The following is a 143,724-nucleotide window of genomic DNA, read 5'->3' as shown; positions in this document are numbered from 1 at the left end:
ATTGTCACGGGCGGCCGTGGCCTGGTGGTAAGGTCCCGCTTTAGAACCGGTGTCGTCGTGTAAGCCGGTCTGGTGCACGTGAAATCCGTCGGGGCCAAACGACCTCTTGCGGGTGTGGTGTGGAAGTTTGGAGAGGGGATGCTAACTCAGTTGCCGTTTTCGTCATCTGACCACGGTTCAAAATTACGAGGTCCGTCCCAAAATAGCCCTGGAGTTGCTTTAAAACAGGACCTAATATAACTAAACTTGGAATTGTCACCTCGAAACTGTCTTGCATGCATCCAAATTTGTTATCTCTTCTACACATATTAAAAACTTTATTCGCCATGAACTCGGATTTTTATTTTAGAGGTTCCGACATTAACGTTCGGGCTTCGAAACATAGTGAAAAAATCCGAGAAAGTTTGACAAACTGTCAACTCTTAAATGGATTTTGTTCAATATGGTTTTTAAGTAATAAAAAAAATAATCACTCGTTTAATTATCATGAAATTTTCTAGGATACATCTGTACCTCTCAATATATCCATATGCAAAATTTGAATAAAATCTGTCTAGTAGTTTTTTAGTCCATATAGGACACATACAAACGAACATTGCCTTATATATATATATAGATTTAGATAGTATCAAGACTTTTCTGTCTGAAATTGAATCGCATACGTATATGCCCCCTCCCCCTCCAAATTTCAGGAGATTTGAGAAGGGTTGCCATCCTCGTCATCTGACCATGTTTACAAATTTCGAAGTCCATCACAAACTAGCCCTAGTGTTACTTTAAAAAAACGAGAACGTTAATGAAATTAAACTAACCAATCTGAGGTGAATCTAGCCTTTTTACTGAATCTGACGTGCTATCTTTGGCGACTTATCGCTGTAGGCGAGTATCAGAAAATATGATATGCATTTCCGACTTATTAAAATCAAAATTTTACAATATTAGATACCAAATTTAAATCATGGATTATTTTGGAGACATCGAGTTTTACATACTTGCTAAAGTACAGACCGACAAATGGTAGATGTCATGACGGCTGGTACAAAATTTGATGCATATCTACACATTACATGTTAAATCTGTGTGCCAAATAATATCTTTCTAACTCTTCGTCTTATAAGTATCAGGTTAACTTACATTCGGACAGGCAGGCTTCCTGTGAATGAATTTCGTTCAAAATTTGATAGAAATCAATAAAATTGTTTTAGAGTTCATATACCAAATTTCAATCATCCAGCCCCAAAGCATTTTTATGTTTATAGACAGACATTATTATAACTACTCAGACTGTCTCCCCAAAACTGTCTCGCGCATGCTCTAAGAGAGGTTATTATCTTCCTCCCCGGCCATAAAATTGAGAACCTTAAGTAAGAACACGAATGCCTTACATGGCATTGGCGAACTATAATTACTAAATATTGAACTTTGGCGTGAATTGAGTATTTTACTCTTTCATCTCCGCTGGGGGTACCTCAGAAATGAGGATGAGAAGGTTCCGGTTTGATGGTTAGTTCTCGCCACCCTGGTAAGTACAAAAATGGTGGAGGGTTGGCTACCTCCTATGGATGACAGGACGTACTTCTCACGGGAATGGTTGTACCGTGGCCGGTAATGGCTCTTAGAAATAAACCATTCTTCCCACCAGTATTGCTGTCACCGCGATCCGTTCATTCAGTTTTATCCGCGTGCCCAAGGATGAGTCGGTGTAGTCAAGTTATGATTTATTTGTTTCTTGATTTCTGACGTTTAGTTATAGATACTGGAAAACAAAATTTGTGTTCAGGCGCTTTGTTTCCAATCGATTGAAATCAAAATCTGATACATATCTGCAATTGTAATCACAAAAACACTAACGCCATTCAAAGTGCAAAGAATCAAATTGGATATATTTAAGGAATGCGTTTTTGAGTTATTACATGCTTTTGGGAAGTACAGACTGAAAAAATGTCAACCCCCTTGTCTTATTTGGATCCAAACTTGATTGGTATCTATAATTTAACCCTTACTAATGCCATGAAGAGTATGCTTATCTCCAAATTCACCTCAAATTTGAATGAAGTTATGTTGATAGGCATAAATGCTCACTAATTTTTCAAAAAGGCAAAATCCTAGATCCTCTAATTTCTTATCTCGTACAAAATGGTGTGTCTGGATTCGTTAATTAGTTATTAATTCAACAAATCAATTAATAAATCAAATTAAATGTACCTAATAAGCTAAATGAATTACTTTTCTTAAGCCAATCTCAATTTTAAAAATATTTTAATATACCACGACTTAAAAAATGTCCTTCTAAAAGGTTAAATCTGTATACCGAATTTTATCCATCTAGCTGACTTCGTTTTCTAGTTGTTAACTTATATTCGGACAGATAGACTTCCTCTGAATGGAATTCATCCAAAATTAGGAAAAATCTATAAATTTGGTGTACAGATCATATATCAAATTTCAGCATTCTAGCTCAAATCATTTTTTAGTTATCTTATCAAAGACAGACAGACGTAATTGCAAAATATGTTTTTCGAATACGTGGTGGTCTACAACATGGAAATTCGTCAAACTCTCGAGTTCAAATTTTTTGACGATTGTAATACTTTTTATTTGTATACTTGGTATATGAAAAATAAAAATGTGCACTTAAATGTAAAAAATGTACATTTATATTATGATACCTGAGCAGTTAAATAATCTGTTAATGACTGGCAAGAATTGTTTACTCCATTATGCCGGATTTACACTCGGCCAGTAGGCAGTGTATTGCGTAGAAAGGGACTGATTTATGCTTTTCACAATTTCATGAGACAGATTCAGGATTTCCATGCTTGACTATAAATTGCCGTTTTGGCCACCCTGAAATTTTCTTTTTCATTGTGTATCGTATTAAAATGATAGAAAAAATATGGCAAAAAATAAAAAAGGTCAAGATACCTAAATTTGATATAATATAGAAAAAAAATGGCAAATAAAAGGGGGGGAAAAACATAACCTAGCATCAGAAAGAACAAAGAGCAAAAAATGTCGCAATTAATCTATGATAAATGAGCAATTTTTTCACGCCCCCCCCCCAAAAAAAAAATCAACCCGCCAAATTCTACAAACCTATGTGCAGTAAGGAAAAATACAATACAGCGCCATGTTGTTGTCTAGTTGGGACAATTACTTGCCATGGATCTAACAGCATTTTTCACTCTTTCTACGCATGCGCTGCCTACTATCCGAGTGGAAATCTAGCATTAAACTTTCAATAAAATTTATTCCCGTCATCGGCTAAAGATTATTTAATACCCTAATTTGTGTATAAACAATTTACCTTTAAAAAATGTTTTTAAAATAAATTTTAGAAATGTAGTATCTGGTGATAAAAATCACGAGAATAAAATATTTTTATAATAAAAAAAGTTGGCAATTTCGCTTTTCATATTTTTTGTTTATCATTGAGAATTCAAAGTCAGACGATTTTTATCATATTTTTTGTACGCTTATTTGATGTGTGGAATTTTCTGATTTTCCTCTTGGTTCTATATATTTGATTCTAATTTTTAATTTAACTTTTCTTATCCCTTAGAATTGAATAACCGATATTTCTTACGTCTGAACGAAATTTGGATTACATATATTAAAAATGATTACTGAAACACTGCGAATGCTATTACTAATCATTATTAATACATTTTTGGAGATGCATGTATAACAAACCGGATTGCTAATGTCTTACCCTACTAAAGGACTTTCGATAGTTGACTTTTGCTGGGTGTTTTGCTGTCCACCTTTTCCGAGATCTATTACCGAAAAGATAGCCTTCATGCCACCGCTTCCAACATATGAAGTGGCTCCAACACAAAGTGAAACTATTCAGTATGCTTTTCACCTATCTCCTGACTATGACACTTCTGGACTGAGAAAAGTTATCCAACAGGAGGTTCGAGTTGTAAAAACCACTCTTGATAGTGACGTAGTTGTTCTCTACGTAAAAGGCACGACAAAAACAAAGTTTACCATACTCTACAGCCATGGGAACGCCGTGGACGTTGGATTAATACATCGACTATGTGTCGATTTGAGTCAAATGACCGGTTGCGATGTGGTTACTTACGATTATTCGGGTTATGGACAAAGCTCTGGAAAACCCTCTGAAAGGAACATGTTCGCGGACATTAAAGCTGCTTGGGACTATACGCTGGCTTTCCATGAGCCTGATCCAAGAATGGTCATTCTGTATGGGCATAGTCTGGGCGCCGTAGCGACTATTGATTTGGCTTCAAAAGTAGACTGTGCGGGTGTGATACTTCAGGCACCGTTTTCGTCTTCTTTCCAAGTTGTGTGCCCGAATAGAAAATGGTTCTCTTGGCTAGACACTTTGAAGAGGTACTAGATAATTTTTCATTTGTTTTGGGCAATAAGTAAGATATATCTTTAAGGGGTTTTGCGTTTAAAGGTTTCACAAATTCCTACTCCCGGGTGAATCGGAGTTTAACCGGCCAAGTTGCGATAACACGCCAAAGCTGGCAACCTCCGTTTTTCTCTAGATTGGCAAACTTATTATCTTTCTCTTTACTATGCGCTATGATTGGACATCTGCTCCCTCGCTTTTGAACATTTCGCAAAACACGGCGCAAGACCGTTGTTGGCGATTTTTGAAAATTGCGCCAAGCAGGGGCTTAAACTCCGGTCGTACCCTACTCCTCTTCACTCGAATTAATTACTTTCTCGTATGCGAAAAATAGAGAAAATATAGTAATCATCAAAATATTCGAATTCGAGATTTTGACGAATCTTAACGTTTTAGATCTTACTGAGTTCAAAAGACGCATTTTGGAGAAACATCCATCTAACTGTGACAAAGATAACTCAAAAACGCTTTGAGTTAGACTATGAAAATTGGTATACGATCTTTGCATCGAATTTGTACATTTCTACCGGTTTTTGTGCCAAATTCGTTCAGATTAAGTCTATCTGGCTGGCTGTCCGATTATACGTTAACACAATAATTACGAAACAAAGAGAGCTAGATAGATTCAATATATATATGTTTAACATCTATAATGTTCTACATCTACCAAATTTTGAGCTAAATCCAACAAAGAGTTGACTGTCTGCACCTTCTGAAAAATTTGAAAAGCAATAATTGAAACAACGCATTGAATTAAATATATAAAATTTGGTATGGAATTTTGTTTCTACAAGTGTAGTTTTGTGTCAAATTTTTATCTCAATCGGTTGGGGAAAACGCGTCTAAAACAAAAATTCGATTTTCGGATACCGTATGCCGTGATTAATCGCCAAAAAACTCGCCAAAGATCACACAATAGATTCAGTAAAAGTACTAAATTCACGCCAAAGGTTAATATTTCGCAGTAATGGTATGCCAGTGCCATGCAAGGCAGTGTCTTGAATGACAAGATTAGAAAGAAAGTTTAAGTCAAGAATAGAAAATATGCTAGAAAGTTTTGGAGAGACCACCTGCTGGTTCATGCAAGCCGCACATAAAATAAACAGAATCTTTCTTCTTTAGTTTTCAGTAACGGAAAAGATATTTGATGAAATGATATAAATATATGTTGTTGTTATCGTGTCTATGCATACAGTGCTAGTACAAAAGATTAGAGTTCTCCAAAAGCCTTGGTGACAAGATCTGCAAGTTCTGGAGCCCAATAGCTATGGAGGATTACGATTGGGGGTGCTCCAAGTTGAAAAAGGGAACCGATAACGGCCTGGCATATAAATATATAAATGAATAAATTAAATATTACTAAGTATTTAATGAAATCATAAAAGTGATTTGACATTCATTATAACACAGAAATTCATTGTTTAAATTCATAAAAAAAATATTTTTTTAATAAAATTTCCGAACTTCAAGGGAAAGTCGCATGGCAATTAAATAGATACCAGTAGAAAGATGTGTCTTTTAATTTTAAAATAATACGGAAAAATTAAATTTGGAGTTTAATTTTTAGGTAAGTTATGGGGAAAAACGTCAGTAAGTCAATTAACTATTAATTACAATATTAAACGAAGTTCGAGGGAAAAAAAAAAAAACGAAGCGCACATCGTCAGCCTCTAAAGTAGATTTGTATCAACTTTGATAATTTTAGGTCTAATGACATTCAGGATCGATGCACACACATGTACAAACTAGCAGTGATTTTTATAAATGATTTTGTAGTAATGTAAACTTTCGTATTTTAATTTTTAGACGCACAGGAATTGTTATAATGAAGTAGATAATGTTTATAGGTGATTTTTTTTAAGTTTAAACTACAAAGATCGGCAAAATTGCTTGTGATGTAATCCAAAGTTGTTACAAACAAGTAAGAATTGCACGAAAGCAAAACCATGCACAAGTAAAATCAATCAAAATATGATTTATTAAAAAAATTATTAACTTTTATTGATTTATTTAATGTATTAGCAAAGATGAGAATTAATAATTGTTTTTTTGGTAACCTTCTTGGTTATTAATGATTTTTTATAGTATAGATTCCCAAAGACAATGCATTATTTTAATATTTTCGAAACTCTGTTATCAGCTAATCAATTAATTTAATTGCCACTTGATACTGAATTTGCCTAGAAAATAATGATTTCATTATTCCATCGCATTCTTCTCGTACATTAAAGACTAAAAAATTGTTCGAAACGATTTGAAGTTTTTAAGAATATTATTTATTTATGATTTTCTGATACGAATTTACTACGAAATAAATTCATTCCAGTTCAAAATGTAGCAAAAACACATCCCAATAAACTGCTCTTTTCTTTCTGTGTCCTCGCCTGTTCCATCAGACAAAAGCTTTTTTTATAATTTTTATACATGACACATTTATTTTTAATAAAATTTACTACCGGTTCTTCACATTCAACTTAATCTATTCCTATTCTTTATTTATTATCATTTTCTTATTCAATAATTCTAAATAATCTATGAGGCATTTGAAAACACTGATCTTTTTTTCTTTTCTGATTGATAAGAATTTTTTGTGAACAGAAGTATTATCTTTCGAACTTCATTTATATTGAGAAAAATTTCAAATATTACTCTATGGTTTGCTTACATTATGGAGAAAAACTTTTCTTTTAGTAATAAGAAAAGTGTTTCCCAACTTTCACGAAAACTTATTCGTTTATTTACGTCGAAATGTGGTTTACGTACAAAATTTAAATAGTAAATTGAATCTGAGAATTAATCTAGATAACTGAATAAATAGAAATATTGAAATGAATTTATTTTTATGAAGTTTAATTTTAGTTCTGGAGAACAAGGATTAAAAGGAATACTTTTTATTAAATTTAAATAATTTATGCTACAATTTTGTCCCCCTCTGAAAATTGCACCCAGAGCCCTTGTCCTGCTTGTTTCCCTTATTAAGGTACTGGACGCATGAGCAAGAAAATTTTATATATTCAGATTGAAAAAATGTCTTTATTATCTTCATATCTCCTATGTTGAGATATATTTATTCAATTTAATTAAAATTCCATTTCGGTGCTACACAAGTGTTATAATATAATGATTATATTGATTTTGAACCTTGATCAGATGATGTGACAACACCTATTCCTTCATTCCATTCTTCCATTTCCGCGCCCTACGAACGAGAAGATAATTTATCCATGTTAACCATATTTTATCGATGTGGAACAGGATTAAATGTGGCCTATGCCCTCATATAACGCAAATCAATTTACGTACCTTTTTTTTTTATTCCATTTCGAATTTTTAGCATAACCACTATTCTAGAAATGCTATTTAAAGCAATGGCTTTTTCTTTGACAACTTTATATTAAAAAGCAATAATAATATGAAAATAATTCCTTAAAAAATATGTCTTGAAGCAGCAATTTATTACGGCAATTCAATAAAAGATGCTCTCAATACGATCAAAAATACCAGAAAACATTTCTTCAATGTCCAGGATGTTATCTAGCAGTGCAATGCATTATTGTATTAGTTAGGTTATACAAAATGAAATCAATGACAAAGCTAAATCATATAGTGATTTAGATTTATCATTAAAATATACAACTCATTTTGTTTCGTCATAATTGAAGCTATTTATTAAATCTCTTTGCTTTTTTATTGTGAAATCTTCTTGCGTATTTCTGATTAAAATGATGAACAGCAAGACAAATAAGCTTGCTGTTCATCATTTCAGTTTCATCGCAAAATACCTTCTTACAAATCTCATTCGAAAGGAATTAAAATATTTTTAGCTTCATAAAATTATACAAAATTCGTTATTTATTGAATTGTTTGTACTCTATTTTTAAAAACGTGAATATCTTTTTGTTTAATATCGAAACTATGATTTCCTAAGCTGTAGGAGGCGTTTCGTTCGCGCTCCAAATCATGTACTGTCCCAGATAGTTATGTGATCGTGAATAAATTATGTAGTAATTGTTTTAGTTTGCTTGAATGCATTTGGGATGTGTGCGAACCCTCCTCGATTTTTCAACATATTTTAATCCGATCCTTTATTTACAATCCTAATCTGTGATGCTGTCTGTTTTAATATTTCTTATATAAGACCCATAGTGTATTTACTTCTGAAGCTGACAGTTTCTGTTTATACTCTACCGATCCAAAATGCCTCGAGGAACGAGTGAGCACTTGAAATTTTATGAATTATGTTGCCTTTTTTGTTGTCCGCCATGTCCCACGCATATTGCGGCCAAGCTGGCTTTTGTACCACCTGAACGGACGTATGCTCTGATGGAGTCCGATGAGTCCAAGTCCAATTACACTTTGTACCTCAACCGAAATTCTGAATGTCAGATAACGAAAGATGAATTAAAGATGATTGAAGTGTTCTATACTCGGACTTCGAAGGGTAATCAAATTGCCTGCATGTTAGTTAAGTGTTCACCTCATGCAAAGCATACCATACTCTTTAGCCATGGTAATGCTGTTGATTTGGGGCACATGATCAATGGTATTATTAGCTTAGGATCCCGAATGAATTGTAATATCTTCAGCTATGATTATTCTGGTTATGGGGAAAGTGAAGGGAAACCTTCAGAAAAGAATCTATATGCAGATGTTGATGCAGCTTGGCATGCTCTTCAGACTCGCTATGGAGTGAGGCCAGAAAATATCATCCTGTATGGACAGAGCATAGGGACTGTGCCCACCATCGACCTTGCATCCAAATATGAAGTAGGAGGAGTAATTCTACATTCACCTCTTACCTCTGGTATGCGAGTTGCCTTTCCGAACACAAAACGTACCTGGTTTTTCGATTCCTTTCCTAGGTGAGTTGTTTTTATGTATGGTTCCTGGTAGTGAATTTGAGAATATGGTTAATATGTTCTAAAGAACCATTTGTGCCTTCTCTTTCCATTTTACTTCAGTTTGTCTAAATACATTGCCATTGCCATAAATTTTCTGTAAATTATGATATGTGTATTTTGTGTTGACTATAAGTATTCATTAATATTCATTTCATGAATTTTTAAAAATTTCCTTTAAAGTTTGTAACGTCATAGAGATGCATGTGAAATTATCTTGGTCTTATACATTCATCGATACCATTTGATTTGGAAACTAATTCTATTCCATTCCAATAAATATTTCTGTAATTGAAATATTTATATCTGTATACAGAATTTCAATACCTTTTTATAGATATTGCAAATCATTCTTTGAAATTACTGTAATTCTCAAAAATCCTATTATAGTATTTTTTTATATGTTATTAAAAGATTTAAAATACCTATTTATAATATCTATCTTTATAATAACTATCTCTTTTTTAATCATTGAAGCATTCAGCAGTTTTGAAAAATTTAAGTGATGTAAAAAACATAATTAGTTCTAATATTATTACGTAATAATGTACAGAATTGTAATTAAATGCAGTATCAGCTGCGGTTTTTAACAAAATATCTGGATAGTGTAACAACATTTCATTATAATTATCTGAGCCATAATATTTTATTTAAATGTCACAATAAAGTCTGCTTTTTAGTATTAGCTTAATATATTAAAATTTGTAATTCTGTTAATTTAGAAACAAATGTTAGAAAATAGCTTATAATACATGCATTTGAGGCAAAATAAAATATGTCTAGAAAAAAATCAGAAAGATAGTCTTTAGAAACTAGATGAAAATGTTGAAATCTACCAAAAACATGAATAAAATTATTCATTTTAATTATATTTATTTTACTTTATTATTTTCCCTGTAATTTTACTACCCACTAGCTTCTATTTGCATTTAAGGATATTTTTATAACAAAATTCTTTAATTTTCAAATTAAAGTTTAAAAAAAGTGAAGTAAGTAAAAAGTTTTAAAAATTTGTTGTATAAACAAACTTTTTAGAATGGAATAATAAAAACAAGGGTCTAAGAATGTAATTTTTAAAAAATCAAGATTGTAAAAATAAAGTACAAATGAAGGAATATCTTTTCAAGTTTAAGAAATAAACTTAATTTTATGTATATGTTATTTTTTTCCTTGCTATGCTTTTCTTTTAAATTTATTCTTGGGTTGTCCCCCCCCCCTTCTTGTCTTTTAAATTTATGAATGTTTATCTTGCATAGCATTGTATCTGCCAATTTGGAAATTTTGGAGGAAATTATATTTTGTATTTAATAGTCCTGAGAACAAAATAAATAAAACTGATATAATTGATAGGAATAATTCTGCCCATGGCAGTACTATTATTTAAAAAAATAATTTAATGTTGTTTTTTTTAGAACTATTGAAGTAAATTATTGTAGAATGATGAATGAATATTATAAAAAAAATATAAAAAATGAATTACAGGAACTTTTAAACCATTCATTTATAGAAAAAAAATTGACACTTAAAAAGAAGTATGAAATGTCATAATAAATGTTAAAATAGATAACAAATAATAATATTTTGCTTATTGTATGAATCTGAATAAAATCTAGATTATTTTTTAATCTTAATTTTTATTAATCCATCAAAATAAAATTAACTGATAAGGTTTCCAGCCATTTACCACCTTAATGATACTTTCTCAGTTTAAAGAAAAATGAATTAAAACTGAAAATATAAATATGAAATATCATATTACTATTATCCACAATGAAGTTATGGATAATTTGTATTGAATATCTAATATGATTAACCTTTGATAGTTGATAAAGCTCTAATTCTGCTACATATTTTATATCATTAGATCAAAATTTAATAACTGGAAGGCACTTTTTTTAATTCTTAGAATATTTTTGAGTGTAAGAATTATTCTGATATAATGAGTATCTGATTGTGGTCAATTTATATTATGAAAAATGATTAAAAAAAAATAACAATAGCTAGATTATTGATCATTTCATGCAGTGCTATATCTCTTAAATTGTTTATAATATTTTTCTTAGAAGAATTTTTGAAAACTGAAAAAAATTTGGTAAGAAATATTTCTAAATTGTTTTCTTAAACAGTCACTTAACAAATTACACTGTTATCTCAATTTTCTAATTTCTACAAGAGAGGGGAAAAAATTTATTTTTTCAATTATGAATAATAAATATGGAAATTTTCCCCCTCAAGCTATAAAAATATGGCATGATATTCTAATATATATGCATACTGACCTACCGTTTCGAGAAAAACCCTGAACATGGTTGCCTAAGTAGACGAGTTGAAGAAAGAAGGGAAGTGGGCATTAAAACTAACCACAACATTTGGCTAACTAAACGCGCTTCATTAGGCAAGAAATTCATTTCGCCTGTGATAATGCAGATGTATTTATATGACAGTTGAATACAATTTTGTTATTAAATTGTAGAAAAAAAACTTTAAAATTACTTGGTATTTAAGCTTGAAAATGTCTTGCACAAGAATGCCTTCAACGACATTTCTTCTACTGCTTTTGTATTGAATTTTTTTTAAGACCTGAGGCTGCCATCATTTAAAGAAAAACCATTAGATAATAACAAAATTCATGCAATTTTAAGAGAGGAAAGCTTACATTATAAGACTAGAATTTTTTGTTCTGTTTCGTTTTACACTAGAATTTCTAAGTTTTGAATTAGATAAAAATAATAGTTTCAAATAATAAAAGGCTTAGGCTCAGGAGAAAAATTAGAAAGTATTACTGCTTAATTAATGATAAATCTGTTACAGTTTAATCTAAATAAAAACAAGATATTCTGCAAAAAATTAAAATTTGAATAAATTAATAAACAGGCAAAATTAAAAATTTACTTGCTTCATATTCTTTTAAGAACTAATGAAATATTTATGACAAACTATGGAATGACACATACTCTACAACATTAGTTATCCAGTCATCCATAGCACTTCTTACAGGTATATTACATATAACGAATATCCACAAAAGATAGAATTGATCATAAAATATGAGCATTGGGCATCAACCGAAGTACAAAGCAAAATGAGACTTCTAACCAATTCTATTGGCGCCAAATGAAATACAGCCCTTTCCTACACCCCTAAAATGCAATAGAATATCTCGTTTTCATGCTGACTGACCACTACTTTTAGGGTTACTAGGGTTTATCTCATGGTGGTAGGTCAGTATGAACAGTCTTAGTCATTTATTGTGAAAAATTCATCTATTTTCTTGAAAAATAGATATATAACATTTGCTTATTCCATACATATTTCTGAAAACATTTTATTTTAATGCATTCCAGTCTAAAATAGGTGTTACATTAATTCTTTTTTATTGCTTTTGTGTAGCAAATATTGTTTTGGAAAGCAGATAAGTGATGTTTATAAAAATATAATACATCAAATTCTCTGACATATTGAAAACAAAAGCATTTCAAAGTGCCTTGGCTTCAACAAGACTATTATAATCCCAAACAGATCTTTGTGTAAATGTGAAAATAATTGTTATTTTTAATTTTTTTTTTCATTAATTGTATACATGAAGGAAACTAGAACCTTTTTATAAGTTATTTTAATTAAAATAATTTCTTGTTTTTATTTAATTCCATGATAGCAATTAATATGTTATTGCTTTTGACACTTTCTTATTGATATCATGAGACCATTTTAACATGCAACATTCATCTTAATGTAAAAGGTTTGTAATGCATTTTTTAAAAATATGCTTAAAACAAAATACTTTTATTTATGTGTTAATTTGCTTCTTATTCTAGAAACACATGAATAATAGTTAAAAAGGGTTCTTAAAAGTTTTAATTTTTGTTAAAAGAATTGTAACTTGGTAGCATTTCATTATCATTGGAATGGTAACTCTGTGATATCAAATTTCCCTGTAGTTTTCATTGATAATATCGTCACATGGATATCCACATTATTATAACTAGTTTCATAATCTGAATATGCATCGTCTAAAATTCATGTTGCTGCATGATAATTTAAAATTTTTTCATGTAATTTCACTTTTTATAGTGATATAGATTCAGATCTGACTTGATTAAGTAATAAATTATTTGTTTTAATATTAAAGCAGTGTGTACATATGTATGTTGGCACATTCTAGCCAAGATTTATTAGACTAAGGCTGTAAAATAAACTTTGAAGTATATGGAATTTTAATGAAATTTTCTCTTAAAAAAACCAACAATCAATCTAGCTAATGAGGTTCAGATCATTTTTATTGTTTCATCTAATATTTTACTATTATGATTTTTTCTATTGTTTGAAAATTGAGGAAGAAAGATTCTATTTATTATCTTACTCAGTTTACTTGCAGAATCAGAAAACAGTATTACAGTACCATGAAAGACAATGTACAATTAAAAATTTGATTATCTAGATAATTACATTTTAATGTCTTATTATAATAGTGGAATCAATTTTAAAGATATGTTCATGTACAAATGAACATATCTATTGTGAGATAATCAAAATAAAATGGCTTTAATGTCTGTCATAATTTGGTGCTTAAAAGTGATTTCTTTAGGAAGCAAATTATACATAAGGGGTTTTACTGAAATTAAACATAATTATCTTGTTTGCCAGATTATATTAGTTATTAAAGGCTAGTAAGATATTTAACACATTGACTACTGTGCTGAATTTCTTGCAATGTAATTTATACGCTCATACTGGTCACCAATGAACCTTTCCCCCATAATAGTCAAGATATTAATAGACTGTCAGTTTAAAGCAAATAATTTTGGCTATTTTGCAATAAAGACTCAGGGAAAGAAGTTGCTGGAAAGTAAAATTAACTAAATTGCCTTCTGGTATTAATGTTGGGGAAACAAAGGCAGGAACTTTGTAACTTTAAGCATTTGATTTGTAAATGTACAAACTAATATATATATAATATAAAAATTAAATGCTGTATGTTGCTGTATATAAATGTAATAAATAGTTATTTGGGTCCATTATTTTCCTAGAATGGTTTCGTCCCCTATAAGATATTGTTGGAATTGTGTGATCTTATATTTCAATAATAAATTATAGATTCATAATTTTGTAGAAAAATCAATCGAGCTTGCATAATGTGCTACATATTTTAAAAAAATATTATATTTACACACCGTTTTGTGGTAATTTTTGTTTTTATTAGCTAAAACCAGTCTTTGTCTTTTCCCTTTAATTTTGGAAACTGTTATATACTTAACAGTTGTTTATCAAAAATTCAATCAATAAAATATTTTTAATGAAAAGATTTTTTTTTCAATGTTATCCATGCTTAGTGTTCTAGATAATTATGTTCAAACAATTTAATACAAACTATTTTGAGCTAAATTTCTTTTATACCTTTTATTTTCAGATTTATTTGGTGCATATGTGGTTTGTATTTGCCATAATTATGTCAAATTGTAATTTGTGTTTAATAATTTTCATTTTGTTGAAAACACGAAGAAAAATTTGTTTGAATCCTTTTTCACCAATGATGCCAAGTTGCCATGCTAAAGATGACTGCTAAGGCAAAAATACAGAGAGGTACTCATTAAAGAGTTACTCCTATATTTGACTTGTCATATTGGCAACAAACTTTATTATACATAAGAGTAAATTTCTTCTAATTTTTTTTTTTAATTCTGAATTGTAATTTTATGTTAGATTTTCTTATATTAATTCCAATAATTTTTTTTCTTTCTAGCATAGAAAAAGTGCCGAAAGTAACAGCTCCAGTTTTGGTTATTCATGGTACCAATGATGAGATTATTGATTTTTCACATGGTCAGGCAATCTATGAGCGTTGTCCTAGAGCTGTCGAACCATTGTGGGTAGAAGGTGCCGGCCACAATGACATCGAGCTGTATGGACAGTATGTCGAAAGACTTTGCAAATTTATCAACGAAGAACTTGGGACCTAGTAGTGTTCGCTTTTCACTCTTGCAGCTAGCTGTTTCTCATCACTATCATGAACAGCATATCAGGTTATCATAGCAAAGTACTTGTTATCCACAATAAAAGAAAATGATTCGCATAAGAAATCACAATATTTGCTTCTGTAAATAAGTACAAAAGCATTGTGAAAATTTAAACTGTGATTTCATTTTTTGTGTTTAAAAATAAAATAAAAAAATGATTTTGTATTGGTTTAAAGTGACACGTTAAAATGTAACTTTTGTTACTCTTGCAAAGTGCTTAATATCCACAACAGTTCTGTTCAGAAAAGTTTTTGCAATATTTTTCATTTCTAAATTTGTAATTTCCTGGGAATGAAGTTGATGTATAAATTTAGGTAATTATTTTTGATTTAATGCAAATGGTTGGCATTAATTAATTCATTATTGTGGTTGAAATTTTTTGAAATAGTATACTTTCTCCTTGGCTTAAGACCATAAAAAAAATTAATTACAGGATAGAATGTAATTACGGATTGTGTTTTTGTTTAGAGTACTACAATGAATTGCATATGAATTCTTTATATTTGCATTAATTAAATATATATCAAATGAATTTTTATATTTTATGTACAATTTTTTTTATGATTTTTTTTAAATAAAAATAAATTTGAAACAAAAATTTATATATGACTTCAGACCTGTCAGTCAAAGCAGAATTCATTTGTAAATTGAAGAAAACTATGCTTTATCATCATTACTATTACTTTCATATAACCTAAAAATATGGAGCATTTATTCTTAAATTCATCATTCCACACATGCCTGAAATGCATTTCTGTTAAATTTCTCAGAATGTTTTTAAATGGCAGATATAGTTAGAGAAGTTTTTCACTAAAATTATACAAAATGAACTAGAACTTCTTAAAAATGCCATGTTTTGTTTGGAAACAACTGAGAATATACAGAGATCAATAACTCTTAAAATGCCTGAATAAGAACTTCATTGTATGGTTTTATAGATTTAGTTACCTATGGAATGATTATTTTGTCCTTGAATATTGTTCAAATTTTTTTAAAACAGCTATGATTTGATTTTGATTTTTTTTTTTTTTTTTTCTTCTTTCGAGGTTGCTGTGCTAACTAAAGGAATATTCTTAAAATTGTATTATAATGTTAAATACATTTATTTTTGCTTTAAAGATTTGCAAGTTTCAAGCAAGGAAATTTCTAATTGTTAATTAAATTACATTTATGAAAGGTATTAACTCGATAATTCGTGTTTAATTTTGATGAAATAAGTTAATTTTATATACTTTGAAATAGTATGTGTATAAATTTTGTAGCATGAAGAAAAGGGAAGAAACAATATGCAATTCTTATCTTTTCATGTTGTAGATCCTTGCCTTCATCAGGAATTATTTGACATAAATTTTATGAAATTTTCTTTTATAGTTCATTTTAAAAGTTTTATCTTTGTTAGCATATGAGAGTAAATTTAAAGTACACAAATCATTATTTACATGTAATCAATAATTTGAAATGAATAGGTGTACAGCTATAGTTATGGTGCTAGTTATTATAAGAGTATGTAAATTTTAAATAATAAGTAAATTTTAATACTAAGCATTTTTATAGTAAATAAAATATGTCATTTTCATTTTTTTTTTTTTTTTGAGTAGGCGTGGGGTTGGCAATGATTTTTATATATATATATATTTTTAGAACTAAAACTTGTTTTTGAAAACTTTGTATATTATAATTAAAATCAAAGCATTGTTTCATTGTATATAATTTTATATTTAATTTTATTGAAAGTTCTGTTTAGTTGTCCAATTTTTATGTGTTTGATATTGTGCATTTCAAAAACAAGAGAACCTATTATTGGATTGAAATAAGTTTTAAATAAGGCAATATGATAATTCAATAAATGTTTCACATTATTTTACTCTTATGTAGTATTTAAATTCTGTTTATTTGAAGAAAGATAAATTCTAATTTCATAATTATTACATTTGTCTGCATTCTGACTAAAATATTCATGTATGAATGAATAATAATATTAATCAAAGCAATGAAATAGTCTAAGTATTTCGTGTGAAGACTTGTTCTGTTGATAGAACATCTTTCACAACAATATATTATCACTTTCTATAACATGTTTTAAATTGTGTTTAAGATAGTATTTAAAAATAATATGGATCAGTATTGTCAGCTATTTATTTTACTTTGTTAAGCTATTATTATTATTATTTTACTGAATAAATTATGCAGTTCTGGTTCACTTATATTTGAAATGTACTTTCTATGCAGAATATTGTCTGCAATAGTTTTTTTTATTTATTTGTTCCTATGATTTTATGTTGTTCCTATTTTAATTGCCAATTAACATTTTTTAATGAATATTCTGATTTATATTCTTTCATTACGATCTAGTATTTATGCATTTTATGTTGATATATAGGTGTGGAAAGCTGCTCTTTTATATTTTTTAATCAAAGCTGTTAAAACTATAAGCTTTTGATATCATCATTTTAAAAAAAAATTTATGATTATTTTTTAAATAGTTTCATGCAACAACAAAATGAAAAAAATGAATGAAATTGTTCTAAATTTAATAATTAATTTTTATGATACAAAACTTTCAGTGTATCCAATTTTTAAGAGAATTTAAAGAAAAATCTAGATATAAGTTATTGAAAAAAAATTGCAAGATCATTTTAAGCAGTCATTTGAAGTATCTTTTGAATTTATAATCATCTCTTGAATTTTAATTTAATCTCTTATCTCTTGAAGCACATAATAATAAATATGTAAAATGCAATTTTCTTTGTAATTTTGATTTTGTTCAATTTTCCATTGAAAAGTAAATTAATATCAGTAGGTATTATTTAAGAAGGGATCGTGTATTTCATTAAAATATTTTTTTTTGAATTATTTATTAACAGGTATTTTTTAAGAACTCCTTCCTTAGTTATTCAATTTCGTAAATGTGTAAACAAAAAAATTTCCAATAGTAAATTGGTACTTATTTTAGTCACATTTGTGGTTTTATATAATATTGAGATGTATATATGTGATGCATGCTAATTTTTTTATAAAATAGAATTGAAATTGTTGTTTCATTTACAAAAAATACTCTTTCTATCTGTATTGCAAATTATTTGGAAATGAAGCAAATAATTTTTGACTTTTAATTTAATTTTTTTTTGTGTGTGTGAAAAATTTTATAAACTGCATATGTACAACTTTCTAATGTATTGTTTTATATATGAATTAAAATGCAAAATTGCATTTACTCTCTCATTATAATAAGACATTAAATATAAATTTGTTTATTCATTAGTTTATGTAAACAAATATTCGATTAATACTATCGCCCAGCTCTAAAATTTAACTTGCAAAACTCTCGGATATCTTCTATTTGCATAATTAATTTGCATGTATTTTGCTTTGGCTAATAAATTGTACTTTTGTGCTGCTATGCTATAAGAAGAATAAATATTTTATTAAAAATTATGCATGTGGTAAATAGGAAAATAATTAACAAAATAACATTGGTAATTTATATATAAATGCTTGACAAATAATGTGTAACCTCTGTTCTGAGAATAAGGTTGTAGGTTCTTATTCTAGATTTTTTATTTTGGACATTTCAAATGTATATTCTCTGCAGCAGGTAGTTATTTAATGGATTTTTAAAAAAAGTGCTTTCAATCAAAAAGTTACTTACTTTTTACTATATTTTTTTCTTTATATTTAACTAATAAAAACAGGTCTAGGAATTTTTATTTTGTTTAATATTAACTAATTTGTATTTGGTTGAGATATAGCTACTTGTTCAAAACCATTATTTTTCACTCTATCAGTATTATACAAATTGCTTTGTATTTATTGGCAGCTGCACACTTTTAAATTGCAAAATTTGAGTGATGATAGAAGATATTGCAACATTAGGTTTGACATATAATTTCCTATTTTTAAACTTGATCATTTAAGTCATGAAATTTTATATAAAAAAATGGATGGTCAAAATTCCAAATTACTTTATAGGAACATTGCTAAAAATGTTTGAAACTTGCCATCAGCTGTTTGCTAAAAATATTTTATACATTTTGCACATATTTAATTCTATCAGCAATTAATTTCATCTTTGCCCTTTTTCAATATTTTTAGAATGTTCTTCAAAGAATTTTATTTTTATTTGTTATGATGAAAAATGGATCACTTAATATGTAATTAATAACAATTCTCATACTTTTCATGTATTATTTAAGTATTCTTTATGTAAATGATCACTTTTAGGATATAAAAAAAATCTTAAAATTTAAATGCTCTGTCTTATTTTACAGTTTACCATTCCATATCACATTATGTGAATTGTCCTGTTAAAGTAAAAATATCTAGAAGTATGTTTAATGATTGTAAAAATGTTTTGAAGGATTTGCTACATTGTTAATGAGAATTAATGGTTGATACTGGGATTTGAATTCTAAAAAAATCTATTAAAAATGTTTGTTCTCCTTGTGTATTTTAAATTTCCTCTAAAAGGGGAGAGTGTAATAAATTTGTATTAAATTGCATTTTTCTTAAGATATAGATTATAACATCAAGTGATTTGAATTTCACAGACGAAAAGAATTTATTGAAATCCTTATTGAAAAGACAATATTTTTTGGAAGCTACAAAGCACTTAAATACATTTAATATTGCTCTTTATTTTCTGATAATTTAATTTTTTCAAAGATGGATTTAAATTTCTGATAAGTTTCAATTGTACAATGTTTGATTTCTTAGTATACAAAAAGATTGATCCTACAAAAAAGTGTAATTAGTAAATTGTCAGTTATATTGACTTTTAATTTTTCTGATATATAATATTTATAAATTTACTACTTTTGTGTTCTTGTAGTTCTTCATTATTTAAAGAATAGTTTTTTAAAAGAATTCTTAATATTAACCCTTCCATTTTGGTTAATATTTTGAATAATGAAATATGTGAAATATATCTTATTTTGTTAGTTTGATATTTAGGTTAATTCTTTCAAGAGTAGAACATTTGATTAAAAATAGATCTCAACCCATTGACCAAAAACAATTCGATATCTGAATCTCCCTAAAATGGCAGTGCTTGAATATAGAAAGAATGACTTTCTACATTCCAACCATTTTTTGGTGAAACTCATTGGGAAGATTTTCTGCATTTCAAGTGATTGACTGATTATGACTTTGTGCATTTGTATCATAAAAGTGGCATTAAAAATGTATCATTCAACAATAGGACAAATTGTTGTACAAAAACTATTCCACCAGATTTGAAAATGTTTTGGCATTAAAAGGGTGATTTATTTGAGAAAAATATTTTTTTTTTTTAGTCACACAATAGACAAAATAGATTTTTAATCTTTTTCAATGTCAATTGAAATCTATTTAGTAGGAGCTATTGATTAGAAACTTTTATAATGTCTGTTACTGTTGCATATGCAGTTTTTCTTCATTTCAAAAATGTTTTTTTTTTTCCCCATTAGAAATATGTATTTAAGAGAATACTAGTCAGAAAATATGATTAAAATATTAAAAATTCTGTGCAAGAAAAATCTGTCATCAATTATTGTACTGATCTGTGTTTTGTGTGTTTCAAATGTGTAGCTAATATTTTAGTTGTGATATTGATTCATTGTATACAGTATCTAGTTGGTATGAAAAAAAAAAACATTTGTTTTTGATATTCAAGTGAAAACTGTGCTTTTCACATGGACTTGTATGGCATGGCTTCAACATTAACTTGTATCATTTGTTTGTTTTGAAATTATCATTAATTATATAATGCTAAGTTTTATAATTTTTTATAGTAAAAGGCTCGATTCAGTAAAAGCTTTTATGTAGTTGAGTCTTCCACAGAAGAAAATGCTCAATAACTTTTTAGAATTGAATTGTGTATGGACTATCAAACTTTGGTATCATTCCATTAGTGAGTGTCCCAGTCATCAAGGTGTTCAAATGTTATTGCTATTCTGATAGCATTAACATTTTTAGGACTTAGTTTAGCACTGGAAGTCATCACTAAGATTTAGCAAATTATGGCTAATATTTGGCAAGTTTTTATCTGGGGTATCATTAATGGAGTTGTGCCCAAATGTCTTACATTGTTCCTGATTATTATGAACAAATATCTGACGAGTTTTCTTTCTTTTTTTCTTATTTCCACAAAGCCACAAGTGCCCTCATAGTTTGAAAAGAAAACAGTTATGTAAGATGTTACAGATGTTTCTGCTTTATATTCGAGCTTGGACATTTCTTTTGTAAGAGATAAAGAGGTGCATGGCTTGTTTTTTGGAGATATAAACATGTATCTGAAAACTTATAGCAAATATTTTCACATAAATTCGTTTTTAAGTACTTTTCTGTTGAAAAATAAGATTGACTAATACTGGATTTTTTTTTTTTTTTTGTACTTAATTCATTGGCATCTTCTTATAAACCAGTTGATGCAAATTTAACTGTAATATTTATTTAAACTACTAGTTTTCTAGGATGTTGTGATCATATTTTAATAGATAGTTTTAAACTTATTGTGTACTATTCATGATGCTGTGTGACTTGATTATACAATTATATTTTTTCTTCATTATAAAAGTATGATAAAAAAAAAACTTTGTTGTTCTGTTTGCATTTTTAGTAAGGTTTATGCAAAATGATATTTGTTGAACTCTTTCACTTTGGCCAGATTTTAACCAAGTTTTCAAAATGTGTGATTTCTTATTTTTATATGAAAATTGAAATTTTGATGTCATGATGGTTCAGTTGTTGTATGTTAATTCATTTTAATTTTCCTATTGCCATATACCATTGTTCAAAGTGCAAAGACCTATATATTAAAATTCCATTTCATTGAAATTTACTGATTGTTACTACTATGTGTCATCTGTGATGCCAAAAAGTTAATGTTTGTAATGTGGTAAATAGAGTAAATACATGGTATGGTGACTCAAGAATAGGGAGGGGGGAATCCCCATGGTAAAAATGGAAATTTATTAAAATGTTAAGTGTTTAACTTTTGCCAGATATACGTTATAGCATTATCTGCCAGATATACCAGATAACATTATTGTTGGCACTAATGGATTTAAATTTTATTTTTGATTTGCAACCTTATGCAATCTAAATTATATTTATTTTAAAAGTAGGATAAAGTATTGATAAAAATTGCTGTTTGTGTTGTGAATAATGTATTTTAAGTAAACGTCTGTATTAATCATATTCCAAATTAATTTGAATTTTATTTAAAGTTGTTTGTGCTGTAAATGAATCTTAATTTTAATTCATTTATAATCATAAATTAGCTTTTAAATATTTATTTAATATTGAAATTTAATTTTCTTTTCATTATATTCGTCAGTCAGCTTAGAGTACAACAGAATAATATTAGTTCAATAGCAATAATATAAGTTGAAATCTCTGTTCTTAAAGCTGCAATTTAAAAGACAAGTATTATCTGGCGATGCCATAGTTTTAGAATTTTGCAATAAAAACAGCTGTTAAACTTGATGAATTTAATCAATTTACAAAGAATACATTTATTGACATCGTTGATATAATTATTAACTTATCAGCATGGAATTAGTTTGTTATTTAGCTGTAGAACAAACCAATTGTTCAATTCAAAGCAGTTGCTATTTCTACAGTTTGTAAAGGAAATTCAAGTGCAATGCATTGTCATCTTATGTATTATTTTTGATAAGTCTTTAGAAAATGTAATTTAAAAAAGGATTTTTTTTTTCACATTCGAAAGTGATCTGCTATTAAATATTTAATTATTTATATAGTAATGAAATATATAGAAAGTAAAATAAACCAGTAACATTTTTTTTAAAGTTAAGGATTGTCAATTTGAAGGATGTGTCACGGAGTTCTTGAAATTGAGGTTTTCAACCTTCAAACTTAACAGGCGCTATGGGTATTGGCATAACATGGAGATTATTTAGCAAGTAGTTGTGCTTTAAGTAAGTGAATATTTTTCATGGATCAATGTACTGATTATAACAGTTTTTTCCTTTAGAAATATTAAAGAGAAATAAATAAAAGGCAGAATTTTACGTAAGGTGCTTTTTCGGAAAATTGGTCCAGAGTCAAGTTGGTGTGGTAAAGCAATAAATAATTCTTAAGCTTGATTGAGTACCAAGGTCTCTTGGGGTTCTTTGAGAAGTTGTTAAGGAGACGATGGAGGATTCCCGAACTTATATTGCCGAAGTCTTCTATGGGGCTTTTTCTGACATTGGCCAATGAAAATCTGCTCTGTGTTGGACTAATGATCTTCGAGGTCCTGTTGTCATTTGCTTTTAGTTTCGAAAATGGAATATACTGGTCATTTGACCATAATTGAAAATTTTATAGTTCATGCTAAGTATTTCTCATTTTGTTTCACAGTTGAATTTAACAAATCAATTACCGTTTCGATATATCGGCCAAAATCAGTGGCGGTTTTCCAACTAGGTAACTGTCTAGGGCTGATAAATTGAGTGGCCTATTTAAGAAGTTAGTGACCAAGTAAATAAGTTTGTAAAAAAAAGTTTCTATGAATTATAAAATTTTTATTATATTAGCATTTTATCAGGTTTAATTGGTTATGCCACACTTCGCTCCATAAGCTATTAAAATATTTTTAAACACTTGAGTAATTTTGTGTACAAACATGGATATCGGATGTTTTGACTCATAATTCATAAATTGCAAATACATTTTCACAAAGTTAATAAAATAATTAAAAAAAATATTAGTCTAAAAAAACTAGCATGTTAAAAATCCGTTAAAATGTGAAACTAAATTGACCAGTTTATTAAAAAAAAAAGAAAAAAGGCCTCTTAATATATCGCGCCTGCGCTAGTAAAATATCCACCACTGGCCAAAGTGAAAGAATACATATGAATTCGTATTTTATATATTGTCAAAGTAGTCATGAAATCCATAATGGGAATTATAATGAATTCTCAAATCATCTATCCAATGTTTATGCTATATATATATTTCCTTTTTATACACATCATTCGTTTATTTTAGTCAGCACTATACATTAGTATCGGTAATGTTGTGTTAGTAGTTTATCTGTTTGAACGTGGGATCAAATGCTGTTAAGAGCTCTGAACCAGAGACTTAGTTGATGATAGTTTTTTGTTAACTGTTTTATGTGATGTAATTGATTGAGATTTTATATTTGTGGAGTCATTTTTTCCCCCCAACAAAGTGCTCTAATTTATTTGTACTGACTGAAATTTGTATGTGGCGTACATAAATAATTGTTTAAAAATTATTTTATGTTATTATTCTGGAAACATTATTTGTAGGTTCTACATTGGAACATGTCTGTGTATTTGGCTTTTGTTAACGATGTGTGCAATTGCCGGGATCTACTTATGATTTTCACTGTTGTGGAGTGCAAAATTGTTCTGTTCTATTTACATGAAAATATTAAACGTTTGTAGAAAAAAAAATGCAGTGTTTGATTTTATTGGCAATACTTTGAACTGTTTGTGTTCGAAACTTTTCCAGTTTTGCATCTTTAACCTTTACAGCCTTTCTAATAGTAATTAATGGTATCATCTTTATGCGAAGGCCGTTCGATAAATTTGTGTAAAATCTCAGATAAACCAGTATTAGAGTGTATTGTTTATTTTTTTATGTCGGTAATACTTGAAGAGTGTCACACAAAGCTTTCGTTCACATATGGCTAACCTGAAGGTGGAACTGCGAACGTAAGAATTGCAGTTTGAAATATGTAATACTGTAAACTCCCGAATATCCGATTTGCGACTATCCGGCCTAGTTTTCTTTATCGTAATTAATTGAGGAAGGCAAGACATTGGAAGCAGGCGTCTGCTACGATCCTCGTACGTGTCATGTGCAAAATACAAGTTGTGACAGGAAAGGAGTATCGTTCTGCTCGTTGTGCATTGTTTTGTCAGTGTGTAAAGGACCTCAATTGTTGCCGCTTTTCCTAATTATAACTGTACAGTATTCGTAAATTGTTCTTGGGCTATGCATAATGTTTTTGTACCGCAGTGAGAATTTCAAAATGGGTAATAAACGAACAAAAGTTGGAGTGACTATGGGGGAGAAATGACGCTTTCTACAGCGATTAGACTGGTGCAACAGTAAAAACCACCAACTGTTTCTATGATTTACTGGACCGCGTTCACATTTTGGAGATAGTAGGAGGGTTTAGTACTCAATAAGAAATGAGAAAATACATATTATAACAGTGAGTTCTAGTTTTAAAAAAAATTTGTCTTCGGGAATTGGTGGACAAAGAAATGAGTTCATAGAACTACGGCCTACCCGGCTTTTTTGTTATCTGGCCTGGTCTTCAGCCACATTAGTCCGGATATTCGGAAGAGTACTGTATATATTTTAGACTAGTCGCATTTGGAGATCTGTTGGTTCGCTGATATTAATGGTGGCAAAATATTTTCAAATTTTGATAGGCTTATACTATTTTAGAAACCTTGCACTGTTCTGTTCAGTGTGCTATGCATTTCTTTAATTTTTTTGTTTGTATTTTTATATATCGCAGGAAAGAGCAACAGTATTTTAAATGGGTGTACTTTAAAAATTCTTCACCATTTATTGATTTTGAAGTTAAACCGTAATTGGAAATACCAGAAGTTTCAAATTTTTTATGGAAATACAAGCCAAATCTTCTTTTCTTGAGCATCAACAATGGGGGGGGGGGAGATGAAATATTAGTAGTAACAATGAAAGTTATTTGAGTTCAACTTTAACTTTAAAACCTTTTTTTTTTTTTGCTAAATAGGTTTGAAATTTTTTTAAAAAAATTATTAAAAGAAGAAGAAACCTCGTAAGGCAAAAGAAATCGATATTATTGAAAAAAAAATATATATATTTAAATTCTAAGATGAAGCAAAAATTTTTGTGCTGTAATATTTTTAGAAATTCAGAAAAAATTCAAAATTTCGTTTAATTTTTAATAAATACTTCAAAGGAATTGTTCCGAGCTGCCCTTTAAAGCATATATATGTCAGATGTGTTAGTTCTGGATTAATCAATCTGACTGGTACAGCTCCAACACACACACATTCTCCTTTACTATTAATAGAGGTACATACATACATATTCATATAATTTTGATGGATATGTACACATTTCACAGCCAACAATTCGGAGCAAAGTTGAATGTTTTGAATCTTCCAAAAAAATTAACGCAGACAACATAATTCTTGTCATGATCGAAAGTAGTATTTCTCTTCGAGAAAATACGAAATTAATCACGACCATGAGAGGATTTTATTTATAACTAGCCGCCTTTGGCGACCAGCCTGTTCGCCAGTATTATCGATCGAAAATTTTCAATTAAATATTTTATGTAACTTGGTTTCTTAATAGCCTTTTCTGCAAAATATTTTTCAGCTTCAGATTTTAATAATTATATAATTCTGTCGTACTATTATGTAGGCCTTAAACAGTTTTGTTCATTGCACTACTTATCTCTCAAATTTTCTGTCAGCGCCTATAAGATTTCAAATTAGAGTTGTTGTTTCTAATGGCACTTGTCATAGACAAGCCCACTGACTTTAGAAGTCAGTGATTTTAAGCCAAGGTTGCGTCTCTTTTTTTTTCAGTAGGGCCAAGAGTAAGACTTAGTTACACACACGTTACAACCCTTTTTACGGGCGAACTTTATTCATGCATTTCATTCACTCATCCACAGATCGTAATTTAGACCTGAATCAGGGAACGATCACCCCTGATCTAGTACCCCCAGGGGGTATTACTCTCGACATGGAGGACTTTGTGACCACGACACATTTATACGTGCTCCAGCAACCACACATACACGAGGAGTCTTCGGCCGGCGGGGTTCGACCTCGCAACATAAGGAACGCGAATTCAACGCTCTACCAACCAGGCTATCCCGGCCTTCGTTTGGAGTGGAAATGTTAAATTGCGATTAATATAAAAACGTTTTTTACTGAAACCATCCATGTCTTTTTTTTAAATATGATAATTGAAAGCAGAGTCGTTCGGCATTGAAGTTGTATCTGCAGTGCAGAATAATTTTCTTAATTTATATAATATCTTAAAGAATTATTGAACAAAAATTTCCCTGATTTATCGGAAAATTCAGCTTTTAATTTTACTTTCAAAATATTTAAATGATGTAAATAAAAATGTTCTATTTTATTTCAGTCAATAAATGTACTTATGAAAAAATTATGAAGTTTAAATTTTACACAGTCCTTTTACACTAAGAAATCACATTCTGAGAAATTTTCTTGACACTGCAAATTTTAAATAAATAAATAAAAGTTTCTATTTTCTGCGATCAAATGTGATCAATTCATGAATTTTTTATATATCAATTTTAGAACAATCAAAATTTTCATAATCATGGGTCAATTACTATCGAAAAACCGTGACAGAAGATTGGCGTATCTTTCTTGAGACGGTCTATGAAGTGGTCTAAAATCGCCAGTTTTTATAGAAGAGTGATATTCGAATTTCATAAATTAGTCAGTTTTAGTGATTGATTTAATTGGTTGGCGTTCAAGAATTTTTATTTAAAATATTGATGCCTCAAGAATATTTTGTTAAATATGATTCAAAGGGCAGAGGACTTATGTTAAAATTTAAAATTCGTTATTCATCGGAGCATTTATTGACTCAAATTACATAAAATATAATTATTTAGTTCATTTAGACCATTTTATTAGCAGATGTATGCCTCAAATTATCTGATGGGTGCTGATAGGAGTCGATATCCTGTATATATTAAACCCTATTTGCCTGAAATGAAACTGTTTTATTGAATTAATAATGTTGGTATAGTAAAAGATCATAAAAAACTTTTCCTCCATTTACTTTGTAGAATATCGGATTTCAAATTTTTTTCACTTCATACAGACACGTGCTGAAAATTACACTTTTATATCTTTAATTTGCAATAATAGTTGATTTATTTTTTAATTTAGCTTTTGTTAATGTGCTGGCAACACGTTGATAGAAGCTAATTTTTTCACAGGCTCCCGAAACGTGCTCTTGCAGATTAAATTTTATTTTATGGGAAATAAATTGTTGAAAAATATGGTTAAAATATTTATTTAAAAATTCATTAAAAATATAAATTTAATTTGTAGGAAAAATATTAGTATAATTGAAAGATAATTTTTTGGACTTCAATTTGATGTAAAACTCATTTTTGTGCGATGATATTTTCGGAAGTTATAGCGGAAAAACGCTGAAATTTCGCTTAATTTTTATTTAATTAAAATTCGAATTACAAATAAAAAAAAATCACTCCTAGGTGCACATTTCCGGCCTCCAAGGTATGCACATGCCAAATTTGGTAGCTGCAAGTAAGTATAGATTTAACAGACGATTTTTGTCAGTTTTTGTTGCTTATATGCTATTTTGTGTTACGTTATAGGGAAATAATTCATTTATTGAAATAAAAATTTATCATCGATCCTCGCCTTTTAGGATTACAATATTTATTTAAAAATAATTTATTGCAATTGTATTTAAATTTTATTATCTTTTTGAAAATGGAAATATAATTACCAGTTACTATCGCATTGTCAGAGGTAAAGCCAAATTATAAAGATTACTTTAGACCTAGAATTAATCTAGAAAGATTTACCTTTGGAATCAAAAAAATTATATTATGATGTTAATAGAGAATTTGCTGTAAAATATTTTAAAAATAAAACTTAATATAATTTAATTTCCAGAATATTTTTTTAAAAATCTAATAATATTCTTTGAAACCTATCCTCGTCAAAATCACAAACTTTGCAAGAAAGATTCTAAAAATGCCAGCATTTTACATGGTAGGGGTAAAAGATTAAATCTTTTATTATTTTGCATCATCAACTTTTTAATGACTTACCTTGAGATTAAAGTTAGACATTTAAAATAATTCTCTGTTTTGAAACTGAATTCATTTGCATGCAGCTTTGGAAATAAGCACTCATTAAATTCCAAAAATCATTGCCTCATTGAAAGATATTGCATTAGGAAGAAAGCTTTATTGATGTATACATTTCAAGCGGAATAATGATGTCTGTTTTCGAATAGTCATTCCAAGATAAATGCTTCTAAATAAATGTTCGAATTCTGAGACTTTTTTTTTTTTTTTTTGTTCGTTTCATCCTTCATTCAAACTTTTGATGTCTCTGAGGAGAATTTTTTCAAATGATCCGTCCTTCGTTTCATCTTCTTCACCAATAGGATCAAATCTAAATGCGAAAAATAAATAAATGAATAAAAATCGTTAATGAAAACAAACAAAAAAATAGCATCTGCTATTGTTGATAAAAAAGAAAAGATCTATTGATTGGATTTTGATTTTAATCATAGTTTTAGAAAAATATAAACTATAAATTATGCCATTTATTAAAATTATACTTTTAAAAATATTCCATTTTTTAATAAATTAATGTTTACTGCTAATTGTACAATTTATTTTATTTATTATTCTATTAGATACTTTTTTACTGTTATATTCATATCTGTTATATATTACTTGTAATAACGATATCTACAATAGAAAAACTTTTCGCACTTATAGTAAAAGAATTTGGCACGCAGATAGTCTTAAGGTATTTAATTACGTTCGGACTGAATTCTTTTAAAAACGCTATAAAATTGTAATATTTTTGAATTTTTACTTAAAATAGATTCAAAGAACATCAACAGAACAAAAATTTACTAGTTAAATATCACAGGTTTTTTTTAAATTGTAAAATTAATTTTTTGGCTAAAATAGAAGCAATAGAGCAGAAAACTTCTAGTTTAAATATTTATCAAAAGATTTATTAAAATCTTGCCGATTGTTTAATAAATTTATTGTTTAATTCTTGAAGTAAAAAAACAAGCTGCGTTTCTTTTTTCTTTTTCTGCGTTTAAGTTTCTGCTGGAACTTTAAATATTGGTATTCGATTGAAAAATGGTATGGAATTTTCATTTTTCTTTCACATTGTGAAGCATTAAAACAAATATAAAATATTTTTTGATGAACTTATTCTCTAGTTCAGGATTATTATACCAAATTTAGACAAAAAGTAGTCTAGCAGAATCAATTTAGACAAAAGTTATAGATTTTAATTTGCGATGTTTTTAGTAAGAAAATTCTGCCAAAAATTTAAATGTCAGAAAATGGTTTTTAAAATTGTAAAACATATATTATGTAATATAAAATCAATATAACTTTCCAAAAAATGGATTTAGAAACCAAATTCAAATAGATTTATGAAGTAGAATATTCAGAAATCAATAATATTGAATTAAAAAAGAACTGATATTTTTTAAAAAAAATCAACATTTTAAATTAATTTACCATAATAATGACTCAATGCACCAATAAGTTCGAATTTTAAAATTTAATGTAGAAAAATTCTTATTTAATATTTTGCTTTGTTTTGGATAGTATTTTAATAAGTATTTTTATTCATGTTTTTGCCAATAGTATCATTCTAAGATTTTTTAAAAAAAAAAAACATTTTAATGTAATGTGGAAGAGAAAAAAAAATATCGATTTTAGGAAATTAGTTTTCACAACTCTGACCTAATTTACTAAATTAAAAAAAAAAAAAAAATCCGCCATCATCATTATCAAAAAATCAGTTTTTCTAAAATAAATTATAAGTATTAAAACGAAAATTTCTGGATTCGAAATTCTAATTGTTATCTTTAAAAAAAATTTTGAGGTTATTTGTCGTCCAGGAAATGATAGAGAGAAAGGCTCTTATATTACTATATAAATGGGAATCTACCTTCAAATTCCAGTCTGCAGACATAATTTTTTTCTTAAATTTTAAATCTTATTGTGCAAGCAGTTTTAAAGATTGAACAGTGGAATAAAGGCCTTTCTTGTATTTTATAAAGAAATGAGGCAATAGAATAGTATTGAACAATATAGAATTGATAGCGAAATTCTTCAACTAGTTTTTGTATGACCTAGTTTACATTTCACAAAACAAATAATCAAAACATTTGAAATCTGTATTGATAATGAATAAAATGATAACAGAAATTATTGTGATAAAAGGAAGGGATCAATTTACTTTAAAAAAAAATGCCTTGTTACATACGTACAACTGCAAATATTGTTTTATTCTGTTTCGTAGAAAGGAACCCAATGCTTTTGGCTTCGTTAAGTTAATGCTTTAAGTTAATTAAAAAAACCGATTTATTTTTTTAATTACTGTCAACGCTAACATTAGTCTACAAAGTACAGTTGCAAAATCTATGTGTCGTCTGAAAACATTTCCCAACTTTATAACAGTTACACAACCAGTATTTACATTTTCTTATTTGGCAATATTTTTTGGCAGTTTTTAAATTTTCAATAACAATACCTTTTTCAACAATGAATGTTTAATTTTTTATATAATGAAAACGAAATTTTATTCGTTTCACTATGTTTAAAAAATAATTTTTTTTCTCTCTTTTTATTATGCAATCATTTGTATTGTTTTCGACATGTATACACGTCATCGCTTCATTTTTATTACGCATCAAAAATAAATTCCGCATTTAACTAGTTCAAACAGTATGCAATAAGATGTTATATGGCACTCTTAATTTTATTTGTAATTCTATGTTTGTCGACAATTAAGAACCTGTGCATTATCTATTTTCGAAAACGGAAACACTTCTTGTCTTTGTGCATGCTCCAATCGACTTAAATTTCGACTCAATAATAAAATAGGATTGAAATGACAAAAGGAGGGAAGAAATGTTTACTTTTTACAAAGCAATATATAGACGCATTTTATTTTTCATTTCTTAATTTGTTGTAAATTTGGAATATTTTAAAAATATTTAGTTACTTTTTCTGTACATGGATGTTTATGTTTATCTACTTTAGAAGCATTCTTCTTGTTCACTGCGCATCACCCCTAAAAGGAGTAGAAATATCCAAAAATGATTGGAGGGGCTTTTTGAAATGAACAGTAACTCTTTTTTATTTTTTTAAAATCAATTTTGTGGTTATTTTTTAAATTGAGTATACCACCTGGATAAATAATTTAATTTAACTAAAGAAGTAATCGTCCTATCACATGTGGATAGTTTTTTTTATTATTATTAATTATTTTAGAGTTTTTTTAACTGATTTTAAAATAATGCCTGCAAATTTATTATTTTTCATTACACATTTATTATTTTTCAATAAAAATTAGTTAATGAATATAATTAAAATTTTGATTACTTCTTTCGTAATAGATGATCGATCACTACTCGTGCAGTGTTTCGCCTATAGTTCCATAACTGAAAAATAAAAATAAAAATTTGGTATGAATTTTTCGGCTGTTTTACATAAAGATTATTATTTTTTAGAAGCAGAAATTAATCAAATTAATTTAATAACAATTATTTTTAAAAACCCATTTTTATTAATCTATTAAAAAGTTGTCATTTTTATTTGATTATTTTCTTTAAAAAAAGCCTTAAAATATATTTGATTATTGTACTATAAATTTTAGGAATTCTTGATATTAATTTTTTTTTCTCAAATTCGCAACCAGATGACGCACTCACAAGAAAGATTTTTAACTAAGAAAATGCTTTGAATGAAAATAATCGTAATTTTTTAAATATTGTTAAAAGTCAATAATTTTTGAAGTTAAAGTCAATTTTTTTTATATATATATGTTCGAAGTCAATAGAGTCCAGCTTAAAAAATTTCGAAATCTAAATTTTTATGCAATCCTCCGATTTTGTTAATTATAATCAGTAAAATAATCGGGATGCGCTAACATTTATTTTAAAAAGTTTAACTAAAAAAACTTAATAATTATTTATAGTTTTACAAATGGTGTTCAGATGAAAAAGGTACGAAACATCATAACAGCGTAACCATTAACATATTTGCCTATGCCGCTATGAGAGAACGTAGCGAGACATCTAGGGATGCGATTGGAGTTTCCGGAGTAGATTAGAACATGCGCGGGCTCCCGCATGCGCAGGAGAAAGCAGAGGCTCTTATAAAGAGCGCCATCCAATTGCCCGCTACTTCTTGAATCCCTCGAGCCCAGAAGAACCATTAACTCCGATGTGTACTGTGAGACCCTCCGAAGACTACGCAGGTCCATCAAGAACAAAAGACCGGGGCTACTCACGGAGGGTGTGGTTCTGCTCCATGATAACTCCCGTTCACACGTCTCCAGTGTCACACACACGGAACTGGCCAAGTTCATTTAGGAGCAGCTCGATCATCCGCCCTACAGCCCGAACATGTCGCCCTGCGATTTTCATGTGTTTGGTCCCTAAAAAAACATCTGAAAGGGAAGCGCTTCAGGTCGGACGGCGAGCTTAAGGACGCTGTGGAGGACTAGGTCTCGTCATATTCACAGGAATTCTGGGAACAAGGAATCCTTCGGCTCGTTAATCAATGGGATCGTTATGCTCAGGCCTATGGTGTATACTTTGATTTCATTTAAACCCACAGTGTCTTTTCGTTTGAACACCCCTTGTACAAACCTTTACTCCACACCATACAGAAATTGATTAGATTTCGTGTTCACGCTCCGTTTTAGCGTAGAATGCTTATGAAGGAAAAGTTTTAATTGTTAATCTGCATTATAGAGCGAAAAAATTTGCGACATGTGTCACGTGATTATCTGCAGCAAGTATCATGTTACAGCTAAACAGAATTTCGATAGTTTTATCAAATATGGGTCAAGATCCTGATATGTCTTTTCAAATTTCTTCCACTGAACTATTGTAGTTGTTGTTAGTTAATTTTCAAAAACAAAATTTAAAATTCTCCCTGAAATATTAAAGATTTCAAATAAAAGAGGTGGGAAGAAAAATTGTGGCGAATTTTATTACCTGTTCCATAAAAGAATTTCCACTAGGTATTTCAGATATCGAAGACACATTGAAGACGATACATAAGTGAAAGAAGAATCATTTTGAAAGAAATACTTAATCAAATCGCAATAAAAGCTATATGGGTGGATTTACTTTATTTGTTGTTCGGAAAATCTTCCTGGATTTTCGGTGTAGATTAATAAGATTTTTTTTTTTTTTTTTTTTGTGCTAACAAGTTTATTTAATAATATATGAATCGTTTTATTGGATAATGATTTGTCCTTTTTTGAAACATTTATCATTCTACTTTCATAGTTCTTCACGAGATTATCATTGGAAAAATCTCTTAAAATATTGTTTACAGGCATCTAGAGAATTTGAAATTTTTCCCTTTAGTGAATTGCGCAAAGAATGGAACATACGGTAGATGCAAGGTGCCAAATCGGGATAAGAACTTCCAGCGATTCCAATAATTCTTGCTGGGTTGTGAAATACACATCTGGTCACCCTTCACAATGGGTCCATTCAGGACGCTTCTGTCAGTGGTTGCTTCAATTGTATTTATTTCGAATCACTTTTTATATCCTTGCAATTATGTATGTGTTGTTATATAATATTTGATGTATGATTGATTTTATTCAATTTTAGTTTAACTGACGTTTATAAATTAAATTCAAATAATATCTATATACTTAAAACTAGTCGCTTTTGGCGACTTGCTTGCTCGTGAAAATTGTTGATTTTTTTAGGTTATTAAACAATTACTATGAACTGCATTTTTTAAAATTTCAGTTTTATTTGATACTATTTATAAATAGGATTTTAACTGAATCATTCTGCAATAAATTAATGTGGGCACAAATTAAAAGTGCATATATTATGAAATATAAGCTGAAGCGAATATCCTATTTCGGAATTAATGACAAAAAAGTAATTTTTTAATCCTAATTTTAACATTAACAAAGCACGCGATTGAATATTTTGATGTATGTTTGAATTTCATAACATTAAAAAAAACAAGTGAAGTGAACATTGCTCTTAAAAAGATTTTTTCAAACCAAACTAAATTTAACATTAAAAACATCATAACATTGTAAATGAAACTTGAAGAATTTATTAAAAGTAAAAAAATAAACTGTATAAAAATGAAATTGATACCATTACAGAGATAATTTTTTGAGTTTTAGGATATACAAAAACCTTTTTCGGAAATTAATAGTTTTGGAAGTCATCTATTTCCAGTAGGTAACTCATAGCGAGTAATCACATTGTTGATTAAGCCTATTTTCACGCTCGATTATTAAACTTTCCAATTAAAGTTAATTTCTTAATTTTTTTTTTTTTTTTTCTAATCTTCTGACTGAATGAAGTGTTTGACACGGCGAGCAGAATTTATAATTTTATTTAATTAGTGAAATATTGAATTAAGTGCCGCTGTAAAAACATTAAATAAAGCAGTCTGCTGAAACTTTCGTACATCGATATGTTTATATTTCATTGCTGCCATTTCGCAATAGGTAATAAGAGCGATTTCTGTGCCTCGTATGTTAAAGTTTTATATAGAGAGATTAGTAAAAAAACAAACAAACAAAAACAATTTCCTTAAATATTGTATTATTTTCATCAGTTTTTATTTCATATGAAAGTTTATGATTCTTATATATGTGATCATTAGTCACCTGTTCACCCCACGCCATTTTCCAGCTCAGTTTAGTTACATTAGCGCCTCGTTTTAAAACAACACTAGGGCTATTTTGGGGCGTACCTCGTAATTTTGAACCGTGGTCAGATGATGAGGACGACACCTGAACTGGCTCCCCCTCTCCAAACTGCCACGCCACACCAGCGGAAGGACGTTTCGCCCCGACAGATATAATGCACACCAGACCCGCTTATACGACGGTTCTTTGGTGGAATTGGGTCTCGAACCTGAAACCCTTCGGTTTCGAAGCCGAGACCTTACCACTAGGCCACTGCGGCCCCCCCATTCTCCATGGGGAGGGGGGAGGGAAAACATTGACAGAATCTCCCAGCCCAAATCATTGTACCGATTTCACCAATTTTTATTTTATTTGAAAGCTCATAACGTCTAGATACGTCATCACTTGTTGCCTATCCTGACTTTCACTTTTTGAGAGAGATAAAATTTTCATTATTTTATTAGCTTCAACAGCTAGATCGATTTCCATTTTTTTGGTAATTAATATCGATTAATTATTAATCCAGTAATTGCATCACAATTCAACTGTTTCGATTCGATCTTAGGCACCCAAATAAATCACGTGATTGACAATTAATGTGTTAAAATTCAAAAAAATTATCTTTCCCATGATAGTTATTTAATATTTAAGCATATTTTTTTTCTGAAATTTAGCAATTTTTTAACAATACTTTTTTGCTTGATTTCCATTTGATTTTTTTTTCATTGTTGAAAGTTAAAGAAAAGAGATTTTGTTTATTATCTATATTGCTTACGAGATAAGTAAAAAGTGAAATTACAATAGTGCAAATTTTATAAGATAGACGAAACAGACATTTATATTTTTAATAGCACCATAACATGGATTACTCACCAATCGAAAGTTTCATGTTCAAAATGAGCTGAGCATATGTAAGAAAATTAAGGTAATGCATCTTTAATGTCTGGCAGTTTCACGGTATCATGAATATGAAGTTTATCTAAACGATTTGACTGAAATTAAAAATAACCAATATCCCCAGGGAAACAAACAATCGCCAAAATCAATTACCAATGAAAACGGCTTGAATTTTATAGCAAGAATGAAATCTGTTTTGTAAAATAAATTGTCAAAATCCAGGAAAAGCTTCTAACAGTTAAATTGTTTTCGAAATTTTTTTTAAATAATAAAATTAGTTTGTGCAATACTGTTTTTGGGAGTTATTGCAGAAAAATATCAAAATAACGCTTAATTTTTAGTTAATTAAAATTTCATAAAAATTGCACCCAGACGCACGTTTCTACGCTTCAAAATATACCCATTCCAAATATGGTAGTTATATGTGAAATGGTCTGTCCTATAGAGCATAAAAAATCACATTCATATATTTTTTTATTAGTAGTAGAAAAAACGATATTGTAATCGTGAGCAAATAACTGCACAAAACTTCTTAAGGTAACCTAGTTGGATAAAGTTTAAAAACATAAATTTAGATAATAATTCGCATTTTTTTTCTGCAGTTTCAAAAAAATCTTTATATTTTTATTTCCAATGATACCTTTATTCAATTTCTATATCAATTAGAAACCAATTTATATTATACTATTGACATGTAAGTTATTCTTATTTATATATATTTAAAAACTTTAAATGCATTTACTGAAGAACGAGTTTTTTCATAATTCGACTGTACGAGTATCACCATATCTCAGGAAATAATCGAGATATCTTAATGGAATTTATAATTATTGCTCTTTATGTTATACAGAATATAATGGACGACGGATTTGATATTGAATGCTCTAGAAGGGGATTTATGATTGTTTACTGTAAATACTGTTGAAAAATATTCTAAAATTTCATAGATAATTTTATATATTACACACAAAAATTTTATTTTTGAATATAATTGTTAGATAATAATTAACTACACTCTAAGATATGTTACACATGTAATTTCACAATGAAAAATGATAACTGTAACAATTTTTTTCTATAGAACAATCCTGGTTTTTGTAAAAAAAAATGCTAAAATTTTCATGAAAATATGCCTTTACTTCAAATATTATATTTAAATAATTTCACTTTTATTCGTCATTTTATCCTTATAATAACAATAAAAAACATCATATAAACATTAATTTTTTTTGAAAAATTTTCTCCGAACTTAGTCGGATACCTTAACTCTAGAAAATCGAGGAGTGAAAAATCGATTCCATCTTCACAATCATGAAACAAAATAAAATAAAAATGTGTAAAAATATGATCTTTTATTCTTCCCTTCTCTATTTGCAATAAGAAAGTTCAATTCCCATATCCAAAATTACTCCTAAATTGTTTCAATAAAGAATTACTCCTAAATTGTTCTATGTATATTAATGGTGACTACTCAGACAGAATGACAACGTAGTTTTCAAAATAGCCAAGCATTAGATATTAAAATTGCTCTTATGAATTTGCAAACAATATTTAAAATGAAATTTTTAGTGTGTTTTTAAGCCTTGTATGAAAAACGATATATTTCTGCCAAATACAATTCTCTAATCATTAATTTCTCTTTATTAATTCGTAATATTTAAATATACTTAACTTTTAATTAATTGACTTTACCATATATTATTTTTACATTTTCTGCTGCAAGATAAAAATTATATTGATATCAAAATTCAAATATTAGAAGAAATGTTATCTGCCAAAATAAAAGATTTTTACATGAGTTATAAGCTGATATACTATTTGCAAACTATGTCATTCAAGATATTTTTAAAATTCAGAATTTCCATAAAGAAAACCGTTAGACTTAGAAATTGTCCAAATTTGAAATGCAATAGTAGGTGCTTATTAAAAGAGAGTGTTTCAAAAATTTAATTACCACTTTAATTGTTCAAAATTGAAACATTTTTCTTCAGTAATTTTGGAAAATATTATTTCATGAAAAAATAATTTTTACATCACTTTAAATTTTACAGAATTAGCTTTTCTGTTATACTAATTTTATTTTCGTACATTAAAAATTTGAATAAAGAATAAATTACTCCTTCATTGATAGAACATATATCCTAAAAGTTAAGTTTTCATCGATGTTGATAGTAACAAAGACTTTTATTTATTTATTTGTGTAAGAATGATATATCTTTTATCTGAAACAATATCTAATGTGCATATAATCTTATTGGGAAAGACAGATTAATAAACAAACATTAATAAAAATTATTATATATAATTCATATATGAAATTATTATGCAAAGTGTCCAAATCTAATGTCTCTAATCAAAATGCAAAAGCTAATTTCTATAAATGTAGTGCTGATAAAGCTACGAAGTTTAAATTTTTATATAATATTCTCTCCTATTAATTACATTCTGATTTTAAATGGAAAGTTCTATGACTAAAACTGGAAGAGTTATGAAACTTTGAATATATGTATTTTAAAACATTTCAGCTTAAGAAATATCCTCCTATCAATGTAAGATTCTTCCTCATAAAGACTGTTGATGGGCCTAAATAAATGAAATTCAGTTTCTTAACTTGATCAGTTTTAGACGCAGAAGAATGGAGCATATTTGTTTAAAATTTTTTTGTGTCTAAAAATTTTATTAAGTATGATACATAAGACCGAGAACTATATAAAAGTTTAGAATTCATAATGTTTTCTATTGATACATTTACTGATTAAAAACATAAAATATTATTTTTTGAAACATTTAAAGCATTTTATTATTGGATCCCATTAGAATGGACGCCCTGTATATTATACCAGGAATTAAATTATGTATTTTGACAAATTATGAATATAATAAATGGTAAATTCCTCACCGTGTGAGATTCAGGTTCTCGTAAACTGGTAGCTCCGAAGCCCTCTTCGTTTGCCCTTTGATGAGGCGATCTGTATCCCTGGGCGCTGGGACGGGGCGACGCTGCGACGACCTTTGGAAACGACTGGATGCTGTCCTTTTGCGAAGAGCGCAAACCTCCTGCAAATACAGGAATGAAATGTAAATTACTTATTTCATGCTATGTTACTATAATCGGGACACCAATGAACACCTAACTGGCTCATATTATTGCAACTGCAAAAAAGTTACAATGACTGATTTTTTTTTTAATAAATGTAGGTATTTGTTCAAAATGTATCCAAATTTTATTCATAAAAAAACTCGATTTAAAAATTTTTTTAAAGCATACTCAAAATTGCTTTAAAATAGCCCCCTTGTTTTTTGTCACACACTTCTCCCAACGGTTCTGCCATTATCAAAAGCAGCAATGGAACGTCCTTTTGGAATGACTTGAGCTGGTCAGTCGCATTCTAACTGATGTCAACTCTGGCCTGAAATGTAGTGAATTTTTAGCTAGAGGGAAAAAAAAGTTCCCCTGGGGCGCATAGAGAGAATGCACAAAGTACAGGTGTATTGTATTTGGCAAGGAATTTTTATATCATATACGAAGTTGCTTCTATTGGGTCTTTAATAACTGTGGCATGAGCTTAACTGAGATTCTCCTGGAGTTGAAATCCTCAATCAAACTGGAATGAACGGTTCCAATGCATTTATTGCAAGTTGTGTCATTATAATTTGATGATCTTGCATCACCAATGTGATTGACTTCAATGAAACGCCTATTTTGAAATGACTCAAACTGGTCAATCGTATTATGATACATGCCATCTATGAACTGAAATCTATCTCCTTTTAGATGCATTGAGGAAAATTATAAAAATTCCTCAGAGGCATTTAAGAGAAATGGGCAACATGATGAAGCACACAGGCTCTTTGTAATTATTTCATACAGAATTTCTATATCAAACAGAAAGCTGCTTCTTCTGGTTCTTTAACAGCTTTGGTATTGATTTTGCTGGATTCTCCTGTAAATGGAGCCCTAAACCAAATTGAAATAAATGATTCCAATGCTGATAACATCTTGACTGAACGATTTGGATATTCAGCAGCTTTGTTATGGATTTCGTGGAGATTCTGCTATAATTGGTGTTCTACACCTAATTGAAATGAATGGTTCCAGTGCTGATGTACGTCTTGTCTGCAAGATCTCTGATGATAATTCAGCGATCTTGTATCTCCTGCGTCAGTAACTTACTGACCTACCGCTACGAGAAAAACCCTAGTAACCCTAAAAGTAGGGGTTAGTCGGCATGTGAACGAGATATTCTATTACATTTTGGGGGTGAAGGAAAGAACTGTGTTTCATTTGGCGCAAATAGAAGCGGTTAGCAATGTCATTTTGCTTTGTACTTCGGTCGATGCCTGACGCTCATATTTTGTGATTTTCTGATCAATTCTATCTCTTGTGGATATTTGTTATATGTAATATACCTGTAAGAAGTGCTATGGATGACTGGGTAACCAATGTTGGAGAGTATTTGTTATTCCAAAGATTGTGATAAATATTTCGTTAGTTCTTAAAAGAATATGAAACGAATAAATATCTTTAATTTTGCCTATTTATTATTGATTTATTTATATTTTTATTTTTTGCTGAATTTCGTGTTTTTATTTAGATTAAATACTGACAAATTTATTATTAATTAAACAGTTATACTTTCTAATTTTTTTTCCTGACCCTAAGTTTATTATTTGAAACTATCATTTTCATCTAATTCAAAACTTAGAAATTGTAGTCTTAAAACGTAAGTTTTCCTCTCTTAAAATTACATGAATCTTCAAGAAAATATCAAATTATTTTGTTATTATCCAATGGTTTTTATTTTATTGACGGCAGCCTCAGGTCTTAAAAAAATTCAATACAAAAGCAATAGAAGAAATGCCTTGAAGGCTTTCTTATCGAAGACATTAGTTTCAAGCTTAAATAACAAGGGATTTTTAAGTTTATCTACAATTCAATAACAAAATTTTATTTAACTGTCATATAAATACATCTGCTTTAGTACAAGCGAAATGAATTTCTCGCATTATAAAGTGCTCTTAGTTAGCCAAATGTTGTGGTCAGTATTATTGCCCACTTCCCTCCTTTCTTCGACTCGTCTACTTACAGCAACCATGTTCAGGTTTTTTTCTCGTGACGGTTGGTCAGTAACTGGTCAATAATCAAGTCATTTCAAGATGTTAAAGGTCTATCAAACATTTTTCACTTTTCGCAGTTGTACGATTGTTATTACTCTTTTATCTATTTAGCGCTCATTGCTTCTCCTAGAAGAACTGTTAAATCCTGCAACTCGTTCCCAACTGGGAGTCGCTAAACTTTACACATAATTAAGGCTCTACTCAGATTTTCTTAACATAGCTTTTAACTTTGCATGCAAAGTATAAAAAAAGTATAATAATCGTCAAAGAGATTCAAATTCGAAATTTTGACGAATCTTCATGTTTTAGACCTCTCTGAGTATGAGAAACACATTTTTGGCATTATGTGTCTGTGAAGACAATAACTTAAAAAAGCTTTGATCTAGACGGCTGAAATTTGGTATATAAATGACGGCCGATTTGGAGATTTCTAACAAATTTCGAAAGAAATCTATTCAAAGACTGTCTTCAAATACAAGTGAACTCAATAATGACAAAACAGAAAGAGATAGGTAGAAAAAATTTAGCACACATGCTTAGCATCTAAAATATAGATAATTGTCACATTTTGAATCAAATTCGTCAAATGGTTGACGCCTATCGGTCCGTATTTCTGCCTGCTTAAGTCATTAAAATTTGGTACGTTATCTTGTGACTATAACTGCAGTTTTGTGTCAAATTTCCAATCGCTCAACTAAAAGATTTGATTCATTCTAAAATTCAAACTCCCCATCAAAAACATTCAAGAATATGCTTTTGCCAATCATTAAATCCATAGTAGGATTTTATTTTTGCTTTTATTTAGTAATATATACACTTTGTAAATTGCAGTAAACTGTTTTAATTTAATTCATGTGTCTGAAACGTATTAAATAATAAGGTGAAATGTTTTTTTAAAAAAATTGCATCCTATATTAATAATTTAACAGTTAAAAAGTCAATAATCTAGGCGAACAAACTGGTCGCCGAAGGCAGCTAGTATCTAGAAATAAAATTATCAATAGTCTCCTTAGATTTTATGGTCATATTATTTGTTTTTTGAAAGCAAAATGATAATGTAATAATCATGTCAGAAATAATTTGCATGTTTATTTTTAAAACCTGTTAATAGTTATTCTTACCTTTTGAGACGTTCTTCTAAGAAAAGTTCCTTCTGCTTCTTCAGACGTTCCGGCGATTACTTTTGGAGGAACGAGACCAAGTTCAGCTGGATCTGAAGAATGGTGGGAAAAAAAATGTCAGAAATTAAATGATTGAGAAAATAGATATGATGCAATTAATATAAACCACGCATTTAAGATTATTGTTTCATTGCGTGAGTCTCAGAACTAAATGTTATAAAGAAAATTGAAGTTTAAAAATAAATATTTTTTGGTGGAGGGGGCGAAGTTTTTCAATGCAGGCTGAAAATTAATGACGTGATAAAGGAAATTTCTGCAGGATAGGCAGGAACAATATCAGCTTTTTCACCCTTGTTCCTGATATATAAAGATTTATGTTTGTCTAAACTAACCTAATGTTCTAATTAACTAAATAATCCAATTAATTAACAAATCTAATTCTACAATTTTACAAGGATGCGCCAGATTACAAGAGGTATGAAAGAATGCACTGAAAATACAATGATAGATGAGTTGCGTTTTACTTAGATTTCCGATTTAGATCTTTTAGAAGCATAGTTTAGTTTAGTTTAATTATATTGAAGTCCCGTTTTAAAGCAACATTAGGGCTATTTTGGGACGGACTTCGTAATTTTGAGCCACGGTCAGATGACTAGGACGACACCTGAGCTGGCATACCCCTCTCCAAACTTGCATGAGCGGGAGGATGTTTGGCTATGACATATTTAGCGTGCACCAGACCCACTTACACGACGGTTCTTTGGTGGAATCGGTCTTGAACTTGAAGCGAGACCTTACTACCAGGCTAACACGGCCTCTTTTAGCCGTATAGGTGCTTAAGAAAAGTCTTTATATGTGAGCAAAAGTTATATAATGTTGCATCAAAATACATGATTTTTACTTATTGACGTTATATTTCTCGATATATATTTTAAACTACTGATTAATTCATAAACGAATCAACCAATTGAAAAATTCTTAAAAATGCTGTTTAAAAAAAGTGCGGAAATTATATATATTTCCAGAAATTTTATCTCAGCTAGATTTATTGTTGTTGCTGGCAATAATAGAATTTTTTTTCTATTTTTTTGGGTGCAAAGAAAAAAAAATATTTTAATCGTTCGAGAAATTAGACCTCGACATTTTGACAAATCTCTGAATAAATAAATAAAATAAAAATGAAAATAAATACGTATCTGTATTTATTAGTTTAGGAATACGATATCTTAAGATCGAAACGAGTAAGAAAAATGAAATGAGATATCCGGCCTTTACATCAATATACCAGAATTCTGTCAAAATTTGGATTAAAATTTGACCGAAGGTTCATCTTAGAAAGACTTCATCTTACATTTATAACAAGAAAATGGTAAAAATACTAAAAACACAGATCATAACAAATTCGGTTTTATTAGTCAAACCAACATTGGTTAGTACTCTTTTAGTGAATTCAAAAATTCGGAATATTTCTTAATATGAAGGATACAAATTGTGTTTCTCCAAATGTAATGAATGAAATTCATCATCACTTAAATTCAAATTGCGTGTGTGTGTGTGGCCGTAATTTTGTACTCACTTGAGACAGGAATTTCAAAATGCTCGCTCTACCATAAATATTTCTCTTTCTTAATGATATGCAAATTAAAATTCAATTCTTAGATATCTGTTACGTACACCTTTGTTGCAGTGATCATCCTTGTAGAAGTGACATTCCCTATTGTTTCTTTGCCTTTCGAAAAGAGTTATTTTCCTGCCGAAATTTCCTTGCGGTACCTCTGTTTTACCACAATCCACATCAATCTATTCGAATTTTACACACAGTACCTGTCAGTTGTAATGTTGTTTCTCTGGGTACTTACCAATAATTTTCATCATAATATTGGGTACAATATTTCATCATAATACTGGGTACTTACCAATAATTTTCATACCAATAATTTTCATCATTATGGATATTAACTTTTCCTAGTATTAACTACTCGAGTTAAAAAGACAAGCCACGAATGTCAAAATGCTTTTGTCACAAAATTGTCAACGACGTGTTGTAACACGTTGGTAGGCAATTATCGCAGAAGTAAAAATGAAGTCCGTGACTTGTCGATTGAGCGTGTTTACAGGAGCACATTCTTAAATCAAAAATTAATTCAGTGTGAAGATATAATTTTTTTCCGATTACTGTAAGGTATCGAACACTTTCCGGGCCTCACTACGAGTTACAGTTACAGTGTTTCGGCATCCGTATTTATGAATCTTTTGACAGCGAAAGTAGTTAATAAAACTCGCAATTAAAAATGAAATCCTGCATAAGTTCGAGAATAACATTTTTCCTGAAAACTTTCTTGCTGCTTATAAATTAGTAGAATTTTCGATTAATTCCTATAATTTTATTTCTAATATTTCATATAGCTTCTCGAAAACCTATTTAGTTATTTTCCATACATAACTGATTGTAAATATATAATAGAAAAGAGCATTAACAAATGCAGGAAAGAAAGAATTATGAAATATATCAAAAGCTTTCCATTCTGCGCGAACGTTCACATATGAAGACTGCTCTGGATTTTATGATAAAATATGGTAGGTTTCAGTGTCGTAGCACTTAGATGTATGCTTTGGCACTTAAATACACGCACGCACGCACGCACACACACACACACACACATATATATATTTGTTTTGAAAAATTTTCATATTTTTTTCATACATTATTTAGTATGTATGGAAAAAATAATTGGAATATAAATTTATCCTTTCAATTATCAAACTTTTAATATGGTATTGGTATGGACATAAGAAACTGGAATCTATTCATTTCTCAAATGTAGTTCCAAAATAATTTTTTGAAGCTATGTGGGCTATTTTGGGAAGGACCTTAGAGTTTGAATTGTAGTTAGATGGCGATGGTAACACTGAAGACATTAATCTTGTGGTGAAGCTTTATAAGCCAGATAACAGCTACGAAACATGAGTAATTACTTTTGTCTTGAGGTCTTGTTACTCGGCTACGAAATCAAACATTGCGAGTTCGGTCTTCGCTATCGCCAATCGCTACATTATTTATCAGCTTCATTTTTTAATTTTTTCATTTTTTGGCTGATTAAATCAGCTTTATTTTTTTTCTATCGATATTTCACATCACACCAATTTGACTCTCAAGAATTAATTTCATCAATCTCACGTCAATGAAAAAACTTTGGTGGAATGATTCTCGAGACTCTGTCTTTCCGTAGGAGAGCCAGAATCTTGAGAATCACTCCATCAAACTTTTTTTTTTTTCAGTTCCGAACTGAGATTTTGTCAATGTGGTTCTAACAATATTAAAACATTGGGGGATAAACAGGCTTGCTTTTTCTAGTTTTATCGATGTTTTTAAATGGCTGCTTCGACAATAATTTCATTTTTCTTTACATCATTCTTTTGAAAAGGATGATTTAAATTTTTCGAAATAGATAGCACTTACCAGCATAGTAATCTTCATAATCTTGAAGAATATCAATACCAAAAAATATAGCAATTTCCTCTGGGAAACGTAAATCCATGAAAATAGTCACGGCTGTCAATACCTCGCATAAAAGACCTGTATTAGATATATAAAACATATTATTTATTGTTAAAATAGTCTTTTAACGAATCTTTATAATATGAAAATTGTGTTTTTAATCTGAAAAAGACATTTTTGCTGAAACTTCTCGTGTTGCCTATTCGCATCCAAGCAGAAGATGCCTTTTTATCTCGTACATAAATAAAGAGTGAAAATGGTTGGATTATTATTATTATTTTTCATTATTATTATTTGCCATTTTCACGCTCATGTTGGCAAATATCCAATGGCGTATTGAAGGCAAAGAGTCTCTAGGGTATAGTATGACATTTTATATCCTATCGTAATGTCTTAATGTGTAAATGGCATATAAAACACAATGTTAGTTTTTTTTTCTGTCCTTTACTATAGTTGGCTTTAAAATGGAACATAAAATGCACTTATGTCTTTTCTCAATATGACCCTAAAAAATTGTTATATGTACCAGTCTTACACCTCGGTGGTTGCATTACTACAAATAGGCTTTCATGCTTACAATTGTTTTGGACGAATGCAGAAATATAAGCGCCTAGGATATTTATTAATTTAAAGCAATAAAACCATGCAGACTTAATGAATATTAACCCTTTCTAGAGCCGTGGGAAGTATGCTTCCCACCAAATTTATCAATCTTTGTATGAAATTATGTAGGTTGGCATAAGTTAAGTTCTGACAAATTTTTTTAGTAAATCAGAAACTTAGATGCTTCAGCTCTTTATCTCAGACAAAATGATGTGTGTTGATTTGTTACTTAATTATTAATTAATTAATCAAATTAAATTTATCTAATAAGCTAAATGAATCCCTTTTCTTATTCTAATTTCAAGCCTAAAAATATTTTACATAATATGACTAGAAAAAAATGGCCCTTTAAAGGGTTAAACGCTCAAAGTGAGAATTCAATCTGATGAAAGATATTCATGATTAGTATTCATTCCTTAGCTTTATTTATAAAAGTAGCCTACTTTGGCGACCAGTTTGTTCACCTAAATTATTGGCTTTTTAGGCTGTTAAACGATTAGTGTGGAATACATTTTTTAAAAATTTCATTTTGTTATTTTATACGACTGAAAAACATATATTTAATTGAATCAGTGTGCTACTAATTACAGTGTGTGCAAATTAAAAAGTGTATACTCCACGAAATAAAAGTAGAAATTTAAATCCTATTTCGGAGTTAAGTCCAAAGAAAGCAATTTTTTGTTTGTTTTAATTTTAGCATTGACAAAAGCAAGTGTTTGAATTGTTTGATGGATGAGTTTGAATTTCATCATAACATTAAAAACATTGTTACAGATTATATATCAAACTAAATTTTAAAAATTCATTAAAAATAAAGAAAATGCATGGGAATGAAATAGATATCATTAAAATCATAATTTTTTAGTTTCGTTATAATGCAGGAATCCTTTTTATGAGATAATAGTTTTTGAAGCTTTGATAATATCCATAGGTAAATCATAGCGATTACCCATTTGGTGATGGATAAGCTTATTTTCGAGGTCGATTAAACTATCTGTTTGACGATTGTTTCTTGATTTCTTTTACAACTTTACTCTGAATGAATGGGCTTTTTTGGCGATACGACAAACCCTCTACAGAGCATTTCTATTAATATTTTCCAGCTCCATTATTTAGCGAAGCGTTGAATACAATGCAGTTATAAAAACGTTTAATGAAGGAATCTGAAGCATTTGTATAGCAATTTGTTTACATTTGTCTTTTACCATTCAACAATAAGTAATAAGAACGATTTCTGTGCTATGTACATTAGCATTATATATATATATATATATATATATATATATATATATATATATATATATATATATATATATATATATACAGGGTGTCTCAAAATACTTGGCCGCGGTTTTTATTTCTTAAATATTGATTATAGACATATAATGTAAATTATAAAGTTGTGTAAAAAAAGGTGCAAAATGTTATGAAATCAATTAAAATTCTCAGGGGATTAAAAAAAATACAAAATTTACATTCTTATACGGACCCCGTGCAAAAAAAATTCAATGAGTTACATGTGCCCCATCCTTTAATAAGGTCATGTACAAAATTGCAGAATTTTATCATGAAAACTCTCAAAGATATGTTAAAGCAAAGTTGGAGTAGGATCAATCACAAATTAAAATGCAAATGTTTACAGCTTCAGTGCAGATGACTCGACGCAAGAATGCCTCCCAAGGAAATAAAATATATGCTTGATATCTTTAGTTTTAAATACAAATTTTAAAATGTATGCTTCCTGAAAAATACTTTGAAATTTTATATCATGAATGACAGAATATAACTTAAAAATAGCACAGTCAATGAACTTGTAAAAAACTTATGTAATCTTTCCTTTAAGTTATGTAATCTTTCCTTTAAGTTATTATTTTTACACATTTTTAATACTTTTGAACCAATAAATAGCAAAATTACTATTTATTTATTCAATCCTTACTTTCTTTGTTAATTTGTGTACGACCCCTAAAACACGAACATCCGACATGATTTTTCCTTTTTGCGAACTCATATCCAGGCATCGAAAAGTGATTTAAGTCAGCATTTATGTAGTTTCATATCTTTGAGACTTTTTATGCTACATTGTTGAAATTTTGTGCATGACCTTATTAGAGGACGGGAAACATTTTACTCATTGAGAATTGTACGGGGACCGTATAAAAATTTAAATTTTGTATTTTTTTAAAGTTTAATCCCCTGAAAATTTTAATCGATTTCATAACATTTTACACCTTTTTTTACGCAACTTTGTAAGTTACAGTATATGTCTATGATCAATATTTAAGGAATAAAAGCCGAGGTCAAGGTTTTTGAGACACCCTGTATAGAAGTGCTATTTATTGCAAACGATCTGTAGATCCTAGTTATAGAAAGCACTCTACAAAATTGCAACATCTTTAGGAAATCGTATAACATTCAGAATATCGAAAAACATCGTAGCGATATAATAAGGTAATCGGAAAACATCGTAATTTCTTGTGGTAATAAGCGTTTCTACGCACATATGCAGTATCCAACTCTCATAAAGATTTAAAATATACTTTTTATACAATTATAAATGTGAAAAGAAGTATAATGCAATAATACTATGGTATTGCTATGTGAAAAATGCTCACATGCTCTCTGCTCAAAATCTATTTTTCACTCAGTTAATTCTTTAAATATTGGGTATAACCACTTTTTATTTTATTTTTTCGAACAGAAGATTCAACTTTTTAAATACAAATTCTTTTGAAGTTTAAGAAGAGTAATGTTTTTCAATCAGTTTAATCCGAACTGAATAAAAGACTCAAGTCATAATTTACTTGCACATCTATCAAGTAATATCATGGTATGATTTTTAAGATATCTTCAAAATAAATCTTGGAGTATTTGAAATTTCAAAAGTGCAATTAAAATTCCTCTTTCACTTAATAAATATTGATTTTAAAAAAAAAAGCTATTACCTGTGAATAAGACCAACCAGAAGCACCAATCATAATGCAGAACCAAGGCTTTTGATTGAAAGCGCAAATCCATGGGGACGGCATTTCGGACCGCTGCGAAGAGAATATTGGATAACAACAGACATCCGCCCGTCAAACTAAGAAAATAAGCCCCGTAGCGAATCACCATGAAGAATAAAATATTAGACAGAAGCCATAGTGGGAAAGCCATCCTAAATATTAAATAGAAAAATATATTCATTTGCGTTTCAATTAACACAGCTCGACTTATACCTTTATAACTCATTACTTTTTATATATGAAGAATAAAAAGAAAATGTATTAATTGTAATCACTAAAATATTAGACCCCGAGATGTGATGAATCTTTACGTAGTGGATCTTCTTGAGTCCAAAGTATCCATCATTAGATTGTGCTTGGATATCCAACTTTCCACTCCCCATCATGCCAATTCTGACAGGTTTCCACATTAAAAATAGATTTTGATATACTACCACTGACATGGCATTCAGTGATAGTAAAACGTAAGATTCTAGACTTATGCCTATGCACACCAAGAATAATCACATATGCACCATGAAAAGGAACGCCACTGTTTAGTCTTAAGAGAAAATAATTTGTCAGAGTTGAAAATGAAAAAAGCATTTGTAATTCTATCGGAAAGAATCTTTCAGAAACCAAAGTTTGACATTTTTTTTTTTTTTTTTTTTTTTTTTTTTGCGCATTTTTGTAATTGCAATGATAGTAAATGTATTGAAAATGGAAAAAGCATTTGTAATTCTATCGGAAAGGATCTTTCAGGAACCAAAGTTTGACATCTTTTTTTTTTTTTTTTTGCACATTTTTGTAACTGCAATGATAGTAAATGTATTGTTTAAACAAAACCCATTACATTGTTTGCATTTCACAGAAGTGTTTACTCATTCAAAATAGAACTTTAACATTAATTTTTTTGATAAAATATTTCACTGAATATAAATATTACTCATGCTATCTCTTAAAAACCAGAGGGAATGGTCTCTCCAAAGCATCTTCTTTAATAAATGCATTTTGATATTATTAATCGTATGCTAATAGTTACGAAAGAGCCTATTAGAGGGTGTTCTTAACTATTGTAACATTCCCCGTTTCCCAGTACTGATAAGACATTTACAGTCAGCTGTGTCGTCGCTGTTACTTACTAAACTCTCCGAGATGGTGGATCTTTTCACCTGGGTGGTCTCGCATCTGTTCATTAGCGACTACAATGAAAGACCACATATGGAATCCCTCGTCGAAGAAGTATTGATAGTACCTTCAAAGAGAAAGGGGTGTCCAAACATCTGGATGCTAGATGTTTCTCTTGGTGAAAGGAGAATTCCCACGACCCACTGGCGCCGCTGAGAGAGCATTTTGCTGAACCCCGATTGGCCGAAAGAGAGCTCAAATGACCAATGTAAATTAAGAGGCGGAGATTGTCGCCGAAATAAAGTGCGGAGATTTTTTTTAGAGAAGAAATGAATTGCAGGGACTGTTGGACTACTCCCACGAGTTCGGAGTCTGAGAAACTACCCCTGGAGTGTTCGTGTTGACGTGAGGGAGAACTGAATTTCAAGAAACCCTTCGACTTTGACTGTTGTATCTCCTACTGCAGGTGTAAATAACTATTTATTTAACCAAGATTAGAACAAGTTGTTCTTTGTATATATAGGGCTGTAAAATAAAGAATTGTTTGGAAATTCTGCTTCGTTATTTGATCAGTCTAGATCAGGACATTACACTATCTTTTCATTGATGAATAATTCTGGTATGCTGTTAATACTCAAGTATCAAGATATGCCTTTTGGAAACCTTTTTTTCTCACCGATTCAAATCAAAATTTGCCACTGAAATATAAATATAATCATAAACTCATATACCAAATTTCATATATCTTTAAGTCATTGCATGTTTGACTTATCGCGTTCACATGCTTGTAAAAATACAGACATACAGACGGTCAACCCCTTAACGGATCTGGTTTCAAATTCGATCCACATCTAAATTTGAAATATTAAAACTGCATATTGACTTTTATCTAGCTTGCTTACTTCATTTTATAGCTATAATATTAACTTGTATTCGGACAGCCGGAAAGACAGATTTTCTAAGAATGGATTTCGTACAAAATTTTATAGAATTCTACAAATTTGGAGTTGAGTCCTTATATCAAATTTGGCCTCGTTTATCAGTTATCGTGTCTTTCGGAGTCGGGGAGATTTAAAACGTGAAAATTTGTCAAAATGTCGTTCAAATTTTTTAACGATTACAATACTTTCTCTATGTATACTTCATATACGAGGGGGGGGGGAGGACCCTATCAGAAGCCGTCTCCCAAAAACTTTCTCGCATTCTCTCTAATAAATTTGTCATGCCAGAAAACGCCTTACATGACACTAGCGTACAATAATTATGAAATATTTTTTTGGAATTTAGCGTTTTTACTGAATTTATAGTCATACTTGGAGAGTATTTTACCGAATAATTTCTGATATGCGATTAATAGTATCAGAAAATATCAAATTTGGGCTTTAAACACTTCTTTCTCAATCGATTGAAACAAAGGTATGGTACAAAACTGCACTGATATCCACAAAATCCTATACCCAATTTGGTATAATTAAGTCACGGCGTTTTTGAATTGTCGCGTTTACATGTTCTGAAAGTACAAACAGACAGACAATCAACCCGTAAATGGATTTAGCTCAAACTTTGACAGGTGCCTACACTAAAAATATTAAATACGTGTGCCAAATCTTATCTATCTAGCTCTCTTCGTTTTGTAGTTATCGGTTATCTTATATTCAAACAGTCAGACAGACACACTCCCTCTGAAAAGAATTTTGCTTAAATTTTGATAGAAATCTGCAAATTTAGTGTGAAGACCGTATTCTAAATTTCAACTGTCTATCTCGAAGCATTTTTAAGTTATCTTTGTCACAAACAGACAGATAGACGTTTTCCAAAAATGTGTTTTTCGAACTCAGAGAGGTCTAAGACGTGGAGATACGTTCAAATTCTTGGGGTCAAATTTTTTAATGATTACTATACTTTCTCTGTATTATCTGTACGAGATTGTAAAAAAATGGCACAATTCATATTTTGCCTTTATCTCACCTAACTAAAAGTATAAGGCATATTTTAACCAAAATTTTTTTTAACCATTTAACCACTTCAAACTTTTCAATAAGTGCAATTTGTGTTTTTAAAGCTACAGATATCACTTATTATTGTACTGGACATATTTATGATGAATGAAAACTCTAAATGACTCACCACATAGCAATGTGACAATACCATCCTGCTAATCTGTAATATCTGCCGTAGCGGAAGTTCCCTACGTCTATAGTGAAGTATTCCACTGCCCACAGTATGGGATAGGGCAGACCTTTCCATTGAGCAGCGCGGTATTCTTTGTTTAGTTGACCAGCTGCGAAGATATTCAAGCTTAAACATCCGTTTTCATTTTTATAATGTAAGGGATTTTAAGTCTAAGCAGTTCTGTTTCTTTGAAGCATATTTTGATTATAAGGATGAATCTCCTTCTAACGAATTTCCGTTTTATATAATGAAAATTTAAAGAAATTTTGATTTAAGAACATTGATATGTTATTTATTCTCCATGCTTACCGTGTATGGTGTCTAGCTGTTCGCCAAGAGAAATAGTTTTATTTAATTTCGACTAAGTTTCATATATTTAACTTGATGTTCGTGATTATGTCAATAAAGCATTTATGTTTCGTGTATTTAACTTGTTGCTAGTGATTCCTTCGATAAAGAATTTAATTTCGACTAAGTTGCATGTGTCCAACTTGATGTATGTGATTCCTTCGATAATGTATTTTTAAGCACAAAATTAAGCCATGCATCAAAATAGGATTTTTACAGATTTAAACCTTTCTTGTTTATTGGGTACATGAGCTTTTTTAAGGATTAAAGTGGTCTAAAGAATTTGCATCACAAAGTGACTAAAAACATTAATATCTGGACAATTTATTTCAAACTGCGCAATGTTTTTTACGAGAATGTAATTTATCTTTTTTATTTCTCACGTAAATTATGCACATAATTAACAGAAATCTCTTCTTTTAACCTTTAGAATATCACACGGTTAAATATTTGGCGAAACAATAAAAACAGCTAGAATCGCATTGCTGCGTTGAAATTTATTGCTCAAATTTATGTAAAAAAAAAAAAAAAAATGTTGAAATTCAGAAGAAAAAAAAATGCACGGCATTAAATGGATTAATGGTTTTTTTTAATGGTATAAAAATTGGTTTCTGAGCAAAAATATTTTCGGAAATTATTACGAATAAACACTAAAATCTCATTTAATTTTTTGTTCATTAAAATTGTAATTGAAAATTTAAAAAAAAACATTACTCCGAGCTGCATATTAAAAACATCTAAAATATATTCATAACAAATTTAGTTGTTCAAGCTCAAATGTTCTAAGCTCTAGGAAAAGAAAAAAAAAAAAAAAAAAAAGCTAACACTCATATACAACATATTAATAAAATTATTGGCAAATCGCTCCAAAGTTTTGCATAATATTTGATTAATTAAAATTTTGTAAAACATCTTTTCTAGGTCAAAGCATATCACCGCCAAATTTAATAGCTCTAAATCTAGTCTGTAAAAAGCCAACACACACACACAAACTTCTTTATGATTAGTAGAGATTACAAAAAATAATTTCCGTTTAAGAAAATCAGAAATTGATTAAAATAATTTTTTGCAATTTTTATCTACTTCTCATATGCTGAAGTGTCATAAAACTTTATAAAATAATTTTTTTAAATAATAGGATAAAATTTTAATGCTATCTTTTATTGTATTAAAATGGTGTAAAAACTTTCTTAAAAGTTTGCAAAAAATTTCTGTTCTGATGAATCAAATAAAATTTAATTTAAATTAATAAATAATGAAATAAGTTGATGTCTTAAAAATCCTTCACAGTCTTAAGGATAAGATATATAGAAGTCTCAGAATTAAGTAAGAATCTAAAAGTTGAAAATGATGACTCAAGCTCAGTAATAATGCAGCCAGAAAATCTTTAAATACTGAAAGACATGATGTTGAAAATTGACAGTTTTTTGCCAACTATTTAAAAATGTTTGTCTTTCTTCCGTTGTGACACGCGCATTTGGAGGAATACAGAGAATTTTGAGAAGGTTTTCTCAAAATGTAAATCTGCTGCTCGTAATGAGACAAGTGTAAGGGGATGACAAGTGTAAGGGATGTCAGAGGTTGACCATCTGTAGCTTAGAACCAATCGCCTCGAAGAGGATGCCAGTTCGGAGAATTTGTCAGTTAATATGGATGGATTGCGTTAAAGACAGCAGTCGGCCACAACAATTCCTATCGATACTGCTCTTTCAGAGCTGGCGGGGTGGTCGGCTGTACACAAGAAGTCTTTAGGATAAGATCTTTTTAAGATTCAACACTATAATATATCAGTAAAATTACACTATCAGCAGTACAAATAATTTTAGCATAAATTATTAATTTATTCTATTCGCACATCCCACAAAACACTTATTTGAAAATATAAAGTATATTATTTAATTAATAAACAAATTATAAATCAACTTCGGGCCCATTCATATATATATATAGTCTCTAAAAAGAAGTATGTCGAAATCTTCCTACTATTCTAATAGATGGCGCTGGTCATCACACAACAATGATTAAGATTGGGAATTTAAAATTGACATTTCCATATAGATGTTTGTTTATTTTTTGTTTTTTAATTCCAGAATTTTACCTTTAGAGCATTCGAATTGAATTTCGATGTATAAAGAAAAAGTCATGCACTCTGTACTGTCGTAAAACTAATAATGTAGTACAGAACATTTTATCTCACCATCTTCATCAAATCCTGGTTTTCCTTGAGCCCACTCCCAGGAAAATCGCTCATTGTAATTGATTGTCTCATTTAATTGTGTCTGTGGTATACCTGAAAAAAGGAGAAGATTTAGTAATAATTTTTACAGCAACAGATTAAAAACATTTTAGAAAAATATAATAAGGAAGCATGGAATAACAGCAAAGAAGGATTTAAAAATAAATGAGCGTGGTATCCCTGAAGCTTTCTTGCATACTCTCTGATAAAAGTGTTTCCCCTTATCCATAACTTAAAATTGCGGTCATCCAATAAGGCCTCGAATGCTTTGCATATTACTGGCGAACAAAAGTTACGAAATATAAGTCTTCGACGTACATCTAGAATTTTTAATAAATCTATCCCGCGAATAAAATTTAAGATTTGACATAGAACTTCAATTGCAGTTACAAGATCACATACCGAATTTCATTGATTTAAGTCACTATGTTTATGAATTATTGCAGTTACATGCTTGTAAGACATTTCAACACCTTGACAGATTTGGTTTAAAATTTGATAAAAATCTATATTTTAGATGCCAAAACTGTGTACCAAATTCTATTTATATAAATCGGTACGATTTTTAGTTATAGAGTCATTAGTAATAGAACAGCGATACAGACAAACTTTCTCTGACTGAATTTGGTTCAAAATTTACTAGAAATCTAGTCCATAAAGAAGTCTATTTAGAAAGTCCATATTACAACTTTCATCTATCTAGCTTAAAGTATTTTTGAGTTATCGTGTTCATACAGATATTCGTACTTAAGGAAGACCAAAACTTATATATTTATCAAAATCTTGAGTTCGAATTTTCTCTTTTTAATTTTTGATTATTTTAAAAATGCAATTTCTGTTTGTTCCACGTTTTTATACAATAGCTGGTCAGAAATTTCTGCATTATATGAAAAAGAAGCAGCTAATTAGAATACAATAGAAGTATTTTTGACTATTTCCACTTTAATGTCAACTTGCCATCCGATTAAAGAAATCATGTATTTTAAACAAAACAACCATTGAGGCAAATGACTAATACATTAAAGCCCCGAATAAAGAGAATATATATATATATATATATATATATATATATATATATATATATATATATATATATATATATATATATATATATATATATATATATATATATATATATATATATATATATATAGTTTTTTTATATTCGAGACTTTATTTTTAAAAATTAAAAATTTTAACATTTCTCTTTATATTTTCCCTTTTCTTGTTGAGAAATCAGTTAGTTCAATTTACTTCAAATAAAATGAAAGATTATATCTGCGAATATATCGATGGCTAATCAAATTAGACAATATCAAATATCACCTCGGATGTTTGTTTGTTTTTTACTTAATAAGATTAAAGAGGAGATAATATTTTATATTAGTGCGCATTAACGAAATATTTATCGAAATTTTTTCATCTGTATTAGGTAATTTAATTATTAAAAAATATTAACTGTAACTAAGCAAAAATGAGTAAAGAGGGGAGCAAGATGTGTCCCATATCATTGTTCCTGATCTTATGTCCCAAGTTTCTAATTATGGCTTTATTTCTTGATATTAAATATTTCTTTCTCTTTTAACATGCAAACACATTTATAAAACTCTTATAAACTACTCCATCTTATGTTATAAAACATATTTATAGTAGGCTAGATACATCCAACTGCATTTTATTTTTAAATGTAATTTTTATCTTTAAACAAATTATCTTACCGTTGCCACAGCATAATTTCTAAAATAATGCAGTTAAAAAATTCAGAATCAGAATTTAACATGTATTATCCATAGGAGAAAATAAATTTAAGAAGAAGAACATTAGTAATAAAATCGTTTGTAATTAATCACGATATAATTTTCAGCAATTTGACATCTCATAAAATTCAAATACTTACCGCGAAGTGTCACGTTGATTCCTCTCAAGCCGACTTTTAGTCCGATTTCTGCTTTCACCTGTTCGTTGATAAAAGATTTGTAAGGAGTCGTTGCCTTCACTGATCCATATTCCCAGCCATAGCCGAAATTGCAGACTGAAATGAAGCATACATTTAAGGCTATGTGACACTTTTAATTGTTAAAAAACTTCAACTATCAGCATTTAATATGGCAAAACAAAAAATAATTAAATAAAAACTTCTCTAAATATTGAAATAAATCCTTTAATCTGTACTTATAAGAAATTATAATAAAAGAAATTTTTTAAAGCTTTTCTGCTGATTTTTATAGATATAATAATGGTCTGCTGGATGGATGTTTGGTCAACAATCACCAACCTTAGTCATCATTTGGTAAAGAGGACCTAGAATATTCAAAAATCTGGGCGATAGCTCCATTAGGACTCGATTTCCAGCTACCGTTTTAGAAAGTTCTTTATACTGTCATGGAAACTACAAAAAGTTGAGAGACAGAGCTGAAGGGAAACAGTAGTAAGTCATTCAGTATTTGAGTTGAACTTGTAGCGAATTGGTAGGAGCGAGGATAGAACCTGGGACCTTGTGGTTTGCAGCCCAGCAACATGACCACAATACAAAAGCAATTGTTCGTGTAGTGTAGCTGTTAACTGGCTTATAAGCTTTCACCACAGACTCTCCCTCCAGTGAGTCGGAGGTGAGACGAACGATATGGCTGTTGAGTGGTGATGTATTATCTATTAGCTGTTGATTCTAATGCGCCTGTACCCTTTTGAGTAGCGCCAAGCGTTACGGCGAGCGTGTGTGGGTGATTGGTTGCTGTTGCGCCAAGTGAGTCTGACGGCTTTGTGTTGCGATGGGTAGATGGCGCCACAACAGCTGTACGAAGGTTGTAAGTTCATCGTCCGAGGGCACCAATGTGGCGGATTGGGATGAGCGAGGACAGAACCTGGAACCTTGTGGCTCGCTGCCCAATAACATGACCACAATACAAAAGCAATTGCTCGTGTAGCGTAGCTGTTAACTGGCTTATAAGCTTTCACCACAAACTCAAGTGAATAGTAGAGCGAAGACATGCACTAAGTTCTCTGTATGAATGTCTTCTAAAATCAATATTGCAGTTTAATAGGAATTTTTGCTTGTATGCTGCTGTTTACCACAAATGCAGTTTTCATACATTTCGTCCGTATTTTGTTACCTATATGTCATGTTTTTATGTAGAATAAAGTTATTTGTTACTGAGCTGAGCCTAACGGATACGTTATTTATTATTGAGATTATGGGATTTTTCCCCGTGAACTGACAAAAGGATTTTTGTTTCTCTATAACAATATGGAAAAAGATAATTATAACTGTATAAAATAACCCTCGATGTTGCTCAAGAATGAATTAAGTTTGTAATGAATTATTATTTATAGTTATTTTTTATTTTTTTATTATCGCTTGCATTTTAAGAGAAAAAATATTTTTTATTAGAGTTCAGATATTTAATTTCGTTCTTGTAACTGAAAGACTGAATGGAAATTGCTATAAGTTACACGATAGTAAAATAGGTTAAATGATATTATAAAGAGATAGAATATCAACCTAATATTATTTCAAGGACTACAAGGTAATTCTGAATATCCATAAATAAATTCCTAAAATAAAAAAAAAATTCATAAAGATACAATTTTAAATGCATGGAGCTAACTGATATTATCATATATTTCAATTTAAAAAAAGTTTTATAATTATTCATGGCAACATTTTAAACTACTTTTTTTCCTGCATAAAAAATTGTTTGCATAGTTGCAGTCTTATCGACTTTCTTGTACTTTTTGAAATACGGTACATTAGCTTCATCATATTGTAAAGAAAATCGAGTTTGCATTTCTGATTAGTTTTTTTTTTTTTTTTTTTTGATGAGTTAAGCACAATTTTTAAAAAAATCTATCTATGGTTTAGATGTCAAGATTACATAACCAACTCATTTACCTTTCCTACTGTGTTCGTTCTATAGAAGTAAATAGTTTTAAAATACGTGTAAATCATATAAATGACATATTTAATCTTTTATTATTTGAGTTAGTATTAAAATAATTGTTATAAAATTTAAAATAGAAAAAAAAGAAAGAAAAAATAGTTTGCTTCATGTTTTAACTCTAAATAATCTTACTTGCCATTTTTTTGTTTAAATAGGGCGAGATAAACTAACAAAATTTACTACTACAAATCAAACGGAATGAAAAAAAAAATCATATTTTAAAAATTTTGAAAAAATATTAAAGTAAATGCAATAAAAATAAAAATATAGGGTTCGATTAGGGTAATTAAGAACAATGAATACAATACGCACCACTAAAGTTTTTTCAGTAATATTTTGTAATATTTGTTTATCATAGTTATAGCCATCTTCAAGAAAAGTGGAAACCAAACTTTATTTAAGACTAGTTATTCTTTCTCTACGTTCGGTCATTTGGAAGGTAAACTTTAAAGTTATATATTTCTTGATTCTGAAAGATATAACGGTTACGAGTAAGATTCAGTTTTCACGTTCAGACTTTCTCCTAAATAATGGGATAATGTTTTTAGTTACCCGTGGCATTTTCAATGTTGGGTAATTAGGAACGGGCGTTTTAATGCAATAAAAATCTATATTTTTCATGTATTTTGAATAATTTATTACAAGATATGAAGTGTTTTTATGTCTACTAACGCAGAAGTGTCCTGCCCCGCCAAGAATCATTATTATTTTATGTCAAATTGGCAACTGATGTTTTTAAAGAATTAACCACGCAATCTGCATGCAGAAAGATTTTTATGTGTGAAAACCACTTGTTAATAATGATTTAATCCTAACAGACGATGAATACAGAAGAAAACAAGGAAACTTATACGAAGGAAGATGGGGAAAAAACATGTGCTGAAGTAGTATCTGAACAATTTGACTCCTTTCAATAAGAATCGGAGGCTATGGAGATGAAGAAAATAACATTTCGAATCCTCCATAATTAAATTTTTTAAACAAATATGTATATTTTATCGATTATGTTGAAGATATTAGAATCATTGACCATTAATCGACCATCCAAGGGATTGATAGGATTGACGGTAGTCAGCTCAATGTAACAAGTTTGATGAAAACTTATTTTTACCTGAATAAAAATTTATTTTCGGTGGCTAATAATAGTTTACAATTGCTGAGATTTAGATAAATTTATTCTACTATATCCTATATTAAGAAGTTTTTTCGGGCAGTGTAAGTATCGGAGAAAAATTAGTTAACATGGAGATTGAACCTTTTACTTGAAATGGAAGTTCTTTCTTCTGTTACTAAATTGAATCACAATTCTTAAAATTTCTAAATAATTATATATTTCTTCCTTGTGTCTTATAATCTTGAGCCATTTCTGATTTTATAAGGATTCATTTCCCGACTTTTCCTGATAAGATTAAGTATAGAATAATTTTAAATTATTCCAGATTGAAGATATTTAATAGTTATGACAATTTATATGCGATAATTCATGACATAAAATTTATTTTTCTTTAAAAAAAGCAGTAATTTAAGATAGTTGGGAAGGAGCAATAAAATAAATTTTGAGGCAAAAAAACAATGATTTTTTTTTTCTATCATTTCAAATATATTCTATTCACATCAGTTTATTACTGTGATCAGAAATCAAAACAAATCCTCTCAATTAATAATCACCCCATTGTCATTGGGAAATTAGGTAAGAACTGAGATAATTATGAATGTTGCTGTAATTGAGCCTTAATTTATTAATTAAGCTGTTGCTTTAATTAATAAATTAATTTGGAAAAATAGACCTTGTTTAACGAGCTCTCTAGAACATAATTATGCTTTCATATAAATTACAGACTAATTTTTTTTCTCATAAAAAGATTTTAAATCGTAGAAAATGACAAAGTTCTGTGAAATTCATTCCTAGTTATCTGAACTAACTCTAAATAAAATATTATTAAAATGTAAATAAAACTTTAAAAAAATAGAGAAAATGCATTAAAAGAAAAATAAATAATCTTCTTAATATATTTTAGTCAGGATCAATAAAAAAAAAATAATATCTCTCCTAGAAAATCGGATGAGAGGAGGTACATTTCTTACAATAATAGCTAGAGAGAAAGGAATCAATTATGATTGCCTAAATATATAATGCGTAATATAGTTTAAGTCTATCCGTCAGCCATTATAAAGCAATAAGAATTATATATAAAAGCTTTCAGAAAAACACAATGATATCAAAACGAAAATATAAAAAATAAAATGCATACAAATATGAATAAAATTAAATAAGTCGAAAAAATCGTTTTCTTCCGAAAATGAAGTTTGTATTTTTGCATTTCAGCTTGTATTAAACTTGAATAAATCATTCTAATTTTTTTTAACCAGAACAAAACAAAAAATAAATAAAATTTATTACAATAGAGTAGACAAAAGAAAATTACTTAAAATCACAGCTCCAATAAAAAGGCTGATGGTAACACGGACAAAAATATAAAGCCTCTGTAAAATAAAAATAAAAATATGATAAAAAACATATTCTTTATTCTTATAATTTGATGAAACAAGAAGATACGAACAAAAAAAATTCAGACTCATTAAATAAATACAAATGCTTGCAAAATAGAAACGAACGCTAATAATAATTGAAAAAATGTTGTTAATATTCCCGAGACTTAATCGCGCACAGATCAATTACGTGATCAAAATTATTTGAATCTATAAGTTTTGCATACAGATTTATCAAATATAATAAGAAAAAGAATCTTCTAAAAATGTATAATATTGCTATTAAATGGAGATCGAATTCGAGTGCCTAGTTTAAATTATTTCGGCATGTTTTACATAATAAACGAATGCTCTATCCTTTTTACTTTCTCGTATGCTTAATATAGAGAAAGAATTGTAATCGTCAAACAATTCGAACGCGAGAATTTGACAAATCTCCAAGTGTCAGACCTTCCTGAGTTAGAAAAACACATTTTTTGTAAAATGTCTGTCTGTTTGTCTGTGACAAAATTGACTCAAAAATGCTTTGAGCTAGAGGGATGAAATTTGGTATACTGTCTTTATACCAAATTTATAGATTTCTATCATAATTCGAGCAAAATCTATTCAAGGGAAGTCTGTTTTCTATCCGGCTATTTGAATATAAGTTAACACAATAATTACAAAACTAAAAGAGCCAAATAAATAAAATTCGGTGCACAGACTTAACGTCTATAATGTAAACATACATGCAAGTTTAAGCCAAAACCGATAAAGGTATGTACCATCTGTCGGTCTGTACTTTCAGAAACAAGAAAAGACGATAAGTCAGCCATCTTACTCTCCACGAAGGCACACGGATTTAAACCATAAAAACTGAATGACCGGACCGCCGCAACAGCAACATTGGTGGGAACTGTGGTTGAGTCCTAAGGGCCGTCACCGGCCACGGCACAACCCTCCCCGAAGGAAGTACGTCCCGTCATCGATGGAAGAAGTCAGATCTCCCACCTATTAGTGTACCCTCCAGGGTGGCGAGACCCAACCACCGGATGCCGGAAGCATCTCATCCTCATTTCGAGGTGCCCCCCGGGGGGGGGGTAAGTAAAGGCGATAATTCAAAAACCGAATGATTTAAATATATCGAATTTGGTCTAGCATTTTTAGTGACAACAAGTATAAAACTGCGTCAAATGTTTGTTTCAATCGGTTAGGAAAACGCGCCTAAAACACAAATTCGATTTTTATATACTATTTTCGCATACTAAGGAGTAATCACCAAAAATGATGCGATAGATTCAGTAAAAATGCTAACTTCACACCAAAGGTGAATATTTCCTAACTATTTTAAGCCAATGTCTTGAAATGTATTTTCTGGGATAACGCCTTTATTAGAGAACTAGCCGCCTTTGGCGACTAGCCGGTTCGCCAATCTTAATGCTCGTTAAAATTTTAATAATTAAATATTTTATGTAATTCCTACTTTAATAGCTTCTTCATTAAAATATTTCAAAACTTCAAATTTTGATAGCCATATAATTCACTCATAATATTATAAAGGCCTTCAGTCATAACGTAATATGTATCTCTCTCATTTTCTGTTAGTTCCCATAGAACTTATGCTTTAAATTAAAGTGGAAATGATTAATCTGCAATTAATATAATAATATTTTTTACTGAAACAAATCATTTTTTTAATAATATGATTACTGAAAACAGAGTCACTGAGCGTTTAAACGTTATGGGCACTAAAGAATATCTTTCTTAATTTATGTAATATCTCAAGAATTTGTCAACAAAATTTTCTCAGATTCATCATGAACAGATCGATTCATTAACAATGTTTCATTTTAAATGCATCAAACACTAAGAAAATAAAATGAATCGTTTAAAATAATCGGTCAGAAACAGATTTAAAAAAACTACTTAAAAAACGATGTACTTAAAACTATAAGCATATGCAAAAAATATCTAGCTAACATAAATGCAATTTAATTACAAAAGCATGCAACTAATCTAAAAATAATTTAAATCAAGAATCACCCGTTGATAATATTGTCAACAATCAGAACACAATGCGCATGCGTGAATTTTCTTCGCCAGTTACGGTAACGCAAATGCATGAATTTTTCTACGCCAGTTGGGGTAACGCTATGCAGATTAGACATTTTTAATTTCCTTTATTCTGTGTTATTTTAATTCAAAAGTACTTCAGAATGAATCTGAAAAAATCGATTAATTAACCATGTTTAATTTTAAATGCATCAAACATTAAGAAAATAAACAGAATTGTTTGAAATAATGGGCCGAAAAATGTAAACCCTGGCTCCTAGCCTCATTACTGTTGGGGAAAAAAATACTGAAGCCTTACTCATTTGGCGGTGGGGAAAATGGAAGATTTTTTGGGCGGGAAAGTTAGTTTTTAATTAATAATTAAAATTCTAATTAAAAATTCAAAAAAAGGGACCCCAGGTGCACATTCCCGACCTCTAAGGTATACACGTACCAAATTTGGTAGCTGTAGGTCAAATGGCCTGGCCTGTAGAGTGCCATCACACACACACACATTGAGCTTTATATAAGTATAGATAGATATGCGAAAAAGTTTTGGGGAAACCGAATTGTATACCTGTTACTTCAGAGATATAGCACTATTGTCATATTTAGGAAAGCAAAAGAGCACATTAAAGTAGATTTCATCAAAAATAAAAATTTCTGCAAACTTACATCTTTTCCTCTTATTCCTATGATAGTAAGATAGAAACAAAAGGCAACTGTCAGAAATCCATAGAGAATTCCATACACCACCGTATCCGCTGTAACAGGCCACCTGTTTTCTCCATAATAGGTGGGTTGGCCAGGTTCCCTAAATGCCTGGAACACTCCGCTCCCCATTGTCTTAAAAATAGTAAGGAAATGAAGTTCAAAACGGGAAGTTTGCAAATAAGGAAAATCATATATGTTTGTGCTTATGTTTTTGTACAAAGAATCCGAATATAAAAAGCCAGAGTTAGAAAATCTAATTTAATATTCAGTGGTATATTAAATGGTGGCTATCAAATTAAATTAATCCCAATATCTATAAAGGTGAATTTCGGAAATCATCAATTTATCATACAAATGATCGAGTCAGGTCTCTCAGATGCACAGCTTCTTATATTAATGAGAGACTTCTCCTACGCACGCTAATATTAATAAAATACATAAATGAAACTATTATTCTCTTAACGGAACTATTATGCTATTAGATCTGACTTCAATAGAAAAGTTCACACACACGATAAACAAGTGTAAAGCTACTAAAGTAAGTCGCCTTTAATATCTGTTCGCAATTTCATGTCTAAAAATACTTATTGAGAGAATTATTAGCATCGTGATAAGCATAAGGGATTTAATTAAAATTAAATACAGCCATTATCCCTGCCAAACCAGATGGTCGTCAAAGGCAATTAATAATTAATAAAAATAAATTTAATTCAAAACAGGTATACGGCAATTTTAATTAATAATTTCTAATTATGATGATGTACTTAACCATCATTTGCTTAGTATGTTAAATAAAGTGTATTATATTTAATATGTTATATATTGTGGATAATGCTTAATATGCTAAATAAGGTGAAGACAGACGTTGTAGAAGTTTCTGGCAACTGAAAGTCGCAATTCGTAGCTTAACAAGAACAAGCATAAATCATTCGATAGAAAAAATTCCATCGGAAGTATTTCATATATTGGTGCATATGGTAAGTCAAAAATTTAATATGTGAACTTCACAGAATTTAAAATAGTAAGCTTTTTTTTCTACTTTTTTGTCGTTTGAGTTTTATAATGATTTTTTGGAATCTAAAATATAAACCTTTTTTTTTCTTTGTCGTTTGACAGTTTTATTATGACTTTTCAAAATTTAAAATAGTATTTTTTTTTTTTTTTTGTCCTTTCAGAGTTTTATAATTAATTTTCAGAATCTAAAATTGTAAATTTTTTTAGTCGTTTGAATTTTATAATTAATTTTTGAAATCTAAAGTATAATTTTTTTTTTTTTGTCGTTCGAGAGTTTTACAATGAGCAAGTCTTATTAATTTTGCTTAAAATTCTTAATTTGTCTTTCTTGATTCAAGCGAGCGTTTATTCACAACGCACAAGGTAATGTGATATTTTCAAGGTAAAAAGTAACATTTTTCATTAACCCACTACTTACTGAATTATTTTACTATCAGGTTTCAGTTTTATTTTTGCACCATTAGATAAGTTTTGACGTAAAATAATACCAGGAAAGAAGAAAAATTTTCTTATTTAATAAAAAAACTTGATTAATGATTTTTAATTTCTACATTTAGCTGTTGCTTGCTATTGGAGCTACGTGCGTATTATTTTTTAAAATATCGGCCTAAAAATTATTAAGTTACGAAGATATTAGCATGATTTAAATGCAACTTTTAGTATTGTCAGGAAATATAGAGTTAAAAGATTTGAAAAATTAAACAAGAGATTAAAATTTCATAAATTAAAAAAAACACTTACCAAACCCAACTATTTGAATTCTTGTTTTTATATAATATTCAGTTGCTCATTGACAAACTACGCCCTGAAACGAGACTGAGAAAGACTTCCTACACGTTCACAGGAAGTTCGAATTCGGAAGATGAACAGGAAATTCCGTTTTCTGTTTTCTTAATCGAAGATTCAATCTAGTCAAACGAATAAAATTGTCTGATGACAAAATTAAGGAGAATTATATCAAAATTTAAAGATTTTTAAAAAATTAAAATTCTAAAATGATTTACATCAATTGCAAATTAATCGTTTGCTGTTTACAAAGTTAAGAACAGTGTCAAAATTTCAAGTTTCTAATTCTTTAAAAAAAAAAAAAAACTGTGCTGAAAAGATTTAGAAAAAGTCTAAAATTATTTACAACTACTCTAAATTAATCGTCTTCTGTTTACAAAACTAAGAACAGTATTCTAAATTAATCATCATTAGTTTACATTGGAAATATTCAGTATTAGAGAGAGAACGTAATCGTAATTATTACAATATCATGTCATTGGTTTTGATACATGCATTATCGTAAATAAAAAAATCATTAATTTAAAAAAGAATAGGATTTTTTATTTTAAAACATCGTCATATAAATAATTCCTTTTGTTCGAAACATTTTAGCATAAAGATGTTTCAGACTGGATTCATTTAGCTTTCTTTTATTCTGGAAATTCACTCTTAATTATATAGCTAACACTCCCACACAAAAATTATTTTTAATACCGTTTCAATGTCCGTATCTGGACTGCCGTAGACAGACAGACATAATATCAAAAATGGTGTTTTTAGATTCAGAGAAGTCTAGAAAGTGCAAATTCTTCAAAATTTCCATATCAAAAGTTTGGCAGTTACAATATTTACTTATTTAAAGGAAAAAAAATCATTCCTAATATTGCATTAAAAATCATACTACAGTTTAAAATTTTAAATAATTTTTCTTGTATTCATTTGAATTTTTCGGAACTGGTGTTTTTGTCGTTTATACGAAATATCCAAAGAAAAAGTAAGATAATTATAAACAAATTCGTCTTCGCCATTTATTTGAATGAATCTCCACATTTCAGACCACGCCGAGCCCGAAAATATATATTTTGGGAATTATATCTATATGTGAACATAACGTAAAAACGCTTAGACAAGGTGGATGAAATTTGATATGTGCTCTTTACAACAAATTAGTATATTTCTATCCAATTTTAAATGAAATTCGTCTACAAAAAGTGTAACTTTCAACCAGTGTGCATGCGAAACCGATAACATTAAAAATTAGATGTATGAAATTTGGTATATAATCTTATCGCCAGAAATGAAGATGTGTAATTAATTTTGGATAAAATTTCCAGTGGGACAACTTTTTATCGTATATTCACGTATATATGAACGCGAAAATTGAAAAACGCAATGGCTTTGATAAATGAAATTGTGCAAACTTTGGTCTTAATCAGTCGCGGTTTTAGTTTAGTTTAGTTATATTAACGTCCCTTTTAAAGCAACACTAGGACTTTTTGGGACGGACCTCGTAATTTTGAACCGCGGTCAGATGACGAGGACGACACCTGAGCTGGCATCTCCCTCTTCGAAATTCCACACCACACCAACGGGAGAAAGTTTGGTCCCAATAGATTTAATGCGCACCAGAGCCGCTTCCACGACGGTTATTCGGTGGAATCGGATCTCGAAATTGAAACCCTCCGGTTCCGAAGCCGAGACCCTACCACCAGGCCACCGCGGTTCTAAAATCAGTCGGGAGTAAAAAAGAATAAAAAACGCGACATATTGTGCTATTACACGCGAAAGTCAGGGAATAGGATAGAAAGAGCAATTTTGCTAATTGACTTTCCAAGGATTTTCCTTGATCCATTCAGAGAATGCTGTCGAAATATACGAGAAAGTTGAAGAGAGAACTATCCTCTCCGGTTTTATGTCTATATCAACGGGTTTTAATCCTAAGACTATGTTGAAAAGACACAAAATGTGGTATAATGCTTGGCGTAAGTCATTTGTGGTTCTCTATGTATGTTCCATAGCTCCACCAAACTTTGTACACTTATTCTTTAAAACAAAAGAATACTGTCAATTTTTCAAAGCACCAAAATAAACTAAATATTCAACTTATTACTAATTTTCAAAATTTTTGGCTTTTTTCCCACTTTGAACTTTTCTAATACTATTTTTTGTAAATTTCTTATTTTAAAACGTCTTTTGACGTTTTAAATACGTTTTTTTATTCGTTTTAAAGTAGTAATTTAGCAATTATTAATCATTATACAAACATTGCATACAAATCCCGAGATTTCTCGTTTTTAGCAGGACGAACGTTGTGGCCGAGTCACACGATATCTCGTTTCCATGTGTTTTTTTTTTTTTTTTTTTTTTTTTTCTGAATCGATGCATAACCAGCCAGAAGTAAATATTTTTATTAAGCTACCAGGGCAATGAAACCTTAGGCATTCTTATGACAAATGATTAGCAAAATAATTGAATGTCGACATTCTAAGCATGTGGAAACAACCAGTCAGTATAGCCAGTACTTCGGTATATTTCCGCCGATCGTTTACCGTACCTTATGAAGTGTTTTATTACTGTACATTTTATTTCAAAGTTCCTGTTTTATTTTGTAAGGAAACAGCTTTTAAAATATATAAAAAAAATAACAAATATATGTATAAAATATGTAATAATATTTAAGAACACTTTACGTAAATATAATACCAAATGCAAATTTAAAATGTGCATCCTATTGCTTGCCAAGCATGCTTCTAGAGCGTTCAAAAATATGCGGGCCCTGGAAGTACGTTGAGCACGCAAAGCGCCGTAAACAATGTGTTTACAACGAAAACCAGCTATCGAAAATAACGACAACAAGTTTACACTCAAACGAAAACAAAGTAAAATTTTTGCGAGAAAATAAAATGAATGTTCAATGACAGCAGCTTCAAGCTATGCGACTTATTATAATGTTTTTTTAGTTAATGAAAAATTAACTATTTGATTAACTGTCTCAAAATATTCTTTGAGATCTTTCTTCAGCATTTGACAATAAAATGTACAGTGCTAACATAACAAATATTAAAAATCTATGGAGAAAATTATCTAGCGACAATTTTTAAAAATCGTCTGATCCAGTTTAAAACATTTCAACGATAAAAAGATTTTGTATATTATAATATTTTTTATACAAAAATAGTTTTTGTATTAAATAAATTAGACATGAAAGGATTTTAATTCCCTATTATATCATGAATTAGTTTTTGATAAAAGCGACAATCAACCTTCCATAATTTTTACTGAAACCAAGAAAAATGGTCAAAACTGTCTTTTCAGTAAAATTCAAATGAAATTGGAACAACAGGATTATGCTGTGTGAAATAAATGAATGATATGAAAATACGATAATTGTTGCAAATAAATATAAGATAATTATTTGAAACGAGCTTTACCATACAATAGCAATTAATTTCTGAAAAGGGATATGACATGAGAAAGATTACAAATAATAACTGATATTCAAAATTCAATTAGTATAAAAATGCTTCATTAAATCAGCTGGGTGGTGGTAGAGTTCGGTCCCTCGTGGAGACCAACTTTTTTCACTTTATACCTATCTTTAGAGTTCACTTTAGTTATTTTATAAGGACCTAAGAACTTCGGTCTTAGTTTTAGTCCAGTTCCAAATTGGGTCCTTTGGATTGCTACTAGATCACCTTCTTTGTATATTGAGGCTCTCTTTCTTTTGTTGTACGTCTTTCGATTCTCAGATTTTATGCTTTCGATGTTCTTTTTGGCATCTTTCCTTAGAAATTCACGTTGTTCTTGTAATTCTTCTGCCATTTCTTCTAGCAGTAGGTCTTTGATTCGGATGTCTTCCTTGTTACGCATTTTGGTTCCTACTAAAAGTACGAGTGGTGTCCATTTCGTCCTTCGACATTTAGTGCTGCTAAGTATTCTTTGTAATCTGTCGACGTATTTGTACCATTTCGTTGAGTCGTCTAACGATAGCTTGGTGACGACTGGAGTCAAAGTTCGGTGTATTCGTTCAACCTGACCGTTTCCACGAGGAACACCTGTTGTTATTTGTAGATGCTGTATGTTTTCTTCAGTACAGTAGTCGTTGAATAACTTTGAAGTAAACGCTGAACCTCTGTCAGAGATAATTCTTATGAGATTGCCAAAGATTTTCTGTTGTAGTTTTAACTTTTCTAAGGCGCTTTCAGCAGACACAGTTTTGACGGATATAGCCAAGTAAATCTGGTAAATGCGCCGATTACGATGAAAATGTGTTAACTTTTATTTGTGGAAAGTAAAGGGCCATTTAAAAATCCTCCTTTTTTTTGCCAGTTTTCTTATTAGTTAAGATACATGGGACGCAATTAACTATTACTTTTTTAACGATGTTGGTTAAATTTCGAATAAAAAATTCCTATTTCACAATTTCTTCTGTTTTCGGTACTGAGAAGTGACCATTCTAGTGAACCAATTTAATTAATTCAGCTTCCATTGCTTTAGGGGTTACGATTAATTCTCGACTATTTAAGTATTTGTAGAGTATACCATTCCGCTCAAAAAATTCTTCTGATTCTTGCTTCTCTAGAAGCAACTTCAATGTTTGATGTTATCTTTTTCTTGTGCTTTTTTCAACTTTGAAGTTAATGTCTCATCACAGATTATCTTTACTGGATATCGACTAAGAGCATCAACATGCTTCATTCGACTTCCAGCTCTGTGCTCTGTCATCACTGGATATCGACCAAGAGCATCAACATGCTTCATTCGACTTCCAGCTTTCTGCTCTATTTCGTAATCGAATTCTTCTAATTGAAGTGCCCATCTGGCTATGCGAGTCATTAGATCTTTTTTATGCATAGTCTTCTGAAATGCTGCACAGTCAGTTACAATTTAAAAATGTTGTCCTAAAAGATAAATGCAAAACTTCTTTAATGCGTTGATAATTACAAGTACCTCTAGTTCATAGCTGTCGTACTTTTCTTCAGCTGTATTTGTCTTCTTCGACATGTAGTAATCTGGTTGTAATTTTCAATCTTTGGCTTCTTGTAATAAAATTGTGCCGTACCCTTGTTTACAAGTGTCTGTATGCAGTTCTGTTCTTCTTCCATACTTGCAAATATGCAAGAGTGGGTCTTCAATCATGATTTTCTTTAATTTCTCAAATGCTTCTTTTTTTTTTGTTGAGTCCCAAAAACAAAAAGGTTTTCTTTTCTCGTTAAATCGCTAAGTGGTTTAGCTATCTTTGAATAGTCCTTGATATATTTGCGGAAATACCCGGTTAAGCCGAGAAAACTTTGTACTTGTTTTATTGTTAATGGTTCTGGGAATTTTCGGACAGCCAGTGTCTTTGCAGATGATTTAATAGTTCAACTTTTCACAATGTGACCTAGAAATTCGATTTTCTTTTTTAAGAATTGGCATTTCTTGAATTTAATTTCTAATCCGCATTTTTTCGCAACTTCGAACACAATTTTAGTTTTTCTAGACCTTCTTTTTCGTTGGAATTACGAGATCATCTAAATAACTGATTACAATTTCTTTCCGGGTAAGATCTGTAAATATACTTGATACATAGCGTTGGAAAACTCCCGGACTTGTGCTTAGACCAAAAGGAACTTTGTTAAATTCAAATTGTCCATCTGGAACAATAAAGGACATATACTATCAGCAATCTTCATCAACATCGACGTGGAAGAAACCATTACGCAAATCTAATGTAGAAGAATATACCTTTGCTTCTTGCAAAGTGTCCAAAACATCTTCGATGAGAAGTAAGGGAAATTTATCTTTCACAAGCTTGTGGTTCAATTTTCTGTAGTCAATACACATTTTCGAAGATCCATCTTTCTTTTATACCATTACGATTGGGCTTGCATATTCCGATGAACTCGGACGTATAATGCCTTCGTTGAGCCATTCTTCTATTTGTTCGTTTACTTCTTGTCTTTCTATGAACGCTAGTCGGCGAGGTGGTTGACAGACTGGTACTTTGTCTTTCAAGGTAATTCTCGTTGTGATGTCGGTAGATGTTCTGGTTTGTAGTCTTGTATTAACTTCTCAAGTTCCTTCTTGATTTGACGATTTTCAACATGATGCAGATCTAGTTCTTCTTTTCAGCAGATATTTGCATAAGCAGTGCTTGATTCCCATATTTGTTGAATTTAACTCCTTCTTTGGTGAAACTTATCGATGCTTGTTCCAAAATGTCTCACCCAATAACTGCTTCGAATTTTAATCTATCGGCAGGTACAACATGCCAAGTTAATGTAATTTTCATTGTCCATTTCAAATTCATATTCAAAGGAACCGATAGTTGTCACTTGTGCTTCGTCAATACCTGTGAGAAGCATTTTATTCTTCGATAATTTTGTTGGATCCATTATTCCTCTGCTTCTGTTCTCTCGTAGCAAATTTACGGTACTATCACTGTCTATAAGCGCTGTGATTTTATTCTTTCCGAAAAATATCTCTTTAGTACCTAAACCTTCCTTAACGATGAATGTGCAAGTTTCCTTTGATTCATTTATCTCTTTTTTTGGCGTTTGTTTTCTTCGTTGTGAACGTATTTACTTCCTTCGGAGGTTCTTTGAATTTCTGCGACTTTGAATAGTTCGCCTGAGCATGTTTGGAAGCATTGTAGTTCAAGTGTTTTTCGTGATTTTTTTTTTTTTTTTTTTGTAATACCCTTTGTGTGTGCTGTCTTGATTTCTTTGATGGATTTCGTACTTGGTAACAGGAGCTTCATGATGTTTGTTGTAATTTGTTGACTCTGGAAACTTCTTATCTGTCCTGTTATACTCGAATTTTCTCGGTGCTTCTACGATATTTTTCCATGGGTTTGAATTCTTGTTTCTTCACAAATGGACTGCTCGATTTTTGTTTCAAAGTCCTTTAACGTCTTCGAATTCTTCTGCTAATTGGGCAGGAGAGTTCATATTTGTCCATTCATCAGGTAATATTTCTTAAATTCAAAAGGCGTTTTTAGTTTTAGTTCATCTGTTATGATTAGATCTGATAATTTCTCGAAAGTATCTATCTTTAATCCATTTATCCAGCCGTTGAAGTAAGTAAGTAAGTGAAGTAAGTTCATGGTAAAAATCAGTTCTCGTTTTTCCAAGTGCTTTTTGATGAGTGACAAATAGTTGTCGAAATTTTTCTGGAGTTAGTTTAAAACGTTTCAGCAGTAAGTCTTTAACGTGTTCGTAAGAGTTAGCTTTGTCATCAGGCTCTCTCGCTATGATGCGAGATACTTCCAGCGGTAATAAACTTAATAAATGAGAAACCTAATTTTCTTGATTAATATTCAATCTCTGTGCTTGACATTCAAATAATTTTAGATAAAGACTGATGTCTTCTTTCAAGTTGAACCGATGTAGAAAATTTGACACTTCTTTGATGAGAAATTTAGTATCACTTGCTTCGGATGTACCAGCACCTAATATAGATTGCATTTGGATCTTTTAACTTTTCCAACTCAAGTTCATCTTTGCGCTTGCGTTCAGCCAGTTTGTCCTACCGTTTTTGTTCCTCTAACATCAACTGTTCCGAGACGCAGTTTTTCTTCTTGTTCTTCTTTACGTAATTTTTCTTGCTGTTTCTCCCTGGCTTTAGGATCTTCAGCTATCGTTGTATGCAGGTTTATAGTTAGGTCTTCGTCATATTTTTCACTACTAGTAATTAAGTCTTTGAGTGTGGCGATGGTTCATAGATTGATCCGTGTTTAAATTTAGTTCTGTGGCTAAGACGAATAAATATTCCGAGATAGGCCATTTTAAAATTTAAATTTAATTTTTGTTAGTAACTAAAGGAATTAACGGAATTGTCACGCTTTCAGACAATAACAATGATGCCGCTATAGTATGGCAAATTTCGTTTTTATTTATCAAAATTCTCAAGACAGAATCATATTGCACCAAAATATACGATGAAATACGCAAATTTTTTTTCATTTAGAAATATTCTAGACCAGTAACGTGTAAAGACAACTGTGCGAGCTAAAATACGTAATACTTAATTTGAAATACTTCAATTATTAATTTAAAAAAAACACTTTTATAAAAAAATTTAATATATCAGTTGTCTCATTTCGTTGTAATAAATGCAGAAAGAGTTTGAAAGAAAAAAAAAAAGATTTAAACAATGTAAATCTTGTTTTAAAAACTGTGATTAAATTTGTTAAAATATGAAAAAGAATTTAATCATTCAAAGTTCTTTATACAAAAATCCAAACAATTAGATTAATATAGAAGTTAACTACTTTGAGAAAAGAACTTTTTTTTTAATTACAACATTAAAAACAAGCACATGTAAAATCTTGAATCAGCAAATTCTAAAAATGAGCACACGTTTTAATGGAAGGCATAATAATTACGTCAAAAGATATTCTCATAATATTGAATGGAAAATTGCCCCACAGCTGCAGGAAAAATGTAAAAACAGATCAGTGATCGAGAAATTATTTTGAGAAACCTTTTAAACTTAATCTAAACATTTCGAGCTTCGATCAACTTTTGTTTAGATTAAATCGCTTGAGAGCGACAGATAAATGAATTCTTAACGAGCTAGGAGGCGTCAGCGAAGGTCAGTGAAGCAAAAGAAACGAAACTGCATAGCTTTGCAAATTTGGCAAGTGCCAACCAAGAAGCATATAGAATACGATAAATCAATTCGTTTTTAAATGAAAATATACAAATAAAACAACTTGAATATTACGTACGATTTCCTCAATATTTAAAAGCTATACTTGCAGAGCATTTTGATAGTTGCTATTATATATACACAAATAGGAAAATAGTATTTCAAAAAATATAAACTTTCATGATACTTTAAAAATATGAATTATTCCTTTTAATCAGCTAAAAAACAATTTTATAAACAACAAGATTGCGGCTCTGAAATTCTTCTGTAGTCTTTCTTCCAGATTTTTCTTTTAATGAAAACAACAAAGACACAGTACCTGATATAGCGATGCCTCACTGGTGTTGTTGGAAACGTTTTAAGATATTTTAGTTATTAATTCCCCTTAGAGATCGACGTTCGGACGGAGATACTGTTGATCGCCACTGTTGAAAGAGGAGCTTCTGAAGTATATTGGATGTATACACTGGAGATGAAGCTAATGAACTCTGTGGATGGGTTTTCAGAAGAACTTGAACGACGAGATGACTCCACTTGAACAGGAATGCGTAGTTATTGTTAGTATTGAGAGGCAAGCCGCGCGTTTATATTTCAGTCAGCTTTTTTCATTTCAGGCATTAAGTCAATTTAAAAAAAGATTAGGAATTCAAATTATGCAGACTAATTTTTAATTCCGATCAATATTTAAGGAAGATTTTAAATCAATCCCGGACTAGCACCCAATTATTTCTGTGGAAGTCTAACCCAATCTCCCCCCGCAAAAAGTTAGACTCTTCGGATAAAGCGGGGGTTTGAATGGCGAGGTGTCTTTTAATATTTATGGGTTCAGTTTCACAACTAAGATCAAAATAATGTAAACGAAAGATGAAGAGATTTCTTAAAAATAAAAGAATTTATTTAAAATTAAAGGGAAAAGATTACAGGGGAATATTTACAGGGAAATAGGAAATGGATCAAAAGAAACAGAAAGTTAGATAATTCCCTCTAGAAGGACGTTAGAAATGTTTAAAAAAAAAAAAAAAAAAGTGCATTATATGATTGAAACAACTTACCGCGTAATTAGCGAGCGTAGGTGCGCGAAAAGTCTTCGTCGAACGGTGGTAGTCGGCCTCTGCCTGAATATTAGTTGTGTCGGCGTTTCGTAAGCTCGACAGACGGTGTTGATCTGGAAATCCGACATTCGGCCGGGATAAATATATTGTGACGAAACTGGGACCCTAATCCCCCTCAAAGTCGACCACTTGCGCTTTCACATACTTAGCCCACCGATCCTTCCACAGACGAAAATACTACTGGAAGGCTTTCTTTTGGAATGGTGTACATCTCCATTGTCGCATTCTGCATTATCTCTTCTCTACTCTCAAAATGGGATCCTTTCAATGGTATCTTCAAATTTGAAAAAAACTAGAAGTCGCAAGGAGCCATATCTGGACAGTAGGGAGGTTGGGAGGCAACTGGAATTTTGTGTTTTGCCAAGAATAGTGTGGCAAATGAGTCGGAGCATTGTCATGATACAACTGCCAGTTTTCGTCATTCAAAGGTCTAGTTTTTTTAACCGAAAAATCGGCATAGAACCTGATGATATTACTCTTTTGTCACTGTTTGTCCTTCCGGTGCGTATTCCTCATGCAATCGTCTCCACCGATGTTTGACCATTTTTGAATCACTCCTAACTTGCTAAATCTTATGAATTGTTTCACTGTGGGAATCATCAAGCTTTTGACAAAATTTGATGTAGTATCTTTGCTCAACTAGTGCAATCATTTTGAGAGAAATCAAAAATCCGACAAAACTTATAACAACACCTAACTACTCAGCAGCCAGAAGGCAGCGACTAGCACACTCGTACAGGGAGAAAAAAATTCAAGCATGCACATTAAGTAATCATCCACTGTGCAAAGTGCCGCAGCTCTAGCATCATTAACGCATGCAAGAAAATTAAAGGTCGGATATTTTTTAGACAGCCCTCATATATATATGCATATACACACAATTAGATAGTTCTATGTTAAACAATCTGGTCTGTGGGGCATTAACACACATACACATTATCCTTTATTAATGGAAGAGGTTTAGAATTTACTCATAATTAAACAGAAACGATTATGTGCACGTAAAAAAATACATTTGATATACAGGCAACACCCAATATACATCTAGTAACTAAAGATATAAAAATATTCTTGTTATATATACTTAAAAATATTTTTAGTTTATTTTTTAAAAAATTGTTTGAAAATAAAATTTTCATCACTGAAAAGCCAATTCTTATATTTTAAAGTGGTGTGTCATATAAAAGCAAATGAATAGATATTAAATATTGAAACACATTCCATCAAGAAGGCAATACCTTTGAATCAATACCAAAGATTTCTGATATTAGGGAAATGAAATTACTTTTAATACATAATCAATTTTTTTATAATCTCCATAACATTCTTAAATAGCTTTGAAAAAGGCTTATAAATATAAATTAACCATTTTCAAAATTGCCATAAAGGACATAAAAGAAAAGTTAGCTTTTTCAGAGAATCAACAATAGTACTAGGCATCCAATAAAATACCAAGTTGTTCATGTTTCTTGCTGAAAGATTAGAATAAAATTAAATTCGAAAAAAATAATTTTTATTTTTTTACATTTACTACAATTTACATTACTACAACTACAATTTTACACATGTATTAATAAATATTTACACATTTATTAAGATTATATGTACATACACATAAATAAATCAATATTATTAAATACAAGTCACAAAAGCAAAAATAATGTAAACAATGATAAATAAGCTTCTTCTTCTTTTTATTTCTTTCCAAACATAGAATGGATATCTTCATCCAACTTAAGAAGATCAAGAGCGTTGACAGCAGCAAAATACTGAAAATATAAAAAGAAACAAAGTAAAAAAACAGGAGATGGAATGGTCTATAGAAAATTGTTAAAATATCTGAAAGTATATAGAAAATAAAGTAAAGTATCTGAAAGTAATGGTAAAGGCCATGAATATAGTTGATTGATAATTTCTGTATTAACTTAAAATTTTATCAAAAAAAGGACTCCATTGTCTAGTGAAAAACACTACAGGGAGTGGCAGAAAAACTCAGACAAACTATTTTTAATATAACTTTATTAAAAATAAATTAATTAATAAAACAAATAATAACAAAAGAAAACTTTTACTAATATTTAAATTTAATTCATTTCAAAGTGGCTGCGTTTTTCAGCGACGCAGAGCCGCACACGCTCATTGAAATTTTCAGCAATGGACCGCAAGTCTTCTACCTTTAACTATTCCATTCCCGATTCGAAGCGATTATTTTGGTGAGTCCAAACTTTTGTTTGGTTTAGTGGAGGACCTAAACTCCAAAATGGCCCATATGTAATCCATGGGATTGACATATGGCAAGTGTTGTGACTTCTCTCCAGATGATCATTCTTGTGCCTTTTGGCCTTGGGAGCTGATGCGGAGTGCTGTTGAAACGTCCAATTTACATTGCCGAAGTGCTTTTTGGACCACGATAATACAACAGCTTCTAGAATGTCTCGCTGGTATGCTTTTTTATTGATTTTTAACACCCTCATCCATAAAAACAGGGGTGTTTTGCCCCTTGCGCAAATTCCGCCCCAGACCATAACTCACTTTGAATGTTGGCTATGTTCAACAATAGCTGAGGTGCTTGGAGTGTTTACAGACTAAATCCTATCTTTCTGGAAGTTATGAGCTTATTGGAAGGCAAAGGGCTTTTTATTAGTGAAAAAGAATTTCCCCCGACACTGACGTGAGGTTCGTCTCAAAAGTTTTCGACATCTTTGGTGCCGCACGAGTTGGCTTTCTTTAGTCAGAAGCTAAACCTTTTGGAACTTATAAGATTCCGTCTAAGCTATGTTTCTGCCATTCGTTGCACTGATGGGTCACTTATTCCCATTTCACAAGCGATCTTTCTCATGGGAATTCTCGGATTTCGTTGAACTCGCTCATTGGCCTTGTGGTTATTGAAAGTGTTCATCATAGGTTTCCGTCCATTTCCTGGACGTGGGCCTTCATTGCCAAGCTCTTTGAAACGGCAGATTGCATCAGACACTGTTTGCCAAGGAACATTAAGTAAACGAACGATTTCAAATTGTCATTTTCCTTGCTTAAGCAATTCTAAAATTGAAGATATTTTGCTTGCCCTTGTAAAAAAGTCAAAGACAATGCGTAAACTAAGAGAAATATTGAAAAAATATTTTATAATTGAAGTGACAGACAAAAAGAAATGAACACAAATTAAAAAGAAATTGGTTAACTTCTATTCTAGGATGCAATAACTTTGTCCGGGTTTTTTAGCCGCACACTGTAAAAGGATTCTACAGTAGTGTGCAAAGAAAAATGAGTACAATAACCAGGCATGATATAAGTTTGAAACATACATTCATGCACACACACGCACACACATACAAAAAAAACTGAACTTTATAAAATAATTAACTGCATAAATATATATATAAAATATAACTTAAAATATAAACATCAAGATATAAAATAAGTATGATTAATTGATAATAAAATAAATAAATTTATACAAAAAGTACTTGAAGTATTAAAAAAATTGCAGAATGAAAGAAAATTAATTAATCTCAAGAATGGTAAAATTCGATTCCAAAAACGCTGACATACACATTTCTGCAAAATGGTGTCGTGTCTAAATAACCTTTTCTTAAGTGAATAAATCTGCATTTGATTGTGAATAAACATGCAAAAGAAAGGCAGCCTTTATTTTGATCTGTTAAATCTTAACTTTCTTCAAAATTTATTCAATTAAAGAAACATAATACATTATTCTATCTGATAGAATTTTCAATAAGATATGATGAATTTTTGCAACTAATAGCTTTATTACCTCCAAGCCCTCACCCCCTCTCCAAATTCAAGAACTTTTTTGTGCCTTTTCTTTCCTTTTGGCAATGGTTTCAAATCTTTTTTGCAGTTAGAATTTTTTATAGCATTTAGTTTTTTTTTTTTTTTTTTTTGTGAAGGGAAGGAAAGGATACTTTTTACTTAAATTCAAATTATTTCAAATAGAATTAAAATAAGTTTTCTTCACAAAAATAATTAACTTGAGTCTCTTTTTTTATATAATTGAAATAAAATACAGTAGAAATAAATTTACTTTGTAAAGTAGAAAAATTACCTTTAAAAAAAATTGTTCTGCAAAATCTTAATTTGAAAGTGAAAATAAACATAGCTTTAAAAACATAAAATGCTATTAATTATTTTAATTTCAATACTTTAAATAAAATATTAAATATTCAATTTATTACAAATAAAAGGTTGAACAATAATCATTAACTGAGCATTCGCACGACCCCCCCCCCTCGAGTTGAAAACATATACTCTTATTTCTTTATTTCAGTTAAGATATAAATTCCACCAAATAGTGTACAATGTAGAAATTTAAAAGAAATACAGTGAAATACTTAAAAAATTGAAAAATAATGAAAGGAGGGGGAAAAAAAAGAAACAAACAAACAGACCAGAGTAACATTAAAGGAACTTAGCCCTCTACTTGCTGACATTCTCCAATCCCCTGAAGGATTGCTTAGTAACCTTTCCAAACTTGCTTGCTTATTATAATGAGGATGCTACATCTTAACACAGAATAATATGTGAAAAGAAATATGTGGTTAAGTTTAATTCAATTGCTTACAATGCTTTAATTTAAATAAAAACTGAATAAAGTTTCTTAGTCTTGAAAAATGTTTTTTTTTCTTCTTGACTTTTTGTATTTAGAAAAGGAATGAACCAAATCAAGAAAATTACAAAAGTATAATAGAGCAAATAAGAGTTTCAATAATATTCTATCAGAAATCTGAAACCTAATTATTTATATTTAACAATAAAGAACTTGCTGTGTAACAGCTTAGCTTCATCAATATAAGACAAAATTTTGGGCTCTGAAAAGGGTCGCTTCTGTTTAATGAAAGATCTGTGAAGGCAAATTCAACAGGTAAATGAAACTATCGAAAAAATTCTAGAAAATATCCATGAAAATTACAAAAACATAAGAGAAATGCATAAAGTTAACTTCCAGATGAACAACATGCTTTCAATGCAGTACATAGTACAACAATATTCATGTCAAAATATAAGCTAAATAATTAGTTCTTTGGTTGGAGAGACCACTGAATCACTTTCAAATTATATAACCTGTAACTACTATTTAGAATATTTATATCTGAATTCATAGATATGAAGACTAATGCAGTATTACATTTGCAAATGTATATGGTACAGCAATATATTTCTGAATATATATCAATAAAATTGCAGCATTCAGATAAATCAAAGTAGGAAAGCTCTTTCATTGATTTAAAACAATTTGATAATGTCAGCAAGCAGATCTTCTTATCATAGCAGCATTTTGTACATATATTGAAAGTATTTATTTTATTTTCTCAAAAACAGACTTTAAAACTCAAATTTCCATCATTATTAAATGAAAATTTTCTTCGAGATCAATGATCTGACTATTTATATACATACAAGAATGTAGAAAGTCTACAAACAAACAATTTACTTTTACCTCAATGCCTTTCAAAATTTTCTTCAAATGATTCATTTGTCCATTAAAATCAACTTCTGTTAATGTTTGAATAATACTAAACAGTATGGTTGAAATACATGTTTAAGTAATTATGGTAAACAGTAGAAATAATGCTGTTATTATTGCATTTCACTTTTCAATTTAAAGAAATCAGGCATCTTTGGTAGAGTTTGTATTATATGCGATTGATCTCTAAATATGAATCAAATAATTCTCATAAATAACTCACCATTTGTTTATATATGATGTGATTTTATCATTAATATTGAAATATGTATTTACACTGCGACTTTCATGGCTCGTTTTTTAACACTTAGCCTAAAATTTACTAATACAACCTTAACTTTTTTTTGGCATACTAATCTAAATATTCCCCCCCCCCCCATTTTTTTCTATATTTTATTTCTTTATCTGTAACAGGTACAGAATAATAAATATATATATTGGGATAAAATCAAGTTTAATAAATTGATTAATTGTGGTTATCAACAGTTTCACACTATACCAATTAAATAAATCTTTCCAAATATAGTTGAATGTATTTCATGCATCAAATTACCATAATTTTATATAAAAAAATTTAAAACTAATCTAAATCAGTCATAGATGATATAATTCAATATAAAAAAGATATATGATTCATAAATATTTCAAGTGCTCTCTAGATTCTTGGTTCAATACAATATACTTCCAAAACAAAATGCCATCTAATTAGACAGTAAATAAAAACAACACAGTTAAGAAGTTAATAGAAAATGTAAATTTTATGCATTAACTAGCCATATATTGGCATTATCAGGAATTAAAAATTATAACATTTTATAAAATCTTTTATAAAATGTTATTTATTTATATTTATACCATCTAACATTAAATTATAACATTTTTATTGTTTTTCTTTTTTTATTTTCTATGTCAGGTGACACCTGAGATAAGGATTTAAACCCTACTCTTCTTTTTGTTTTCATACCCTGAACCACCAAACCCAAATATAGCAATTTTTCAAATTCCATTTTCTTCCCCATCATTGCTCCAGCAGAAAAGAAGTTCTATCATATGTTTTTTTGCCATGATTTGAAATAACATTCTCTTCTTATTGGGCGTCTGAGTAACTGATTGAAAAAAATTCTCCATTGTTTCCTCTTTTTTCGTTCAAAGTCCTTCTATTCTTTGGTAAGAATAGGATTCAATAACCCTGAATAGTTTTACATACAGATTAGAAATAATTTTAAAAATTAGTGAAAATTAAAACACTGCTTAATATTTGCTTGTTTTTCATGTAATATATGAATCATTTTTGCATGATAATTATATCAGAAAAACTTTGGGAAAAATGATAAAGTTTGGTTTAGTTTATATTATTTAATTAAAATTCTTAAAAATATTTAATTTTGAAAAAAAATTGAAAATTAAAAATAATTATGAAATAGTCATGCATTAAATTTCATTAATACAAAAGGAATAAAAAGGTTAAAAAAAAAGTTATTTGCATAAAGATATCAAGATTTATATATTCAGCTTTATTATTTACTGCATAAAACAAAAAATTTTAGAGTCATCTAGATTATCCAAAACTTTCTTTTATCACAACTAATTGTCCTGCAAAGCCTCAACACAATGAAACCAAGTAAGTAAACCAAGTGATTGTTGTGAAAATATTAACAGAAACTTATGATGCCGGTTTCATAATCACAACTACAATTTCAATTCAGTTTAATGGTTATGATCCAAATCCTCCAAAAAAAAAAGTTATATTCTATCATCGCAATGGAAATAACTGAACCCCATACTTTATTTACTAGACCAGTAACTGAATATTATTACCCATCAGAGAAGTCACATTACCAATGAATCAATGTTTTCTAATTTCCAGATCAGAAGACCCCCACCCCCCTGAGATTGCAAGTTGAAATTATTCTCTAAGTTCCATAATTAAAAAATATAATTTGAATTGATAATTGTCACAATAGAGTTTGAGAGTTACATCTTCATTGCAAAGATATTTGAAGAAAAAAAATTATTTTAATTCAGAATTTTAAAACCTCATTATAATTTCTAACATTATATTTCCACAAGCTTCTTAAAACATGAATATACATCGCAATTACAACTGTAACAACATATTTTGATCTCAAAAAAAGTTGTAAAGATTTTTTTTTTTTTTTCTATTTCATAACTTAGTTTACTTTTATAAAGGTTCCTTTTGGAAATAATGCAAGAACTATTTTTAAATGGATTTCATAATTTAGAGTTCATTATTTAATGACAAAAACAACATCTAAATTAGCAATCCATTCTCTAAATTTTCGCAACTCAACAGACGGGAAGGAAGATAGTGACATCTGAACCTCAAAAGAGTTAATGTACACCAGTTCATATACACAAAATATTTTTCATGGAATTGTATCTCAAACTTAGAGCCGTGTGATACTGAAGCTGCATTTTTTCTATGGTCTATTCCTCATAAGAATTACCTTCGTAAATAGCATTTGGCATAAGAAAGCTAGAGCAAAAACTGGAAATTTCATATCCATATAATTCAATATTGGAGGAATTTTATCCTTCCGACATTTATTATAATTTTTCATTGTTACTTATTTCTAATTTATAGTCACAATTAAAAATCTAACATTTAGTATAAGAATGGTCATTTTTTTCTTTCAAATTATTAATTAAAATCATTGCTCTCAATTATTCCAGATTATAAATTCCACATAAAATGCAATAAATTCATGAATATTAGTTAAAAAAATTAATGAATAATAATAATATTTTTCATCAAACTTTTACATGATACGTAAAATTTGAAACTTTATTTCATGCTGCACTGCTGATTTGTCTCATTTTAAAATGAACTGTGTAGTATACAAGCATTCATCTTTTTTAATAAAGCAAAAATTATAGCACTTGGCAAATGTTTTTTCAATATAATTAACATTGTTTTTAATCAATTACAGAACATTTGAAAACAGTAGTCTGGTTATTTAAATCACGCTTTAATAAGATTTTCAACTTTTCCATTCATTTCTGCAGCACATGAATTAGATGCAAGTCCCAAAAAAGACTAATAGCAACTGTGATTTCTCTAAGCAATTTATATATTATAACAAAGAAAAGAAAAAACATATTCTACAGATATTTATAAACATGTTCAACTTATTTAAAATGCGTCATATTTTGGCATATTGAAGTCTGCTGTTGCTAGTTTCAGGAAGATATGTCAAGATAATGAGGAATATGCTAATAAACAAAATATATAAAACAGAAACAGTGTATCTCCTTGACAGAAAAACAGTTAAGTTAGGTGATTATGTTAAAAACTTGATTTTTTTTTTATATATTAAATTATCAACTTTTATTCAATATTCTTGATTTCTGAGCAGACTTCTTCAAAAAATAGTTAGAAGTTTGTTTGTAAGTTTATTTATTTATTTATTTTTTTTTTTTTTTGGAAGTTACATTGATCTTTTATATTGTATAACATATGTTTTAATGCTATTTTACAACTTTAAATAGTGTTTTCCCAAATTCTTAATTTTGGTAAAATTTTCTTGTGAAATATCTCTTAAAATCTAAAACATATTTTTTTACTTAATTTGGCATAAAATTTTTTCAATACGTCCTATAGGTTCTGAACATTGGTGAAACAATATGTTCATTTAAGAAATGTTCTGTAGCTGTTTTAATTTGAAAATATATATAAAAAAAATTTAAATTACTAATCAAACAAACTCCATTATTTAAAGATTGGACAAAAATACAGTTTATTCTTAGTTCAAGAATTGTACAATATATTTCTTAAGCTATATGCAAGATTTTAAACAAATCATTTTAGAAACTTCTCAATTAGAAAATTTTTGCTATGTATCTCATTTTAGCAATTAACATTTAAATAATTAATAAACATAACATTGGAATTAACATAATTTAATTAAACATTTTTCAATCGATTTAATGTAAAAACTCAAAAATATAGCTATTTTATCGAATTTCTCAATAAATTCATCCCTAATGTAGTCACATACCTTAAAATACAAAAAGTATCAAAAATAAATACTTCTTATATCAAAAGTATCTTGCAGCAAAAGTATAAAAAAAAGCAAATCATTAAATATCAAAATGACAATTATCTTGAAAAAAATATGTAAAACATGAGATAAGTCAGCTCAATTATATAAAGAATAAAACTCTTCTAACAGTTGCTATATTTGAGAATTATGTGAATCCTGATTTTTTTTTAGCATTTTTTGTATGCAAATTATTAGCAAATAAAATTAAGGTAACAAAAACAGTATCGTGTTTTAAATTTTTTCATGTTTTAAGCTTTTAACTTAAGTCACTTAAAGTTTCAAAGAATTGAAAGGTAGGCACTTACACTTTGCACCTCTTGGTTATCATTATCAATTTCTTTCTTTAACTTCATAATCTCTGCATGATTTTGTTCAACTATTTGCTCCAATTTATTGTTCTCTACAACATATGTTTCCAAAACAAATTCCAAACATTTCTTATGCTTTAGTTTCTGATGGTGAACGTGGTCTCTGATGTCATTTTCAGGATTACCTGACGGTCTCCTAAGGAAAAAAAGAGTGGCAAAATATATTATTTATCAGATAAAAAGTTTCATAACAATTTCATAAAATTGTAACAAAAAAAAAGATCATTTTAAACTAAAAACTATAATTTGGAGAAAGCTTAATATATTTATTATACTTTAAATGATAAAAGTGAAATATGATACAATATAGCCAAATAAATGTTTTTAAATATAATAATATAATTGTTCCAAAAAATGCTTCAATCTTAAGTATTTAGAATAAACTTCTAGTCTTTCATCAAAGTAGTTATTAATTCTGTAAAGCTTATATCAATAAATAACACATTATAGGTCACATAAAAATTTATTGAACATATTTTTAATAAATATAATAATCAAAGGGATGGATGAATTAATCACTTTATATTTCTTCAAATCATGACAAACTGGGAACAAATATTCTTATTTCCTTTTCTTCATTTATTTTTGTGCGATATCTTGATTTTATGATACCAACAACTGAAGAACTCTGTTTTGCATAAATAAAAGATAACAAACAGAACTAAGATTCTTGCATTTTAGCATTCAAAACAAGATATTCACTTTAAATTACTATCAAAATTCAATTAACTCCAAGTTGCTAAATTTTGTTTTATATTTAATTGATAGAAAACATCAAACTATTTAATTTTGCAATAATAAGTAAATTTAAATGGAACTAGTTTATGAAAATAATTTTAAAATGCAAATAAAATTTTAAAAATTGTGTATTTTGTGGCATTTCTGCCAAGAAACTGGACTACCCTACTTTGAGAACCACTATCAAAGTGAAATAATTCTATAAATAAAAGACAATAAAAGCAAAAACATAAAACCAGTACAGACAGTTTTAAAATGATATGCTTCATATAATTCCATAACAAATTAAATTTATATAAAAATAAATTATGCAAAAGTTTTAAAAAAGATGAAAACTTTTTTTAAGTGGAATCTAACTGTCTATGGTTTATCATATGAAACCTATATTAGGATCATTTAAAAATCATACACTGAATAATTTTTAACCTCTTAACTAATGTGAACAAGTGCTCACATGCAACAAACTATTATATATTTCAATTTATAAGATTAAAACTAAATCATATGCAAAAATTAAATTTCATTAAAAAATTATATGGTATCCATACAAATCTCAAATGTTCAAAATCTCTTAACTGAGCTGAAATTTTAAGACATTCAAAAAACAAAACAAAAAATGTTATTAGATTTGGTAGTTAAAGTGAACAGTTAAACAGTACATTTTAAATTTGAAACTAAATTATAAAATACTGAGCAAAGGTTATAATTTAACAGATCTTTAAGCATATGATTAAAAGAGCTTCAAAAATAAAATCTTGGGCTGTCTTTGGCACTCAGAATTACACATCTGGTTTTTTCCATTTCAATTTTTATATTTCACTTTCAATCAATTTCATTTTTCAAATTACAACTATGACACAAATATAGAAAAGAAATTGACAAAAAAAGAAACAAATATTCTATTAGTAGGTAAAACTACAAACCAGCAAACAATTAGAACACTCTATAGTATAAATCCCTTTGTTCTAATCACATAAGTGTTTCATTTCTCTATCTTATTTGGTCCTCTTAAATGTGAAGTATAATTTGATTGCTAATTAGGGAAAGAAAGAACAGAAACTCCATATGCTATGTTGCAAGGAATTGTTACTTTTATGTGTTTATCATTATGCAATTCAACAAAATTTATTCAGTAATTATAATAATAATTAACTATTTAATAATTGTTTTAAATTTAATACATGTAGCAAAAGTCCAAAATAAAACAATTTACATATTTAATTTCAATGTGGTAATTATTTACAATTATAAGTTGTTTCTTTTTCTTTTTTTTTTTGCACTAACACTATTACATTTCCAAAAATTAAAAGAAATGAAAAATTTTGAAAAATACTTATGTTAGGTAATTTATACTTTATTAAATACAAACTGAAAGAAAATACTTACCAAGAATCTTCATCAGCTCTGTCACTTTGTTTTGTAATCATATCATCAAGTGCTTTTAATGAAGAGAATACATTAGTTTCTGTGGATAAATTTTTTAAATCTGTTGTAATTGTATCTCTTAACTGATTTATTAATTGCTTGTGTAGATCTCTAAACTCTTTACCACATTCTTTGTACAGCTCTGGATATTTTGACTTGAATATTGAATACCTAGAAATAATAATATTAGAATAATTTTAATGACAAAAATAGTGTAGAAATAAAAATTACATGTTTTGACTTTAAATTAATCAAAATAAATTCAGATCCTAGATAATATTTTAACATCCGTCTTGTAGGAAATACAAGAAAACAGAATAAAAATTCAAATTAGCCAGGCTTAATTGTAATGTGTAACAATAAATTTATTAATACAACAGATGTCATTTAATGTGATCATTTCAGGATTTAAGAATTTTTATATTGAATAAAATCAATTGCATTTTTATCACATGAAGAGAAAATAAGGGGGAAAAAATACTTGCTTTGGGGTTAACTATAATTTTTCAAGAATAACAATTTAAAATATTCTACAATAGGTGTTTATCAACATTTTTTTTAACAGTTGATTCATATATGTACAATTTTTTTAAAAACGTTTGGAATAATATTGCAAACTATATTTCAAAATATTAAATGACTGACACATTTTGACTTTCAGTGCAGTTATTTTTTTTTCTTTCCCCTCCAACACATTTTTTTCCATCAGATCCTTAACATTTATTACCTGATCTTGCTCAAAACTTCATATATATATGCATATTCAACTGCATCACAGCATTGTATCCATTCACTTAAAAGTAATATTTTATGCTTGTTAAGAAATTCAAAACTATTTTTTTAAAAATAAATTTTACTATCATAATTCAACACAGACAACAATAGTTTCTAGCTGTATAACATATTTCAAGCTAGATGTAGCACTGTAGCTATCCATTTAAATTAAGGTGACCATTTTTTTTTAACCTGAAACCAGAACAACATGAATTTTGACCAGCCACGCCCAAATTTTATAAATTTTTATCAAAAATTCATCCAACTGCCAACCTGTATACCTAAGCAAATAAAAAACTTTTAGATATCAAAAAATGTTGCGTTTATTTAAACACAAGAAATGTGAAAACTAAAATATGATTTTACAGTATAAAAATAAAACATAATATAACATGATAAGCCATACCTAATGTAATAAAATAATAAAACATAAGAAATTATTTAATTTAGTTTGTTTTTTTATATTTTTCTGAGGAGTGAATTGCTTTTAACAAATTTTTGTTTTTCTGTATATTTACATAGAATTCCATACAGGTTGCATTTAAATTATTTTTGACAATCAACAAGGATTTCAAAGCTTCCACTTTCAATTGGGTTTTCTCGCTTGTCCAGATGTTGTTTAATAAAGAATAAACCCGTCCAGTCGGTGCATTAGTTCCTGGCATACGGAGGCAATACTCTACCAATTTACAAATATTATTGGACATGTCATTTTCTTTAAGGGCTTTAAAAATTTCAATCCACCTATCTGATACTGAAACACAATTTTGTTTCCAATGCCCAAGTTTCTCATCTGTGGTGTAGAGCTGAATGAAACAGATTTCATCAAAGAGCTCATCTTCAATTACATTTATTTCCGGATAATGTTGAATTAAATAGCCACTGCATACTTGAACCATTTGATGCATAGGTTTCATGTTTAATGTAATCCAATTAAACTTCTCGATTCCCTCAAAATGGCCTTCCCATTCTTCCAGATACTGAAAATATGTGCTGTAAAATTCCACCACTTTTTCTTTGAAAATATTCGATTTAACTAAGCCGTCTTCTTCTAGCCTTTTTAAATTTTGTCGAACTTGCAGGGGCAGAAACACACTTGCTATCCTGTCAGCAATTTTGGTTTATCCTGTCAGGTCCTTATAAATGATATTTGTTTCCAACATAGAAATATCCTGTCCTTCTATCTTTAATACCGTGTTATGAAACATTGACGACACATTGTGGAGAAAGGGAAGCCAAGGTTCGGTTTCAGGATTCTCATAATAATTTTTAATAATTGTCGGAGTTTTTTCATTAGACGCAAAATACGATTTTAATGCAGGAAATATTTCCAACACGCGCTCAATAGCTGGTCGTAACGCGAACCACCACGTAGCACTGTAATGTAAAAGTTTTTAATATTCTATGTCTACAAAATTACAAAATTCTTTTAATTCACTGACGCGCACAGTATAAATGTAAAAGTAAGAGTAGATCTTGGTAATTAAAGTTTGTATCAATTGGATGGCAGTCCGCCGTGATTTGTATAGAATTGTTTAAAATATGCGCTGAGCAACCAATTCCCACAAGCTCCCATCCGTCCAAAGTAGCTTTTAGCTCGGTAAAAATAATATTTTTCCCGGCTCTTCGCAGGCCTCCAAAGTTAGTGTTGTCGGCACAAAACCCTAATATCTTGCTTTCTAAATTATGTTTTTTTAAGACTTCTACAATATATTCGGTAACTATGTCAGACATTTCTCCTTGCAAATCCTTTACTTCAATAATTTTTACCTGTATTCCATTCTTGTATGAATAATATCTGACAAGTAAAGGAATAAGTTTAATTTCTTTGTGATTTGAGGCGTCTGAATACACTGATATAAAACTTACGTTTCTCAAATCTTCATCCAATATTTGATTTGCATAAGGGACAAGTACATCGGTGATTATAGCTTCGCATTTGGTCCTAGAGCATGTGAATTTAGCATCGAAATATGCCTTAATAAGAGTACAGGTACAATCCATTGATCGAAAAGATTGATTATGCATAACTGTATGATATGCCCACAAACCTTCAGCTGCAGCTATTTTCTTCTCGGCAGATTCAAATTCTTTTTTCTTAAAATATGATGTCATACTCGAACTTGCAATTGCTGCTGACACTGCTCGTTTGTGTTTAACTGTTTATATGTGGTTTTCAATGTCACTTTTTCCACTATGTGCAATAAAAAACGTACTTCTACATTTTTCACAATATACTTCATTAGGATCAATATTATTACTTTCTTTAATAAATGTATATTTTAATTTTAAATCATCATTAAATACGCACTTTCGTCGTTTTGCCGCCATGATAATAATAAGGTAGGTACATCACAGTAGTTAGTACATCAGACCACCACTGGCTTGTATGACGTCGTGGCTGGCGGTCCTGCTCATGCGACACCCGACGATATCACATGGAATTATCAGGGTTGCCAGTTCTAATTTTATTTTATTACTTTTTTTGTTTTAATGTTTTCTAATCTAAAACCAGTACTTTTCGTGTACTGGTTTTGTTTAATGACTAACCAGGACTTATGCCCTGAAAACCAGTACTGTACTGGTAAAATCAGTATGAATGGTCACCTTAATTTAAATGAATCTAAACCATTCTAGTCCATAACCAAAGAATGTGAATTCTATCACATGGAAAAGATAATTAACAGGGGGGGGGGGAGAAATTCTATGAATATCATTCATTAATATTAGCTAAAAATAAAGGATCATTGAAATGGATCTACTTCAAAACTGATATCATTAATCTTTAGATTACAGGAACCAAATTCTGAAAAATTCCTCTAACTGCCGGCCCTCAGAGAGAAAAACTCAAAAATGCCTTCCCCTTCTTTTAACCGTGTTTATTGAAAATGACCAGTTCGATTTCAACCACCCATAGCGTTAATGGGTTATCATTCCCCACCATAGTAAACAGGTTGCTCTTTTGCAGTTTTGTTTTTGTCAGGATCCTAGATATGGCTTTATATCACAGTTCTATTTCATTTTCTCCCTAAATTGGTAATTTACTAATTTTGTAAGGAAAACTATCAAATTCAATAATATGATGCTAATTAAATTAAATAAAATGGTCAGCTGTTTCTGGCTAATTAAACAAAACTTTGCCAATTTCATAATCATTTATTTAAATAACAACACAAATAGGAACTTCTACTGTGATTATTGTCAAATTGAAATTTATTAAGTGTCAAAGTTATTGCTGATACCTACTATTTATTTCTTTTAAAACTTCAACATTACAATGTTAACATTTTATTTTTATACTTCTAACAACTTATTTTTTTATAAATGAACAACAATTTATGTATAATATTTTAAGACAAATTGCTTGTATTTTCTATTTAAATTTTCTCATTTCTTTCCTTGCATATCGCATAGGTTACATTCTTCTTCCATAGACTAAAAACAAAATGAATATTTCAAGATTAATATACTGCATACAAAATTGATTATAGTTTTTATTTAATGTTATAATATGCAACTTTTATAATATAAATAAATAGTAGCTTTCTCACTATGTTCTTAATACTTTGTATGCATGTTAAAAATGTTATTTTTTGATGAAAATTAGATTTGTTTAAAACATGTATCGCTTTTTCTAAAAAATATACTTAGAATTTAACATAATCAGCAACGGAATTAAAAATATATTTTTTTCTATCCAAAAATTTTCTAAAATGTAAATACTTCTTATATTTTAAAAATAGAATTCAATAAAGTAAAATTAGTTTATTTGGAATTTGATAAGCTGGTGTTGATTATCACTTGCATGTTAATTCATGCATAGAAATTCATAGAATAGGTAATTTTTCTATAAATGACCACTTTTCCCGCATAATTTTGTTCAAACCACATTATATTGAAAAGTAAATTGCTGTATTTCTGAAAGGTTTTCAGTTTTTTTTTAAATTATTATTATTTTTTTTTTTTTTTTTTTTTTTGTGAAAACAACATGATAAAGCAGCAACCTGCATAAATGTTCGATATGGGTCAGCATTCGCTATTAAAGATTAGTATTAGGAAAGGAAAAGTAATGTCATAAAATTACGGAATGGGCAAAAAAAAAAAAAAAAAAAAAAGCAATTCGATTTCATCTGGTATAATTAATGAATGAAATTAAGCTTGCACATTTTATACATCTTAACACTTTGTTTTAGAAAAAAAAAAAAAAAAAAAAAGAGAGAGAGAGAGAGAGAGAAGTCACCACAACATGGCTTTGAAAACTCAGCAATGCTAACGCAAATTTTAAACTTCTGCTGGTGGGAAAACTCCTGACCTTATGAGGTTCAATAAAATAAGGAAATGATTTTATGGAACACAGCACTTAGAGTATTGCTGGAAAGTTCACTCGGGGGAAGGAAATCCTAACTTGTCATTGGTACAGCGGTTGTACCGACTTCGTAAGGAAAGGTAAAAAAATTTCTGGCATTGCAGTTATACCGCCTGTAAGCAAAAGGTTTAACAATGTCATGATCACACTAATTAAATATTTTTGTTTACATCTGAATATACAGATTCAAAAGCAAAGAATTCTGATAATATAAAATAAATCATAACATTAACAATGATGATATTAAGTTGCATCCACTATCATATACTTCAGCAATGATTAATAATACGACATGTAATTATTCCTTCACTAACTTTAATGATATGTTTAATAAATAAATTTAAAAAATTATGATTCATCAGAGTCTGTTATAATTACCTGAATAAAACATTTAAAGAAATTACTAGATTATATTACTATCTCAAACTATAAATATTTGCAATGATTTACATGCCACTTTCTAAAATGTTTTCTTCGAAAAATCTATGCAAACTGTAAGTTAAACAAAGAGACAAAAATACAAAAAAAACTGTAAAAAGTGATTTAAAAATAAAAAGTACAACTTAAAACAAACAATCAAAATAATAATAAAGGGCAATTTGGGTAACATTACCAATCTTTAAAGCTAGTTTCTATTCATAAATAATGCTTAATATGTTTGAACAAGAGATAGGTTTCTGATTATATCAGTTTACAAAAATATCATATCAATCAAGATACAATAAAATTGGATGTCAACCCATTTTGACATAAATAAAATCAATTATCAAAATTGAAACAATTTTCAAAAAGTACTTTTCTTAGACTTGTATTATGAAATATTAGAAAATTATTACTTTGACTAATATATTAAACTGTCCCAACATGTTGAATTCATTTGTCTATCAAATTTCATCAAAAAATCTTAATTCAAATAATGTGAAAATCTAACATTCGTCCCATAATATTTTCATATATTTAGCCAATAGCGAACTATTCTTTCATTGCTTTTTCTATCCAACTTTATTTCTTCAGAACGTATTGCAAGAGATGAGGAGAAAAGTGGTAAACCTTTGAAGGTGATGGCAAAATTTGCAAATAAGTGCATCCCCTACTTCTGATTTCATCATATATTGTCAAAGTATTACACAATTTTGAAATATGCTGAAGAAAACAACATTATTTGAGTGTGTTGTGTTTCAATGATTAGTAGAAAACCTGACACACTATGACAATTTTGAGACTACACACAGATAATAAATATTATTAATTAAAGTAAATACATTTTTGAGTAATCACTTTCATAGACAAAGATATATACAGTCTGGAAGATAATGGTCAAAATTTAATCCAAAAGAAGTCAAGCTATTTTCTGTTGTCTGCAGGTAAATATATTTTAAATTTAATTTAAAATGCCAGATTTTGATAAGAGATTTTGCAATTTATTAAAAAATCAAATATAGCTTCAAATTTATTATTTATTTTAACTTCAAATTCTATTCATTATTTACATTTAACATGACATTTTGTATATAGTATTTGTCACATCTGCTAATGCAAAAAAAATAAAGAAAAAAAAATTAACTCCGATACTTTATATCAACTTTTTTCTTGCAAAAAATGTGCAAGATGTGAATTAAAAATCACATACCTAATAGATGCAAGAAATTTTTCTAAAGTTTGAGTAACAGCATGCTCATAATAATGTCCAAGTCTACCTTCAGGAGTATCAAAACTGGGTACAGAATCACTATTTGTAGAAGGTTGGTTAGAATTATCTGCCGAAGCCATTTGTAGACAGGCTATTAACAATGTAACACGAAAATAGTTCAATTTAAAAAAAAGAGCTTATGAAAAAAATACAATCCCTTGACAACTATTTAACAAACTAGATTTTCTAATGAATGTTTATAAATAACACGGAACAACAGTTTTCCTGCCTAACGTTTTAAGGATCAAACATCAAACCAAAGCGGGAAAAAGTGAGTTGCCAGATTCACGTTACATAAAGAAACTGAACGCGGAAGCTCAAGACTGAAATTGCAGAATTACATTTTGATTTTTCAGTTTATGGGAACAGTAGCTGTTAGTAATATTTCAATAAACCTAACGGGATGGCTCTCCCCTTCTTTTTTTCACATGTTCTGCAATTCAAGTCTTTTACACATTCCGCATTAAATTATGAATCTTAGGTAAAGCCGCATCAGTTCACGATTTCCCTGCTTTACGAAAGTCGTAATCAGTTACGAAATACAGAATATTGGCGTGAATATAATATTTTTACTGAATCTAAAGTCAAAATACGCATTTCGAACGCCCTTCCATATACGAAGCATAGAGAAAGCATTGTAATCATCAAAAAAATAACAGCTCGAGATTTTGATGAATCTTTACGTCTACCTGAGTTCGAAAACATACTTTTAAAAAAATGTGCGCCTGAGACAAACTTGACTAAAAAACACTTTAAGCTAGATATATGAAATTTGGTATACAGATTTTTATGCCAAAATTGCAGATTAATATCAAATTTTGAATAAAATTCGTTCAAAGGAAGTCTATCTGTCTGGTTGCTCGAATGTAAGTCAATACGTTAACAAACAGACACAGAGTAGGGATGACAATTATTTTACAAGCGGTTATTACATAATTAATATCAAAAAGCTACAAATATCAGTGATCAATACTTTTCAAAGAGGGATGTGATTCAAATCCTTGATACGATCTCACTGGTGATATTTCGATTACAGGTTTGGGATCACGATAGAAATAACAATCGATACGATCTGTCCAATAGAAGCTCTCGAACAAAACAGAAAAGGAGAAATCTGTGAATGGGTTGAAAAGTAAACAGACCGGTTATTCTGGAAATTATCGGATCATTTAATTGCATATCAGTGAAATTTATGGGAGCGGTGACTTCACTGGAAAGTGTGAAGTTACAGCTCCACTTCATGAGAGTAACCTTGACTTTCCGACATTCGTATTTGATGATGCAGTATTAAATACAAATCCTTTTTAATTGCTTGTGACTTGACTTTGCATATATTCCGTTTACTGCTGGCGCCATCTATTGGTAGAATATAGAACTAGAGTAAACAATTCAAGGAAATGAATTCAATTTTTAACAATTAATTCAAATTCTTCAGAAAATGGTTTACTCCAATAAAGAAATTAAATAAATAGTTTTGAAAAAAAATCAAATTTAAGAAGTAAGCTGAAATAAATAAATTAATTCAATCACACGTTACTTAAATTAGTAAATTAAGTATTAATTACAATTAAAAAATTTTATATTTATTATTAAGTAATAATTTTTAATTAATAATATGATTGAAGTAACAGATATTTGGAACAAATATTTAAAAATAACAATAGCAAAATTATTTTTTATTCAAAAAATCGGGGATTATGCATCTCTACTTGCAATGATTGCGCCTTGTGTGAATGGTCATCGAGAATGCAAGTCGAATGGGGAACTGCAGTCCTTTGAAATCAAAATGTATGTCGGTGGGAATAATGGGAATGCGTGGAATGAGCATATCTTCTCCATTCGACTTTCCGTTAAGAATTGTTGCCTCTGTTTTTGCCGCATGTTGTTTTTCTGATTCTGATGTGCGTGATCGGGTAGCTCATTAACATTGCCTTCGATGTTGATAATAAGATTTTGAAACACGCGAATTTGCAATTCGTAAACGATCTGCTTCTTTGCTCACTCATCTTTCCTCGTTTGTTTGAGAATCTCAAATTTTCTTATTTCTGTGTGCTTCGGTGTAGATCTACTAACTGACGAACGTTTGGGATTCATATTTTTTGACGAAGCAATTAACACGATATACGCTTGTATAACCGAAATATCGTTTGTCGATTCACTGAATAAATAGAACATTTACTGTTTGCACTGGAAAATTTTCTTTATATATAATTTACCTTGATCGGCATCGATAATAATAATTCTATTTTATATATGTGAGATATACTCCGAATAATATGTGTGGTTCACCGCAGCCAAAATATTGTGCACGTTGAATGGCATTATTTTGTGTAGATGACTATTCATTAACGAAAAGAAAAAAAAGTTATCCTTACACTAAATAGTTTCGATTTCATTTCACTCATATTGATTGGCATCGATGATAATAATTTTATATTGTTTGATATGTGTGCGATTCACTCGAATGACATGTGCCGTTTATCTTCTGTCGATTTCAATAATCAATTTTAAAACAATGTTGAATTATAGAAACGTATGAAGAGATTTGTGTGTATATTTTATTGTGTTCAAAATACATGCTAATAATTGTACTATTCCTATTACCTTCGCGCAAGTGCAAGTAATAAGTTAACAAAGTTGTAGCGCAATCTGATGATCGGTACGGCAGCGAGTAAAATACGAACAAACAAAATTTTATTTTTATATATATAAGATTAAATCGCTCGTAATTCAAGCATATGTTCGTCGCTCAAGTACAAAAATATTTCAAAAACGTGAGAATTGCCCAAATGCTCGTTAAATCGTAAATTAAAAAAAATTATATTCTTGAAATTAACAGAAATGCATTGTACAGATGCATAAACTACAATTTTTTGAATAACAAATAATTTTGCTATTGTTATTTTTAAATATTTGATCCAAATATCTGTTATATCAATCATATTATTAATTAAAAATTATTAATTAGTATTAAAAATAAAATTTATAAATTGCAATTAATACTTAATTTACTAATTTAAGTAACGTATGATTGAATTAATTTATCTATTTCAGCTTACTTTTTAAATCTGCTATTTTGAAAACTATTTATTTAATTTCTTTATGGGAGTAAACCATTTTCTGAAGAATTTGAATTAAATATATATGTCATTTCTTTAAAATGTTTACTTTAGTTCTCTATTCTACCAATAGATGGCACCAGTAGTAAACAGAATATATGCAACCACAGTAGCAATTAAAAATTCTCTTTATGGAATAGTGCATCATGAAATGCGAATATAGGAAAGTCAAGGTCACTTCCATGAAGTGGAGCGGTGACTTCGCACTTTGCAGTGAAGGCTCACACTTTCCAGTGAAATCACCGCTACGATAAGTTTCAGTGATATTCAATTCAATGATACGATAATTCCAAGAATAACCGGTCCGTTCACTTCAGCAGGTAATGGACTTTCCTTATGCATGAATGAACTCTTGTTCGAGAGCTTCTATTGGACAGATCGTATCGATTGTTACTTCCTGTCGTGATCCAAGACCTGTAATCGGAATATACTAGTAAGAACGTATTAAGGATTTGAATCCCACCCCTCTTTGAAAAGTATTGATCCCTTGTATTTGTGACTTTTTGATATTGGTGACGTAATAACCGCTCGTAAAATATTCTTCATCCCTAATACATTTTAAACCTACTGTATACTTTGACGTCTTAATTTATATAGCAACTTTGAGCAGTCATACTTCTATTTAGAAGATGGCAAATTTTTACTTCAAAATGATAAGAACGGAAATTGAAAAGCAGAAGTTGTAAACATTTATAAACTTATGGCCGGTTTCAGAAGATGAGATACTGGTCATTATTATGTACATAATAATTTTGTAAACAATTCAATTGATTTCTACATTATGAATTTCTGAGAGAACATTTCTGGAAGTTTTTTTATTAAAAAAAATTGATAATGCTGTAACGTCTTAAAATATCAACATTCGCTGACGAACTATAGCGATCATTTTTATTTCGAAGAAGGACGTTCATTCAACACATTGCTGTATTTATACTTAAACATACTAAATATACCAGATACTTATTTCCCTATGTAAATCAAATAATTCATTTAGATATTAATTCCTATTTTTCACCCCTAACCAACCTTCAAAGCGTTATTGGTTGCTTTCAATTGTTAAGATGGTAATAACTATTCGCCATATTTCAGTTGTTAATAAACTCAAAATATATCAATAGTCACCAGCTGTCATTGAAACAGCAGCATAACTGTTTCAATGCTCAACAAAGTGACAAATGCAAACAATCTAACAGAACAAACAATGAATCCCTGCTCTATTGCTTTCCATTAAAATTCCTTTACTGTTTTGCAATCGAACGTTGTGCGACTTTTTATTTGTTGAGTAATGATACTTAGTGCGATTTTCGAGAATTTCAATGAGGCTTCGGCCATCGTTGTGTTCCTCGTCTTTATGACGATTTGGAAAATACTAGAGTATTTCCTTTTCACCGATGCACCATCTGTTGGGGACGTGGATTCAGATCTAGTTTTGGATCTTGATATGGATGCACCATCTCATCCGTCTGTTCAACGAGTTGCTATTGTGAGCTCGTATACAGTTAATAAGATCTGCCAGGCTCTGGAGTTACCTGCTGAACTGGTTCCTATTCAAGTTCAGAAGATTGTGATTCCAACTGTAAAATCGCTTGCGATTTACAAAATGTGCTGCGCACTGGATTTGCCGGCACGCCTGGCCTCTATAGGAACCCCGGTTGTAGAGTCCTATGCGGTCTACCAATTTTGCATGGCCCTGGACTTGCCAGCTGAGTACAGACAACGGCAGAATGCAGTGTAACAACAAAACTGTCTTCAGCTGTCTAATAATGTTGAAAACTGTCTTCGGTTGCCGAATGTTGCATCAAAAACTGTCATCGGCGTCCAGGTGCGTGTCAAAGACGGTCATCGATTGCAAAATGCTTTTTCACCTGTCAGAAAGACTGCCGTCAGTTAAAAGATGCTGTCTTGGAATCAGGAGAGACGTCAGATGCAGCGATGAAGGGAGGGTTGGCGGACGGGGAACGAGAGTAGCACACCTCCACGCGGTGTTCCCTGGGCAACGGGGCAGTTCTCTGGAACTGCAACGGCTAAGATGCTACTCAGCAACAAATTTAAATAAAGAATGTTTAATTAATCTGGAAAAAAACGGTACTTTTTTTTGGTCTTGAAGATATATATTTACATTTCTGTATTACAAACATTTACTCCCTTCATTAAATATTACAACACATTTTTTTTTATTTACGGCGCCCTACCACACATATTTTTTTTTGTCGTCATTTGTAGTCGATAATATTTCTTTAAAGTAGTAACTACAGCCAGTAAATTGGATTACAAAAAAAAATTTACTGTTAAAAAAACTTAATTTACAATAATACAATTTAATTTTTCCAGTAATTTATAATGAATTCACATAATCTGGTTACAGCAAAGTAACTCTCCTTAACTTGCATATTGCGCACAACGGTGTTTAGAGAAAAGAGTGTTTCATTAAATTTAGTTTAACCCTTAACTAGCTTTTCGTCTGAATTCTCACAGTGAAATAAATAAAATAAACTTACCAACTCATTACTGAGGAAGTAGCAATTAAATGAATAAAATGACGATTCATTTTAGAACTATTATTCATTGAATTCTGAATTGAAGAAAACAATTATATCGCCCTATTCATGTATAATAAAAATGTATATTTCCCTAATTATTCCAACTGAAAATAATCAAAATACACGATGAAAGTAATTTTTTCTCATAACTTATGATAACATCTTTGGTCAACAAAAAATGCGACGTTTTATTCACTTGCCAAAAGTAATACAAATTATAAGCTGAATGACCAACGTTTGAATAAGATATCTGAAAATCTGCGGACTTGCATAGCATTCAGTTCGGTCGGCCGTTCAGAAATTGTCTGAAGAATGAGATATCTTATTCATCTTGTCGGATATATAGCCAGAGGTAATGAAAGTTATAAGTTTGATAAAGAACATTGCAATGAAAAACCTGAAAATCCGCGCAATTTAGCGTCTTCGACATCCATCGGACTGCGTTCTCAGTCAGACGATCAAAAATTGTCCGGTCTTATTGACCTGCCACCTATTGATTATTTTGCCGAATATAGTCAATCAATTTTAACTGTTACCTGGTATTTTGCAGCTAGAGATGCATAATCCACGATTTTTTGAATAAAAAATAATTTTGCTATTGTTATTTTTAAATATTTGTTCCAAATATCTGTTATTTCAATCATATTATTAATTAAAAATTATTACTTAGTATTAAATATAAAATTTTTTAATTGTAATTAATACTTAATTTACTAATTTAAGTAACGTGTGATTGAATTAATTTATCTATTTCAGCTTACTTCTTAAATTTGATTTTTTTTTCAAAACTATTCATTTAATTTCTTTATTGGAGTAAACCATTTTCTGAAGAATTTGAATTAATTGTTAAAAATTGAATTCATTTCCTTAAATTGTTTGCTTTAGTTCTATATTCTACCAATAGATGGCGCCAGCAGTAAACGGAATGCCATCAAAAACATAACTTGTAAAAAAAAACCAAGTCTCGCAACTCAATTCTTCTATCGTAAAAAGTTGTGAGATCCATGTAATACCAAGTTGGTCAATTTATTCAGTCCTTACTTAAAGGTCCTCCTGTCTTAAGTTATTACGTAATTAGCTAACCTAACAACATCTTATAGTGACCATATCAATATTAAAAATCTTTTATGGTTTAAATAAATAGATTGACTTGGCCATCGCATGAAAATACAATACATCTTTACATTAAATTAGATTACATTAACATATTATATTAAATTAGATTGTTTAGTGCGATTGCCAAGTCAAGCTATTTATTTAAACCATAAAAGATTTTTAATATTGATATGGTCACTATAAGATGTTATTAGGTTAGCTAATTACGTAATAACTTAAGACAGAAGGACCCTTAAGTAAGGACTGAATAAATTGACCGACTTGGTATTACATGGATCTCACAACTTTTTACGATAGAAGAACTGAGTTGCGAGACTTGGTTTTTTTTTTACAAGTTATGTTTTTGATGGCATCTCCTTTGTTTTTGTAGATAGTCCTTTTCTTATTTTCGTATGTAGTCTTCCTCTTTTTCTTTTCCGGTACTACTTCTTGAGCTCCAGCTACAATTTTTTCCATCGACACTTCGTCTATGATAAATAACACTATTTCTTTCAAATCTGATCTCAGAACTTGGAGCCCTTCATCAGAAAGTGGCTTGTACTTCGGTGTTTGCTTGTGTTCTACAGGCAGCTGCAATAGTCTATGCATAGTCAATCTATTCACATTGAATGCAGCTATTCCTGTTGGAGCACTAACTGCCACTTTTTTGTTTAAATACGTCTTAACCCAAACTTTCAGAGTTTTTATTAAATAGCACTTTCCAGTGTCACCAGTTCCACTCACAAAACAGCGTAAAACGTCAGCTTTATTATCAGTTGTGTCCATTTTATTTCTGATCACATCGAAGACTCTTTTTCGATCGGCATTAAGTTTTGCGATCATACTTTGAAGATCAGTTTGCTCTTCTATCAGATTGATTCTCTGAAAGTCAACCATTGCATCTGCAGCTTCCAATTGAATTATTTCAAATTAGATATTGTTACAAATCTGTAATGTTGCTTCCCAGTGCGAATAGTGTTATCATAAGAAAGATCGTTTTACAGTAATCTGTATTGGATGCTGTCGGAGCCAGTGATCCCAGAGCTTGGTGATAAACTTGGCGACGAGTTTGCCAACAAAATGGATAATGCTCGAAACTTCGAGAAATTTATCGATCCGTCCATTATTACACGCATATTTTAGTTTTTCCTTGATTTATACACTAAACACTAATTGCATGCTAAATCTGAAGCTTCTATGTCTGCTAGAAGTGCCTTAGAATTTTGATGATCGGTCAGTCAATCAATCAGTCAGTCAGTCAGTGACAAAATTCACAAACTTTGACTAGTTATAATTCTGAAACTACTGGTTCAAATTTAATGAAATTTGAAATATACCATTTTTAATTCATGCTTGCTTGGTTACTGAAAATTCAGGCTTCTAGTTTTATTCACAACGAAGTAATAGGGGGTCGAAAATGGCCTGAACTGCTTCGAGAAAAGGATGGTACGGCCGTGCAGCTTGTTTTTGCTCGACTTGGCGGGGGCACTCCCGTGCCCCCAGATTTATGCAAAGTCAAGTCACAAGCAACTAAAAAGGATTTGTATGGAATACTGCATCATCAAATGCAAATCTCGGAACGTCAAGGTTACTCTCATGAAGTGGAGCGGTGACTTCACACTTTCCAGATAAATTTCAGTGATATGCAATTCAATGATCCGATAATTTCAAGAATAACCTGTCCAAATCCAACCCATTCACATATTTTTCCTTTTCAGTTTTGTTCGAGAGCTTCCATTGGACAGATCGTATCGGTTGTCACTTTCTAGTGAAGTCACTGCTCCGATAAATTTCAGTGATATGCAATTCAATGATACGATAATTTCAAGAATAACCGGCCCGTTCACTTTTCAACCCATTCACAGATTTCTCCTTTTCTGTGTTGTTCGAGAGCTTCCATTGGACAGATCGTATCGATTGTTATTTCTATCGTGATCCAAAATCTGTAATCGAAATATCACTAGTAAGATCGTATCAAGGATTTGAATCACACCCATCTTTGAAAAGTATTGATCACTGGTATTTGTGACTTTATGATATTGGTTACGTAATAACAGCTCATAAAATATTCGTCATCTCTAATAACACATTGAATGAATTGCATAAAAGGTTTAAATATTGCTATATAATGCATCATAAACTAGAAAGAAAAGAATTTTTTACATATGTACAACTCAAAAAGAAAAATGTTTTTTTAAAAAAAATAAAAAGCGAAAAAAAAAAAAAAAAGAGCTGCTGAAAGCAAGCGAGAAAGTGCTACGTGTGGGAACATGACAAAAAATATTTTTGCATATATCTTATATACAGTACACACCCGAGTATCCGGCCTGGTGTGGCGGAATCGCAGGACAGATAACAAAAAAGCCGGATAGTCCGTTCTATGAACTTGTTTCTTTGCCTTCAAATATCAGAAAACAAAGTTTTTTCCAGAACTCACTGTTATAATACATACACTAAGTTTTCCATTTATCTCAAGCCACGTAGAATGAGAACGCATCCACGGCCCGTGAATTGTAGAGGCAGTTGCCGGTAACGATTCGAGTTAAAATAGAGGGCTCTATACTGCTAGTTTATATATTACAATGCACATTTCAAGAATTTATAAGATAAAAAGTAAGCAAAAAGATATAAGCAATTCAGATTTTAAAATAAATTCTATAATGACTAACTTAAATGCAGGAAAAATAAACAATACATTAATGTAAATTGTAGACCTAGTTCTTAAGACTTAATCTAATTTTATTTTTTATTGATAAATGATGACGCAGATATGAAAACGTAACCCTAAGATAAAAATCAAAACTTATTGTTTAAAAAAAAAAATCCTTATTAGATTACTGCTTCTGTATTTTAGCTCTCCACGTTTTAGCTCGTAGGCCAGGGGTGAAGAGCCTTTAATGGATCAAAGTGCCATTTTTTCTAAAGAAATGTTGAATAAGGTATAGATGTGCCATCAAATAATTTTGACTTGTGATTATTGGGAAAATAATAAAGTTAAATACTAACAGCTCATTACTCTTTATTTACTACGAAAAAGTACATTTTGCTTTGTATAGTAGAAAATGTTTTAGTTAAAATTTAATTCAAATTAAAGTGACATTAGTGTAACTTCTGTTGTTGCAGATTACATGACAAATAACTTATATTAGGATTTTAAGGTGTTGCTTTTTGCAGAATGCCTGATGAATTGTGAGTCATCTGCCAAACGATTTCTAAGAAAGTCTTTAATGTTATTCATCTCTGTAAATAAGGGCTTGCTGGCATAGGTAGATAAAAATTGAGTTAAAATAGCATGAGCCAGCTGTGTCAAACAGTTAAATGTGTCTAGAATCGAATTCCAAGTTTCTAAAATTTCGTTATTGGCATTTTTACTTATATTGCTTGTTAATCTTTCTGTTTCAATCTATTCCAACTTTTCTGTCGTTTCAATAAATTTTTAAATCCATATTGAATTAGACTGGAAATTTATCAGTTAGTTGCGCTTCAAATTCTTGAAATTCCAACCAATCGAATTGGGGAAAATTCAGTTTATCAAATGTAGTCACATCGGAATGCATAATAAACTTCCAATAATTCTTTGAATTGACAAAATCTCGCTGAAAATTCCTTAAACTTTTTACAAAAGGATTTTGACTTTTTTACGCTATAGTAGTAAAAAACAATTGGCTTGTATGCAATTTTGCAACAAATTAATATTTCAATAATTATTGTAAGTGTAACACCTTTTTAAAGTTGATTATTTATGAGTTTAAGCAAAAACACAACACAATACTCTTTATATCAGGAAAGAAAATTTTTTAGGAAACAAATTTGAGCAATCAATAGAAAATGCATCTAGATTCAAAAACATAATATACAGCAATCCATGGATTAAATGGCACATCAAATCACAATATCTGTTGATTTACTTTCAAATGTGTATAAAAAAAAAAAAAGGAAATGAAGCATTAAACTATACTGTTTTTTTTCCAACAGTGTATATCACATAAGATATTTTTTTTAAAAAAATGCAATACAAAAAACACACAGTGAACAAGCAGTTACTAAGTTAAAATAATTAATTTGCAACTTAATTTTTTTTTATTAGAACAGGAGGTGGCAGAATGAGACCAATTAAGGACTATTAATTTCTTTGATTTCTATGGTAACCAGTTCTAAATATATCACTAATAATAATTCTATTAAGTTTATTTTTCCTTTTTGTATTAGTGTTTCCTTCAGGAACTTATGGAAATGAATATTAATTTTGTCTATTTCATTTTTATCATTAATTGAAAGAAATAAATAATTTTCTTTTGATAACTGAACTGCAATAATTTAATAAAAAACAACAATTTAACAGAAAATATTACATGAAGTTAAACATTAATATAATATTAAATAAGTTGCATTATATTTCCAAAATCAATCAATTTCCTATACATAAATTAACTTTAAATGCTCTGATTAACTGTCAAATATTATCTCCACGACTCTGTTCCATTACAATTCTTTTAACATTTAATAGCAAAGGAAAAGCCTCTTTCACCAACAAATAAAATAAATCTACTAATGAAAATCTACATAATAATTATTATGACCCATGCACGAAGCAACAGGATGAATGTTTTCAGGAACATTTCTTTTAATAATCACATTCACACATTAAACAAGCACAAAGACAAGACATCCACCGCACAGCTTAACAGTAGAGCATCACATCTCATTCTTATTACACTCGCAATGCATTATGGAATGGCCTAACCAGGCATCGCCATCTAGTATCCAAAAGAGAAGTTAAGAGTAATATAACTGCTACACTTGTACTATATTTTTATAACTGTAAAGTTAGATATTACTTGAATAGTAGTTATATTTTTACTAACCAAGTATCTGTTCAAATCAGACTTATGGAAATAATAAAAGAAAATCAACATGAAAAATTTTTCTTACTTTTGTAACTTATAAAACTATTGCAACTCTACTAACAAACCAAAAACAAACTGAATAGAGCAATACAATTGGCCTTTTTATAACTTGGATAATTGCAGTGACTAGAATAATAAGAGAATATAACACAGCAATGTAATCAACTTTTAGATTATGGACGAACAAAATTTCAACTACCCTCTTAAAACAAAAATTTTGAAGTTTTGCAGAGTTTTTGTCAAGGTGAATGTCTCTAGTACCTGCACAAAAATCCACCATCGAATAGGTCACCCTAATAGAATCAAGTCTCTTAAAAAAATTGTATCTGCCAACATTATTTTAACAATTAATTGCTTATTATTTTACATAGTAATATTTTCTTATTTCTCAAATAAAATATGCAGTTAATTTGAACATTCAAATGATAGCACACATTTTATTCATATTATATGAGAACATCTAGCAGATACTAGGTGAATAAAAACATTCTCAAAAGAAAATTAAAGAGTAGCCCATCTAATCTGTTAACATACTGGATATATTGTTTAATACATTATAGGGGTTTGTTAATCGATTCTACAAAAACATATCATTAAATAAAATACATAAAGATTCATAATAACATTACCAAAAAATATGGGGGGAAAATGAGTAGAAATTTTATCTTGTAACTTTCATCAATGAAAGAAAACCATGCAGTTAAATATTTGTAAACAAAACAATGAAAATACTTTAAATTTTGGGTTATAATCTACTTAAATACCCCACTTCACATTATCAGTGATACCAAATCATTAATGCAAAAAACGTAAGATGGCTGCTATGGCATACAAATGAGTGAAGAAGCCACCTTGTGGATTGCCATATTAATAACAAATGTAATGAGTACATTAAAAGAGATTACAACAAACTTTCCCAGCAACAATGAAATATTTTTAAAAAAACACCACAAACAGAGTGCTTACAGACACACATTGTTTTGATAATGGATAAAAAAATTTGGCAATATAAAATATATAAAATGGTTATACAAAACTTGATACATATACTCGAATATACAAAAATACAAATATTTATATATATTTCTACAATACAAATATATATATTTCTACAGGATTTCAACAAAGGAAGGAACTCAACAGTTATAAAAAGCTACGTATCAGAATCATCTAAATTGGTTTTTGAAGGGGATTTCTTTAGTTTGCAACTGGAAATATGAATCAAATCGTCCAAAAGCTGAAAAATTTAGAAATATATACTTCAGAACAATTTTAAAGCACTGATATTAAATTAATTAAGGAAATATTAAACTTTTCACCATAATATAATGAACTTAAATTTCTTCTTGGCTTGTAAAATTTAAATTTCTAAGAATTTTGCTTTAAAATCCAAATGGCTATAAAGCTGAAATGAATATGATTAGACTATCCTATTTATAAAATTAAATTTTTTAAAAAATGCTTAAAAAGGTAATGCAACTGCACTGTAATTCTTAATTCAAGTTGCCTCTCAAAACTGGGGGAAAAACTTCTCTATATTTTCCCTGTTTTCTTTGTACATATATTCAATACATGAGGAAATATGTAAATAACATTAATGTGCTAGATATAATGAAATATGATTTTAAGAAAAGAAAATGCAAGGAAAGGCAACAATTAAACATTATTCGAAATAATAGCATATTAAAAGATTTTATTTTTACATGCAAAAAACAAAATTATCTTTCATTATTATTAGAATTTAACAAGACAAAATTTATATATTACTTCTCATACTTTTTAACTGTATGTCACACAAAATTAAGGATTCAGGTTATATAAAACACAAAACATTTTTGTTATCAAGATACAAATCATTTAATGATTAATAATAATAATAAAGCTTATGCTTTAAAAAAATATTTATTCATTTGTGCTAGTTCATGCATTTGGACAACGATGTCTGCAACTTCTGCAGATTTTCACTCATCAGTTTTATGAAGCAAATCCTTAACAAATAAGGTACATCAGTTTTGTACGGCCTAATGTACATTTTTAAGCTATTTCACTTTTGATGAACATATGTGAAAATTTTTTTTATATATATTATTGAATGCATTTAAAGACAAATGTGGTGCAATGGCAATCCTAATAATTTCCTTTAATCTTAGGAAATATTGAATTATAGAAGATAATTGCAGTAATATGTATCATATAAGAAGCATTTTTGCACCAATACATAACAGCAACACAAATGAATAATATTAAATATTAGCAGAGCCTTTTTTCCTTTTTCCCCCACAGAAGCTTAAATGTCATCATAATGATTTTATTTTAATATTTTATTCAAGACTTTCAATGAAAAGTAATTTGTAACTTAAAAAAAAGAAAAGAAAAAGAAGAAAGAGTCTCTAAAATTGCAATCTAGAAAATAACGGCATATTGATACAAAGTCAACACTTTCAACTTTTAACATCACAGCCAAAAAAATAATGTTTGTTTTGCAAAAGTGTTCAGGCCAATCATTACAAACAATGAATTTAACAAAGATATATTTAAAATGGTGGTAGATAAAAATTTATTAGTACCTGGATCATCAAATTTTTTTCATTAATTCCCTATATGCAATTATTTTCTTTACTAATAATCAAGGTGAAAATGTATGTATCAGTGGAGTATGGAAAAAAAATATCAAATTTTATCAAAACTTTGTTAATAATTGAATAAACAATAATTCAATGACATTAAATCATAAGCATTAACATGTATTTTGAATATTGCTAGAAAAAAAATCCTTAATTATCACTTAAAATGCACAACATGTTAATGTTCTACTGTGCAAAATCATAGATAACTTCAAGGTTGTTAAATAATACCTACCAATCTAAAACATTAATAATTTTCAAATAATTACATTAAAAAAACTATAAAAAAACAAACAAACAATTATGAGCTGTTATTATGATGTTTCATACATAAAAATTTTAAATAGAGGTAGTAATATAAAAATCATATGTAAAAAATATGTAATTAATGAATAAGAACTTATTCTTTATTGGTATATTATTATTAAGACAGCAGCAGATAATGATCTAAGAGTTGATTAGAAGTAATAATTTCAGTCAGCAATATTTCAGAAATAGAAATCATAACTGAAATATCCAGAATTTGAAATTGTTGAAAAAACAAATGAAAATCAACTCAACCAAGAACGGATAGATTTTGAACAAACAAATGAATATTAAAAATATTAATGTATGTAAAATATAATTAACTGTAAAAGTTAAAAAAAAATTAACTGATTCAAAAGCTGGCAAAAATTTTAACTGGTTGTCAATTATCAGAAGAAGAAATAGAATTTAGAGCAAAACCCAAAGTAAAAGAGAAATTATTCAATTTATTAACCTATCAGATAAAATCACATATTTTGAGTTAGAATACTACTCAGCAATAGATAGCAATAATAATTATCAAATCAAAATATGAAAATGCATCAATGGTGTTTTATCCCCCTTTTCCTTTTTTGTATACACATTTAATGAATTTAATGCCATACCAATATTAAACATTTAATTCATTTTCAATTTTTAAAACTGCTTGCATTGCATAGCCAAAATAAAATATATGCATTATCTAATAGATAGGAGTACTGAATACTAAAATCAGTACTGAAATTCACTTTAATCATTTTTAAACAGTATATACTGAACGCATTACATGAGTTTGAGTTTCATCTGAAATTATTTGAATTTGAAATAATTTTCACTAACTGAAATATATAAAAAAAAATCTTAAATAAACAAACCAAAAACAAATTAAATAATATATATATATATATATATATATATATATATATATATATATATTATTTAATTTGTTAATTTATAATATATATTATTTGTTTGTTTATAATATATATTATTAATTTGTTAATATATATATATATATATATATATATATATATATATATATATATATATTATTTAATTTGTTTTTGGTTTGTTTATTTAAGATTTTTTTTTTATATATTTCAGTTAGTGAAAATTATTTCAAATTCAAATAATTTCAGATGAAACTCAAACTCATGTAATGTGTTCAGTATATACTGTTTAAAAATGATTAAAGTGAATTTCAGTACTGATTTTAGTATTCAGTACTCCTATCTATTAGATAATGCATATATTTTATTTTGGCTATGCAATGCAAGCAGTTTTAAAAATTGAAAATGAATTAAATGTTTAATATTGGTATGGCATTAAATTCATTAAATGTGTATACAAAAAAGGAAAAGGGGGATAAAACACCATTGATGCATTTTCATATTATATATATACTTAATGCCTTTCAACACCTTAGAACTTTAGAAAATGTTGGTTTTAATCCATGATAATAATAAAAATTAATATAGGTGATCAATTACAGCTTGAACATGACTTATGCTTGCAATTAAGAAGTTAAATATCAACACAGTGAAGCTGGGTATAATGAAATAGACCTAATTTATAGTGTTAATCATCATTAATAAATATTTTCATTATGTAATGCTACCTACTATATAATGCAATATGTATTATATTTCATTACAATGCGAAAGATTAATTTACAATAAATAGAATGTTATAAGTATAAAACGTTTTAATCTTTGACATATATATTTTTGATTCTTAATTATAGGCATAAAATTTTAAAACTTTGAGACATTGACTGCTTTTTATTTAATATTTGAATGCAAAACAACAGCTAGATTTGAAAGAAACCCTAAAACAATGGATTTTAACATTATATCAAATATTAGCAATTAAACACAATAAATATAGCAATAATTTCTCTCATCTGTAATTTTTTAACTAAATTCTTAAAATACTTATAAAATCAGAATTCATTTTAATACTTCTTAATGTTAATTGCTCATTTTCAGGATTCACAAAAGTGTTAATTATAGAAGTAAGATGATCAACAAAAATTTGAAGCAATAAATTATCCCTTCCAATTAACATAAAAATGGACTCATTTGAAACAAATATATGTATGTGTGTGTGTTTGATTTCCAAACATGAAATAAGATATCCTAGTTTATCATAATTTTTTTTATAATCATAGTGAATTATCCTTCTTTGCAAAGATAAATGGAGTTAATTTTTCAATATAAAGGATCAGTCAGATTATGAACAATAAAAAAAAAAAAAAAATGGAACATGAAAAATACTAATTTTTAAGCAAATAATACAAGATGATAATTTGTTAACAACAGTATTTACAACAAAAATACTTCAAAGGAGTTTCACTATATATATTATCAGAAAAGGAACTTCTATTTAAAAAAAAAATTAAAAACATAAATAAAACAAGAAAACATTTTAATATGGCAGTGTTTCATATTAAAAAAAAATTATCCTGTTTTGGAACTTAGTAGCAAAACTGAAAATTACTGTCAAATCAAAAACAGTTCCACAAAAATAGAATGTTTTAAAGCATAGCAACTTCTAGGAAAAATAGTTTTTCTTAATAAAATGCTATTTTTCTAATGGACTTCTTTGCAGAATTTAAAAAAAAAATAAACAAAACATCAGCTCCATTAATTGCCAACACAATATGTTTTCATTCATATAAAATAAATTTTTATTATAGAACTCATTCCATTTTTAAGAAAAGCTAAATAAAAAAATAAGCTAAATGCAAATTAGGGTCTATAAAAAGTTAGTTGCATCACTGCTGCTTGTAATTTCATCTTCCAATAAGAGGAATAAACAACATATTTATATATATAGTAAGATAAGTATTAAAAACTGAACAATTAGAATTAAAAAGGAATTTAATTAAATATTTATATATTCTATTTGGAAAACCTACCTCACATACAGCTTTATTTAAATCAACGATGCAATCCTTCAAATCTAAAATTTCATTATGATTCTTGATCATAATATTTTCAGCAGCATTATTCTCAGAAGATAATTTTTGTAAATAGAGTTTCAATTTATCCTTATATTCCACTTTGGTAAGATGGTTATGCTTAGTGTCCATGCCACTGTTACTTAGTTCTGACCTGTGCAAAAAAGGAAGGAAAAATTAAGATCTACTTGCCAGTCAAAAAGTATCACTGTATTTTAAATCTCATTTTTAAAAAAATTAATGAATGAATAAAAATTAATCCAATAAATTTCTATTAATATTTACTAGTTATCTTTGGCAACCAGCTGGTTCACAAGGGATATTTCTTATATTATTTTCAGATAAATCATTTAGATATAATTTCATGACCATGAATCCCTCTAACTAAACATTAAAGCCATATTATTTTAATAGTCTTTCATATGTTCTGTTCATAGTGTATAAGGGCATTTCCAATAGATTAGACCTATGACATCATAGCACTATTAAAGAAGTAAATGTGTTGCTCATCCAACTTCTAAATTATGTGGTATTGTAATTTTATTTTTTATTTATTTATCTGTCTTGTAAACTACACAGATTAAAACTTTTAATTTAATTTGCAAAAAAGGAAGGAAACCAAGCAATTAAATAATTGATGAAACAATGAAAGCAATTTGAATTTCAGATCAACAATGTAATCTATTGTTCAAAATTTGGCATTTTTTTTATTTTAAGAAGTGTGAAACTCATTTTTGAGTTGTAATATTTTCTAAAATTACTGTTAAAAAAATGCCAAAATTTGTTTTGTTTTTAATTAATTAAAAATTCAAAATAAATTGCTCCAAAATGCCTTTCAAGATAGACATACTATGTTAAATTTTGTAAATCAAATGGTTTAGCCTGTAGAGCATCAATACAAATGCATTCATCTTTATAATTAGTAGAGATATTTAATTTTATTGAGATACATAGATAAGTTTTAATTTGATTCAGCTGTTTTGATTTGCCAACACATATGTCATAAGCATTTAAAAGTCCCAATCAGAATGCATATATCGACATTAGTTGCAATATCAACATGAGTGCAAAGTTATAGAAGTTTATTATGTCTTAAAATAATTACAATGTCACTGGATATTATTAAATTATTCTTACTTAACATGTTTATAAGCTAACAATAAAAAGACTGGCTGCATGTATAATAAGAAAACCATTTAACATAAATGACATATTTATTCAACAATAAAGGACATTAAAATATATATTTGAGTAGATGTGAATTCTTTTTAAATACAAAATTGTCAACTTTCTTTAATCCTACATAAATGCTAACCTTATCCTGAACATAATCTATCAAGAACATAAATAGAAAATATTTCGTTTCTTTTCATTCATAAGAAGTAAAATAATTTTGAAAATTTTTACCATTAAGTTTTAAGGGAATTTTTTTTATTCAGGGAATATTCAAATGTTATGTTTCCAATATGACATTTCCACTTGCAACAAAAGTTCATAAAATTTCATTGATCAAATATAAAAAAGTACTGAAACAAATTCAGATACATGTACAAATTAAAAATAATATTAATTTGAAATGAAAAGCAAATAATTTTCCATATTTGCAAAATAAATATCTAGATCCACACTAAGCTAGATATAAAGAAAATGCATCTGTGCTGCATACCATTGACTTTTGGTTTAAATGCATGCCATTTACAAAAATAGTCAACAAACTAATATGACATAGTTAGTGATTAATTGATGATTGGAATTAACATATCCTTACTGGTTTCTTTTTTAGAATAATTGCTGGTATACTGTTAATACACAAGTACCAAAAAGGAATTCTTCAGTGATGAGAAATATAACCTTTTAGTGATAAGCTGTTTTCTTGACAATAATAATGCAGAAAGAAAACTGTGATTCATTAGTTGAAACCACTCGCACCAAAAGTATGAAAGACCTTTTTTAACCTTTTTCACAGCATTTTTTTCTTTCTTTTATAATGTTTTGATGTTGATTAAAAATCATATTAATAATCAATCACATCTTGTCACAATATTGTGGGAATGAAATTATCAATTATCCAATTAAATTGCCAATCTGCAGAACTTAAATAATAGAAGAAAGCAAAACGTTTTAGATGTAAATGATTCAACAATATATTTTAACAAAAATAATTATAATTAGTAATAAAATGATTATTATAAATTCAATACTCGTCAACATTAGTTACCCAGTTATCCATAGCACTTCTTCAGATATATATCTGCAAATTATTGAAGAATAGATATTTCCAAAGAATTTTAATTCATTAGAACATTAGTCAAAATCATATAACAGGCATTTATTATTGACTAAATATATCAGTGAAACTCGTGCATACAGAAACAAGATTTATCTTTTTTTTTCTTTTTAACCATGCTGAACCCCCCCCCCCTTTCCCACTAATCACCAGCATTGCTATGAGTAAGGATTCAAGAAAAGGGTATTTTTGGCACTTTTTGCAGTTTTCTGTAGTGTTTGACTATGTATCCTGAACTTTGCAGTTTTCACCTAATTTTTGCTGTTGTAAGAGGGTATGTAAATTCACTAAACCATCCAATTTTTCTATTTACCATTCTAATTAATCTCATTTGTACCAATTTTTTTTTCTATTTAATTTGGTCTTGATAAGACTCTTTCTAGTCTCAATTAGTTGAAGTTTGTTCCCTAATTTACTTTTATAAATTTTCTTTTTTTATATTTCAGTTTTTGTATGCATAAAAATAAACTATTATCAAAAAAAAGAAACTTTTTTATAGTTGCTTGATTATGAAATTATGAGTGTGGTTATTTCAGAGCTATTGCTTGTATGTAAGGATGGTAATGCAATGATAGATAAATTCATATGCAAATATTGTACATGAAATGTTAATTAAGACTTACAACAAGGCAGTTTTCTCTTCTATGCAGTTACTTCAAGAACTTTTGTAAAATAAAAATTTAGAAACATGCTGTTTTCGAAAAGTATTTTCTTTAATTTGATTCACTAACAAAAAAGAAAAAATAATTTTCAGATTATTAGTTGCTATTTACATCCCATACCACAACTTAATATTTAAAATTTAACACATCAATGAAAATAGGAAAAGTTTACAGAAAAATTAGAAACTTATTAATTAACAGTGAAGGATTGGCAATTTGTTTGTGAAAGTATGATTTTCTTCCTGTAAACTTTATATAAACAGCATAAACAGATATGTTTTTTCTTCTCATAAGTTAGAAGCATGCTCAAAGTGTTGCAATGCCAATTTGGTTTTGGTGCTACATTTAGCGAGTTTTGGCTCTTTCACCGTTAATTAATAAATACCAAAAACTATCATAACAGTACATCAAATATAATACAATTATTAAAAATACCTCTATCCAGAAACTAACTATATCAAATTAATAACAAATGTAGTTTCTTCATATACTGCTAAATCAATAAAAAAGAAGAAAGTACTAACCATATTACCTCATCAGCATAACTCTTTTGAACCCAATCAAGAATTTTTTCAAAAGTATTTAGTAAACACAAAACCTTATGCTCAGCACTCAGCTCAAACGCTTTCAACTTCATTTCTGTTTTTAAATGCATCTGTAACTGATGATGAATTCTTTTTAAGCACACTTGATCTTTTTCATGTATTTGACAAAATTTCTCCTTTAATAGGGAAAATCTGAAGAAAAAAAGAAAATTATAGATAAAATTTTATTTAAAAAATTTTCTAACTGAAATTAGATTAAACCAACTTAATGTTATAAAAATTATTTTTTACTTTAAATGGTCACAATATACTTCCATACAATGATACAAATATTCAGCTTTCCAAATTTTTTCAAGTAACAGAATTAGTCCTAATAAGAATATAAATGGATGTTTTGTAGAGAAAATTCAAATCATAAAAAAGTAAAATTAGCTAGGAGGGAGATATTGCAATTGTCTTTTGATGCAGATATTTTAATTAAAAAATTTATTACTGATAGTTAAAAAATTTTATATGCATAAATACTATGGAAATCTCTGATACAGAAACATTAATTAAGCTTTCAATAAAGAATAGAATATATATCAGAGAAATGAATAATTTTCACAACAAACATTTAAAAAAATTCATTTTTTTAAAAAAAATAAAGGATTTTTATCATTAATAATTAGAGAATAAAAAAGAAAGAATACATCAAAATATTATAATTAAAAATATATATCTATTAAAGAATATGCATATATTTTCATTCATTTTTTTGATGTTTTTATACATCCAAAACAAAATTTTGCAAATTATTAGTATTATTCTACATAGCAATTTTTTTTTGGGGGGGGGGGGGAGTGAAGTGTTCAATTACTGCATATTACTTTTATGATTTTATTTAACATGGTAATATTCAAATAGATAAACAACATAAAAAACATATATAATCTCTAAATATGCCATTTTTAATCAGAAAGAACAGGACTAAATTATTAAACAGACAACTGCCCTAGAGTTCTCTAAGTATGGAGAGATCTTTGACAATGTTTTCAGGATAATCACCTTTTACACTTTCTTTATTTACAAGAATCATGCACTTGCATGACGACTCTTGTTGGAATAATCAAACAAAGTATCATTCCAAATACAAAATATTAATCTTAGATACTTGCTTACAGATTTGAATATAATTTTCAGCATTTGATAGATTCACAAACTAATTAACTTTGCATTAATTTATTTACATTGTCATAAAAAAAGTTTTGTAATTTTTTAACCTTTTTTTAAATGAGTTTTCAATTTAAATTCTTTTATATATATATATATACAAAATACCAAGATAAATTCTCTTGAAGAAGGTCCACAGTAGAATGTTTTATGGTTTCAGTTTGTTATGGTATGTGTTATTTCTAAAATATTAGTTTTGAGAAGTAAAGAAGGGAGAAAAATTACATAATTTAATTAACTTTATTCAGCCTTGGGCAAATGGTGCCAAGCATAGAAACTTTCAGTTACAAAATATATAATTTTGGAATAAGATTTTTACAGTTGATAGATATATTTTGTCCATTTAATTCATTAACAAAAAAAAAAAAAAAAAAAAAAAAAACAGAAGAGTATTTTAAAGCTATGATTATGTTCAATGGTAGATGCTGCCCGGAAAAAGGAAAAATACCTTAAACTTTCTACAGGGAAGACACAACTGAAAAATTGTAACTATAAATTATATTTTTATAGTATATTTTTAGAGATACTGTAGTAAGACCAAACTGTAGTTAGTACAAATTAATTAAATTATATTATTTACTTATGTAATGCAAAGGAAGCAAAAGAATTTTCCAAGAAAAATTCTCAAAAATAACCCTTAATTTAAAAATAATAAATAAATCAGCTATTTTTAAACCAATTTTATCTATGACAAAAGGTCAGAGTGCTATTTACTTCATAAATAATTTTTATAATAATTATGATTAGTTAGAAACTCTACGAATTTTGCCTCCAAAAAGCAAATAATAACTAAGTATTAAATTTATGTGAAAATGAAACATTGTCTCCAAAAACCTTTGTATGTGGCAAAAACTGAGCCTGAAACTGAATAGGCAAAAGATATGCTCTTGACGATTTTGCAAATTACACAACTTTTGAATTTACCTAATACAATATCTTTATCCGAATCATTTTAACTATTTATCTTTTTAAACCTAATCATAATGTATCAATTACAGAAGTCTATATTTCAATATTTGGTGATAGTTACAAAAACTTCGAATTATAAACTGTTTTCTACATAGATATAAAAATAGAACAAGTAAACATACAGCTTGCTTATAAAACCAGAATATTTTGAATAAATAAAACAAAAGCAACACTGTCAGGAATAAAAGTAGATACAGAGACTGAAAATGTATCAGTAATAGCTCATTCAACATATTAGAAGTCACAGTTATTATCTTGATAGATAGATAAAATAATACTCATGAAATTATTCAAAAATTGTTTTGAGGTTTTTTTAATGTTCTATTTTTAAAGTTAAAATAAAAGTTTTTAAAACAGCATATTTTGTAATTATTTTAGCTTTCATCTGATGGCGAGAAAAAGAATATAAAGCTATTAGAAAATAGATGCCACTAATTAATCTACAGATGAAGCAGATAATGCAAACTTTTAAGACAAAATTCATATCAAAAGTTGATTAAATAAATAATTTAATACGAAATCATTTTTGCAAATACAAAAGTTTAATTTCAAGAATAATTTTGGGTAGTTAAAACAGCAATATTTGTCAGCTAATATTGTTGTTGCTGCATATAATGGATTTTAGAAAATATAGTTTCAAATGAAAATAATTTATATGTACTTTATATAACTTATGTATTTTTCTATTGTTAAATTCAATGCGTATTCAAACTTCTGGACAAGCCGTCCTTCATTTTTTTGCTTCGGACTACCCATCAAAACTTTAAATCATTTCCAACTTTCTGATTTATAACATGAAATTTAGTTATCAGTCCAAAATAAAACGCTTATATATATTCAAATGAAATGAAGATACAACGTCAATCGCTTCCCAGTATTAAGAAATAAGGATATAATTTAAGACACGAGAGAACTTGAAAACAAAAGTTTAAACTCGCACTGCTACTGCTATTTTATTATTATTTTTAAAATTCGATGCTTGATTTTTGACTTCACTTCATACAATATATGTTGATCATAGTTAGTTTTCTTTCGTGATTACTATTAAACACGTTTTGCACAGGGGCGTTAAAAATATTTTAATATTTAAAATTTTATTTTTAAAGAAATTTAGGGAATATTTTAGTATAATTTAATTTTAATATAGTTGGAAACTTCGAACCCCCCCCCCCAAAAAAAAAAACAATAGCATTCATGATTATAATAGTAAATACATAATAAAATGAATGAATAAAAAAAATTTCATTATGAGAAATAGAATCATTTTTATCATAAAAATTTATTGCATCATAATTTCCAGTACCTTTTTTTTTTTGTAATTATTTATTATCATTGGTTTTGGCAACATGCTGATCTTGCCGAAATAAAATAGTAAATAAACATGATTTGGTATCCTGTGTTTTGGTAATTCTTTAATAATAGTTTTGAAATCTCAAACAGACTGATTATTATCATAATAGTTTATATTTCTATATTCTTATTTCCTACTTAAAATTATGAATTCTCTTAAAATATGTGGCATATTCAAGGACTATCTTAGTGCAGCTCAAAATGTGCAGAAGATTTTGTCTGCTAATGCATGTCTCAATGTGGGTAAGGTAAGCATTAACTTTCAGTTTTCAAAAAGAAATGATCATCGTTAATTTCACTGAAATTTTCAGTGACCGAGATTCAAGTAAGAAATCTTTAATAGTTAATTCTTTAAGATTATTCAAAAATGTACATTAATTTTTTAATGAATAAAGTGCATAAATTTTAAAATATACATTTTTTTTTTCTTTTCTTTTTCATTTATAGGGTACACGCTTGCTAAAAAAGGTTAGGAAATATAGGCGCCCTGAAGATTTAGAAGATCCTCTTTATTATGGAAAAGGTCCAAAGAAAGAAGTTCAAACAGCTCTTCAAGCTATTGCAGATCGAGGGTATGCTTTTTGTGTGTGTATTCAAAAGATTTTTTTTTCCTTACACTTAAATATGTGAATACAACAAATAGAAATTGAACATTTTCATAAAAGTTTTAACTAATTCATAACATGCTAATGTCTTAACTAAATTAATTCTTAACATACTAATGCGTAAAGCATATTATCTGTAAATGGTATCATGTATAATGTAGTATAAGTGATTTTTTTAAAAACACACACACACCTTTAAACACTCTACAAAGCTGACTATTTGGCATGTAAGTACATTTTTTGTCATAGGTACTCTCTAACATAGGAACATTTCAAAATTTTAATTAGATTTTTTTTTAATTAAAAGGTAGTTCAGACTTTAATATTTTATTGCAAAGTGGGGTATATTATTGCATAAAAACTGTTTGTACACTATTTTAATCTTTAAAAAAATTAGTTTTTCAGTGTTACTAATTTTACCTCCATATAATTTTTTCTTTAATTTTAATAAATTATTACAAATATTTTAAAGTATATTTTAGAAAAATTCTTTCCATTGTTTTTGTTATTTTAATTTATACGCTTACATATTGCAAATATATTTAATATGCTTGTATGCACATATTATCACTGCTATAGAATTAGAATCAAAATTTAAGAATAAAATAAAGTTGAGGAATCAGTTTTACAACATTATTATGTTACAATTTTTCAAACTTTATATTTTTTAAAAATACCAGATGCCAGTTGAGATATAAAACCTTTGATAATTGATAAAATGAGTGGACTTAATAAAATTACAATTATTCTTTAGATTATATTTAGATTAAATTTAAAGCTTATCACTTGAAGCAAAAGTATGGTAATGAAATAGGAAAGAGTTATATTTATGTTTAAATTAATGGAGGACATACATAATGGGAAATAAAACTCTAATTCATCTAAAGGGCCCCATGTGGCAAAATAATACACTGATGGCTAAATCAAAAATCTTGACAAACATTAAAGATAGGTTATGTATGCTCATATGAGTCAATTTTATTTTGGAGTACTGAATTGAATGTTTAATCTATGATTACTAAATTGACCACAATGATACTGAAATACCAGGCTTTAGTTTAATCCAATTTTCTTATATGTGTTTATTTTATAAAATGTTATTTAAAAATTTTTTTCATAAAACAAACAAATGTTTTTAAAAAAACATTACAGTATCAGCATATATGCTAATATTGCAAGAGATTGTATGTTGTGTCTATGCTTGTCATCAATGGGAGAATTTATCAGATATTCTTTGCTGACAAGTTTCCAGTTACTTAAAATGATTCTCTATCATTTTCATTATTTTTCATTTGCTTGGACTCTCTATCGGTCATATGGTAAATATATATGTGGTTTCAGGTTTCCATGTAAATTGATTTATCAGCATATATTTGACCTGCCTTAAAAGTTTAAGTATTTTTGACTTGCCTTGTGTAATCATTCTATAAGGTATGGAAATGAAATTATTTAATAACTATCCACAGGATAATTCTGTGAAGTCAGTGAATGTCACACAATGAAATCTTTAGATTTCATTGTGTGTGATCTGTGCATACAGAAAAAAATATATAGTAAAACATCTGTATTGCAAGTAAAGAAAAGGTTTTTTCTGCTTGTCAGTGGTACTGTATTATACATTAGGTATATATCAATATGAAATAAAAATTATTATTTTGCTTTTAAGTATAAAAAAAAAATCAAAAGATTCTACTAATGTTAGCATATAGTTTAAATAAATCAACATAAATTTTCAATACTTTTTAAAGATGTATTTGCCTGGATTACTTATTTATTTAATAGTAGAAAGAGTAGAAGTAAAACAAATTTTCCATAGAAAGAAAAAGTAAAAAATTTTATCCTACCATTCTCATTTGAAAATAAATAAATAAAATAGCTTGTTAAGAAGCTAAAAAGAAAAATAAATAAATTTAAAAGAATAGTTTGAAACTATTGAAAATTTTTCTGGAGAGTTCTCATGGAATAAGCAAATTTAGAAATATTTCTTTAAAGAATAATAAAATATTTGTTTTGTCATTTTATTTATTGTTTTTGACATTTTAATGTTAAAAATTATCTATTAATCTTACAGATTTGCCAGAGAGCTTCCCCCTTATAAACCATCGACTGATCTTGATGAACAACTTCATAAAATTTGTAAGAAGATCTTTGGACCTGATCTGAGCAGTGCCTGGAAACAACAATCACTAAGTGACCCTTTGATGAAATATAAGGTAAAAAATCTGTTTTTATCAATAAACATTAAAAAAATCACTTTACTGAAGAAGTATAAATATTCAATCTATATTTCATCTTAAAGTAGGTGTTGTTGGAGAAGTGAACAATAATGTTACTTGCTATTCAATTGTTTTTCTAAATCTGTTCTGAGAATGTATGTTAACACATTGCATATGGGTCACAAGATTTCTTCTTTTTAGCAGGCCAAACGTTATGGCCGGGTCATGAGATATCTCATTTTCGTGGTTTTTTTTTGGCTAAATCAATGCATCACCAACCAGAGGCAAATACTTAACACATTAAGGACCACAGAGAAATCTGTAAGGCATACACCTGGCTAGACAGCACATTTTTGAGCAAATTTGTACGTTCTAAAATCATCATAATTCTGTTATTTATGAAACAGTAAAGGACCAGACACGTAACAGATGGGACACAAAACACGAGTACATTCGTGAGTGATCCTAAATGTCTTAAAACAAGATACTGCTGCAAATCATGCCGAATACTATTGCATAAGGAAATATACCTTACCAAATATCACATTCTAAAGCATTATTCAAATCTGTAAAATAAATAATAGTTAAAATGTAAAAAATCTTATATAATAAATAGATGTATAAAATATGTTGTAATATTTAAAATACTTTATGTAAATATAATACCAAATGCAAACTTAAAATCTGCATATATGCATCCTATTGCTTGCCAAGCAATTTTCTAGAACGTTCAAAAATATGCAGGCCCTGAGAGTGCGTTGAGTGCACAGAGCACCATATGCAGTGTATTAAGGAACTATCAAATGTATTTTTATTATCTTTTTTATATAATAGAATAATTATTTTTACTAAAATATTTTGATTTTTTTTATCTAAATACTCTTGAAACTTGAATGGGACATCAGTTGCCAAATGTGTAACCATAATTTCAGGTTAATTTAATGAATTTTACACTGAAGAATGAAAATTTTCAACGTAGTAGCTTCCAGAATTTTCAGTAGATTCCAGTCTTTGTCATAATATTTAACAAAGAAACTAGATGTGGAAAAAAAAAAAAAAAAACTTCTATTTGGATAAGAAATAATGGAAAAAATTAAAACATGACAATAAATAAGTGATGCAGTTTCTTGGTTCCAAACACACAGAATAAATTTACATATTGTTATGTAAAATAAAGTTAAACAATCTTGTGCAATCTGAAGTCAAGCAGTTTTTCTTAATTATGTGGAGTGAAGTTGCATGAAGCAAAATTGAATAAAGTAAAGCTATGTGGGTTTTCATACAAAGTAAAATTACATAAAATTGTGTAAAATAAAGCTTTATGAATGGCTTTCTTTCAAAGTAAGATTACAGAAAGAAACTCAAAGCTATCCAGAGTAGTGTGAAAATAAATTACAAAAAGTAAATTTATGCAAGCTTTTACTGTGTTAAATTATAAATAATTATAAAAGGACTGAATAAACAAATTATTTATTTATGGAAATTTTACATGGAAAAGTGCTGAAAGTCCTGACAAATAAATTTAGGTGAAGTTACTGAAAGTTATGTAAAATAAAATTATGATAAATTAGACAAGATAAACTTATGGAAATAAACATACAAAAAAACTAGGCAAAATCGTTGAACCAAATATAACACAAAGTAAACACACAAAAAGTAATTAAAAGTGACCAAATAGAAAGTTGGATAAAGTGAGCATACAGAAACTTATGCACTATTCAGATATGGCGTTTCTGTAGAAATGCAAATTTTAGCATTTACCGAATCAAATTTTATCCATCTTGAGATCAATAAACTTTCATTTAAGTAATAATTTTACAATATTTTTAATATTTCAATCATGCTTTGTATAAATTTATTCATTTTATTTTTCAATTAACCACATTTATTTTATATTCTGATTGTTTTTTTTTATTTGGTACAATCCATTATTCTGAGAAGTTCAATTTTTTTTGTTTTGTTTTTGTTCTTTACTTGTTTCATGTCTAAATATTGTAATGTTAACTTCCAGAAAGATATGTTGATAAAATTTCCTTGGAATTTCTCAAAGTAAACTTCCACAAAAGCTCATAAATTTTAGACAAATGTACACAGTGGGAACTTAGTTAAAGTTACCTATATGTGTGACAGTGAACTTTATCAAATATAGGACAAAATGGTAAGCAAAGTAAACTTATTTGAAAGATTCAGACAGATTATACTTATTCAAAGTTAATCAGAATATACTTACTCAAAAATGTGCAAAGTGAACTTTCTCAAACTTATTTGACAATTGCAATATGAGAATTATATCCTAACTCCTATTCTAATTATAATTCAGAATTATTCAGTAAACCTCATATTTTTAATAGAAAATAACTATTCTTTCTAATAGGTGCTTACAAAGTGCATTGAGACTTTCAGGAAAGATGTCCCTAATTCTTCCCTACACAAAATGAAGACAATTGAAGATGTGTTCACATATTATAATACCCCTGTAGATGGTTGTCTCCCTTATGATGCCATGGTGAGAGATAGCGAAGCTTTGCCTCCAAATTTATATGTGATGCCCGAGACACCAATATTCAACCCAGCAACTGATTCCTTTTTTGATGGAATTACTGCATTTCCTGGTCGCAAGAGAATTATTTATACTAAGACTGGAGAAAAATTTGAAAAAGTTATAGAGTGGCCGAATATATAAATAAAAGAAATAGATTTTATTTTGTGATATTATTATCATTCAGTGCTGTTTTATCATGTTGTCATGGTTATACATTTTTCTTTTTGATGTTAAGAAAAAATGTTTTTACAAATTATGAGTTTGTTTCTTTTGATTTTTTTTTCTTTGAAAGATAAAAAGTATGTAGACCAGAAGTGGGCAGACTTTTCCAAGGTACGGGCTGCTTCTAAATTTTTCAAGGTTTTGTGATCCACCGAATGGCGTAGGTCTACCATGTTTATCATAACTTAATAATTAATACTGAATATTTACTAACTTACATAACTACAAACATAATAATAGCCACAATTTATATAATAAATCAAACAATTCGAAATACATTAAAAAATAAATAATTTTCTTCTAAAGTTAGTTCTTGTAGTTATTGTTAGTAGAAGACTTAGGCTATGTACTGTCCGCCAATGCTGAATATCTCAGTATATAATTACTAATTGCTAATCTAACGATATGTTGTCAATTAATTATTATTATTATGTCGTCTTGATTATATTCATCATTGAAAATGCAGATTCACACAAATAGGATGAGCGAAAGAACGATGTTAAATGATATGCAACTTTTTTTAAATTAGGATACTTTACTTCGTCCATTAGTTTCCAAAAGTTATTCTTAGGTTCGAAATTACGTGCTTTTAAAATTATGTCATTTTGAAGGGGTAAATTTCGTTTTCTTCAAGAGATAATGAGAATGTAATATTCTATAAATATGTTTCTTTTAGTATGCGCATCTCACGTCTTAGTAAATTCCGTCATCCTAAAATGTCTTGGTGGTCGATCGCGATCAACTAATGCGCACCCCTGATGTAGACCATGATCTATGTAAAATTCGAATCGTCTCCTAAAAGAACACAGTTTTGATTTTGATTTTTTCAAAATTCCTGGTCTGAAAATGTAATGGAAGAAATTTAGCATTTAATTTGACTAATTTTTATTCTAATATAAACCAAAAAGAGTATTTGCCTCTAAATTTTCTCTTGTACTTAAATAATCGGCGTTTTTTTTGTTTTGTTAATATATCCTTCTCTTCATTTCCTTGAACTGTAGCAAGCTTCGAGTAATGTTGGGCGGAAGGTGACAAATTTTTGAAGGTTATAATTATTTTTAAGAGAGAATGCTTATTTGCGCGTTTTGTGCTTTGTAATATAATGAAGAAAGCTAAATATTTATGAGGAAAAGTCAAAAAGTAAGTCATATCACTGACTCTCCTACCCGCCCGAAGGCACACGGATAAATAATTCTGAATGACCGAACCGTCGCAACAGCAACACTGGCGGGAAATGTGTTTGAGTCCTAAGGGCCGCAACGGTACAATCTTCCCTAAGGAAGTACGTCCCGTCATTGATGGGAGGAGCTAGACCCCTACCTTTTCGTGTATCCACCAGGGTGACGAGATCCAACCACCATGCCGAAAGCATCTCATTCTCAATTCGAGGTGAAAAGTCAAAAAGTAAAGGAACTTTTGCAATTTCTCTTTCCAAGGTTTGGTCGCTAGTATTCTACGCTGAATTAGTGTAGGCTTCAACACTTCTATGCAACATATCACTCTTCTTTTCGCTTTAATTATTGGAATTATTGGCATACCATTAAATCGGGCAGCTCCATTGTCGATCTGTACCAAGTAGGAAATGAAAACAGCAATGGCTTTTTGGTTGCGGAAGTGTTCGAATGCAAGTGTAGTATGGGTGACTGCTGTTAATCGCGAAGCAAGATCTATGATTGGATAGAGTGCTTCAAACAGGGAAGAATGTCTTGACGCTAAGACTGTTCTTGAACGTGGAAAGTGTAGTAGCCGAAATTGTGAAAAGTGAGAATTATTGTGAATAGCAGGCGAAATTGTGAACAGTGAGAATTATTTTGATGTGTTACGAACTAAAGTGAAATCTGCAATCAGATCCAAATATCGTAGAAAACTGCCAAAAGGTGTCGTCCTGTACTAATATCTTCTCTCACAAATTAAGGGATCTGAAAAAAATTGTAGAGTCAGGGGTATATTATAGAAGTATTTTTATAAATGCTGAAATTTCCAAATGTAACAAAGTTAACTTTTTTGTTTCGATTTCATTTGAAATATGGTGAACATATTTTATTTTCTGTAATAGCTCAAATAGATGAAATCTACATTTATGTAGTTTGCAATTTGCGACATATATGATTCAAAAATCATTTTTGGAAAACCTTACAGGGCAGACCTTTGAAATCATAACTATTAAATTCGACACGTAATTATTTCTTGGTAATTTGTGTAAATTGTTGTAAAATTTATGAAAAAAATAAACATTTATATAAATTATAGAAAAGCAGTGCTATAAAATATATTTAAAAATAGTTTTAATAATTGCTCTATCTGAGAAGTTAATTCTTTAAAAACAATTTCTAGTGATGTAAGAATAGTTTTTCATTAAAATTTTTTTCAAAATTTGTTTTAGAGAATTTTCACAACCTAATTATAATTAAGTGCCAGACTTGATAACTGTAAGTCAAAAAGTCTGTTTTACAGTGTCTTTAATATATTTTTTATCGTGCGTATTGCAACTTACATATAGTATGCAAACCCATAAACATTATCCTGTTAAGTTGAAATATTCGAAGCAGCCAATTGTAAGAATTTAAAAAATTGCAACAGCGCTAATAAACTATTAAATATATATATATATGTTGCCCCATGAAACATTTTCAATATCTTATGTAGGATATTATTTCGCTTTTGTAAAATTAAAATTGTGAAAAAAAATATCCTTATGCTTATTCAGTGGCGGATTCTTGTATTTGTGGTCATAAGCTGTATACATATTGAGACACCACTTTCAATAAAATGGGCTTTTTAGTTTCATGCTTCGTTACATTTTAAACATGTTACTATTCTATTTTATTTTTGGTGTATATTTTATACTCCATTAACTTCGTAAATATATATTTGTTTATATTTACATATTATTACTCCAGAATGCCTAGCATTCATATTTTATATAATATAATTGAAACAAATGTCCGTTTTATTAATATTTTAATGTTTAATTAATATTTAATAATAATTAATATTTAATAATTAAATAAATGTAATGAAGCATTATTTTTTACAATTTATATCAACTTTACCAATCATACTTGATTTCACTTTTATATTATCCTAAACCTTATTCATTCAAAGCATTTGTATTTAAAAGAAAACATATTTATATGGTAATTAAAATTATAGTATTTTTAATCAATTTGCTTACCTCCCCTCTCTGTACAGCTTCTATAGACAGCTGCTTATTTGGAAATCTCATTGTACTCGTAGCTTAGAGTTTGGTTATTTGATTCTTTTTTCTCTCGTTCGGAAATTAATTGATTTCTTTTGTGTTATTACTTTCCAAAATCATCGATAGATGGCGCTACTGACATTGAAATTTCTTCTCATCTAATTAAATCTACGGATCCCTTCTGTAAAAGTTTGTATACCATTGAAGCGGAAATTAAACCATTTGCGGACACTCCTCCCAAATCGAGGTGGGAATTTTCCAGGAGGTATGGAATATCCCCAAGCAGATGAGTGTTAAAGAATCGCCCCTCAGAAAATTTAAAATTAAGATGCTAAAAAGTACATTCTGAACCAGATTTACAGTGTATTTGTCTATATGCCTTTTAACATGTGTTGCCGTACCCATTCGTGGACTACATGTTAAGAACACTGGATTAAATTAATTTTCTTTTCAATCATGTATGCTCTAACTCACCGTATCGCAACCCTTTTTTATTTGCTTACCCCTTCTCACTGCATCTCGTACCCCAACATTTTATGTGTATGTTATGGTAATAACCTTATACTATAGACAACTTTTTTTATTTTTGCAGATTATATAAGAATGGCGTATATTAGTAATTATACACATTTAATTTAATTTTAAGTATATATATAAGTTGTTGTTGTTACTTATGGCACTTTATAAGCCCGCCGACAGATCTGTCAGTGATTTAAGCCGAGTGAGCTTTTCTTGTTTTTTCAGTAGCACCAACTAGGGTCAAGAGTACGAATTGGCTACTTCATGCATCATATTCGCTTGCACATCCCCTTTTTAAAGGGGGGGGGGCACATTCACACACCTCACAGATAGAAAACAGAAGAAGAACACTGACGAACCGAGACTGGAATCTGGGACGCCCAGATCATTGGAAATACGTGATACAAAGCTACACATTTGATGAATACTTTTAATGAAAAAGCTACCTCAAAACTTTTTTGAGTTATATTTGTTACAGACAGATTGACTGACAGGCAGCCATAATGCAAAAAAATATGTTTTTCAAATTCAGAGAGGTCTGAAACGAAGAGTTTCATCAAAATCTCGAGTTTAAATTTCTTGTCGATTACAATGCACTACCTATATTTCGTCTACGATGAAGTAAAAATAAAATATTACATATTGAAGCAATCTTAAGCAATATTTATATTGCTATAAAATAAACTTAGTATTTATTGAAAAATAAATAATATCAAAGAACAAATAGTATGAAAATAATATGCAAATTTAGGGTTGTTACAAAGTTTATATTATTAAGGCTTTGAAGATTTTAGCAAATGCCAATAATTTGTATTAGGCGGTAAGAACTGAAAATTTATCTCTGCTTTTAAACATATTTGTAAAAATCTACAACATCATTTGTAATATCGTTTGCAAATATTTCTCTTTCAATTAAATGCAAACAATAACTTTTTATGGTAGAAAGTACGAATTTATCGTTTGATTTTTCATTTATATTGGAGGGAAAAAATCGTCTTGTTTTCCATATTAACATTGGAATTAAGATCTTATATCTTATTGTTATTCATCTAAATATTATAATTATAACTATTAATCATAAGTATACGATTATAACTATTTTTATAATTTTTTAAAAAAAATAACCTTTGGCATTATTGTACTTATTATTAAATGACAAACTGACCATTGGCAAACTTTAGGCTCAATCGCATGTCATTGGCGAACATAGTCTATTGACTAACGTGTTACCTTTGCCGACTCATTTCTGACGATTAATTGCTGTTAGTCGGTTAATAAAAGTACCTTACTTAGGTTAAAGACACAATGATTATCTTTTATTATTACAATATATTTAATGTAATATACTCGTAGTAATGCAACATACATCAAATTAAGAAAGATAAGGTTCATATATATATATATACAGTGGCACAAACAATTGAGAGTACACCTTACTTTTAATTGATAAATCCTACTTTAAATAACAGAAATGCAAACATGTTTTTATTTTTACACGTAACAAATGGTTTAATTTAAAGTAAAAATAAGTAACAATCAACGAAAAACTTCTAAACTGAAATGTTTCAGAAGCATTTTAAATAAATATATGTAGATTTTTGAATCAAAAAATTGAGAATACACTAATGAAATTTCTGTAATATCTCGCGTAGAAAAAAAGTGCCAATATTTAGTTGCTTGTTTTTTGGCTTTTATTATGGCCTCTAAACGTCGTGGTACCAATTCGACCAATTTTTGGTGGTATCTGAAGATATTTTACCCCTTTCTTCTTGCAACATTTTTTTAAATAGGTTTTGTTTCTAATTTTGTGTTTTTATTCTTGAACCACTATTTCGAGTGTGGTCCTCAGATATTCAATGGCAATGATGTCGGGGGACTGTGGTGGTGTGTGCAACTGCTGTTTACAATGAAAAAGACACCACACTTTGAAGTTATGTGCAGTGTGTTTGGGGTCATTGTGCTGCAAGAACATGAAATTTCCGTCTAAACCCAAATAATTATCACTTTTATTTAGATTGCTGCGGCCGTATGGGTCATCCAACTTGTTGCAGAAATTTCTCAAATCATAGGCAGAAGTGTAAGTGCTGAAATTGTGCCAAATGTTATTAGAGAAGCTAGATATAAAAGTCACATTATTAGAGAGAAAGTTTGAAAATTCAGAAAAAGCGTTTGAAGTTTGTAAAACTCATTAATCGAAGACCAATAACTTTTGGAAGAAAGCTATATTTAGTGATGGAAGAAAACTTATTTTTTGGCATTGACAGCCATCTCACAGTATGGAGAAAGCCTGATACTGCTTTGGATTAAAAAATGTACTTCCTACAGTTAAACATGGTAGTGGCTCCGTCATAATTTGGGGGTTGTATGGCTTCATCCAGAGTAGGAAATTTAGTTCTTATGTATGACATTATACACCATATGGTTTACTTGGATATACTTCGCAGAAATCTAAAGGAAAATGATAAAAATTTGGGTTTAGATGGAAATTTCATTTTCCTGAAGGACAACGACCCCAAACAGAATGCACGTCTAACGTCAAAGTGTGGTGTCTTTTTCATTGTAAACAGCAGTTACACACACCACCACAGTACCCCGACATCATAGTCACTGAAAATCTGTGGGCCACACTTCGAAACAGAAGTCCATAAACACACAATTAGAGACAAAACCCCTTTAAAATAAATGTTGCAAGAAGAAAGGAGTAAAATATCTCCAGATACCACCAAAAATCGGTCGAATCGGTACTGAGATGTTTAGAGGCCATTATAAAAGCCAAAAGACATGCAACTAAATATTGGCACTTTTTTTCAGTGTGAGATATTTTAAAGATTTCATTGGTGTATTCTCAATTTTTTTAGGCAAAAATCTGCGTATGTTCATTTAAAATGTTTCTGAAACTTTTAAGTTTAGAAATTTTTCGTTTATTGATATTTGTTTTTACGTTAAATAAAACCATTTGTTACATGTAAAAATAGAAACATGTTTGCATTTCTCGGTAATGTGTTATTTATACTGAAAGTAGGATTTATCAATTAAAAGTAAGGTGTAAGTTGTACTTTCAATTGTTTGAGTCACTGTATATATATATATATATATATATATATATATATATATATATATATATAAAGTTTTAATTTTTACTCTCTCTACTTTTAAATAATTACAGATATGGAAATAGACAAGAAGTGGCGTAAAAAGAGCGAGAAACAAATTATTCCTGTCTTATATATTGTGATGTTTTAATAGGGATTTCTATGGCATATCAATCAAAAAGCAGGGGAAACACAGGGATTTGTTGTAAGAATTTTTAAAGTCAGCGATATTTTGTCCCTTCATTCGGAGTGTAGGAAGTTTAGGCTTGTAGCCAATTCAGCAATTTTACAAAGCTTCTGTTGAATTAATTAGATAAAAAAAAAAGTGGATTGGGATTAAGAAATAAGAGAATATTCTAGAATGAAGTTAATAAGGGCTAAATTAAGATAAAACATTGGAAATTAATTAGAATTGAAAACAGAGTTTTAAAATATCATCATATATATATATATATATATATATATATATATATATATATATATATATATATATATATATATATATATATAATCATTGCAATAGGTAGTCTTCCTATAGAAATCTACCTAAAAACTTAAGTACATGACAATTCATAGTAAAAATTTTACAGTATTTCTTTAATGATTCATTTGTAATAATCTCTGGCTATCAGGAAAAAACTTTATGATTACCTTGTATATACAATATCATCGTAGCTTGCATGTGTAAACGCAATTATTAAAACGATGGAAAGTAACATTGCTAAATACACTTGAAAATATGTTGAATAATTTATTAAAATTACAAGTATTGCTGTATGGAAATGAAATCGGTATCATTGAAAAGCTTATTATTTGAATTTTGAAGTGGTGCTAGAATGGCTTTTGTGCGATATTATGCTCAGAAGTTATTAAGGAAAAATCTGATAAAACTTTTGGACAAAAAAACTTTTTTTAGTGGAAACCTATTGCCCAAGATGTAAAATATTTGCCAAATTTAAGGGGAAAAAATAGGGAAAACTTGTACCTTTGAGGTCACCTTTAGTCCAACAATCTATCTGGTATTGAGAGAGCAATTGGACGTTTTTTAATCATCTATGTAACAATTTCAGATAATACATTAACTATCACATATTATCTTGCTAAAATGAAGTTATAAGTTTGTTGCGGATTGTTTCTATAGTATCTCAATTTATATCCCAACCTGATCTTTAAAAATAATATACAATATACAGGATGTTCTATTAATAGACTATCAAACTCGGAAGGTTGATAGTAGACAAGAGAAACAAAAATTGTAATGGAACATGGTGTACTCAAACTACGATGTGAGGATAAAATCGCATGTAGGTTCTGGATCCAGAAAGAATTTTCAACACATATAATATACATATGCGGTTTATATGGATAATCTCCATGCTAATGTATTGTGGAAATCTAAAAAAAACGGGGGATGTAGTATCAACATGTGAGTAGGAAACTTTGGTGATTATTTCTTAGAATCGCATTTGCTGGACAAACACCTGAATAGAACAACAAAAACTTGTTTTTCAGAAGCAGGTCTTCCCAAAAATGCTGCAAAATGTTGCGCCCACAATGCTTTGAGGCGTGCGACTCAAACATGATGGTGTTCTTACACATTTTTTCCCTTAAAGTGCATAAATATTCCGATGTTATACATCCAGGGAAGTGGAGTGGGTCTTGAGACCACTTGCTTGGATTTCATGTTCGACGATGGTTAATCAATGTGACTTTTCCTATATGGCTAATTTAAATCACTCGTTTATGCCACCCATATGGACATAATGGAGATCTCATAGAGCGGACTGCCATTGCTGCGGTAGATATCAAAAGTATATCTGGTATCTTCGAGAACGTTCAGAAATCATTTTTACGTCTTGTAGAGTGTGTAATGAGACACTTTTAACAAATCTTATAATAATTAATCAAATAAAGCTTTTGTTATTGTTCTTTTTTTCTTTTTGTCATTCCAGAGTGACATTGAAACCTGCGTTTTCCAAATTATCCGTGTTCCATCACAAAATTTGTTTCACTGAATTTGTCCATCCATTAATAGAAAGTTTTGTAGAATTGTTCTTAAATATTAAATTATCCTCATTCTCTCAGTTTTCAATATGCAGAACATGAAAGTACCTCGCCACTTGATAATGTCATCTAGTATTTTGAGATTTGTGAATTTTTTTAAGTTGTAGTATTTTAATGATACAAAAGCGGCATTTGGCGGTATTGTGTCAAACATACGATGAACCAGCGGAAACAGATCCCCTGAGATATCCCAGAGAACACCTTGCATGGTTTTGGTGTACAATAGTTACGAATTATTAACATTTGGCGTGAATCTAATATTTTTATTGAATCGTTCTTGTCATTCTTGGCGAGTTATTTGGCGATTAATCCCTGGTATACGTTTAATAGTATCCGAAAATCGAATTTCTGTTTTAGACGCGTTTTTTCCAACAAATTGAAACAAAAACACAATATACTTGACAAAACAGAATAACTGCACCTGTAGTCACAAAATCCCATACCAAATTTTATATATTGCGTTTTTGAGTTGTCATCCTTCAGATCGACCGATAGTAAAGTACAGACCAACCGACGGTCAATCGCATTTTAGGTTTGGTTCATAACTTGGCAAGTGTCTATATTATAGGTGTTAATTCTATGTATCGAACTTTATCTATTTAGCTCTCTTCGTTTTGTAGTTATCATGTTAAATTATATTCGAACAGCTTGGCAGAGAGACTTCTTCTGAGTTGATTTAACTCTAAATTTGTTAGAAATCTGCAAATTCGGTATAGAGACCGTATGTCAAATTTCAACTGTTTAACTCAGAGCATTTTTGAATCATCTTTATCACAGACAGAAGGACATTTTCCAAAAATAAGTTTTTCGAACTCAGAAAGGTCTAAAAAATCTCAAGTACGAAATTTTTGACGATTACTATACTTTTTCTATACTATGTGTACAAGAAAGTAAAAATTAATTAAAATTGAAGGACATACTTTTCAATAGAGTTTCTGAAGAAAACGAAATCGGCCTGATAGTAATTTGCATGCACAGAAATATTTTAGACTGTTTGCTTTTTTTTAAAAAGTATATTTCTTATGTGAATTCTTAAAATAACTTTTCAAAAATCCCTTCAATTTCTAAACCGAGGTATGCGTTAAATCGATTTCCTTATCATGTTCAAAGAAGGTCGCTCATATCAGATTTCGCAGACCTCCTGCAAATTTGATATTCACTTCGATATTTTTATTCAACTTTTTGTTACTATTTGTCACTGTGTCTTCATAACAAAATGAGAGTTGGGGAATGACGTCAGGTAAAAGAATTCCGCTCGGTTTCGTTGACCTTCGAAATAAATTTACGTCATCCGTGTTAGAGGTAGTAACTTCCACTTAGTTACTAGAAAATTCAACTTGGATAAAAAACAAAAAACTTTAAGATAAAACTTTATAGAAATTTCAACAAAGATTAAAAAAAATGATGATCGAAGCATTTTTTTCTAATACGGTTTGGAATATTTCTCGCTTCGATAATAGTTTAAGATATAAGAAATATAAATTTCTTTATAGGCTCTGTATTTTATTATTCACTAGCCGGCTTTGGCGACCAGTCGATATTTAATCTTAATGATCTTTAAAATTTTCAGTTAAATATTTTATGTAACATTTTTTTTATAATGGACCTCCCCCCCCCAGGAAATTTCTTTTAATTTTTAATTAATTACAATTCTAATTAAAACTAAAAAAAGCACTCTGAGGTGAACATTCCCGAACTTCAAGGTATACATGTGCCACATTTGGTAGCTGTAGGTGAAAGATCTGGCCTGCAGAGCGCCAACACACACACACACACACACACACACACACACACACACACACACACACACACACACACACACACACACACAAACACACATTCAGCTTTATTATAAGTACTAGACGCCTATGGCGACCAGCCCGTTCGCCTCGCGAAAATGTTCAATTAATATTTTATGTAATCTGGTCTCATAACAACTTTTTCTATTAAGATCATCATCAAAATATTTTTTAAGCTTCAAATTTTGATAGTCTTATAATTCATTCATATTATTAAAAAGGCCTCAAGCCATAATGCACTATGTATTATCTCTCTAATTTTCTGTCAGTTTCCGTAAAATTTCAACTTTAAATTAAAGTGGAAATTATTAAACTGCAATTAAAATAAAAAAAACATTTATTTACTGAAATCACCCCTTTTTTAAAAATATGAGTACTGAAAACAGAATCGTTCAGTCAATTTGATTCTTACGTGCACTACAGAATATCTTTCATAATTCATGTAGTGTCTTAAGAATTACTATATAAAAATTTCTCACATTCATCATAAAACTAAGTTTTTAGTTTTAATTTCAGTTTCAAAAGGATTTAAATGACGTGAACAACAATATTTTATTTTGTTTCGGTCTATAAATATTCTTAAAAGATTACGAAATCTAAAATTTATAGAGTCCTTTGGTCATAAGAAATCATATTCTACGAAATATTTTTGATACTTCAACTTTTAAATAAGTAAATGAACATTTCTATCTTCTGATATCAAATCTCATCGATTTAAATTTCGGAAGTTATAGCGAAAAAACGCTGAAATTTCACTTAATTTTTGATTAAATAAAATTGTTATTAAAAATTTAAAAAAAAATCGTTCTAATGTGCACATTTCCTTTATCCAAGGTATACACGTGCCGAATTTGATAACTGTAAGTCAAATGGTCTGGCTATAGAGCACCAACACAAACACACACGCATTCAATTTTATTATAAGTATAGATATAGATTAGCCGAAATGCCTAGAGTTACTCGAGTTTGAGTTTTACGTTTTTCAAATAATCAAAATTAAAGAATTAATTAATTGTCATAGAAATTTCCTTGAAATATAGCTAATATTTCAATGTCTTTTAACCAAGTTTTAGTATATGTCGCATATAAAACTTTAAAGATATTTTTATTTTCTCTTATAGTAAATCTGCAAAGAGAAAGTGTTATAATCGTCAAAAAATTCGAATTCGAGATTTTGACGAATACCCACGTTTCAAACTTCCCGGAGTCCGGAAGATACATCTGTTATACGTTTTTAACTAGATGCATGAAATTTGGTATATTACAGAATGTAATAAACTATGGATTTGATATTGAACTCTAGAAATTGATTTAATTGTTTAATATAAATACTATTGAAAAAAATCCAAACATTCATAGATGATTTCATATATTATATACAAAAGTTTCATTTTTTAAATATAATTCTTAGATAATAGTAAGTTACTCTCTAAGATATGTTACACATGCAATGTTACAATTGATAAACTGTAACAATTTTTTTCTCTAGAACGATCCCAGTTTTTGTAAATTAATGCTAAAATTTGTATAAAAATATGCGTCTTCTTCAAAAGTTGCATATATAATTAAATAATTTCACTTTTATTCATCATTTTATTCTTATATTAATAAAAAAAATCATAGAAACATTAAAATGTTTTTTGAAAAAAAAAAAAAAAACGAACCTAGTAGAATACCTTAATACAATAATTACTAATCGAAGGAAGATTGATATATAAAGTTTGGTCAGTAGATTGGGCATTTAAAGTATATATAATTATCAAATCTGAAATCGCAGTTATATAGGGTCTGTTGTCTATCGCATACAAACAATTTGGTAATCCAAAAATGCAAATTAAATAAATGAAATTTGGTGTGTGATCTTGTGATTATAATTGCTGTTCTAAATCAAAATTTGGTTCCAGTTGGTCGGGCAAAAAGGTGCTAAGATGCGTTTCCAATTTTCTGATACTTGTGTATTAACCACATTCTGCGATTAATCCCAAAAAATCGCATAGTAAGTTCAATAAAACGTTTGATTCCCTTTAGAGATAGATCTTTTATAACTACTGCACTGGAATATAATCAATACATTATTACCAAGTTTTTCTTTTACTTGCATTAAACCAGACAACTCTCATATGAGGGACTCTGAAAATAAAAACATGAGCATTCAGATTCACAGTATTTACGGCATTCTCCAAGGTCTAAAATTTTATGACGGGAAAAAGGATAAAACTTTAATTAGAAATATTTAAAAAAAAATGTGCCACTCCATTTGTTTATTTATATACATTTTAAAAATATCTAACTTCCTAACTCATGGATTAATTTTTTATAGGCTTAGTAGATCGGTAAGATTTCCAAATTTTCTCTTTAGAATAAACAATGAGATATCTTGATTCGATCTTCGTGTCGTACAATATAGAAAGTTTAGCGTTTAGCTACGTAATATAGTGAAGAGAATCAAATTTATATACAATTTTAATTCCAAGACCACATGCTAAATTTCATTCCTCTTGCTTGTTGAATTTTCGAATTACCCCGTTCATATATATATGCTGGCTAGATAGCAAAGCAATTGCCTACCCTTTGAAGATTTTAATATAAAATTAGGTACAAATCTACGATTTTCATTTCAACAAAATTTATAAAGTTAAAATTTAGTTTCATAATAATCATTATAAAGGTATTTAATTAATAATTAAGGAAGGTAAATGATTAAATTTACCTTCGCACTTTTAATTGATTATTTATATTTACATATAAATATACAATTCAACTATAGTCCAAAGTTTTCAGTGGATTTGCTTCATAATTTGATACAGATGTAAAATTCTAACTTTGAAATTATGTGCTAAATTTCACTTATTTAAATAGCAGTATTTAAGATTATTATAACCATATGAAGATAGAAGAAGTACTATTCATTCCAAGATCCAGTTTGCCCATAAGAATATACATTTTCCGATCAACCTATTCCGATTGAAGGGACTGATTGATATTTGCCACAATTTTATTAGATAAATTCAGGCATTCTGCGCTTGGCTATAAATTGCCGTTTTGGCGTCCCTGAATTTTTCTTTTTCACTGCGTATTGTATTAAAATAATGGATATTTACACAAAAAAACATGGTAAAATAAAAAAATGGCAAATAAAATGAAAAAAAAAAAAAACATGCATCAGAAAGAACATAGAGCAAAACGGCAAAATGAGAATGAATACTATGATAAGAGATCAGTTTCTTCAAGCCAAAAAACCGTCAAATTCTACAAACGCATGCGCAATAAAGGGAATACATACAAATATATATATATATATATATATATATATATAACAGCGGCATGATGTCTTGTTAGGACAAGTACTTGCCATAGACCGAAGAGCATTTATCAGTCTTTCTACGCATGTGCTGTCTACTGGTCGTCTTAAAATGGCCGAGTGAAATCCACCTTTACTAAGACGTAATAATAATTTTCATTAAATATTTCGAACAATACTGGTAAAGCAAACCTCAAATAAATAGATTAAAACAGCCAAGGTCATACGGAATTTCATGTCGAATCAATGAGACCTCCTCTCAGCCACCGTTCATTTCCAAGGACAATTTCACTACTCATTTTTTGTTTAGAAAATCTTTGACTGAATTTGTCAGATACAATAACTAAAAAAAATATATATGAACAAATTTTGCCAGTTTCAATTTCGTATGAAATTTCACGATTCCTTGATATATCATCAAAGATCATCTGTCCCTTCTCCATGCATTTTCGAAAGATATTGCAAAATGAGACTTAAGTAGGGTGTACATTCAGCCAGCTACAATACATCCAGTAAGACCACGCATGCTCTGAAACTGTACTGTAGCAGGTATTTGTCCCGTCGAGATAAGAACTTGCTATTGTCCGCTCTTTCAGAGCATGCGCAATCTTCTTTCTGCGAATGCGTGATTTATTGAAATCTTATAACTGCCTGAGTGTAAACGCAGCTTTACACAGAGACCCAAAACTCCATAACTGAAGGCATTTAGCCAATTTTCGTCGCCAATTGATTTTTTAATTTTGCAAACCTAGCTAACGAATCAGAATACCCAATCATTACTATGCAGCCATAATTCAAAAAGTACTTGGAAGTATTGGGAAGATGAAATGAAATAATGAGAAAATTTTGATGAAAATCAAAACTCGTCGAGATGACTATTTCAATGTTATTATGATCGCCAAAGATGCTTGGTTAATAAATTAATTTAGTCATATAATCAAGATTAACCAACAAATCTTATCACAAGCATTCTGATAGTTTAGCAATATTTCAAAAAGGCTAAATCGTCAAGTTAGCGCAGAGAACTGGGAAATCACTTTCGTTATTGAGAATGAGGATTATGCTATTTATAGTATTTTTAAAAATCTTCTGATATGGGTTGGGAGGGGGTAGATGACCAGTATTGACATATCGAGGAATCATGAACATTAATATAAAGTAAAAATGTTTTGAAATCCGTTCAATAGTTATGGATGGTGCACTCAGTTGTAATATTTCCTCATAAAGAATGTATTATGGAGTTGTTGTTTTCTCTAATGAGAATAATGAAAAACTTTATATACAAAGATCATAAACTTTCACATGAAACAAAAATTAGCGAAATCGGACCAGTGATTAAGACCGGACGACTGATTCATTTGTTATACTTCTTATTTTAAATATATAGATAACAATCCAGGAAGGAAGCAACTTGATAGGGATTTTTGTTTTAAAGAACCCTCTGGACGTATAAAAAACATAAAACAAGCGGTAGTCCACGCTCCAAAATTTTCTCATATATTTTCCCTTAAAGGTGCCATCCCTGAGAACGCTTTACATGGTCTTGGCGTACAATAGTTACAAAATATTAACCCTTGGCGTGAATATAGCATTTTTAATGAATCTATTGTGTAATCTTTGGCGATTTATTTGGCTATTAATGTCTGGTATGCGGTTCATAGTATACAAAAATCGAATTTCTGTTTTAGACACGTTCTTCCTAACCGATGGAAATAAAAATTTGATACAAAACTACACTTGTAGTCACAAAACTCCATACCATTCTGACAAATTTAAATCATTAGATTTTGAGTTATCACGTTTTTATATTTTTAAAAGTTCGAATATAGTTATGAAATATTTTCTGGCTTAAATTTAGCATTTTGACTGAATCTTTTGTGTCATCCTTGGCGAGTTTTTTGGTGATTAATCCCTGGCATGCTGTTAATAGTATCCAAAAACCGAATTTATGTTTTAGACACATTTTCCTCAACTGATTGAAACAAAAATTTGACTCAAAACTGCACTTTTAACCACAAAATCCCTTGCGTAATTTGATATAGTTAAGTCATTGCGTTTTTGAGTTATCGCGTTTACATGTTTCTGAAAGTACAGATCGACAGATGGCCAATTTCGTGTTAAATTTGGCACAAAATTCAATAGACATCTACACTATAAATGGTAAATTTATGTACCAATCAATCTCGCTCGCTTCGCTTTGTAATTATCTTGTTAACTTATATTCGAACAGCCGGACAGACGTACTTCTTCAGAACTTCTGAGAGTAACTTCTATAGAAATCCGCAATTTGGTGCAAAAATGGTATACCGAATTTCAACCGTTTAGTTCAAAGTGTTTTTGAATTATCTTTACCACAGATGGACAGATATTTTCTAAAAATGTGTTTTTCGAACTCAGGGTAGTCTAAAATGTAGAAATTTGTCAAAACTTTTGACAAATCGTCAAAACAAATTTTTTGACGATTACTTTATTTTCTCTGTATTATGTATGCGAGAAAATAAAAATTTAAGAGGGAAAAAATAATAATAATGCACAACATGTATTGAAAATATCCACAATGAGTGCCTTAAGGGTAAATGAAGGCATTTGAAGTCATGTCTCAGTCAATGATGATGCCATGCATTCGTTCTTGTGGAAGCATCATAATCTTCATTATTCCTACCACGGATCTTTCGTTTTGAGCAATATTTTGGTCTCAAATCAGAAAGTTTCAAAAGTTAGGCTTACTGAAAGATTTCTATTGTAGGACTAACGTAATGGTCTGGATTACCTTTATCTGCACAGATGTAGTGATTTGAGAACATAAACTGAACTTTGGAAGATAGGTAGCAGAGATCTGTGTCTTAAGATAAATTGACTAAATTTTAAACTGAAATAAGATCCACAACGAATGTTTTAGTAATTAATGAGGGCATTTAAAGTTATTCTTAGTCAATGATGAATATCATGCCTTCTTTTTTATAATAGATTCCTAATCTTCATTTTTTTTTGCCACAGATGTTTTGAGCAATACTTTGGTCCCAGGTCAGTAAATTTCCAACGCTTGTCTTAGTGAAAGATTTTTATAATAGGATAAACACTAGTGGTCTGGATTAACTTTGTCTCTACAGATGTAACGATCCTGAGAATATAAACCGAACTTTAGTAGATAGGTCGTAGAGATCTATGTCTTGAGATAAACTGACTACATTTTAAGTTGGAAAAAAAGTTTGAATAATATTAACATGGGGTAATAAAGAAAGTCGCAGCAGCCCATCTGCGAAAAGTTCCATTTGCCTTGCCAAATTTCAAAGAAACAGTTTTTGAAAAATTTTAAGGCATGATTCAGGAAGATCAACATATTCATATTGCTGCAATGAATGCTAACCTGATTGGCTAACACATCGGCAGCCTCATTCCTTAGTATCCTCTAAGTCAGGTGGTGCGAATTTTCCGTCTAAACCATAGGTTCCCAAAGTGGTCCGGGTGGACCACCAGGGGTCCATAGAAGACCACACGGGGGTTCACGTAGACATGAAAAGAAAACAGGGGTTAACAAGTTGTAAGTGGGGGTCCACGAAAAATTTTCTGGTTTTCATAATAAAGAACAAAAATTTTGGCTTGGATTTACCTATCAACGTAGGCAGGTAGCATCATTAACTAGGTAGGTACTCAGAAATATTCGAGACTCAGTTTAAACACAGAATTGAATAGAACAATAGATAATAGTACAAGTGTACACCACATGTCGAGACTTGCAAAGTGCCGCCCACTCGTCCGGAATGCTTGTTTAGACTTGCAAAGGGATGAAATGCGACTTGCGCTGTGCTTGCAATCTATATTAGTATAAATACGAATGCCAAGAATAAAACAAGAAAATATCCTGGGCTGTGGGAAATTGCGAGAAAATTTTTGATAGCATTTCCCTCGTCATATCTTGTCGAAAGAAGTTTTAGTGCCATTACCAACCTGTTAACAATAAAAAAAAAAAAAAAAAAAAAAAGGAGCAGATTGAACATCACAGAACGGGGAAATTTGAGATTACTTCTTACAAAACTGAAGCCAAATATTGATAATTTGCTGTCAATTCATCAAGTACATCCGTCTCATTAAAAGTATTACTGTTTTTTATTGTTGATTTACATTTCAGAGTTCATTGTTGATTTTTTGTC

At 29.2% G+C, this 143,724-nt stretch overlaps 6 protein-coding genes across 7 annotated transcripts; 3 read left to right on the top strand and 3 right to left on the bottom strand.

Moving 5' to 3' along the window:
- Positions 1-3,703: 3,703 nt before the first annotated feature.
- Positions 3,704-4,369, top strand: LOC129956522 (alpha/beta hydrolase domain-containing protein 17C-like). The gene has a single exon (XM_056068445.1). It carries the CDS (start codon positions 3,704-3,706, stop codon positions 4,367-4,369), a length of 666 nt encoding a protein of 221 aa, XP_055924420.1.
- Positions 4,370-8,315: 3,946 nt separating this feature from the next.
- Positions 8,316-16,364, top strand: LOC129957620 (alpha/beta hydrolase domain-containing protein 17B-like). The gene is made up of 2 exons (XM_056070039.1): positions 8,316-9,249; positions 15,026-16,364. The coding sequence occupies exons 1-2, from the start codon at positions 8,585-8,587 to the stop codon at positions 15,240-15,242; spliced, it is 882 nt and encodes a 293-aa protein (XP_055926014.1). The 5' UTR covers positions 8,316-8,584; the 3' UTR covers positions 15,243-16,364.
- Positions 16,365-29,340: 12,976 nt separating this feature from the next.
- LOC129957143 (dual oxidase maturation factor 1-like) lies at positions 29,341-66,880 on the bottom strand. 2 transcript variants are annotated; one of them, XM_056069310.1, is made up of 12 exons: positions 66,778-66,880; positions 64,984-65,154; positions 62,214-62,271; positions 57,747-57,881; positions 55,811-55,903; positions 53,221-53,374; positions 49,927-50,138; positions 46,340-46,456; positions 42,880-42,971; positions 39,540-39,697; positions 32,440-32,498; positions 29,341-29,464 (listed from the first exon to the last, which is right to left on the bottom strand). In XM_056069310.1, exons 2-11 carry the CDS (start codon positions 65,149-65,151, stop codon positions 32,465-32,467), a joined length of 1,221 nt encoding a protein of 406 aa, XP_055925285.1. In that variant the 5' UTR covers positions 65,152-65,154; positions 66,778-66,880; the 3' UTR covers positions 29,341-29,464; positions 32,440-32,464. The 2 variants fall into 2 exon arrangements, with proteins under 2 accessions (XP_055925285.1, XP_055925284.1); XM_056069309.1 differs by lacking the exon at positions 32,440-32,498.
- Positions 66,881-78,151: 11,271 nt separating this feature from the next.
- LOC129957415 (polyamine-modulated factor 1-like) lies at positions 78,152-95,992 on the bottom strand. Its single transcript, XM_056069721.1, has 4 exons — positions 95,398-95,992; positions 88,589-88,798; positions 86,402-86,600; positions 78,152-78,319 (listed from the first exon to the last, which is right to left on the bottom strand). The coding sequence occupies exons 1-4, from the start codon at positions 95,535-95,537 to the stop codon at positions 78,245-78,247; spliced, it is 624 nt and encodes a 207-aa protein (XP_055925696.1). The 5' UTR covers positions 95,538-95,992; the 3' UTR covers positions 78,152-78,244.
- A 10,251-nt stretch (positions 95,993-106,243) lies between these two features.
- LOC129957140 (uncharacterized) lies at positions 106,244-119,613 on the bottom strand. Its single transcript, XM_056069306.1, has 4 exons — positions 119,326-119,613; positions 116,463-116,675; positions 112,948-113,143; positions 106,244-108,355 (listed from the first exon to the last, which is right to left on the bottom strand). Exons 1-4 carry the CDS (start codon positions 119,418-119,420, stop codon positions 108,272-108,274), a joined length of 588 nt encoding a protein of 195 aa, XP_055925281.1. The 5' UTR covers positions 119,421-119,613; the 3' UTR covers positions 106,244-108,271.
- A 398-nt stretch (positions 119,614-120,011) lies between these two features.
- LOC129957604 (uncharacterized) lies at positions 120,012-125,537 on the top strand. The gene is made up of 4 exons (XM_056070022.1): positions 120,012-120,262; positions 120,462-120,586; positions 122,691-122,832; positions 125,210-125,537. Exons 1-4 carry the CDS (start codon positions 120,161-120,163, stop codon positions 125,516-125,518), a joined length of 678 nt encoding a protein of 225 aa, XP_055925997.1. The 5' UTR covers positions 120,012-120,160; the 3' UTR covers positions 125,519-125,537.
- The last annotated feature ends 18,187 nt before the right edge of the window (positions 125,538-143,724 follow it).

The sequence above is a fragment of the Argiope bruennichi genome, chromosome 11 (assembly GCF_947563725.1).
Source record: "Argiope bruennichi chromosome 11, qqArgBrue1.1, whole genome shotgun sequence".
Lineage (NCBI taxonomy): Eukaryota > Metazoa > Arthropoda > Arachnida > Araneae > Araneidae > Argiope > Argiope bruennichi.
The sequence above is the reverse complement of the archived record's forward strand: the minus strand, read 5'-3'. Positions and strand labels throughout refer to the sequence as shown.

Excerpts from the sequence above, each read along its gene's own strand:
- LOC129956522 (XM_056068445.1), top strand. The coding sequence starts at position 3,704 with ATGTCTTACCCTACTAAAGGACTTTCGATAGTTGACTTTTGCTGGGTG.
- LOC129957620 (XM_056070039.1), top strand. The coding sequence starts at position 8,585 with ATGCCTCGAGGAACGAGTGAGCACTTGAAATTTTATGAATTATGTTGC. Across the intron at positions 9,250-15,025 it reads TTTTTCGATTCCTTTCCTAG|CATAGAAAAAGTGCCGAAAG; the intron begins GTGAGTTGTTTT and ends TTTTCTTTCTAG.
- LOC129957143 (XM_056069309.1), bottom strand. The coding sequence starts at position 65,151 with ATGGGGAGCGGAGTGTTCCAGGCATTTAGGGAACCTGGCCAACCCACC. Across the intron at positions 55,904-57,746 it reads AATCAACGTGACACTTCGCG|GTATACCACAGACACAATTA; the intron begins GTAAGTATTTGA and ends TCCTTTTTTCAG. Across the intron at positions 42,972-46,339 it reads TTATGAAGATTACTATGCTG|ATCCAGCTGAACTTGGTCTC; the intron begins GTAAGTGCTATC and ends ACCATTCTTCAG.
- LOC129957415 (XM_056069721.1), bottom strand. The coding sequence starts at position 95,537 with ATGGCTTCGGCAGATAATTCTAACCAACCTTCTACAAATAGTGATTCT. Across the intron at positions 88,799-95,397 it reads AAATTTCTTGCATCTATTAG|GTATTCAATATTCAAGTCAA; the intron begins GTATGTGATTTT and ends TATTATTTCTAG. Across the intron at positions 78,320-86,401 it reads ATAACCAAGAGGTGCAAAGT|TATTTTGCTGCTGTCAACGC; the intron begins GTAAGTGCCTAC and ends TTATATTTTCAG.
- LOC129957140 (XM_056069306.1), bottom strand. The coding sequence starts at position 119,420 with ATGGGTAGTCCGAAGCAAAAAAATGAAGGACGGCTTGTCCAGAAGTTT. Across the intron at positions 116,676-119,325 it reads AAATACATAAGTTATATAAA|ATTTTCCCTATTAAAGGAGA; the intron begins GTACATATAAAT and ends TTTTTTCTTCAG. Across the intron at positions 108,356-112,947 it reads TAAATAAAGCTGTATGTGAG|CTTTTGGACGATTTGATTCA; the intron begins GTAGGTTTTCCA and ends TAAATTTTTCAG.
- LOC129957604 (XM_056070022.1), top strand. The coding sequence starts at position 120,161 with ATGAATTCTCTTAAAATATGTGGCATATTCAAGGACTATCTTAGTGCA. Across the intron at positions 120,263-120,461 it reads CATGTCTCAATGTGGGTAAG|GGTACACGCTTGCTAAAAAA; the intron begins GTAAGCATTAAC and ends TTTCATTTATAG. Across the intron at positions 122,833-125,209 it reads ACCCTTTGATGAAATATAAG|GTGCTTACAAAGTGCATTGA; the intron begins GTAAAAAATCTG and ends TCTTTCTAATAG.